At 35.2% G+C, this 144,179-nt stretch overlaps 2 protein-coding genes across 8 annotated transcripts; one reads left to right on the top strand and one right to left on the bottom strand.

Annotated features, from left to right (window-relative positions):
* Positions 1–4,856: 4,856 nt before the first annotated feature.
* Positions 4,857–7,795, bottom strand: LOC131551451 (clarin-3). The gene is made up of 3 exons (XM_058794415.1): positions 7,494–7,795; positions 6,371–6,556; positions 4,857–5,130 (listed from the first exon to the last, which is right to left on the bottom strand). The coding sequence occupies exons 1-3, from the start codon at positions 7,726–7,728 to the stop codon at positions 4,859–4,861; spliced, it is 693 nt and encodes a 230-aa protein (XP_058650398.1). The 5' UTR covers positions 7,729–7,795; the 3' UTR covers positions 4,857–4,858.
* Positions 7,796–9,441: 1,646 nt separating this feature from the next.
* ptprea (protein tyrosine phosphatase receptor type Ea) lies at positions 9,442–94,510 on the top strand. Of its 7 annotated transcripts, XM_058793557.1 has the most exons (23): positions 9,442–10,217; positions 52,597–52,798; positions 57,572–57,784; positions 72,677–72,757; positions 74,084–74,180; positions 74,514–74,587; positions 76,626–76,685; positions 77,561–77,697; positions 80,991–81,081; positions 82,408–82,484; positions 82,690–82,726; positions 82,832–82,929; positions 84,651–84,770; positions 84,956–85,119; positions 88,910–89,045; positions 89,187–89,336; positions 89,418–89,511; positions 89,765–89,841; positions 90,817–90,951; positions 91,063–91,188; positions 91,335–91,486; positions 92,349–92,484; positions 93,551–94,510. In XM_058793557.1, the coding sequence occupies exons 4-23, from the start codon at positions 72,682–72,684 to the stop codon at positions 93,623–93,625; spliced, it is 2,112 nt and encodes a 703-aa protein (XP_058649540.1). In that variant the 5' UTR covers positions 9,442–10,217; positions 52,597–52,798; positions 57,572–57,784; positions 72,677–72,681; the 3' UTR covers positions 93,626–94,510. The 7 variants fall into 7 exon arrangements, with proteins under 7 accessions (XP_058649540.1, XP_058649539.1, XP_058649543.1 ...); XM_058793556.1 differs by lacking the exon at positions 52,597–52,798; XM_058793559.1 differs by lacking the exon at positions 52,597–52,798 and having other exon boundaries at positions 9,454–10,217; positions 84,959–85,119.
* Positions 94,511–144,179: the final 49,669 nt, after the last annotated feature.

Raw genomic sequence — 144,179 nt, forward strand, 5'->3', positions numbered from 1 at the left:
GTGTCACCTCTCTGGTACAGGTATAGCGGGGGAATTGTGTTTCAGCTCTACAGAGGGTCTTTCCTTAATCCATTCACACCCTCCGAGTGACCCGAAATTAGGAGTCTGTCCGCTGAAAAAGACTCAGAGAGAACCAGAGAAAGGCCTGGAATAAAGGAGAAGAGATAATCCTCCATTCCTGATGTAATTCACTCTGTGTTTGCATACCAAACGCCTCTGAGAGATTCCCATTGAAGTCCAGCATTTGAGAAACGTCACGCGTGAGCGTCCACATAATCCCCACAAAGAGGGTAAACTGACACCCCGCTGTGATCGATATCATTTGTATTATATTTCATTTGATTTACTTTGATATACTGAAAAGCCAAATATTGAGCTTCTAAATTAATGATACTGTAACGTTTATATATACGTAGAATAACAGTCATTTCCAAACCTATTATTTTCCCTGCAGTTGTTTAATATCTCAGGTAACAAATTTAAGTTATAAAAACATTGTGGAACGTTTTGATGTTTCTAAAATGTTAAAATATCCAGTTTTCTTGTCATGATTATAACGTTATTTTTCTCTCAATGTTATGAGAAAGTATATCAAATATAACACAAATCAACCTAAATACGTTAATTTATACCCAAAAAAATTATTTTTATGGGTTAAATCAGGTAATAAATAGGCATCAATTGCAAGTTACCACTTTTTACAGTGAAGAAGAAAAAGTACAGTGCATATAAATTTGTTGTATTTCATCACAGTTTATATCCGAATATGTTATATATTAGGATAAGTTATTTAGTGTAACCTTGATACATCAATGTTAAATATGTTTTTGAGCCATTAAATCGGCCTTGGAGTCCCTCAGAGGTTCAGGGTTATGAATAGAGCTGTGTTGATGGTGGTGACAGCCGATAGCTTCGTATTTAAAGCTTTAGTTGAGATGGTTTATGTCAAAAGGTCTAACGTGGACCAGGTGAGTACGTGTTGAATCAGGTTGAGTTCAGAGCGAGGTTGAGTTTGACTGTGGCGTCAGCTCAAATTTCTGATGATTTGGAGGAGGAAAGTTTAGTCGAAATTCCCTGAAATGCACTTCATATCTGAGAATCAATTGCTGTACATGGACATATACTGTTTATGCATATTTACGTTCATTAATTTAGCAGAAGTGATCAAGTCAATGGAGAAAATAATTCAAAGCCTATATATATATACAGTGAGGAAAATAAGTATTTGAACACCCTGCTATTTTGCAAGTTCTCCCACTTAGAAATCATGGAGGGGTCTGAAATAGTCATCGTAGGTGCATGTCCACTGTGAGAGACATAATCTAAAAAAAAAAATCCAGAAATCACAATGTATGATTTTTTAACTATTTATTTGTATGATACAGCTGCAAATAAGTATTTGAACACCTGTCTATCAGCTAGAATTTTGACCCTCAAAGACCTGTTAGTCTGCCTTTAAAATGTCCACCTCCACTCCATTTATTATCCTAAATTAGATGCACCTGTTTGAGGTCGTTAGCTGCATAAAGACACCTGTCCACCCCATACAATCAGTAAGAATCCAACTACTAACATGGCCAAGACCAAAGAGCTGTCCAAAGACACTAGAGACAAAATTGTACACCTCCACAAGGCTGGAAAGGGCTACGGGAAATTGCCAAGCAGCTTGGTGAAAAAGGTCCACTGTTGGAGCAATCATTAGAAAATGGAAGAAGCTAAACATGACTGTCAATCTCCCTCGGACTGGGGCTCCATGCAAGATCTCACCTCGTGGGGTCTCAATGATCCTAAGAAAGGTGAGAAATCAGCCCAGAACTACACGGGAGGAGCTGGTCAATGACCTGAAAAGAGCTGGGACCACCGTTTCCAAGGTTACTGTTGGTAATACACTAAGACGTCATGGTTTGAAATCATGCATGGCACGGCAGGTTCCCCTGCTTAAACCAGCACATGTCCAGGCCCGACTTAAGTTTGCCAATGTCCATTTGGATGATCCAGAGGAGTCATGGGAGAAAGTCATGTGGTCAGATGAGACCAAAATAGAACTTTTTGGTCATAATTCCACTAAACGTGTTTGGAGGAAGAAGAATTATGAGTACCATCCCAAGAACACCATCCCTACTGTGAAGCATGGGGGTGGTAGCATCATGCTTTGGGGGTGTTTTTCTGCACATGGAACAGGGCGACTGCACTGTATTAAGGAGAGGATGACCGGGGCCATGTATTGCGAGATTTTGGGGAACAACCTCCTTCCCTCAGTTAGAGCATTGAAGATGGGTCGAGGCTGGGTCTTCCAACATGACAATGACCAAGCACACAGCCAGGATAACCAAGGAGTGGCTCTGTAAGAAGCATATCAAGGTTCTGGCGTGGCCTAGCCAGTCTCCAGACCTAAACCCAATAGAGAATCTTTGGAGGGAGCTCAAACTCCGTGTTTCTCAGCGACAGGCCAGAAACCTGACTGATCTAGAGAAGATCTGTGTGGAGGAGTGGACCAAAATCCCTCCTGCAGTGTGTGCAAACCTGGTGAAAAACTACAGGAAACGTTTGACCTCTGTAATTGCAAACAAAGGCTACTGTACCAAATATTAACATTGATTTTCTCAGGTGTTCAAATACTTATTTGCAGCTGTATCATACAAATAAATAGTTAAAAATCATACATTGTGATTTCTGGATTTTTTTTAGATTATGTCTCTCACAGTGGACATGCACCTCGATGACAATTTCAGACCCTCCATGAGTTCTAAGTGGGAGAACTTGCAAAATAGCAGGGTGTTCAAATACTTATTTTCCTCACTATATATATATATATATATATATATTAGACAGGTGTGTGCCTTTCCAAATCATGTCCAATCGACTGAATTTACCACAGGTGCCCAATCAAGTTGTAGAAACATCTCAAGGATGATCAGTGGAAACACGATGCACATGAGCTCAATTTTGAGTGGCATGGCAAAGGCTGTGAATACTCATGTACATGTTATTTTTTTCATTTTAAATTTTTTATACATTTTCAAAGATTTCAAACAAACATCTTTCACGTTGTCATTATGGGGTATTGTTTGTAGAATTTTGAGGAAAATAATGAATGACATAACATAACAAAATGTGGAAAAAGTGAAGCGCTGTGAATACTTTCCGGATGCACTATATATATATATGTGTGCGTGTGTGTGTGTGTGTGTACGCACAATTTGTAATTTAAAAAAAATAAAAAATATTAAGGGAAAAATGTCTGTTTAGTTCAGATTTTTTTGGAAATAGAAATCTAATTTTGGGTATGGTATTGAGTCAGAGTTATTTTAGTATCTTTGACATACTTTTATAATTTTTTATTAGATTTTATTTTTATATTTTCTGTTTTCACTCTAATTTTGGTTAATGTCTGTAATTTTGTTGAGTTTTTGTCATTATTATAAATATGTCTGAATAGTTTTTATGAATTTTTATCTATAAATTTTATTTTATTTTAATACTTCAATATTTTGATGCTATTGTTCTTAAACGTGAGCTAAAATTTAAAGGTAAATTTGAATGCAAAATTAGAAAATGAGAAAAAAATAAATAAAAAATTGAAATAATTATAAGTTTTATTTTATTTCAGTGAATATTTATTTCATTTCAAGATTTTTGTTTTCTTTTCTTTTTGTTTACGTTTTAGTTTTAAGTATTTCAAAATAAAGAAAGACTTTTCCTCTTTCAGAAATCAGGAGTTTCCTCCTTGCAGGGTGGCAGTAGAGAGCTGAATAAACACACTCCTGCTGCCCCCTGCTGGATGAAGCCCAGATCACACTCCTGCATGTCTTATCAGTGAATAATATACAATATTCACAAAGTCCAAGGGCCAAAGGTTCATCTAATGCAATGATGGAAAATGACGTCATACGGTGACTCACCATGACCTGACAGTCCTATAATAGGATATAATCTCTTATATCATAATCCGTCAGTGTAATTTAGTGAGCCATTAGATTTTATTAGTCAGGTTTTAAAATGCTTAATAAATCAGTGAGTGAACAATAATTTTGTGCAGGTATTGTTTTGTGGTCTTACTGGGTCTCTTATATATTAAATATATATTATATAATTATATAATTTAATATATTAATATATATTAAAAAACTGAACTCAAAATCATCATCACTCTAAAAAGATTTATTATTGTACTAAATAATTACAGCAATATTTACATAATATTGGAGGAATGTATGAAACACAGGAATTGTAATATATTGACAGTTTATTATTAAAAAAACAGCAAATGAGACAATTTTTTCTCATATATAATATTCGATGCATAAACAGATAAATAGTATAAGAGCTAAGTATTTTCACATCTCTGCAATAAAATATGCAAAAAAAAAAAAAAGTATTAGATTGGCTTAAAGTCTAGAGGAACTGAAAGAAGTAAATTTGAACTGCTTTCTTAACCAGTTACATGTCATGCACATGATTTTTAGGTTCTTAGTAGAAAAGCTAGACAAATAAATGACATTTCTGAAACATTTTTACAATATTTTGATGGTAATGTTCTTAAACATAAGTCCCATAAAAATATTTGAACACTTAAGTCACACTTAAAACATGCATTAGATGAAATATCAAAACAAACAGCACATGCAAAACAGCTAACGAAACACTAACACAAAAAGCATCTTTTTAAAGTGTGACTTAAGAGTCCAAATACTTTTTAAGCCTTTGTATGTATAGCCTATGACTAATACATTTTTGTGACAAACAGAATTCAGCTAAGTTCAGTTTTGCAATGCACTTCACATTTACTGTGGCAGTTTTACTGGACTCAGTTCAGCTCCAGTCTGAAAATCATCACCTGTTAAACCGATTTTTGGCTTTAGTACATCATGATCTCTTTGGGCGCATCCTCTGTTGGTTTCTCCTGCTCTTTGCGGCGAGTGTACGCGGCATGGACGTACAGATAGACCACGAGGATGGCCAGCAAGTTGACGCAGATGTACGGTATCAGGAGAAAGAACCCTGCCTTTAGAGTAATTGTTGGATCCCTCAAATTCACGTTGGCTTCATCTGCTTTCACCAGCGTCTGGAACATCTTGCCCAGGTAGGCGTTTGACACATACAGAATCAGCGCCAGGGTGGCCACACATACTGGACAAGAGATAAGACACATTAGCAAACTTTCCCATGCGCAAAACTACCTATTAGAGTCAACAGAGTAAATGTATGATGGACTGAATTCAGGGGACCAACTTGAACATGAGCGAAATCTGCGTGGGGAACGTTTTCACCTTCTTGAGAAACTCACAGTCATACTGAAGCCTTTTTGTGCCACAAGATAAAACCTTTTTATCTTACAATTCTGACTTTTTTCTTGCAGTTTTGAGGAAAAATATATATTTATTTTCCTTAGAAGTGTAAGATATTAATTCAGAATTGTGAGATATAAACTTGGAATTGAAAGGAGTATATATACTTAGAATATAAACTTAGAACTCAATTCTGAGTTTCTATCTCACCATTCTGACTTTTTTTTTTCTCGTAAATCTGAGAAAAAATGTGCAGGTTTTTTTTTTTCCAGAATGGTATAAGATATAAAGACAGAATTACTAGATACAATATATACCCAGAACTGTAAGATATAAACTCGGAATTGAAAGAAAAAAATGTATATCTCACAATTCAGACTTTTTTCCTCACAATTCTCAGAATTGCGATATAAACTCAGAATTTAGTGTGCTAGATATAAATTCGGAGTTTATAACTCGCAATTCTGTGGAGAAAAGTTTGACTTGCAAAATATGAAGTATATATATATTATACTATATTTATGACTTTTGTTTTCAGAATTGCACTTTATATATTGCAGTTCTGAGAAAAAGTTTCAAGTTGTGAAATATAAACTTAAAATGATAATTTAAAATTTTGAGTCTCAGAATTGCGGGTTTATGTATTTAAAAAAATTCCATAAAAAAAAAACTGTTCTCTAAAAAAACAATTGTTGAGAAAAAAAAAATTATCTCACAGAATTGTGAGTTATAAAGTCAGAATCGCAAGATATAGAAAGTCAGTTTCTATCTCGCATTTCTGAATTCAGAAAATTGGAATTATCTTTTTTTTTTATTTTTTATATTCTGTGGCGGAAACGGGCTTCCGTACAATACTGTTGGAATGACTGGTTTTTGCCTGCGAAATTTAGCTGAGTAACTGGGTAAATGTGACCACAAATTTACCCAAAGGACTTGGGACCACTTTTACAACCATTTAAACCTTTAGCCATAGTTTTAAACATTTAAAAAGAGTTAAATGAAGAATTAAAATGAAGAGGTCAAATGCAAACCAAATAGGGTTTGAGATTCAAATGCCTTGGTGTGAGTGAGTGTTTGCTCACCACTGAGTCCACTACATGTGAACAGTCCTATTGGTCCCATGTAGGTCTGATATGGGTTACTGAAGCTGTTGTACAGTGTGACCAGAATACTGCCTGCAGACCCCAAAAGAGCCAGAGCCAACAGAATGACAACCAGAGCGTGCAGGATGACCGGAGCGCCTGCTATTTTCGCCAGACGGTCGAACACTAAGTGCCAGAGAGGAGAAAATACAGCATATTATGAGGTCATTGCATAAAACGTTGATTTTTTACATAAAAGATGTCGTTTGATATAAAATAGCATAACCTTTGATGAATTCCAGACATAAAACGGTCATGTGATTTTTATGGAATGGTGATTCAAATTCCTACAGATTCCAAAGGTCATCTTAGTTCTAGCTTTTCATTTATTTCCACTGTGCTTCTTGGTATTAATATCATAAACAGTAGCCCCACACTGTATGTAGACACTTACGGCACATTTAAAAAATACATGATAACAAAATATCAAAACAGACGGCATCTGCACTCATCGTTTTTGCTCATTGTCTGTTGAATCAGCTGGTGGTTTTGGTAATTTTTAGTGGATGTATTAAGTCAGTTCCTCCACAGATCACACAGATCTAGAGGATCACTTTCCACTCACATTTCTCAACCACAATGTGGCACAATACACACTCTCAGAAAAAAAGGTACAAAAGCTGTCACAGATATGGTACCCTTTCAAAAAGTACCTTATTTACCCCTAAACGGTGCGTATATGTACCTTAAATGTAGATTTTAGTACCTGAAGTGTACATATTAGTACCTCAATGTTACATATTTGTACCTTTCGGAAAAGGCATCATCCCAGGGACAGCTTTTGTACCTTTTTTATCCTGAGAGTGAAGAGTATAGGTTATCATTTGCAACCCAACAAACATATGTTTGGTACATTTTTGCATAAAATAAATGCTGATTGTATGATATTTTGTTATCTAATCTTATTTATTTAATGAATTGTTATTTTATTTTATTTATTTCAATTATTCAATTAATTTTTAACATGTTTAAAAAGGGCAATAAATTGTACGTAAACATATATAATGTAAAATTGCATAATCTAGCACGTAGAAAATGAGCTGAAGTCTTATTTGAAGCTTACTGATAACTGGTTTTCCAGGTGAGTCAATCCTGGGGCATCTGATTTTGGTTTCTGTGCCGTTGAAAAGGCCAGTTTTGAGACTGGAGGTTCCATTGAACAATTCACTCCCGGGCGGAGCGCAGTCCAAGACGGCATCGGCCCAATCCGTCGACATCCCGTAACCCAATAAAACAACTCCAGCTGCACATAAACCAGCACTTGACAAGAAATGCGCTAGTTTCTCCACAGACGGCATGGTTTCTGTGTAATGGGTTTTTTTTTTAGGTCCTGAAGTTTTTTAGCTTGTCAAGCAGACCTTGATTCCTGTCGCTTTGTGGCTGGAAAATGGGAGATCTTGGGAGGAGGTGAAGTGTTGGTGGCTGCTGGGGTCATAAATGGTGCTGTATAGGTTGTACTTTGTCACTGATCTGAAACCAGTACCTGCAATGGCAAAGGTTTGGTCTTTGGTGTGGAAAACTGATCTCAGATAAGCACATAATGCAACTCATCACCAGGAGGGCAATAAAGTCATAAAGTAATCGTCTGTTCAGTCACGGACAGCTGCTCGTGTTGTCATGGCATTTATATTGGAGCTCACAACATCATAAAGAGACTGACGTGGGTTTGATCAGACAGAGAAGAACGAGAAATCATCCTCTGACGGGACAGAAGTCCTGCTTTACTGCTGAGGTGTAACCAGGGTCGGCGTTATAGGAGTTTATAATTTTATCACAGGGCACGTGAATGATGGCCTTGGGCATAACATTTATTATCTGTACAGTCATAATTAATATGACAATAGCAGTAATGTTCATAAATCCAAGAGAGGTTCTTCATTGTTTTTAATGAATATATCTTTTACATTCATTTCAAAATTTATTTCAAGATGATTTCGTAGGTTAGTTTTAGTGATGCAAAAGAAAAGGATCAAAAATCAAAATACAGTTTGTTGCATTTAGCTCATTAGATAACTTTAAACATTTTAAAGAATGTTTATATTGGTTACAGACATAAAAAACTCATCATAGGTAGGAAAGCATGTTTATATTACATAAATGTTGTGTATTTCCTGAATGCTATATTTATTTTTAGTGTGATGCTTTAAAAGATGCCCAAAGTCCATTTTCCAGTGATATGGTATCACTGTGGATATCACAACACACCCACAAATAAAACCACTTACAAACAGATATAATAGGACCGGAAAGTGTGTGGATCACAGATATACCAGAACAATACAAAACTGTAAAATAAAATAATATAAAAAAATAATAATTTTACAAATATTATATTTTAACCAGCAGATGGCGCCTCTTCTACTTCATTCAATCTGAGAGAACAGCATTGTGGTGTTACTATTGTATACTGATATGAAGACTAAAAATGAATCAGAGATTAGATTAACCGTTAAAATGATTTGTATCTTTAATCATTATTTTCTTTTTACTTAATTATTTCTACTTGGGCTATAATTTTACATAAACATTTTTCAGAATTTTCAGTTTGTGTTGTTTATAATGATTATTTAATTGCGTTGAATTAATTTTCAAAAACATTTTCTTTATAACTGCTGGTGCTGAACAGATGCTGTAAAACTAATAAAAACAGTAAAAGTGTAGAATGGTCCATAGCATGAAAGTGGGAGTAATAATTGGGCGGAGCTTATTGGAAGTTGTCTCTTATTGGTCGTGAATGATGAGTTTAAATAATAATTCTTTTATTTCTGTTTATTCTACTCATCACTAATTAGTTTCAATTAACTTTTTAGTGCAATTGCTCAAGTATAAATGATTGTTCAGACCTCAGCTGAAGAAACGCAAGTGCTCTACTGATCACGTGATATGCGTTATTTGTCTTTGCTCTGACAAGGATGGTCCAATCACAGGCGTTTGTGATGACTGGATGAGGCGTTTCGTCTTTCAATTTGTTTATCAGATCCTTCGAAATAATGGAAACAAAACAGCGACAGAACTAGAAACAAGCGAGCATAAATTCAACATTAGAAGCTAGATGCAGAGCTAAAACTAGAACCAGACAGTATTAATAGCTAAAAACGGGAGATTCAGCAGACCTTGAGACACAATCCAGAACTGGAACTAAAGTCAACAAATTTAGAGGCAGAACTTAAAGAGAACCAGGGGTAAACGCTTAACTAAAATAATAATTAAACAACATATGAATAACATTTTGTTTTCTCACACACAAAGCGTTTTACCGGACTAGAGACTGCATTAGAACCTTAACCAAAGGTTGGAGACAGTATTAAATCCAGACCCAGAGACTGACAGAACTAGAAATAAAGCTACATTAGAATTTTTTTTGTTGTTGTTGTAAATATCTTGAATGAAATAAAACATTCATGTGATTTCAATGGATTTCAACGAAGTAATTCAGCATTTTGGGCCACTGCGCGCCCCCTGGAGGAAGAATATCTTATCTGTCATGAAAACGGCAATAGGCTATGCTTTGGACACACACTTGTTCGTATCCTTTCACAAATGGTCGCCAGGCGGCTCTGAGCACACGGAAAACGCCGGAGAAGCGGGTGAGCCCCTGACAGAGGAATAAATCTGCAGATCAACACAAATCCCCCTGTTTCCTCCTCCTCCTCCTCCTCCTCCTCCTCCAGCAGCAGCAGCAGCAGCGGTCAGCTTTCACCAGCCGCCCGGCGCGCTCTGCGCTCCCGACTACCGGATCATAACCATCCGCGCGCTTGAAAAAACTGCTTTCCTGTTGGACTTTACGGTAAGAGAAAGATGTGGCTTTTTAAAATGAATCCAAACTGCAGTATTCAATGTGGCACATGTGTAGGAATGTTGTTTTTTTCAGTGCTCCGTTGCGCGTAACGGAGCTGTGCGCTCCGGTGCGTTTGATACACCCATATATACTCGAATACAGCCAGCGTATGAGACTGGTTTGTTTTCCCTAACGTGTTCTGATCATCTTTATAGAAGCGTTTGCATGTGGTAAACAGTGGATCTCAGGTTTTGATGGAGCGCATTGGCTGCGGTGGTAACCCGGGTGATCTGTAGGTTTCTTCGTAATGTGGGTTAGTGGAACGAGCGGTAGGCAAGGAATGAGACGGGAGTTTGGGGAAAGGGTCATTGGGACTCGCTGTTCACTCTCATCCCTGCAGATCTGCAAAGTGAACACGCGGAGGAGAGGAATGGCATGCATGCGGTCCTCAGGAGCGTAGGTGTCTTTCACAGCAGAGACAGAATTAGAACCAGAACTAGAACCGAGGTTAGACACAGAAGTAGAATCCAGAACCGGTGTATTTCTGCAGCAGTGCGTCTCAGTCTGTTTTACATCACTCTTTTTGTTGATGTTCAGATATGCTCATAGTTCATGTTTTCAATAAGTTGAAGTATTCACTGACTCATTAACATTATGAGTGTGGTTCAGTGACTGACATACTGTCTGCTCTTTTAATGAATCACTTTAATTAATAATCAGTCTGGTAACTGCAACCAAGTTAGTCTTAAATGAGTGCATGCTTTAAATCAGGTTTAAATGAAGTTGTGTACTTGTGCATATAACACAGCAAAATATGCTGATTTGCAAAAAAATATGCTGAGTTCAAAAATGGCAATAAAAAAAAAACTTTACTCATGTTTTTTGTGGGGGTTTTTTTCAGATTAATGTCGGCTTTAATGCACTTATCAAAATAACGAAAACAGTCATGTGTCAAAAATTTTGGATTAGACAAAATTATTTATTCAAAATCAACTGAGAATTGAACAAATAGTTCAGCGGATGCTACAAAATGCATCATTTTGTGAAAAAGTATGATGTGCAAGAGCAAATCAGGGACTATTTTTGGAATCAGCATCTCAAAATTAGTAGGAAACATTTATTGGATTTTATTCAGCAAATATGATGCAATAGCATGAGCAAAGTAGCCGTGTTATGAATTCAATATGGAATATTTTCCTTCATGGAAGCAATGATCTGATGATAAACACATTTATTTACATTTACATCTATGCATTTGTAGATGTTTTTAAAGAGGAGCATAACGGAGCCAACAATAATTTGTAGTATACAATGCCAGGTTTATTAGAAAACATTCATGTGAAGTTGTTCAACAGAAATCAAGAGGGTCTGTTATGTAGTTATGCAGTTAAGGCAGTGTTTCTTTTTGACAATTCACAAAAGATTAATCTTCTCAATGATTATATTTTGTTTTTATTTATGTTCCCTCATAAAGAAAGACACTTCTGTCAGTGTGTGCCATCTTTGTGGATATTTGCTCAGAAGAGAAAATGTAGACACATGTTTGATCCTCCTCAAGTCTTTCGGATCTGCAGGTTTTTATTTCTTCCAGTGATTTCAAGGAATATTGTGGGTTAAATACAAGTCAGAATTAGTTGACAGTATTTGGAGGTGACGTACAGGTGAAGTCTACGGGGTGTAAGTACAATAGAGGTTTATGTGAATGCATTTTTGTTTGCTTTTGCAAACAGAATCAGAATTTTTCCCCAGTGGTCATCTATGGCAAGTTACAGATGGTGTCTAGTTTTACGACTGCTTAACCTGAAATATAAACAGATGCACTTTACTGTTTTCCTTCTTTCAGTTTTTGTTTGGGAGTGTTTCATTTAATAATGCTAGTGCCGTGCCTGCTGTGTTGTATGTTCTCACTGTTGTTATTACATTTAACATTCTCTTTGAAGCAGTTGTAGTTTTTTGCTTGTGGGTAACAGTGGGAGCTAATTGGTCCATGGCCGTTGCAGTTTAGTGGGCGAAACTGATTATTTGTGTGGTGCTCGTTAGATCTGTCAGGGTCAGAAGAAAGGCCTGGCGCTTTGTGGAAAGTGTGCCAAGCAAAACGATCAGGAAGCAGAGAAAAAAGGCTCATTAGCAGGATTGAAGTTTGTTTGTTTCTGTAATCGAGTGAATTAAGCTGCCTAAATGAAGTTCTCCAGCAGGAGTTATGGCTGCTGTGTTGATGAAATACAGTGAATATATTCACTTCTCTTTGAAATTCTTAGTGTAAAAGCATGCAATTTCTTAAAGCGACTGAGCAACTCTCTGAAATGCGTCTTGAATTAGTTTGCTCTGTTTAGTGTTTGTGTCCTGACTCTCTGGAGAGAGCAGACAGAGGATCCAGGACATTGTTTGGGCATGTATTCATTTACTGGAACTCTTGGCTATTCTCGTATGTTCAAACGCAGGAAAGTAAAGACAGACAGGCAGGCAACTTCCTGTGAGGGAAAACCAAAACCTCTCCATGCTCTCTCTTTCCTCCTCGCTCTCTCTCTCTCGTCTGGTCCCGTCGTTTGGCTTTATTTATGTAAAATGATGCAAATTTCTGTTTTGGTCGCAGCAGTTCCTTGCAGAGCTGTAAAATATTGACAGGATTTACAAGCATTTTTTTTTTCAACATTTTACTGTCATTTATAGTTTTAAGTCATGGGTTGCCACAATAGGTGAATAGATTACCCACAAGCCTCTGATCTTGAGTAAAGTATATTAGTCCTGTTAAACGATTAATCAAGATTAATCAAATCCAAAATAAAAGTTTTTGTTTACATAATATATGTGTGTACAGAGTATATTTATAAATATACACAAAAACATGTATGTATTTCAGAAAAATGTTATGTTTATATGTTAAATATATTGATACATAATACAAATTATATGAATATAAATACATGTAAATAATTTTAAAATATGGGCTATAGGTACTACATGTGTGTGCATTTATATATACATAATAAATATACACTGTACACACATTATTATGGATGTGATTAATCATTTGACAGCACAAATTTATATATGTTTGAGCAAAGCATGGGGAAATTTTTTTGAATTAATTGACGTTTTTTTTTTGACTGTTCAGTTTGTCATAACGAGTATGTGATACTAGTACAGATTTTATTGTGCAATAAATAATAATAAAGTGGATATCATATACTCTCCAATATGTGTTGTACTCTGTGTGATTATATTTAGTTTTATTTTAAATATTTACATGATTGTTATAAATAAAAAATAATTAAAAAATAATTATTTGAGTAAATTAAAGATATATTTTTCCAAAGAAGTTTTAAAGAAATGATTCATACCAATTTGCATCTGTACAACGGTGTTATTTTAGCATTATTTATTATTTTATTACTGTTTTGAATGAGCTTTTATTTTTATATTTTCAGTTTCATTTTAATTTTAGTTCAGGTTCTGGTGATTTTGTTATGTTGTTATTATCATCATTATTTTTATTATATAACCTGAACTACGAACAATACTAATATGACAACTAGTGGCTGGTAACTGTGAATTTACAGTCAAGGATGAAGCAGAAGAACACTCAATCAGCCACATCTGGTGGCCATCCGCTCGTGTGTGAGTGGAAAGAGCTTGAGGAAGTGGTTGGAGTTGTAATGGCTTTATGGAGGAGGGTGAGGACTGTGTGTTTGACAGGGTGTGGCAGCATCTGGGTTCACCACGTGCTCGTCGCTGAGATTCCTGTTACTCAGCTGTGCAAACACCACCTCACGCATCTACCTGCCGCTCGCTTGCGTATCACCACGCGTGCCTCACGCCGAGGCCTGCCGCGACACGCACACTTCCCAGATCAACCTGAGGACACACGCGGATTCTTGGAATATTTGAGTTGTGGAATCAGCGAGCGGTTAGTGGGTGATTATGTAAACTATGTAAATCTGTGTGCGGTTGTTTGTCTTTGTACTGTTATGATGGGACGCTGCAACCTGTCTGTCTGAAGTTTTTGAGAAGAACCGGCATTTGGCTGTGAATGCATGCGGGATGTCCCAGAGGACAGGTTTATTGCTCAGAGGTTGATTTTTCTGCTGACTTGATGGTTCATTCATGGAGATTCAGTTACTCATTCAGGGATCAGCTTTGTCTCAAATGTTTTTCCTGTAAATACTTATGATAAATAATTATTTCTAATTAAAATTGAATTATTTTAATCTCTAATTAAAATTAATATATAATTGATTCAATTATAATAACTATATTTATTTTTAAGGGTTTTTAAGGGTAGGCTGTGCAAATAAGACCTTTTTTGACATAAATTAAGTATAAGCTATAAAATCAATGTGGATAACAGCTCAGATTATTTGATCCTGAAAATAAATCCAAATCAATTTTTTTAATGTTTGTATACTAAATAACCATGCAATATTGCTTAATCTCGTTTGGTTATTTACTGATTTTGCTTGACATTTGATGGATGCTAAACCTAAAGATTAAAGTAATTACACCTATATTTGTTTGAATAAATATTATAATTTTAAATCACAATTTTTGATATTCATTTGACATAGAGATCTCTGACTTGCACATTGATATTTGGCAAATTTAAGCACAGTTTGAGACATTTCTGATCTCTTTTTATCCTGTCTAGGAAATGCATGAGATTATTGTTGTCTTTTTCTCGATTTGCTCTCCATGTAATCTCATTAAGAAACAATCGAGATTAAAGAGATCTCACGTCTCTTATGGCTTTGAAGATCAGCATTGTTTCAGAGTTGAACAGGAAGAGATGTGTGCGATTCTCTTGGGTTGCATCTGGTGGAATGGACAGGAAGCAGATCTGGATTGAATTTGAGCTGTCAGGGGAAGAGCCAATGATGTCATATCATTACCAGCTGCACAGAAATATGAGGGGCAAAACGCATTTCCCAGCACATATCTTCACCCTTTTATTGTTTTGTACTCAGTTACCTTGTGCACCCCAGCTAAAAAAGCTTGAGTTCATTGACGGGTCTTTAACAGTTGAGCTCAACCTAAAAATTTGTACAAATCAGAAATCTTACAGCATGAAACAAATCATTTTAAGGAGTAATTTAAATCACTTTTTTTGTTACAATTTGTACGACTAAAATTGTTTCTATGTTAAATAAATTGGTGTGGCATTGCTTCAATTCATTTGATTATTTTCTGTTTTTAAAAAAAAAAAATTATAACTTGAGGGATGCCAAAAGATAAAAAATAAATAAAATGGGATCACTAATATATTTTTTTATTTTATTGAATTAAGTGTTTTATGTTTACCAAGGTTTAATTTATTAGAAATACAGTAAAACCAGTAATATTATAAAATATTATTGGAATTTAAAATGTGAATACATTTTAAAATGTATTTCATTTCTGTAATTCAAAGTTGAATTTTCAGCATCATTACTTCAGTCTTCAGTGTCACATTATCCTTTAGAAATCATTCTAATATGCTGATTTGCTGCTCAATAATTATTTATAATTATTCTCATGAAAACAGTTGGCCTGCTTAAAGGGATAGTCCACCCCAAAATTAAAATTTTATTATTAATCACTTACCCCCATGTCGTTCCAAACCTGTAAAAGCTTTGTTCGTCTTCGGATCACAATTTCAAGATTTTTTTGATGAAAACCGGGAGGCTTGTGACTGTCCCATTGACTGCCAAGTAATTAACACTGTCAAGGCCCAGAAAAGTCCATCTGCCATCAGTGGTTCAATTTGAACATTATGAAGCGACGAGAATACTTTTTATTCGTCTCCGAAGCACCATTTTGGAGAATATCCACTGGATGCAAACTGCGTACGCTGTTCTGTGTCAGCCGCACCACACAGATATGCTGTTTTCTACGTTTATTTACGCTTGGATTATTTACGCTTTATTTTCTTTGCGTACAAAAAGTATTCTCGTCGCTTCATCAAGTTCAAATTGAACCACTGATGGCAGATTAACTATTTTGACGATGCCTTTCATACTTTTCTGGGGAAACAGAATGATATGTGATTTTTCAGGACTTTCCGATAAATGCAAAGTAAGAACAACATCAGTTTGAAATAGAAATCTTCTGTAACATTAGAAATATATTTACTGTGACTTTTGACCATTTTAATGCATCCTTGATGGAAAAAAAATATAATTTCTTTCCCAAAAATATCTTACTTGTCCCAAACATTTGTTTAAATGCTATAGCAAAATTTGCTCCACGTTTCTTTCTTTCTTTTTTTTTTTTTTGGTATCAACTTTTTATTCATTTCTACACACTACATCACAACATCCATTCAAAACAAAACAACAGACATAGTCAACACTTCAATAGTCCAGTCAAAAATGAGAAAGAGAGGGAGGAAAAAAACAAAAAAAACAAACAAGTCATTCCTTCATACAATCGAGTATGTTAAAGAAAAAACCCTGCCAAGCATCAATAGTAGAGGGCTTGGCCCCATTAATTCATGCTGTTGTACATTCACAAGTCACTATTTTCAGGAGGCTGTGTTTTTCCACACATGTGCTGTGCAAACCAGTTCTGTATTATTGTCTTCTTCGCAGTTGTAAAACCAGCAAACAACATTCTCTTTTGTATTAAGCTTTTACAGAGACCAGAATCATCATTAAGAAGACATAAACCTGGGATAGCAAAGCAATCAGTTTGTAGTAAGGAGGATAAAACCAGTTTACATGTGTCCGTAGATTAATGACGATAGGACACTCCCAAAACATATGAAGAAAAGTACCTGATGATGCAGTATTACATATGGCAGTTAAAATTTGGTTGTAGTTTCATTTTGAATCTTTTGTAAGGAGTTATGTATGCTCTATGAATGACTTTGAAGTGAATAAGACGATGAGCCAAGTTTTTAGATGTTAAGCTGAGGTTAGACCACACTCTCTCCCAGTCGACAGACAAATCAAGGTCAGATAATTCCCTATTCCAAATAGATTTAATAGAAGGTGGTTTTGTAATGAAATCAATAATTTTATTATATATTAAGGAAACCGATGGCCGACCAGAATATGGTGCAATCCAATCCCGCATAGGATGAGAGGAAATGGGAGATGCCCAAGGAACTCCATATGCTTTGAGAGCAGAACGTAATTGAAGAAAGACTAAATATGTGGATTCTGATAAACAAAATTTAGTTCTTCATGTTTGAAATGAATGCCCTGGTTATCATATATATCACCGCACGTGTTTACGCCTAAAGAAGACCAAGAGGGTTGGACAAATGGATGATTTCCGCATACAAAATTTTAATTGTGCCATAAAGGTGTACTGTTACAAAATTTGAAGGGTCCTCCTATCTGACGCTCAACCATTTTCCAGATTTTAATAGAATTAGCCACAACCGGACCAAATTTAAAATTATCACCTTTTTTTCCCTGCGCCAGTAAATAAAATATCTTGGAGTCTATTTGGTTTAATCAACTTCAATCACTCTCCATGAAACTTTCGATTATAAAGAGCCTCAAGTTGGAACGACCAATAATACAATTCAAAATTTGGTACAACCAATCCTCCTGCGTGTATAGCAGTAGTTCTCAACCCGCGGCCCGTCACGAATCCAAATGCGGCCCACCATGCTGAATCAGGGCCGGCGCCAAGGGAGGGGCATTCGCGGGCCGTGCCGAACTTGATCGATTTCGAAAGCGAAAGTGAAACCGATAAAACAGCGCACATAAGAAAGCGATTGCACGCATTAGCAACTGCACGCGATCACGGATTGCAAAAAGAAACACCCATATGCTACTACGCAGCAATCATCCTTAATTACAGAAATGTGGCAAAACATCTCTTGAGAGAACCTCAGATTATTAAATTCGAAAGTGCTTTCCATATTTGGATCACGGCTACATTTCTGCAATGTCGCGTGTCAAGTCACGCCCGTTTCACGCCGTTTCACGCCCGTTTCACACCGCAAGCGTGAGCGGCGCGTGAGCAGCGCGTATTTTTTTCGGCGCCCATGTTAACAAATGAGTGCATTCACACCGGGAGCAGGAGCAGCGTGAGCGTCGAGCAGGAGCGTCGGCGTGAGCAGCGCTGCAGCGATGGTTTCGCGCCGAGTCTATTTTTGCTGCGCTCACGCTCAATTAAAGTGACAGCACACTTTTGATGGACAAAATAAATATTTCACACAAAACGTGCTAAAATGCACAGAATAAGCATGTCTAGTGTGTTTTAAGACGAATTGGAGTATGTCAGGAAAGAAAATGAACAATTAAAAATGTGTAGAATATTTACCCATTTTAACTTGTTTTTAATTTTTAATTGCCATAAGCAAATTATAACTTAAAGCATTTTATCAAACTCACAACGAACAATTCATCTTGCTCAGGATCTTAAGTTACAATGGAGTATATACAGTAGGCCTACATAATAAATTCATTATTCATTCATTATTGACAGCTTCTATAAGAAATGGAGATATGGGTAAAAGTATATATTATTAAAAATAATAATAATTTTTAAAAACAGTATAAACAGCACTTTCTATATTTGAGTATGACTGAAACAACATGATAGGAGATGTTTTTGTTGTTGACCATTTACACGCTAATCCCCAAGACTTCAAAACTTTCAAGTTTATAACTGACCAACTTCTAAAAACAAATTTATAGTTGTCTTTGTAAAGAAATATGTCGCTTTGGAGCCGCTGCTGTGACGCTGAACAAACGCTTCCAGTGTGAATACTCTGCCGAGTCTGCAGCTGCAGTGACGCTGTAGTTACGCTGACGTGATGCTGCCGCGAAGCTCAAGCTTGCGGTGTGAAACGGGCGTCACGCTTCCGTGCGCGTTTTACAGGCTGCAACTTACAATCACAACTTGTGCTGTTACTCCTTTCGAGCAGAATTTCACAAAATTGGTCAGCTCCCGACAGCATCAGGTGTTTTAACAATGGTGAGTAGAATTATTTATTTATTTCAATATTTAGGCTATAAATGATATTATAAATCTGGTTTGTTTGTATTGATGACGTAATATGTAAATGACACGCGTGCGGCCCGTGAGACTTGCTCTTGGACCTCTCTGTGGAAAAAAAGGTTGAGAACCACTGGTGTATAGGATGTTGTATTGTGGTAAGTTTGATTCCAGATCATCTGGTATCATTCCAGATGAATTGAGAGAGTATGGAGTTGACCTCCTTAAAGTAACCTGGAGGAGGAGAAAGTGGTAGCATAGAGAAAAGAAAGTTAAACCGAGGTAACAAATTCATCTTAACTGTGGAGATTCTTCCTTGAAGAGAGACTTTAAGATTCTTCCATGTTTGAAGATTTGCTCCATGTTTCTACCGTTGCATGGTATAGGTATAGCATCACTGATGTCTTGATGAATCCAAGCATTATCTCAGGCCTGAGACATGTAACGTGTGTTTGTGAGTAGACAGAGTCTTACTGTGAGAATCAAGCCATGATGACCTCTCTCTGAAGCCAAAGACAGAGACAGAGCTGCAGGCTAGTTCACCTTTGAAATGTGATCGCAGGATGATCTCACGGCTTTGAAGAAGCTTCTGCTTCATTCGTCTGTGTGTCTGGCTCTACATATTTGCCCCAGTTCCTCTGCGAGTAGTATTTGGACAAAGGACTGTGTGTGTGTGTGTGTGTTTGTGCAGGGTGGAGTGGAGTGCACTATGACATCTTCTCTCTGGTTATGTTTTACATCCTGAGAACTGAAAACCAATGTCACACACCCGTCCTAGTGAGACTGTTGTTTTGGCGCTCACCCCTACAGTTCACACCAGCCCGTATGTACACACACATGCACACATGCACACAGACAGACAGACCATCAGGCTTCAAGTTTGTGTGAATACACATGAGATTCCAGAACAATAACACAATCTGGAGATACCGCAATCAAGATGTTTAAACAGATTTGAAAGGAATGGTTTTGCTGCAAGTGAAAATTTGCATCATTTACTCACCCACATATCATTCCAAACCCGTATTGCTTTTTTTTTTTTTTGTCAGTGGAACACAAATGGATATGTTTTGAAGAATCTCCAAATTCTTTTCCACACAGCAGACACAGGCCAGAGACTGTTGAACTCTTAAAAAAGCACTATAAAAGTATAATTAAACTAGTCTGTATGACTTACAGAATAGCTTTGTTTGTAAAACAGATACAAATGTATGTTTTGTTCACTGGAGGTTTTGATGTCCACCACAGCACTTAAATCTCATGCTTCTGCGTATTCAAACTTTTTGCTCCAGGCATGACACATTTTAACATTTCTTTCAGTGTTGCATCAGTTGTACAGATTTGTAATGAGATGAGGGTGTGTAAATTATCGTTTTTGGGTAAAACATTTATATTAATGCCTATTTGTACTATTAAATGAATAGTTGGTTTTATAATCTGAATAAATGAGCCACACATGAGGCAGATGTAAAACAGCGGATATATGCATATATAACTTATTTACTTGCTAGAGGTCTTTTATCTGATTACAGTCACTTAAGGATGTGTAGTACAGTGAATATATCATATTATATGTTTACAGTATGTGAGTAAAAATGGGGTTGGTATTTATTTATTTATTTTTAAACAATTTTTACCTTTTTTTTTTTTAAAGTCTCTTATGCTCACCAAGGCTGCATTTAGGCCAAAAAAATACGGTAAAATCAGTAATGTTGTGAAATTATCAGAATTTAAAATAACTATAATAATTTTTTTTTTTTTTTACATTTAATTTTATTCCTGTGATGCAAAGCTGAGTTTTCAGCACCATCACTCCAGTCTACAGTGTCACATGATCCTTCAGAAATCATTCTAATTTGCTGATTTGCTGCTCAAGAAACATTTCTAATTATAATCAGTGTTGAAAGGAGTTTCAGAAAGTTCAAAAGAACATAATAAATATCACTCTCACTTTTCTCAGTTGAAATCATCCTTGCTGAATAAAAAGCATTCATTTTAGTAAAAAACAAATACACACCCCAAAACTTAAAACTTAAAATATATATTAACTGACTAAAATATAAATTAATTTTTCTGGCACCAACAGTCTTTAAAAATACATCTTCACTTTTACCTTTACATCTCTTTTTAAATCCACCAGAAAAGCGTTCTTTGAAGGTGATCCGTTTGGAGGCGGCGCCTTTGATTTGCTGCTGTCAGTAAATTCTGGATTAATCTGCTCATGTGCTGATGCTGTAAGAGAAATCACCCGCCCCCTGTGCCTCCGAGCCATAAAGAGACATTTCAGTGCTGCTAAACATAAAGATTTGATGCCTTATTATAAATCATTCACATGTGGAATATTTTCTGTGCCATACTTTGATGTGATTTCATTGCACTTTAACATCTAGCCTCGTGCACTAATGCAGCATGTGCTGGATTTGAATGTCACGGTCCTGCTTTTCCCATGGCGTAAGAGAGCAGCAGCTTAAATTAGAGCATTCTTTGTCATTTTGCAGATTAGTCATGTACGTCAAGGTGGAGAGCCACAGACAACGAGATGTTCAAAGTAAAGGCAGTTCTCCGGAGTGGTTTAATTCCAGCCTCCTGGGACTGAAATGATGGAACAAGCTTTTCTGCTCTCAGAGGTTAGACGCACCACTGCGGCTCTAGTGTGTTATCGCACAAGCGCTGAGCTTCTGAAGCACTGTAGCTTTCAGAGCGATACAAAGTGGTTTTGTTCTAGAGCATTGAGGGATGCACTCAACAAGGTCTTTGCAGAGACTCCAGTTTTTGCATCTGACTGCGTGTTCTGAGTGTGTTCATTCAGATGTAGAAGGAGGGAGAGCGAGAGCCATGCATCCTAAATACTTGCAGATCAGCGCCGTTGCCCTGAGGCGGTTTTAATGTGATGCATTACACTGACTGTGTTCATATCTACTCTAATAACTCACAGTTCAAAGGACAACTCTTTCAGTGTTTTGGCCTGTCAAAACCACTAAGAGCCAAAAGCGTCCTTACTGACCTCAAGGCGAGTAAAAAGCATCTCACATTTAACTTCTTTTTGAAGTCAACATATATCAGAATTGATCCTGTTTGCTTTCTAAATAAGTCTTTCTGGTCTGTTTTTGCATGGTTTTGTCGGTGCATGTTTTCTCTAAAGGGAGTTGTTTGACGACTTTTTCATTTGACGTAGTCCATGCAGGCTATTTGGTAAGGTTAAGCATTGCCAAATAGCTGTTTATCGTTGTAGGCTACACTGTAAAAAAAAAAAATCTGTAAAAAAACGGCGGCTGTGGTTGACGGAATTCTACCATAAAAAATACGGTAGCAACATTTACAAGTTTACAGTTAAATACCCTAATTTCATTAACTGATATAATGTTAATATACCAACCTACTGAAGTACTGAAATCTGTTTTGTACCTTTGAAATACACTGATAACCACCAAATGCAGATGGTGATGAGAAAGTTACATGATGAAAAGCAGCCCGATCTCACGGCAGTTCGTACATATTTTACGAGGTGGCTAATTCGTACGACCTCACTCGTACAAATTCATACTATTTTTGCCAAATTTGCAAAATTAGCCACGTCGTAAAATACGTACGAATTGGTCGTGAGATAGCGTTGGAAAAAGTCGTCTCATCTGAATCAGGAGAGAAATATGCACAGATAAAGTACCATTTACAGGCCAAAAGAGCCCAAGAGAGCTCTAAACTAATATGTTGGTGGATTTTGATTTGAGAGACAACAGGGGATTTACTTTTTCGCTGGAGTTTAAAGTTAAAATGCCTTGATGAATTACGGACCTTTTCCTGGACTGTGCCCATCTGGTGGAATGACCTCCCGATCTCAATTCGAACAGCTGAGTCTTTAGCCATTTTCAAAAATCATCTAAAGACACATCTTTTTCGCCTGCACCTGACCAACTAATACTAACACTTACCTATTATGCCTATCTATTATTTAAAAAAAACTAGCTACGTCTACTGTGCTGGACTAACTGAGACTTGTCATGGCACTTGTATACTGCTGCACTCTCGATGGTCTGACTGCTTCTATTGTTCTCATTTGTACATCGCTTTGGATAAAAGTGTCTGCTAAATGATTAAATGTAAATGTTAAATGCAAACATGCAGCTTTTCACTTCACAAGATGTTAATTGATGGACTGGAGTGGTGTGGTTTACTGGTGGATTATTGTGATGTTTTTATCAACTGTTTGGACTCTCATTCTGACGGCACCCATTCAATGCAGAGGATCCATTGGTGAACAAGTGATGTAATGCTACATTTCAAATCTGTTCTGATGAAGAAACAAACTCGTCTACACTTTGGATGTCATGAGTGTGAGTACATTTTCATCAACTTTCCATTTTTGTGTGATTACTAATGACAGAAAAACACACTGTCAACACACACTCATGACAATTCTTAACTGTTTTTTTACATTTTGGCAACTTATTTTGGTAACTAATTCATATAAATTCGTGCAATCCATTTGTACGTTTTTGTGCAATATGCTTACGCCCCACTGACATAATGTTTAGGGGTGGCTCTTCATGCCAAAAACTTTTTCTAAAAATGATAAATTTCCTTATAATTACGTTTTCTTATGAGGTCATGTTGGATGTAACCCTCACTGCAATGGATAACTTATGCAATCTAATGGATAAATCAAGTCCTTCTCTACATTTTGTTCTTTTTATATTCAGTTTTAAGTGGCAAATAATTGTTATGAAAGTGAAATGGGTTGAGCATGCAATTTGATGTTGACTTTATGCACTGATATACACTAATATTACTATATTCTCAATAGAATGTCTTGCAATTCATTTGGTGTTCACAAATATAGACATACCTATAAGACTAAAGTTCTAAGCCTTAATGGATTGGCATTGACCTGAACAGCTTGCTTTCTCTGTCTGTCTGTGAAGTCAAGCTGTGTGTGCATTCTGGCTTGCCATTCCAGCCTTTTAACGCTCACTCATTTACATAGTTGTCTGATATTAGCAACTCTGTGTCCTCCCTGAAGTGCTGTTTGTCTTCTCTATTGTGCTACTTATTATCATAATGGTTTCAGGCTCAGAAAAACTTGTAAAACAGCAGTTTGTTGAATTGGGCTGTTAAATTGTCATCACACCATTATGTTAATCAGTTTAGGTTCTGCAGAATAGTTTAGTAATTATTTTGGCTGTAGTTAATGGCTTGTGTGTTTCACTAGGTTTATGATACTGACACGATAATTGATTGTGCAGTTCACTGAGTGAATTCAGGCCAATATTTTTGCCTGACAGGTGATAAAATAGGTGAAATATTTGTCTAGACATATTTATAGTGATATCTGGTGACCCAGAGCATCCTAGAAATGGCCTTGAATCCACACAGAACTGCTTAGTTGTCTTACCATATCCAAATAAATAAAATAAAATAATAATAATATATATAGCATGCTAACCACATGTAGGTTAGAAAGACAATGAGTAGTGCAATAAAGCACAAATCCCAAAGGCTTCAGGCTCAGTTCTTCTGATTGTCTTCACGCTTTTTTTTGCATCATGTAAAATATGTTATTCTCAGATGTGCAAAGTGCTAAAACAAGCCCATCCCTCATCACCCCGTCCTGCAGGAGCCTCAGTGCACCAGGGGGAAAATATAATCATAATAATGATAATGTGTTCAGTCTGTCTGTAGGCTGGGATGGGAGGTCCAGTCATTTGAAAGAATGCTTTTCTGTCTAAATGAACTAGCATTTGTTCAAGACGTCTTCACTAAGGCCCCAGTACACAAGCATCAATGGAAACACTACCATTTAGAAGTTTGGGGTGGGTAAGATTTTTAGTGTTTGAAAGAAGTCTCTTATGCTCACTAAGAATGCTTTTGTTTGATCAAAAATTTAAAGTAACAGTTTTATATCTGAATATATTTGAAAATGTAATTTATTCCTGTGATTTAAAGCTGAATTTTCAGCATCATTACTCCAGTCTTCAGTGTCACATGATCCTTCAGAAATTATTCTATGTTGATTTGCTGCTCAAGAAACATGCTTCTTTATGTTTTGTGGAAAACGTGATACATTTTTTTAATTCAGGATTCTTTGAGTAAAAAGTGCTTTATTTGAAATAAAAACCTTCTGTTCTGAATAAAAGTATCAATTTCTTAAAAAATCTTACTGATCCCAAACTTTTGAACAGTGTATGTGTATATTTGTAAATTTGCTTCTATATTTACATCTATGGCTAACATTAAAAATTGACAGCGGTTAGACAGCTGAAACTGTAGCTAAGATTTCTGAGCGTTGGTAACTGTATGCTTCTGTTGCTCAGCTGATATCTCTGCACATCTAAATATAAACGTTTGTCCAGTAAACATGATCCCTCCCTTGATGTGATAATGACGTGGTTTTTTTTTTGTTTTTTTTTTCTGTAATTTTTCCGTTTTCAGTTCTGGTTTACCCTGTGAAATGGTGTTTCAAGCTTCTGAGCTGAGGACTCTGTGTGCCGCAGCATTTTTGATGGAAAGTTTTGTAGCAATGTGACCTTGTGCTGATTAATGATCTATCACTAGTGCTGATCTTCAGTAACTGGATTTACATCCCCATATTTTTTATGCAACTTTTAGGGTATTACATTAAAAATGGATGGATGCAGATGAAATTTCTAAAATGCACATTATTGCACCAGTTTCTCTTGAAGTGACGATTTTGTGTTCTTTAACAGAAATGTTCTTTTGTTTTTTTTCTCAAATTATTGCACTCTTTATCATTTATATTTATGGTAGATGCTTTTGTCCAAAATGCTACATTGCATTCAGCCGTTTTTTTTTTTTTTTTCTTCTTCAGTTTATGCATTGCCTGGGAATCAAACCCATGATTTTGGTATTGCTAGCACCATGCTCTACTATATTTATGTACATTTATGCATTTGGCTTATGCTTTCATCAGAAGAAAACTTGCATTACATTCTAGGCCTTCAGTTTCTGTATTCGAACCTAAGACTTTGGCGTTGCTACCACCATGCTATACTACATTTATTTGCATTTATGCATTTAGCAGAAGCTTCTGTCCAAAGCACCTTACATTACATTAAAGTTATACAATTATCAGTTCATGCATTCCCTGGGAGTTGAACCCATGACTTTGGCGTTGCTAGCACCACACTTCACTACATTTATTTACATTCATGCTTTTGACAGATGCTTTTATCTGAAGAAAACTTGCATTACATACTAGGCCTTTTTCAGTTTCTGTATTCCCTAGGAATCGCATGACTTTGGCATTTATTTACACTTGGCAGATGTTTTTATCCAAAGTGCCTTACATTGCATTTAAGGTATACAAGGTATATAAGGTTATCAGTTCGTGCATTGCCTGGGAATTGAATCCCAAGACCTTGGCGTTGCTAGCACCACACTCTACTACATTTTTGGTAGATGCTTTTATCCAAAGTGACTTGGCTTGTATTGCATTCTAAGCCATGTTTTCCACTTCATGCATTCTTTGGGAATTAAACCTATGACCTTGGTGCTGTTAATGCAACATTTATTTACTTTTTTATTATTGTAATTTATTAATTTATTTTGTTTTGCATTTGGCAGACACTTTTATCCAAATAGTCTAACATTGTATTAGGTATGTAATACAAGGTATGTATTTTATTAGTTCAGGCATTCCCTGGGAATTGAATCCATGACCATGGCATTGTTATCACCATGCTTCAGCTGTTTGAGCTGCATTTTTCAGATATTCTCATACCTGGTAAATGCAGTGAAATCAGCTGTATTAAACTAATTCCAGACCATCTGAAAGAGTTCATTTGTCCTGGAGAGCATCTGACTCAAGCGTGTTACTCATGATCATGTTGGATTTGAGTCTAGATTTAGTGTGGGTCTAGACACAACACTGAGCTAGTCAGCAATATCATGTACCACCACTGTCTACCCCATCCAGAGCTCTCAGGAGGGGGTGACAAGCTTTTAGTTTCATGAACCCACCACATTTAGCAGATGTGGCTTAGCAGGGGATCTTAGTCACATAGTCTTATGGAAAGAAGTCCATTATGGTCCTATTCCTGCTGTTTTTCTTGAGTCATTGTGTGGTTGTTCTTCTATCAATACAGGGGCTTTTCTGTTGCTTTTGGCAGGATTTGTAGTTAAACTTGACCCATGCCCGTCATTTCCTGATGCAAACTGGCTGGGAAAACCGTAGGGTGTGTCTCCTTGGGCCCGCTGTTACTTTTAAAACAGCATGGTGCGTAATTTTCAGCTCTCAATGAGCCAAACTAAATGAGCCCACACAAGCAGAGCTCTTGCTTATTGTTCCTCGACTCAAGAGTTGAACTGATTGAAGTCGCGTTCGCAATCTCGTTCCTCAGCGATCCTCTTTGGGATGAAACACAGAGACCCAGGGGTGCGGCTGGCAGATCTTATTCCCATAGGATGAAGAGGAATTTTTAGACCGAGTTTCATTTGCATGGGCTCGATACAGCATTGAGTGTAGAAGACTCAGTAGGCTGGCCTGTAGGGTTTCAAAGTATAGGCCTAAAACACAAGTAAACTTATTTCTGTCATTCTTATGGTCTTGGTTGCCATGGAAAGATGTCTTTTGAGTAATCTAATCTCGGACTTACCACAAAAGGAATTGAAACCTCATATCAGACAGACGAACTGAAAGTATGTTAGATAATGTCTGACTGAAGAGTAGGAATTAGTGCATAGATAAATAAAATGCAATTATAGAGACATTTTCCTGGTCCAAAAATGCAGGTTTTCCAGAAATTTAATGGAAGGGTTTTGTGAAAAATCATTGTGAAATCATTACGACATGTTGTAGACTTATACTTATAAAGTACATATTTCATAGCATGTGAGTTTCACATCTGTTTAGTCTTGTGATTTTATAAAGGGTCTGTGTGCGGCTAAAACCAAAGTTGAATAAGTGACCAAACAACTAAAAACGGACTGTTCGCTGTCATGTTCTCACAAGACACAGTTGTATGCTTTTGTTCAAACTTTGGTGATTCTATTCCAGAGTTGTTTTATCCGCAGCCATGCAGACAAGTTTAGTCAAGAAGCTGTTTATGAAGCAGGTATCGATCTAAGATACATGCTCTGCGTCTGAATTGGCGCACAGAGTCCGAGCGGTTTTGATAAGCTCTTTCCTGGTGCAGAGGGAGAGATTCACATTTTATCTGAGGTTGTAGAGGTGTTTTAAACCCTTTCTGCGATTTCTTTCCTCTGTGCTCCAGTGAGCCAGATAAGTTCAAGATCATTGATCCATTTAACCAGACTTTGCACAGCCCCCTACATTTTCACAAGTCAAAAGTTTTGTGCAGGAAGTTTCAGAAGTGTAATCGTTTCAGCAAGTTTGACAGAATCAGACAACGGTCCCTAGACTTTATCATGCCACACATCTTTTTTTCTCTGAAAGTGTGCATATTATTGCTTTCTGAAGAATCATGTGACACTGAAGACTGCAGTAATGGCTGATAAATTCAGCTTTGCATCACAGGAATAAATTATATCTTAAAGTATATTAACATAGTGAACCATTATTTTAAATTACAATAATAGTTCACAATATTACATTTATTTATTTATTTTTTTCTTCTGTGTTTTTGATCAAACAAATGCATCTTTGATGTGCATAAGAAGCTTCTTTAAAAAAAAAAAACATTAAAAATCTTACTGATCGCAAACTTTTGAATGGCAGTGTATATTGCATCTACCCTGACTGCGGTCCATTGCTGTCACTTCCGAGTGTCCATCCTTATAATAAAGGTAGATAAAACATACTGAACAATCAGAGAGTATGTTCATTTGATGACTACATGCAAACCTTCAGGTCTGCATAATTGATCTGCCATTAGAAAGCGATGAACTGTACTTGCCTGAGCCTTTTTAACGCCTCAGCGAAAGCGTTGACCTAATGATGCATTTCATCACCTTTTCTTTCAGTCTGCTGCATTGCAAAATCAAATCAGGCTTGCAGGTGACTTTTGACCTTAATTTGCATTATTTTCCATTACGTTTCCAATATTTCTGATGGATTCTACTTTTAAATTTTAATTTAGTGATGATATGGGAAGGTTTTTTATGTTAAATACATTCTCCTATCCAAGCTGTTTATAGGTTAATTCTCCCAAAAAGTGCAAGGACTAGCTGAATTCAGAAAAGCTTATATGCTGTTCACAATTCATTCACTGTGATGCTCTAACACAGCAAAAATTACTCAAGTAACGACATGTGTTTGGGACGAGCCTATTTGTTTGTCTGTCCTTATTTTTGCAATGCAAAAATGAAAGTGGTGGAGAAAGTTATGGTAGCTTGTTTCCACTATGGGACAAAAAAAATAAAAATAAAAAATCAAACGAACAAACAAGCAAAAAAAAAAAAAAAAGGAAAAAAAAAATTCAATTTATCTCAAAGTGCTGACTTTTTTTTTCTCAAATGTTTTTAGTTTATATCTCATAATTCTGAATTTTTTTCCAGAGTTGCAAGATATAAACTCACAATTATGTACAGTATGACTCACATTTCTAAAGAAAAAAAGAATGGAGTTTTGAAATGTAAATATAACCCGTTTTGAGGCAAAAAGTTGGAAATTGTGAGACGTTAATTCAGAATTCCGAGATATAAACTCAGAATTATGAGGCGTAAACTCAGATTTGTGAGACATAAACTTAGAATTGCGAGATGTAGACTCTCAATTATATATAACTAGATATATATGTAAAAAGTCACAATTACTTTTTTATTCTGTGACAGAAACAAGCTTCCATAAAAAGTGCGTACATCACCTTTTAAAAATGTTCTTTTGCCTTTGTTTTATTGATGGTGTAATCAATACTCAAGAAATCCGAGCACACCATTTACCAATCAATGCTTTGAATGCCTGTGAAACTGTATGTGGCTGGATGGTTATCCACGTTTATCGACTCAAAAGTTGATCCTTCAGCAGCAGAAGTATCCGTGTTTTATTCCATTGAACCTGTAGATCTGAAATCGTCTGTAAATCTTCATGAACTCCTCACAGACTCTAGATAGAGAGAAGATTTTCCTGCTTCTGCTCTCAGAAGAATTCTCTTACAGCAACATTCAACTTGTGACCTTTTGAAGCTCGATGGATTTGAAATGATTTTCTGTCATCTCTGCACAGGCCGCTAGATCAGTTGGCCCTGGGGAGAGGAAACGGTTGATGTCCTGTCAGCCCCTTCTTAAATGTATACACACACATAATAACAGCTCTGCACAGTGTGCCACTATTTGTTTACATCCAGACTATGAAGCAGGAAAAGAGTGCAGTCCAAAAAGGGTGGATCCATGCTTACTATCACATTACATCAGAGTCTGTTTCTCATAACGAACGGCCTAAAGGGCAAGAACTCCGATAAGAACACCATCCGCCTCCTGCCTGGGTCACTGGAAGATAACTGCTCTCAAACGTGATTGCTTGCTGTGTTATTTTGTGCAACGTGTCTGTTTTTCATACTGCTGGAGTCCCTTCATACAGAATGACATTTCACTGTTGTGTGCTAAATGGATTCCTTTTAACAGACCTTAAATTCAATTTAAAGACTCTGATGTGAAACCACTTGAACTTTGTTTTTAATTAATCATGACATGACTTTATTTGAATGGCGAAACAATGAAATGTTCTAGGGTTCTGTGGCATCGATTGCGCAAAGTTTGATGGATGACTGTAAAAATGTGTTTGCTCTGTTGCAAATACCTAGTGAGCTGTTAAAAGCCTACATAGGGAGCTGAAGATTTTCCTGTTCCTGCTCTCAGAATAATTCATTTACAGCAACATTCAACTTGTGACCTTTTGAAGCTTGATGGATTTGAAATGATTTTCTTTTGTTATCATTTTCTGACACAATGCTGGAAAAAATTTGACAAACTCAAATAATGGGTGTATATATACATAATAAATATACACAGTACACACGTATATTATTATGTGAACAACTATAGTAGTATATTTATTATTACATTTTTATATTAAATAATATATTTAATATGAATAATATTATTAATATTACACTAAGAATATTTTATAATTTAAATGAAGTAATTCAATTTACAATTATATTTATATAAACAAAGTGGACACATTTTTATAGATTCAATGCCATAAGCCACAAATAATAGAAAATAATAATAATAAAATACAAGCATAATTCTGCAATATATACGTTAATTAATATTATTTAAAAATATAATTACAAAATATAAATTTATCTAAGTAAAGGGATAGATGGATGGATATAATATGCTGTCTAGGTAGGTTTTGGAGTTATCGAGTCTTGTGTCTGTTTTCAGGTCAGTGTAGTAAGAGACAAATTGCTTCACTTCCTTTGTTGACATTTGTAATTTTACAAAACATGGAGAAACAGATTAAAGCAAGGTTTGGCTTGTCTGAAACGACTCCTAGTAGTAAGAAAGGCATTTGAATTTGCTTTTTGTAGTGCATTACATACTTGTGGGAACTGAGCAAACGCATTGGAGCTGAAACCCTATTATTACAATCCATCTGAATTGCCGGATTTTGCGATTCTAGAGTTGCTCTATTCTGATTAACAAATAATGATCCGATGGCAGAGAGGAGAAGTTATGAAATCAGCCTTGAGTTAATTGCATCTTGTGTTTCAGGGTGTAAGAACAGAAAGGCAGCGTGTCCTATATAACGATCTGTTTCCCTCTCTCTGAGATTAATGCTGGGAGGAGAGAACGCAATTAAAATTCCCTACTAATGAAACCTGTTCTTGCAGCATTCAACAGATCTTAATTGGCTGTGCTCATGCGGTGCTGATAAGAAAGGTAGATTTTTCCTCTCATGAAATTAGCTTGAAATGAAGGCTGCACATTTTCAGGTTTTTAGATGATTTAGTGGATGCAAGCCGCGAGACAGGAATATAGCAATAGGAAACACAAGGAAACACACACACCTTAATGAATATTTTGCCTGATGATGCAACACATGCTGTAATAGTTTAGTCAGCCTTAATTTTAATAAGACTGAAGCTGTGGTTTGTAAGGAAGAGAAATAGCATTAGACTGACTTTACCTGCCCTGGGCCCAGACGATGTGAGACACACATATTTGTGGGTGTGTGTCACTGATTTATAGTTATGCAGTTGAGTTTTATTGCTGTATAATTTCCCTCAAACATTGTAGTCATTTCTAGCTCTGAGCCAGACATTATTGCTCTCTTTATTCAAGCTAAGCTATATGTTTACAGAAGAAACCCTTTCAGTTTCTTAATATTTTATAATTTTATTGTATTTTATATTTTCTGTGAGGCTTATTAAAAATGTGCCCACTTTGTTTGCAGAATTATGCTTGTGAAATAATCAGTATTAATTAAGTTTATTATTGTCTTATTTGCTCATCTTATCTAAGCGAGAATTTATATATTTGTTCACTCGGTAGCATCAATATTATTTTATTTTATTTTATTTTATTTTATTTTATTTTATTTTATTTTATTTTATTTTATTTTATTTTATTTTATTTTATTTTATTTTATTTTATTTTATTTGCTGAGGAAACCCTTTTTATTATTTTATTTTATTTTATTTTATTTTATTTTATTTTATTTTATTTTATTTTATTTTATTTTATTTTATTTTATTTTATTTTATTTTATTTTATTTTATTTTATTTTATTTTATTTTATTTTATTTTATTTTAGTTATTTTATGTTATTTTATTTTATTTTTGCTGAGGAAACCCTTCCAGTCATTTTATTTTATTTTAAGTACCATATCATATGGATATGTCAGTAATATTGGTTTAAAAAAGAAGAAAATTAATGTGTGTATACAGAGCATTGGAATAAAGATCAAAATTACTACACTTTTTTGTTTACATTTTCACCCAACAGAGCAGCTCCTGATTGGCTAATTGCTGATGTCATAATCTGCAGAATTGCGTGTGATTTGGTGGGATTGGATGGATAAATGAGCTCTCTGTGTTCCGCCCGCGTCTCCTCAAATCTCTGTTGACCCTGTCAGGAATGAGAGCTCTATTGTTTCTGGCTGCTCCTGTCAGTGCAAAGCAACAAAAATCATCATTGTTTCTGCCACTTTCCCGTAGCTGTCGTCAGAGGATTTCCATAATCCTGCTGCTGAATTAATGAACGCCTAATCCATTTCTGACCCTCATAGAAGAGCGAAGCAGACCACTGCGTTTTTCTTATCATGCTTGATAGGAGAGCAGACAGTTCATTGAGAGTCAGTCACTGGGAATATAATGTGGTCTGATCTGACTTATTCCACCGGGATTCAGCCTTCCAGCCTTCCATTTAAATTTTTATGTTTATATCTGTATGTTCCGCAGGCATCAGAAACTTGCATTCAGTGCATTTAATGCTCAGGGTTGAGGCCGGAGCACGTCTCTGTTTGCAGTTAGAGCACGGCTGTTGTCTGGCGCAACAAGCGTTAAACTGAAGTGTAGAAGTGTCGCACGTTTGTACAGCATGATGAACCATGATCTCTCTCTCTCTCTCACACACTCACACTCACACTCACACTCACACTCACACTCACACTCACACACACACGCGCACACACACACTTATGTCTGGTTTGCTATCCTTGTGTGGACTCTCAATAGGCGTAATACTTTTTCTACTGTACAGACCATATATTCTATTGCCCTACTCCAACCCTACACCTAAACCTACCCCTTACAGGAAACTTTCTGCATTTTTAGATTTTCAAAAAACTTTATTCCGTGTGATTTATTAGCTTGTTTACCAGTGGGGACCTCAATTTAGGTCCCCACCGTGACACGAGTCCTCATGAGTCTGTGTGTATTCAGGTTTAAGTCCCCACCTGAATAGAAAAACAGGTACACACACACACAGACAGATAAAGATGCACAGTGGCATGTAGGCTTTTATGTAGAAGCCATAAATGTATATGGCCCACATTATGTTTTGATGTTGTTTATCATAGCTTTTTATGCATATGATAAGGTGGAGTTCTTAAAGCCTTTCAAAAATACGATAATTTTTTTCCACATGAAAATAAAATAAAATAACTATGCTATTCTATACTAATAATATTTTTATGTGATACTTTTAAGAATGTGATATTTATTGTGCACATGTACCACCAAATTCTCATTACTGTAATGCTTAATAAATAAATTATTTACTTACTTTAGGGCCATTAATTTTAATTAAATTAATTGCAATATATATACCCTTTTTTTAAAGCCTTTAAAAAATAATTACTTACAAGAAATTAACACAATACATTCTTTGAGCTTTGGGTGAACATATTCACCTAGTGTTTTTGTGAGATTCATATGAATAATATCAGTGTGTTTGCAGTAATAGGTCTTGCTGAAGTACATAGAGTTACATCCATACTCCACTATATTATCATGAAGTTTAAACCTGTTTAGAGAGAGAGAGAGAGAGAGAGAGAGACTTCTGATCTCACATGCAAATTGCTTTCTTGGGATTATCCAGTAAAACTTTCCCGGCATACAGCCCTCATACTCACTTGAGAACCTGCTGAAGAAATCTCAGTAGCTCAGGACCGCAGTAGCTCTCAGGCTTTTCTAGAGTTGATGCAAATGTGAAACGCAATGAAATCAGCCGAATACCTCGAGCATATAATAAACATGCAGACGAGCTGCTGAAGAATGCAATTACCTCATGTTTCGATTCACTGCGTGCATTTGCATGTGGGACTGCTTCACTGCACATGGGCCAGATCTCACACCGCTGCAGATGAACTTTTCTGCAGAGGAGCTGAATAGCGCTTTATTAACACCATCAGATAAAGTTCTTCCTGGATCTGATGGAGGAAGTGTATTTCCAGGATGAAGGAAATATGAGCAAAACAAAAACAAACTAGGCAACTGAAGGAAAACGTTCTTACACTTTAAAGAAATAGTACACCAAAACGTTGTTGAAAATGTATTCCCCCTCAGGCCATCCAAGATGTAGATGAATTAGTTTTTTCATCAGAACAGATTTGGAGAAATGTAGCTTTTCGTCACTTGCTCACCAATGGATCCTCTGTAGTGAATGGGTGCCGTCAGAATGAGAGTCCAAACAGCTGATAAAAACATCACAATAATCCACACCACTCCAGTCCATCAATGGACATCTTGTATAGCAAAAAGCTGTGTTTGTATGAAAAAAAGACATAATTAAGGCATTAACTTTAAACTGTTGATTCCAGCTAAAACATGAAAATGTCCTCTGTTCATAATAATGCTTTCTCCAGTGAAAAATTCACCCCGTCTGAATCAGGGGAGAAATCTGCACAGATTAGAGCCAAAACAGCTCTAAACAAATATGTGTGGATTTTGATGTGAGGGGACAACAAAGGATCTACTTTTTCACTGCAGGAAGAGTTATGGATTATGGACTCATATTTTGGCCAGAAGTGATGGTTTAATGTAAAAACACCTGAATGACGTTTTAAAATAAAACCTCAAACACACAGTTTTTCACTTTACAAGATGTTAATTGATGGACTGGAGTGGTGTGGATTATTGTGAAGTTTTTATCAGCTGTTTGGACTCCGACGGCACCCATTCACTGATCCACTGGTGAGCAAGTGATGGAATGCTACATTTCTCCAAATGTTGAGATGAATGCTAAAACAGGCAAAAAAACAAAAACCCTTAGACTTGCTTTAGGCACTGATGTTGTTAAAAATAAGGTATTAGAGTGCAGTAATTTTGCAGCATTGCTTTCTGACATTTGTGTTGCTGTGCTGCGAGTGAACGTGGATGGGTCATGGGTCCAGGACCCATGTCGGGAAGAGTATACAGGTCTGTTCCCAGGGGAGACGGTCTCCATGCCAACTAGCTGACCACGAGATTACCTCTGAATAATCATAGACCCCAGATCTGATCAGACGAGGCGATAGTGAGGTGTGCGCGTGCAGAGAGAGAGAGAGAGAGAGAGAGAGAGAGAGATGAAGAGATGCAGCCGTGCACAGAGAGGTAGTGTGGATGGTTGTGACGGGGCATGTTTGTAGAGGCATGTGTGCACAGGCATGTTTTGTGTCCTAGCGTACACCTCTGAGGAACACATTTTTGAGAACAAATGCCAAGGGGAAATTTGAGAAGTCCTACAATTAAAGCAACAGCTTATCTAAAAATGAAACTGGTCATTTCTGTTTTTTCCTGATCCTCATGTTTTTACAAATCCTTTCCTTTCTTTTTCTGCTAATAATAGTATTCATTAATATTATGAATTAGCTTTTTTTTTTTTTTTTTTTTTTTTTTTAGTTTTTATTTATACTTTTGTCATTGTTTTATTAATTAAAATTATTACAATTGTTTTATTTATATTATATTTTTATTTGATTATATTTATATATATATATATATATATATATATATATATATATATATATATATATATATATATATATATATATATATATATATATATATATATATATATATATATATATGTGTGTGTGTGTGTATATATGCGTGTGTGTGTGTGTGTGTGTGTATATACATATATATATATATATATATATATATATATATATATATATATATACATATATATATATATATATATATATATATATATATATATATATATATATATATATATATATATATATATATATATATATATATATATATATATATATATATATATTAGTGGTGGGCATAGATTATTTTTTTAATCTAGATTAAAATGGCTCATTTGAATTCTGTCAAGTAGATCAGAATAAGTTCACTACTAGTAGTAAACAACTAAAAATAATGGTAGGGGAAACACTGAGATTTCCATTGGGAAGCTTCTTAAAAATAAATTTTCCTGAAGCAAACCCGCGGCTTCATAGCTGCATCCATGTTAGCACGCATACACACAGGTTGGAAGACTCGTTCTCGCCCCCTACAGTGCTATTCGGCTAGGTATACATCCGCGCTAAACTATCAAGGTGAAAGTCATCATAGCTTGCGTAGTATAGACCCAGCTCCCAACCCAACTTTGAGAATAGATTAACGGCGATATTTTTTTTATCGCCCGATAAGAGTCTCACGTTAACGCAGCACGTTAACGCCGATAACGGCCCACCACTAATATATATACATTATATGCATGTATGAATATATACTTTTACTTATGCTTATACTTTTATAATTTTTAAAGTTTAATTTTAAAGTTACAATTTTAGTTCATAAATGTTTTAAATGTTTGTTATTAATACATATTCAATAATATTATCTATTTATTAATTATTTAATGCTATTTTATATAGCTTTAAAAATGTTTCAATTTTAGTAACTTTATTACTTCAGTGTAAACTTATTTCACATTTCTTTTTTTTCATTAGTTTTTAAAGTTTAACCATTTAATTTTTTATCATCTAATATTTCAATTTCACATAAATTTCAATTGACCTTTTAAAAAAATAATAATAATAACTGGTGTTTAGTAACCTTTTGAGACCTGCACAGCAAGATTTTCAATAATTAACAAGCAATAATAAAGATAAGAACCAGTAAATGATTTATTTTTCATCATTTGTGCAGAATGATAATTTTTGTTGAACTGTTGCTTTAGTAGACACTGCTCTCAGTTCTGGTAGTTGATCTTTGTGCTGTGTTGAGCTTCAAGGCTGCATTGTGTCTTGTTTTGGCAGGTTGGATTCACTCCTCTGCTGTCTTGCTCTTTTCTGGCAGCAAACACTTCCAGCTGCACAAGCAAAGACCATTTTTTTAGACCGAGAAGAAGAAAAAAAAACCCAGAACAAAACAGTTCAGCAGTTTATCTCAGCATCTTCACACTCACAATATCACACTACTGGTGTGATGGCATTGTGTATAACTGGTGTAAATATATGTAAAAATATATGTATAAAAACTGATCTTGTTCATCTTCATATACATCAAATATGGCACTTTTCATGTACTGTATGTGAACGTGAACGAAATTAAAAACTATGGATTGCAACAACCCTATTCATTTTCAGTGTATGAAAAAAAGATTATGCATTATTTAATTATGTCTATTTAATTATGCAATATACAGGTGCATCTCAATAAATTAGAATGTCGTGGAAAAGTTAATTTATTTCAGTAATTCAACTCAAATTGTGAAACTCGTGTATTAAATAAATTCAATGCACACAGACTGAAGTATTTTAAGTCTTTGGTTCTTTTAATTGTGGTGATTTAGGCTCACATTTAACAAAAACCCACCAATTCACAACAATCTCAACAAATTAGAATACTTCATAAGTATCACATGTTTAGTGAATTGTTGGCCTTCTGGAAAGTATGTTCATTTACTGTATACGTACTCAATACTTGGTAGGGGCTCATTTTGCTTTAATTACTGCCTCAATTTGGCGTGGCATGGAGGTGATCAGTTTGTGGCACTGCTGAGGTGGTATGGAAGCCCAGGTTTCTTTGATAGCGGCCTTCAGGTCATCTGCATTGTTGGATCTAGTGTCTCTCATCTTCCTCTTGACTTGGTTCAGGTCAGGCGAGTTTGCTGGCCAATCAAGCACAGTAACACTATGGTCATTTAACCAGCTTTTGGTACCTTTGGCAGTGTGGGCAGGTGCCAAGTCCTGCTGGAAAATGAAATCAGCATCTCCATAAAGCTTGTCAGCAGAAGGAAGCATGAAGTGCTCTAAAATTTCCTGGTAGATGGCTGCGTTGACTGTGGACATCAGAAAACACAGTGAACCAACACCAGCAGATGACATGGCAGCCCAAATCATCACAGACTGTGGAAACTTCACACTGGACTTCAAGCAACATGGATTCTGTGCCTCTCCACTCTTCCTCCAGACTCTGGGACCTTGATTTCCAAATTAAATGTAAAATTTACTTTCATCTGAAAAGTGGACTTTGGACCACTGAGCAACAGTCCAGTTCTTTTTCTCCACAGCCCAGGTAAGATGCTTCTGACGTTGTCTCTGGTTCAGAAGTGGCTTGGTAGCCCTTTTCCCGAAGACGTCTGAGCGTGGTGACTCTTGATGCACTGACTCCAGCTTGAGTCCACTCCTTGCGAAGCTCTCACAAGTGTTTGAATCCGCTTTGCTTGACAGTATTCTCAAGCTTGCAGTCATCCCTGTTGCTTGTGCACCTTTTCCTATCCAAATTCTTCCTTCCAGTCAACATTGCATTTAATATGCTTTGATACAGCACTCTGTAAACAGCCACACCTTTCAGTAATGACCCTCTGTGACTTACCCTCTTTGTGGAGGGTGTCAATGTTCATCTTCTGCATCATTGCCAAGTCAGCAGTCTTCTCCATTATTATGGTTTCAAAGAACAAGAGATACCCGGGATTTATACTGTAGGGATGGTCATTTAATTGAAACTCAAATGTAAATATTCTAATATTTTGAGATAATGATTTTTGACTTTCATGAGCTGTAAGCTCTAATCATCAAAATTATAACAAAAAAAAACTTTTGAAATGTTTTACTTTACATGCAATGAATCTAAAATATATGAAAGTTTCACTTTTTGTTCAACTTTTTCACGACATTCTAATTTATTGAGATGCACCTGTATATATAACCAAATAAATACATATTGTATTACAATCCAGCATAATGTGCTTCCTCCTTTTGTGCCAAACTTTTTTTGGGATAAACTATTGTGCAAAACACTTTGCATTTTACAGTTTGTTTACTCATTGTAGCTGTGGGTGTTCGTGTTTTTCGTGTTGTAAGTGTGTTTAACTGTTTGTGTCATAAACACACCTTGCAATAAATCACCAGAGTCACAATCATCATCATAGAATCCAGACTCAGTTGTGGCGTCTTTGACATGTGATTATGTGTAACACACGGCTGCTATTATCTCTGAGAGCTGGAGATGACACACTCTCATTCGAGGGAGCAGATATTTGGAGCAGGAAACATAAGTTCTGGAGTTGTTTAAAATCTAGTCCACTTTTCTGCATCTTGATTCATCTGCTTTTGCTGTCTGAATGTCCAGTGCATGTGTCTTGAGAGTTCAAATGAGCATGTCTAATTTTATATTCTCTACAGCTTGACCACACATTCTCACTTGCTCACAGGAAGTGATGTCACAAGTCTTGTTTCCTTCGGTTTTTGAGCTCGGCGTATTCTGAGTCAGCTTTAAACAATGACTCCGTGTGCAAGACTGGGAACGAGAGGAAGTTCCTCCGGCCTGCTGATCTGAGGAGAGGCTTTCGCTCCCTACTGTGCTGATCACAGATATGTAGGTTGTAGTGTCAGGACTGTTCTCTAATCAGTGTTTGTTGGCCATTTTAACCCTGAGACAGACATTCTGGGCCTGTCTTACTGTCTACATAGACAGCTGCCCTGTAAGGCAGCAGTATAACCTTCATGGAACCTCAAGTGACTGTCATGTTATGTTTGCCTTTACGGTAACATTACATGTGATGAAGCTCTATTTTAGATTTCAGCATAATGTTCTTCATTCTTTTTGCACCAGACTTTCAATTGCTGTTTATAGCTCAGTAGATATACTAGTTCACTGCTGGGTTTTACTGTTGTCACAACACCCATACAGTTGTTCATTATAAAATGGTGATGAGGAAGTGAGGAGTGAAATCAGCATGTGGGTTTTGTGGTGTAAAAACAGCAAACGTTTCTGATGAGGTTTCTGAACGGCAGCTGTGGATTCCTGCTTTTATCAAGTGTTGTGTCTTGGACCGATTTTTAGAGCAAGTTCCTGACCAGAAACAGTTCTTCATTATCTACATGCATTCTGCTTCAGCTTCTGCTATTTATATAATTTCCCACACACTGACTTAAAACAATAGCGATGCATAATATCAGACATGCTGGATTTTCTGTGAGAGTCAGCGGCAGTTTTTAACACTTGTGAAAAATATGTAAAGTTTATTACTAAATGAAGCATATGACAGTCCCGCAGGAGCTCGGGCAGCACATTAAAGCATCGGTTTGCTTTTTTAACAGGACGTTGAAAGTGTGTCACGTTTGAGAAGCCTTTGTGTCTCAAACATGTCTCAGCCACCTGTACTCCCTGCTTTCCTTTCAGTCCATCTCTCAGTTTTTCCCTTTCAGAGACTGACTCAGTTTCCTTTATGCTGTTCTTTCTATTCATCATTGTTTTCATGGCTGTCAAAACAAGATCAGACTGTGAAGCGAAGGCCTGCAGATCAGGTCTTACTCTCAAAGAAACGTGGGGATGAGAGAAATAAACTCTGCATATCCTGCTTATGATGGCCATATGCCAGTAATAGTAAGTGATTTTTGTGCTAGTAAAGAGACAGACAGTCCGAGAGAGCAGAAAGTGAAAGGTTTATAGATTGAGAGAGAGACTATGAAACAGTCTCTGTTATAATAAGGCGTATTATTGTACCTCACATAAATCTACTACATCCAACAGTCAACTAGTCAATTATCAACCTATTTATTTATTTTTTTATTATTATATGTATTGCTTTTAAGTTTAATGTTAGTTGCTTCATTTTTCACATGATCCCTTTTTAATAACTTTTGTTTAATCATGGAAAACCTTGAAATATCAGAAAGTTTGCAATTTTTGGAAAGGTTAATAAATAAATTAATACTTTTAATAATTAATTTTAGTCATTTAAAAAACGCACATAGTGAATATACATTTTTCTATTTATTCTCTAAATTTAGTTTAATTTAATTTCTGTTTTAATAACTAACTTTTAATTTAATTTATTATTATTATTATTTGACTGTTCCTATGATAATGTAAAAACTTGAAATATCAGGTAATTATACAGTTTTGCACATTAATACACTTAATAATTAATTTAATTAATTTAAATCATTTTATTTATTTATTTTTATTTCAAGGTTATTTTACTTTATTTTATGATGGGTGGAAGGCAGACCAAGTAATGGTCAGACTAATGTAAATATCTGTTCATTTCATCTGTCATTTAAAATATTGATTTTATTTTATTTATGGAAGGCAGACAGAGAAATAATCAGACTAACGCAAATATCTATTCATTATTGTCTGAGCTCATTTAAAACATTTATATAATTAATATACTTTATTATTCTCTTATTTTATTTTATTTTTGGCTGACTAGGAAGTGTTCAGACAGTGTTCAGATGTAAATAATCTCTTCACTCTGTCTGAGGTTGTTTACATCTCGTCGAGTCTCAGTGTCTCTTACAGAAAGTAAACTGGAGCGGCTTGTTATCACACCTGTGCTCTCCTCCATCAGACAGACTGTTTCTGTTTTTGCTCAGCCTGGTTTCCGCTTCTCTGGAATCATCCCGCCAAGTATTAGTTTCCCAGTAAAAATCATTATTCAAAATAAAACCTGTCACACTTTCTTCTTCTTTTTTTTTTCTCACATCCACTTTTTTTTCTGTTTGCTCTTCTTTCACGTGGCAAGGTGAAAAAAATAGTTTTTTAGCTTTTGCTTACCACATTAAAGTTCGGTGTAGTTTGTCATAACACAAGGATATTAGAGATTTTACTAATACTGTAACCGTGTGTCACATTTGTTATTACAAACTAAGGAATAAACTGAATTACTGTGTTCTATAAAAGCTCAGAGAATATGTCACAAAGAGCAGTTTGTTACTGTAAAGGCTTGTTACTTGCACAAAGAAAACAAAAATAATGACTTTCCGTCACCATAGCACGGATATGTTGTTTTCATCATTTACGCTTTGATCTGAACGAAAACCACGTATCTGTGTGACGCAGCTGACACAGAACAGCGTACACTGTTTACATTCAGTGGATACTCTCCAAAATGGCGCTAGAGTAACATGGAGGAGATGAATTGTTGAATAAAGTCGTTATTTTTGTTTTCTTTGCATACAAAAAGTATTCTCGTAGCTTCGTAAAATTACGGTCGAACCGCTAATGTCACATGGATTATTTTACCGATCTCCTTGCTACGTTTTTGTGCCTTGATTGTGGTAATTACATTGCTGTCTATGGAGGGTCAGAGAGTTCTCAGAATGCATCAAAAATATCTTAATTTGTGTTCTGAAGATGAATGAAGGTCTTACAGGTTTGGAACGACATGAGGGTGAGTAAGTAATGACAGAATTTTCATTTTTGGGTGAACTATCCCTTTAAGACAGCCACTTGCTTCTTTCTAAATGAATAAGCCATTTTGAATGAATCGTTTGAATGAATGATTCAATGAAAACACACTAAGCAAAATATTGTGTAACCCTCTGGGGTCTGAAGGGGTTTTGGGGTGTTATAGAAAAAATCATAAAAGTAACGAGCTGATAACATCATTAGAAGTGTTCAGAGGAAAAATGATACCCCAGCCAGCAGTGTGTGTGTGTGTTTGCGACTGGCAATAAAAGCCTTCAGCCAAAGCATGTTTGACATGACATGACTGAGCAAGATTGACTGATAAAGGCAGAGAACGGAGAGGAGGAGATGCTGTGAGGAAAACCAGAGCTTTCTGTTCTCAGGTGGTTTTGTGCATTTTCCTGTTCTGTGGTTTATGACACATGCACACTAGAGCAGCGCAGGTTTATTTTGGCGCCTATATTAACAGGTTACGGTGTTCACTCGTGTGAGCAGAGCAGTGCTGCATTACAGAAACAGCTTTCAATAATGGACCAAACTGAAAGTGGAGTGAAAATACTGTATGTTGAGTGAATGTGTGACTCTATGCAGTTGATTTAAGCTACAGTTTGGGCTAACGTAAAGTTTGTTGTAATTCCTGATGGCCCAGTCTGTATTATAGCTGTTATTAAAGGAATTGCTCAGTGTAATAACCCAGACATAACTTTATTTTTATATATATTTTAGTATATAATATAAATATATATATATATATATATATATATATATATATATATATATAATTTTTTTTTTTTTTTTTTTTTGTCATATGTGTATATAAGCTACATATATAACATTTTGATTTAGTTTTCTGTTTTCATTTTAATTCAAGTTTTAGTAATTTTGTCGCATTTTTGTCATAAGTCATTATAAGTTATCTAAATATGTCAGTGTTTCAGTTACAGTTATTCTAGTACATCCAGATAAACTAAATGAAAATGAGAAATGTTGTTTGGCTATTAACTGAAATAAAATAATTTTCATTTTTTTTGTATTATATTTTATTTATTCATTGAAGTTTATTTTATTTCAACTAACAAAATTAGTTTTCTGGTTTTAATTTCTAGTTGACAAATTTTCCTTTGTGTCTAGTTTAAGTTTTTCTAATATATCTAATATGATTTTATTTTATTATTTCAGTGAACAAAGTTATTTGCAATATATTTTGTTTTAGTTTATAGTAACACTAATATATGTTTATATTTTGTTTATAAATATCGTCAGCAGTCATTGAGCTTGATTTTTGTTGAATTGGATTTAGTTTTCTCACATTGCTGAAGTTGGAGGAAGAAAATAAAAACAGCCAGGGTCAGACTGTTGTTCTTATATTGTGATTTAAACCATGCGTTGTTTTCTAATAAAATCGTAAAAAAAGGTTCTGGCCAGCTGGTGTCATTTACTCACCAAAGCCAATTTTTATTTACATTTGCTGTTTGGCGAAGGTCCATTTCGGCCTTGTATGTTTGTGAGAAGGTGTGTGTGTGTGTGTGTTTATTTGTGTTCATACCTTCGCAAATGAATCACAGGTGACAGGTGTGTGTGTTCCCTCACAATTTGCCAAGGATCTCTATTTTTAGCTTCACCTAAAATACAAAACTGTGCTCGGCAGAAGGCAGGCAGCAGAGCGCAGGTGATTAATGAGAGCCTGCGGTTTTACCTCGCTCACCTCGGTTACACTTTCACACTGCAGCACTGCCTACAAGAAATCTTACACGCACTTCTCCACGTTAAAGGGACGGTTCACTCAAAAATGAGAATTGTCATCATTTACTCACCCTCATGTTTTTCCAAACCTGTATGACTTTTTTTTCAGCCTGATTTGATTTGAGTGGAAGTCAGACCAAGAAATGGTCAGACTAATGTAAATATCTTATGCCTGAAGTTGTTTACTATCTCATATTGTCTCATTTTATTTTATTTTATTTTATTTATTATTTTTGTATTTTATTTTATTTTTTGCTAGTATAAAAGCATTTAAAGTAATAAATGAAATGTTTTCCATTTTGGAGCTCGACAACCATCACTCAATTTGTTAACTTTAACTAAACAATAAAAAAACCAAAACAATTAATTGAAATAAAGCTGAAATAAAGTACTCATGTTAGATGAAACTAAATGAAATAAAATAAGTGTAAATTAATGTACTAGAATGACTAAAACTGAAATAAATAAATAAAGCTATATAGATAACATTTTTTTTTTTAATTAATAAACATGACAAAAGCACATAACAAAATTAATTAAAAAAAATTAAGTAAAAATAAAAACTAATTTATTAATTAATTATTTAATTAATTATTAATAAATATATATGTTAAATAAATACCTCTGTAATATGAAATAATATAAAATAGATATTAAATTAATATAATAGTTAAATAATAGTAATAAATAATAGTAAAATAAGAGCATCTAATTCGTAAAGGAACATCTTGTGTTTTCTAGAGAGGGAATAAAGTCATACAGGTTTGGAATGACATGACACGGGAGTAAATGATAACCGAATATTCATATTTTTTGGCTGAGCCATTCCTGTAATTAGAAAACATTCTGGCTTTCAGCACAGATGTGGGATGCTCTCTCAAAGAGAATCAGCTTTCAGCTCGGCGCCGCTCTGACTCAGAGATTGGACCGGACCCAGAGTCCAGAACCCCCACGCGGGCCACGCTAGTCCAGGTGCAGTGGACACAATGCAGGCCTTTCTTCCACTGGGGCTGTTTATGTGCAGCATGAGCAGCCAGCATCTGAGAGGAAGAGCGCAGAGGAAGAGACGGATCGCTGCTAAATGAGGGACAGGAAGTGTTCAGGGACTCTGGAGTCCACTGCAGTATTGACCAGCTATAGATGGATGTCTGAAGAGTTTTTTAATCAGTGGTTTACTAACACAGAGACTTGTCTTTGACTGCAGCGGTGTAGGGCCACACCTGCCTATGCCAGGTGAAGTGAAAAAATTTACCAGATATAGTACTGTATTTTGCTTTATTAAAAAATCATTTAAAAAAAGATGAAAAAGCTAAACAAATAAAATGTCTAAAATTATAAATATATTAAGAAAAATATTAATGTAAAATAATAATTGTATAAAAAATATTATATTTATAAAAATTGTATAAATATTAATTTTACTTTTTTTTAATAATATAATTTAATTTATTAAATAAACCAATATAATACTTTATATGTTCCAATTAGACTTTCATGAAGAAATTGTATGACAAGTAATTAATAAATAATATTAATATAAATTTTAGATATTACTGTATTATAGATTATTATAGATATAATTGCATTAATATTTAAAATGTTCTTTACATTTTCATGAATAGTTGATACTGATAAACTACTAATATTAAAATATTATTCATAGTAATTCATATATTAATGATAATATAATGTTAACATTTTATGTACTTAAATATAAATAAATATATAAATATTCCAAGTTATTCTACTGTATTTTGCATTATTTTAATATTTATTAATATCGATATAACAAATAATAAATCTATAAAAATTGTACTTTCATTAAGATATTGTACTGTATTTTGTGCTGCATTATATTAATACACATGTAACAATTAATTAATATATATTACAGTGTGATAGATAGTTTTAAGAATATTTTTATTATTTAAATATTATATGTATTTATGCGCTATTACATAACACATATTTCAACATTTCATAAATATTTCTTCAGTCTTAAATAATGAAGTTGCAGTTGGACTTTGGATGATTTCTTGATTGTTTTGTTTTGGTTTAAAGGCTCATCTCGCATCAGATCCGTGTCTCTTTCCCAGCCGTCCTGATTCTGTGTTGCCAAATATCATTTCGCTGTCACATAATATTCACTAATACCCGCATCTGCCTCCCGACGGCGGACGCTGAATCCCGGCTTTGTGTGTCCTGCTGTCGTCCATCTATGATACATGATCAGAACACAGGCGTATCATCAACACACGCTGCCGCCCAGAGATATGCTTTCATAACCTGATATTCACTGACAGGAAACAGATGCCCACTCAGGGAGGGAGACGCACACCAGGGAAAGAAAATACGGTCAAATGGAAAGAAAACAATGAATGGCGCTGCGTAGAGATGAATCTCTGATTTGTGTGTGTGTGTGTGTGTGTGAGAGCACTTGTTTATTCTGCTTGCTTCGTGTTGATTTGGTAAGCAGATACGCATGTTGTTGAAAGTGGGAAATCAGGCTATTAGTATGAATGATTGAAGTTTTGCCCTGGTTTATGACAGTTGAAATCAGGGCGCTGAATCCAGGCCGTCATTAGTTTCTTTGAGCCTGGAAACGACACATGATTAGAAGCGATATTTCGAGCCTCCCAACAGGGATCTGATCCGCCTCGTGTTGGCAGCTTCCTGTCTGCAGCTTTGAATCGTCACATTTCCCCTCAGTGAAGCTGTTTCATGTGCTGTCCACTACTACAGACTCACCGCTCAATTTATACAGGTTTTACAGTAATGCACTGACTGCAGTCTATGGAGGCAAGTGTTCTGGAGGCGGTAGAAGCAGAAATGCATTTCAAACCTGTTTGAGTTTACTTCTGAGGAACACCTTTAGGAGATTTTAAATTTTAATTTAATTTTTTATTTAATTGTTATTGTTTATTTTTTATTTTGTTTTATTGTTATTTATTTATAGTTAGATTTTTATTAAAATATTATTTAATTAATATTAATATTATTAAATAATTAATTTGATCAAATGTTTTAAATATTATTGAATATTATTTGATTTTAATACATTTTATCTTATTTTGTCTTTTAGTTATTGTATTTTATTTTATATTTGTTTAGTTTTTTATTTTATTTTATTTGTTTTTTATTTTATTAGTTTTTTTTATATTGCTTACTTCATTTTGTTGTTTATTTGCTTTTTATTTGATTTGATTTGATTTCATTGCATTTTATTTTATATTTGTTTCTTCTGTTATTGTATTATTTTTTTGTTGTCTATTTTTATTTGATTATTGTTTATAAAAGCACTTACTTTTTTGTCCTTTTTAAGCTTGTCAGCCACTATTCACTGCATGCCTTTGTTTTACAGAAAACAGCAACTCATTTCGTAAGAAAGAAGATCTCTTTGAATTTGAAAGCAGAAATGCAGAGCACTTACATATCATTTCTCTGTACAAAAATGTGCAATTTGAGCTGTAAAATCAAAACCTTTTGATGAGGGACAACGTTTCTAGGCCTTTTGGTTATGTGCTTTAACAATGTAATTGCTGAAGGAAATGCCTGGCATTTTTTGCTTTTATCTGTAATGCACCGTGCAAGTTCAATTAACTTCATCTAAATATGATATTGTCATGCATTATATTATACATATATGTTGTGAAATGTGTCATGAGGTATTTGGCTATACTTTGGCCTTTGTTTTTGTTAGTTTGTGAGTGAAAACAAGTGAACTTCTTTGTTAGTTGGCATAGAGCGAAAGCTAAATGATCTGGTAAATAATTGTTGCATTCATCATCCAATTAGTTGATTTTAATAGTTCTAATAATTAAGTCAATTATTAAAGGAATAGTTTGAATGGGAATAGTCAACAATGGATCCTCTGCAGTGAATGGATGCCGTCAGAAAGAGAGTCCAAACAGCTGATAAAAACATCACAATAATATATATAACAAATAATAGTAATTGTAAACGGTGCTTGATCTGTGGAGATTTTTCTTCTGATTCAGACGAGATGACTTTTTCACTGGAGAAAGCAATATTATGAACAGAGGACTAGTATTTTAGTCAGAAGCGACAGTTTGAATGTAAAACTGTCTTAATGATGAATTAGATTTTTACAATCATGCGGCTTTTCATTTCACAATATATTAATTGATGGACCGGAGTCATGTAGATTGCTTGTGGATTATTGTGATGTTTTTATCAGCTGTTTGGACACTCATTCTGACGGCACCCATTCACTGCAGAGGATCCATTGGTGAGCAAGTGATGGAATGCTACATTTCTCCAAATATGTTCTGATAAAGAAACAAACTCATCTGCATCTTGAATGGCCTGAGGGTGAGTAAATTGTCAGCTAATTTTCATTTTTGGGTGAACTGTTCCTTTAAGAATAGTTAGTTGCAGCACTGCAAGACATGAGTTGATATTGTATATAGTTTTTGATTGGATATAATTTTGCACAGGCAAGGTTAGATCATACTAGTCCCAACATGAAGGGCCAATTTTATAGTTGAATCAAATTAAAGTTGAATTAAAAATTATTATAAAGAGTTTTTAGCTTTGTGAATGTGGGTGAGTCTCCTAAGGAGCGGCTATTGATAAATCCATCCTGAATCACCGGGTCAAACGCACATGTGCGCATTACAAGACTCTACTTTCACTCAAAGAGGCTTTGTAGAGTATTTACAGGACCGTTGCTGTAATCCTGGTAAATTCCAGCCGTGTTTCGCTCCGATATATCGCGTGCTAATGGAGGTTTTAAATATAAACCCTGATCTCCAGTGCTAGAAGACTGTCTACTGGCAGAACAAACGCTGCTAATTAGTGAGATCAGCCCAGGGACACACACACATCCAGATACTGCGCTGGTTCATGTATTTCTCTGCTCTTTCTGAAAAACAGCAGTTGTTGGTCTTTGATTCAGGGATGTTTAGCGTCTCAGGAGAGGCAGAAGGTGATTGGATGAGATGGGACACGTAGAGCACTGTGGGTCTCAGCAGTATTATGCATTCATGAAATAGCAATGGAAATGGCCTTTGCACATTTAATAGCACTGTTCAAATCTTTCTGACTGTATAATTTATTAGTAGTGCTCGCTAAGGTAGGAATCACTAGTATTATTGCTTGTACTTTGCATTGGGGATTTGAAGAACCCCCTGACCCATCAACTCGTTGGTGCTGCACACATGAATGATTCCTTATCATGCGTTTTGTAAAGTTGCGGCATGCTATTATTCTTGAAAGCTACCAGATTTTCTTTTCTGAAAAAAAAAAAAAAAATGCATAGACTTGAAAGTGGACTCTTTTCACTTTTATTATTCTTATTATTTTCTTGTTACATTTTTTTATTTATTTTAAATTTTTTTTATTGTTGTTTTTTATTTTAGATAATTTTTATTTTGTTGTTTTTATTTATTATTTGATTTTTTTCATATTTAATTTAATTTAAACATTTTATTTGTTTAAATAATAGTTTTTTAGTTGATTTATAAATTTATTTCTGAAGAATATAAAATTTATTTAAACACTTTAAAAAATAAATATATATATATATATATATATATATATATATATATATATATATATATATATATATATATATATACACACACACAGTGGGGCAAAAAGTATTTAGTCAGCCACCAATTGTGCAAGTTCTCCCACTTAAAAGATGAGAGAGGCCTGTAATTTTCATCATAGGTATACCTCAACTATGAGAGACAAAATGAGAAAAAAAAATCCAGAAAATCACATTGTAGGATTTTTAAAGAATTTATTTGCAAATTATGCTGGAAAATAAGTATTTGGTCAATAACAAAATTTCATCTCAATACTTTGTTATATACCCTTTGTTGGCAATGACAGAGGTCAAATGTTTTCTGTAAGTCTTCACAAGGTTTTCACACACTGTTGCTGGTATTTTGGCCCATTCCTCCATGCAGATCTCCTCTAGAGCAGTAATGTTTTGGGGCTGTCGCTGGGCAACACAGACTTTCAAGATTTTCAATGGGGTTAAGATCTGGAGACTGGCTGGGCCACTCCAGGACCTTGAAATGCTTCTTACGAAGCCACTCCTTCGTTGCCCGGGCGGTGTGTTTGGGATCATTGTCATGCTGAAAGACCCAGCCACGCTTTCATCTTCAATGCCCTTGCTGATGGAAGGAGGTTTTCGCTCAAAATCTCACGATACATGGCCCCATTCATTCTTTCGTTTACACGGATCAGTCGTCCTGGTCCCTTTGCAGAAAAACAGCCCCAAAGCATGATGTTTCCACCCCCATGCTTCACAGTAGGTATGGTGTTCTTTGGATGCAACTCAGCATTCTTTCTCCTCCAAACACGACAAGTTGAGTTTTTACCAAAAAGTTCTATTTTGGTTTCATCTGACCATATGACATTCTCCCAATCCTCTTCTGGATCATCCAAATGCTCTCTAGCAAACTTCAGACGGGCCGGACATGTACTGGCTTCAGCAGGGGACACGCCTGGCACTGCAGGATTTGAGTCCCTGGCGCAGTGTGTTACTGATGGTAGCCTTTGTTACTTTGGTCCCAGCTCTCTGCAGGTCATTCACTAGGTCCCCCCTGAGGGTGAGATCTTGCGTGGAGCCCCAGATCGAGGGAGATTATCAGTGATCTTGTATGTCTTCCATTTTCTAATAATTGCTCCCACAGTTGATTTCTTCACACCAAGCTGCTTACCTATTGCAGATTCAGTCTTCCCAGCCTGGTGCAGGTCTACAATTTTGTTTCTGGTGTCCTTTGACAGCTCTTTGGTCTTGGCCATGGTGGAGTTTGGAGTTGGACTGTTTGAGGTTGTGGACAGGTGTCTTTTATACTGATAACAAGTTCAAACAGATGCCATTAATACAGGTAACGAGTGGAGGACAGAGGAGCCTCTTAAAGAAGAAGTTACAGGTCTGTGAGAGCCAGAAATCTTGCTTGTTTGTAGGTGACCAAATACTTATTTTACAGAGGAATTTACCAATTAATTCTTTAAAAATCCTACAATGTGGTTTTCTGGATTTATTTTTTCTCATTTTGTCTCTCATAGTTGAGGTATACCTATGATGAAAATTACAGGCCTCTCTCATCATTTTAAGTGGGAGAACTTGCAAAACTGGTGGCTGACTAAATACTTTTTGCCCCACTATATATATATATATATATATATATATATATATATATATATATATATATATATATATATATATCACTTATTTTGTCACTTGGTATTTCTTTGTAATTAATTGTATAATTTACTAGCAATTTCGGAAAATAGTTTTACACCAGTTTTCTCTGTATATTTACTGTATTTATAGATCTAATGCATTATTATGAACGCTGGCTTTATTCCAATAAATGGATGTGAATGAAGCTGACAACTGGCATCTGTTTCTATACTAAAAAAAATCTAAAAAAATTGGTGTAGAAATAATTTTCACTGAGAATTTGTTAGTAAATTTCACAAATAATTATAAAGAATTGACACAACATATTGAATGTTAAATTAAGTAGAAAGACTGAAATAGCATGTTCTTGTACTCCAGTAAACTTCAGTTTTATTTACAACTGATAATTTATATATATAATTTTTATTTTTATTTTTTTACTTTTATCATTTGTTTAAAAGATGATCAGCTCCGTTCATTCAGGATGCTTCTGAGCTGCACTCAGCGCTCAGTTCATTAGACCTATTTTTCTGTCATCTCCAGAGAACAAAAGCCCGTTATCATGCGACTGAAGCTGAAATCAGTCGCGCAGAAGCTCAGCGTGAGAGACTCTGACTGTGGAGCATGAGAGGAGACCCACAGGAGGAGATCAGGGATTATTCGCTCCTTATCAAGAGCCACAACCAGAGTTCACTGGCAGGCCATCACCCGTCTGAGATCTGCTGCTTTCATCTGCTCTCTAAAGGTTACACAGGAATCTTCCTGCTCACCCGGGACGACACAAATACACAGAGAGGCTCAGAGACTAGCGTTTATTGATGATACGCCTTATACATTTGCATGGAGAATTTTTGTTAGCATTATATTAGTATTGCCCTTGTTCAGTCATGATATGAAAGATGCAATTTCTTTTTGCTTGGTGGAAGGGTAAGCTTACATGTCAGCAAAGCTGGTTATTGTTAGAGCTGCTATGAATTCATTAGAATATTATTTTAATAATAATTTATATATAATAATATAATAAAAATAAGACCACTTGAAAAGTTTCACTGGATTTTTAGGTATGGGTTGGAGTAAAATATTAATATTTTTTATTTTATTCTGTAAAGGTCTGTTAACATTTGTTCCAAAGTTTTTTTTAAATTTATTTTTTTTAAATTATTTTTTTTAGAAAATGACAGTTGGTCAACAAAACTAATGTTTTCATATGTCTTTTTTGGTATTCTGTCATTTTAACCCCCCCCCCCCCAAAACAAATTGCTCTAAATGGCAACATTTTGTTTTAAAATTTGGAAGAAATGTTATCAGTAGTTTACAGAACAAAACAAAAATTGTGTTTTACACATAACAATAAATCATAAATCCAGAGAAAATTATATATAATGATCATTACTTTAATATGACACTAATATTATTTTATATGTAATAAAATATAATAATAATATAACAAATATGTTAATGTTATAATATTAATAATAACAATATAATGGTACAATATAGTACCATTATATTGTTATTATTAATAGTATAATTTAAATATTTATAAATATTACATTTTTCAGTAAACATGATTTTAATATTCTGTATTTAATATATGCTATATTTTATATATTTAATGTATATTATATAAAACAAAAAAACAAAAATATTGACAAAATTATTTTACATGTTTCTATTCTGGTGGATACCATGGTTAGCATGGTCAATTTTTGTAAATTGCGAAATATACATACGTGATGCATTAACCTATCATGTTAAAGTTTGATAATCATTTGTAATATAAAAATATTCCATAAAAATTAAGATTTTACAGACATTCTAATGAGATGTGGCCGCTTTACCCACAATTCCATGCATGTGTGAACAAACAAACTTGGTAACCCGCATGGTAACCCCACTCAGTCTGGTTGCTAGACTATAGATGCTCACCATAGCAACAGCTTGAAATGCACAAGCGTGTGGATTCTGTACCCTTGCAGCTTTTCCCAGGTAGATAAATTGTACTTTGTCACCCCGTCTGTCGTCCTCCTCCTCCTCCTCCTCCTCCTCCTTGTGTCTATCAAGTGTGTTTCCTTTTCTCAGTCTTTATCCAAAGCCTCCTCCCACTCCATTCCATCTCTGGTGCTCATCTAAATTCATGTGTGGCGTCCCCTGGAGGGGCTGCTGGGATTATATCACACACAGAAGTCATCTCTGCCATGTGTGGCCATGCCGAGAGCTCTTTAAATTTTAAAACGGCTTCTGAATCTGATGGACGGATAGTTGGGGAATGTGAAGCAAATGCTGCATGGTGGCTGTTAAATATATTCAGTCTCATTACAAACGGCAACAGTGAGCTCAATAGAAATGAGGCGTGAAGTCGATTTCCTGTGTAATTTGTGTGTTTGAAGCAGTTGTGTTTAACACGACTCGTTCTGATAGAGCCATTAAGAGGGAATGTCATTAGTGGCACTTGCTATTAGTGATGCTGTTGCTCATTCTTGAACAAACCTGTAACACTGTGTACTTTATCGCATGACTGTCCTGCATTGTTTGTGTTACAGACATGAATCATACCTCAAATCCTGCTTGATTTTGGCCTGTTGGACAATAAAACGGACAAAATGTAGACTAGTATTGACACTAGAATGTAATAGAAACTTGCTGTTGGATTTTGGTAAATTAGTTTCAGCTTTGAAGTTAATGTGACATAATAACAAAATCTGACATCTTTGGGAAAATACAGAGCATGACTGGAATCAGATTAGTAAATGGGTTGAAATTATGTAGATTTTATTAAATGCACAAATAAATAAATGCATAAATATATCAAGTGAATAAATAAATAACTAAATACAAGCATACAAACATACATACTGTCACGAATCCTGTCCGTGCCCTTCCGTCTGCTCGCCACCAGAGGTCGCCTTCTCATTATATTGACTCTCACACTACACAAACTGTTACATGTCACCCCGGACTACATTTCCCATGTTCAATGTCACTGATTACAGACTCACCTGCAACCAATCACACACACTATAAATACGAGGCCTGTTTTTGGATTATTCTCTTGCCTTGCTCTGTTTGGACTCTGTTTGACCCTCGCCTGTGTTTCGGATTACCCCTTTGGATTACCCTTTTTGGACATTGTTTGCCAGAGATCGACCACGCCTGTTTACTGGTCTACTCTTTTGTGTTGCCCATGATATGCCTGTTTGCCAGTGTCCGACCCTTGCCTGTTTTGTAACCACGTTGTGAAATAAAGCACTACAGATGGATCTGAATGCCTCTGTCACTTTCTCCGTAACACGTACATGCGTACATACATAATGGTTACTCGTGAACTAAATCACATTTCATTCATTTCTTTGTGAATAAATCCTTCATATTAATGTCATAGCTTGTTCAGTAAACTGAGACATTAATATTATTAATATTAATAATTTATTGATTACATAATTATGAATGAATGAAATGTGATTTAGTTCGTGATTGAACACTATTTATTACCACGTGCAGTCCTGTGTTTTTTCCCTCATGCATGTGAGTGGAAATCTGTAAAATTGGATATTAAAGGGGTGGTTTACTGCTTTTTTTCTTTGCTTGATTGCGTTTATGGGGTGCAATATAACATGTCTTCGTGTTTCGTTTGTTAAAATCTTATTTTTCATATATTTCACCTTTATTGTAAGCCGCTTTCTCCTCTGTCATTTAAACGACCGGTTGACTTCCTGATTCTCTGAAACCACTCCCTCAGAAACGGGCAATGGGCTCAGATTGGTTAGTTGGGCCGGTGTGTTGTGATTGGCTAAACTGCGTACTGCACATTGTCCGGAAACTTCACGCCCATTACCTTCACAGGCGACAGTCGCATGTGCTGCGGTCAAATGTAAATAATGGTGTCAATATTGCCATATCAGTTTGAGCCAGAATCAGACCCAGAAAGCGGTAATGAAGAGAGTCAAGCAGAACTTCCGCAAGCACGGCTCTTACAAAACGTTTCTGAATGGAAGTTTGCTGTTGTGATTACATTTAATTTTTTTTGTAAGTTTGTACACGTTTGTCTTATACACACAAAATAGCATCGAACTAACTGGCTACTATAACCAAACAGCGTTGGCTTGTGTTTACGTTCTTGATCAAATCGAAAAATTACGTCATAAAGTATACATGGAAAATACATTTACAAAATTAGTACATAATTACAAATTCGGGTCCAAAATGTTTGTACGCGTTTGTCATAGACACACGAAATAGCATTTAACTAACTGGCTACTAAAGCCAGCGTTGGCATTTGTTTACGTCCTTGATAAAACTAAAACATTACGTCTAAAATTATACATGCAAATACATTTAAAATGATGAAATCTTACTTACAGGTTGTGGCCCAACAACTGCTGCCTCTGGTTTTAAAGTTGGAACTGCTCCATGTTTTAGTAATAGTTTCTGTGTGAATCCGGCATTGAACTCTGAACTCTCTTGATTCTGGAAGCTGTCTTCCGTAAAATGCGCAGCACAGAGAGCTAAATTAGGATTATAATTGTCAGGAACATAATCAAACATAAATTTTAACCATTGTTAACGAACTACAGCGTCCGTAGGAAGCCCGAACACAGAAGACCTGACAGCTGGGTGAAAATAACACCGTTTCGACGGCATGGCTACAACTCTCCACTATAACTCTTCCTCTTCGACAAAGCCGCAGAACATGGCCTTCCCCCTCTTTTGCGTGTTCTGGAGGGAGGGGTTGATGCAAATGTATGGGTTTTTTACGTATGCAACCCGGGAAGTATCTCGTTGTAGTCCCATATGAGTCGTTTTTGTAGGCATTAAACTTCCTGATTTTTAAAAGACGATATCTCCGCTTACGTTGAACTTTAAGCGCAGCAACTTTGCAGATACTGTTCATGCACCAACAGCAACATTACACACTATTTAAAATGAAAAAAGTGAAATCGCAGTAAACCACCCCTTTAAACACTCTCTATTCATTGTCCTCATTCTCATTGTTTGAAGATCATTATTGCATGGCTCTCTGGAATGCTTGATACTGATTGGTCAGTCGTGTTAGTCTGCAGTCAAATATTTGTATATAATAACGCTAAACTATATAATTGACCATTGTCCCTGGCAACCAATTTCCTATATAGCTGTACTAGTTTAATGCTTGTTCTTAACTCACTTTGTAGTCTCTTTCTTGAAACATCATACAATTATTTTAACGCAAATGTATTTGTTGATTGATTGATAGTGCATTTATTCATTTATGCATTTACTTATGCATTTATTTGTTTGTGTATTTAATTATGCATTTATGCATTGATTTATTTAGGCATTTAATTATGTATTTATGCATTTATTTATTTGTGAATTTAATTATGGTTTTAATTGTGCATTTATTACTGATGTATTTTAATATGTAGCCATTTAATTAAAGCTTCATATCGGGGCCTGATCGCCCTGTCATGATTTGTTTTGCAATAATTACCTGAATAAACATCTGACCTGACTCTCCGTCTGTCTTGTTCTTCTCCAGGTCTCATTGTGCTGCTGCATTGAGCTCCTGTATTTCTGCTGCACCTCTTCATTTTGTGGATCTGTAAGATAGATAGATAGATAGAGTCTCAGAGAGAAGGAGAGTGTGAGACAGAAGGTTTTAAGGCTGAAGGAGCAATGTGATGGTTGGATTCCTCCTACAGCTCACTGGCTACGATGGACCAAATCATACACTGAAACATCACTGCTCAAGGTAAGGTCAGAAAGGTTTTTTGCTATTGCATGCAATTTTTTCCTTGAAGGTCAGTGAAGTGTTTTTTTTGTTTGTTTGTTTTTTTCACTAGGTGTAATATAATTTAAATTACAATTTTCCAACTTCTCCCTCACTGTTGACAACCGGCAGTTTTTGCTACTGTAACTGTAAGACTTCATATGTAAATGAGCTTTGTTATGATTGCCTACAGTTTGTGTAGTTGCTGAATACAGAGCAGATGTTGTTACGTAAATATGATCGGTCATATGTTGGCTCATGGTTGTGATGTCAATATGATGATTTCTGAGCAAGCCATTTTGGCAGTTTCTGAATGGATGGATTTTTGGGTATGTTGACATAATTCGTCAAACTCTTATTTTAAAAGAACAAGGAAAATACTGTTATACCCTGCATGGATATAAAAAATGTCATCATCCTCAGGCGATCCAAGATGTATATTAATTTGGAGAAATGTAGCATTACATCACTTGCTCAGCAATGGATCCTCTGCAGTGAATGGGTGCCGTCAGAATGAGAGTCCAAACAGCTGATAAAACATCACAATAATCCACACCACTCCAGTCCATCAATTAACATCTTGTGAAGTGAAAAGATATGTGTTTGTATGAAACAAATCCATCATTAAGGCCTTTTAACTACTGTTGCTTCTGAAAATCCATAATCCATAAAAACGCTTCCTCCAGTGATAAAGTCCATCTCCTGTTGTCTCTCACATCAATATCCACCCACATACTTGTATAGAACTGTTTTTGACTGTTTTCACTTGTAAACAGTGCTTGATCCGTGCAGATTCTCTCCTGATTCAGACGAGATGACTTTTTCACTGGAGAAGGAAATATTATGAACAGAGGACTAGTATTTTAATGAGAAGCAACAGTTTGACTTTAAAACGGTCTTAATGATGGATTTGATTTTTGCAATCATGCAGCTTTTAATTTCACAAGATGTTGATTGATGGCCTGGAGTCATGTAGATTACTTGTGGATTATTGTGATGTTTTTATCAGCTGTTTGGACTCTCATTCTGACGGCACCCATTCACTGCAGAGGATCCATTGGTGAGCAAGTGATGTAATGCTACATTTGTCCAAATCTGATGAAGAAACAAACTCATCTACATCTTGGATGACCTGAAGGTGAGGACATTATCAGCAAATTTCCATTTTTGAATGAACTACTCCTTTAAATATACTTGCCTCTGAAATTTAAAATTATACACAGACAGACACACCAATGATCTAATTTATGGTTTAAGAGCCAATTTCATTCAAACTATCCAAGCATAGAAAGTCTGGCCTGTCGGGTTCATTTCACACGTTTCTTAATTGTTCATCATATTGCGTGTGGTTATGAAAGCTGCATGTTCAGCACAGTCTCTGATCCCCTCAGCGTCTGCAGGAATATTCAAAAAAATTTTCTGGTTCTTTTTGTTTTCTCATTGTTCCTGTTATTGCTGCTTTGCTGGCACAGCGTCTCATTATTAGCGAACGCTCCACAGAGGCCTGAAAACATGGAGATATTCCAGTGGGTTTTGTGTAAGCATATCTGTGGATAGACAATGCGTGCGTGTGTCTGTGTAGCGTCCAGGACTTGTTTAAGGAGCGTGTGTGGGTGTATGTATCTTATCCAAAGGTTAAGAAGTGTGTGTCAAACTCAAGCAGGAAACCTGGCTGCACAGGAAAGGAAATAACCTATCAGCAAGCAGATGGGGGACAGCATGTGCTTTCACTGCACACACACACACATTCTGTCTCTCGTCCACACTAGGGATGTGTGACATTTTTTGGCCTTTACTTATAGACTACCATTCAAATGTTTGGGTGGGATTTGTTTAATGTTTTTCAAAGAAGTCTCTTATACTCAGCAAGGCTGCATTTATTAATCTTGTGAAATATTATTACAATAAAAAAAAAAAAAAATTATATTTGAATATATTTTAAAAATGTAATTTATTCCTGTGATCAAAGCTGAATTTTCAGCATCATGACTCCAGTCTTCAGTGTTACATATGCTGATTTGCTGCTCAAGAAACATTTATCATTATCAGTGTTGAAAACAAAATGCTTGATTTTATATTGTCAACAGAATTATTGTGAATCACCCACGTATTCATAAACTCTCATACACACATACATAGACTCACAATTGCTCATTAGAAACCCTGTTTATGTGGCTCGGTCTGTCCACTCCAAATGCCAAGCGGAAGGGTCTGTAGTGTTGTTCATCTATCAGGCTGGAGATTGTTGTTCTGGTTGGCCTTCTCATTCATTGCACTGACAATTACAAGAGCTTTGCTGCTCTCTTCTGTCATGGCATTTTTAAAATTAAAATGAATTCAATCGCCCTCATGTCGTTCCAAACCTGTATGCCTGTCTTTCATTTGTGGGACACAAAAGGACAATGAGGATAAGGCTGAATGGGGAACAAAAATGTGTAAATGCATGAAAAATAGTGCACCAGTTGTATTGACTACTTTTATCAAGTCTTATGAAGTCATGTGATAACTTATGTGATGAACAGGCACAAATTTAGATTGTAGTCCACATATATTCATACACTACTGTTCACCAAGGCTGCATTTATTTGATCAAAAATCCAATAAAATCAGTAATATTGTGAAATATTTTTACAATTTAAATGAACTGTTTTCTATTGTAATATATTTTAAAATGTAATTTATTCCTGTGATGCAAAGCTGAAATTTCAGCAATATTACTCTTGTCTTCAGTGTCATGATCCTTCAGAAGTCATTCTAATATGGTGATCCACTACCTAAAAACATTTATTATTTTTATCAATGTTGGAAATAGTTGTGCTGCTTCATATTTTTGTGGAAATCATTTTTTTCAGGATTCGTTGATGAATAAACAGTTCAACAGAACAGCATTTATTTGAAACGGAAATCTTTTGTAACATTTTAAATGTCTTTACTTCACTTGATTGATTTACTGCACTGTAAAAAAATGATCGTAATTTTAACGGTAAAAAACTGTGAAAAATCTACGGTAAAAAACCTAACGGTTAACGGTAAGTTCCCCTAATATATACGGTGAAAAACTGTAATAGACATTTCAGACAATTTTACGGTGAAATACCGCATTTGGAAGTGAAAAAGAATGTAAAATTTACAGAGAAAAAACATAAATTGACGTTCCCAGAATTCCTTGCGTTGCATTTCAAATTCTGTTTGAATTTGATGTTTTTTCTTTGAAATAACTAGGTTTCTTAGTTTTGTCTTATCAGTTATGTTTATTAGGGTTGTATGTTACATCTAATGTTGTTAAATTAATGTTTATTGCATATTTCAGTTTAATGAGTCTCACCATGATGTTGTTTAGTGCTTGTGTGAATGACACTGTGCACCTTCTATATATGTTATTATTTAAAAGGTGCTTGTGATGGGCTTTGGTTCATCATGTGACTCTCATCACCACCTGCATTTGGTGGTTAACAGTGTATTTCAAAGGTACAAAACAGATTTCAGTACTTCAATAGGTTGGTATATTAACATTATATCAGTTAATTGAAATTACGGTATTTAACTGTAAATTTAAGTTAAAACCGTAAAACCTAAAACGTTGCTACCTTATATTTTACGGTATAATTCTGGCAACCACAGCTGCCGGTTTTTTACCGTAAGTTTTATGGCATTTTTTTTTACAGTGTGTGTCCTTCCATAATAAAATGTATTTCCTTAAAATAATAAATATTACTGACATTAAACTTGCAATTGGTATTTCCACAACACTACATAGGAATCAACTTGCATGCTTGTCTCAACATATTGATCTGGGATAGGAGGAATGTTAATATAAGTTACTGTAACAAATAGCCAATCAGAGTCCATCTCTCACTATAAGCTCCACCTACCCTAGACTGATTGGTTTAGAAGAATGTCAGTCTCCATTCAGGACTGTGTGCAGGACAGGACAGTCACACAGAGATGTAAACCGGTGGGAGCCGTGACATTATGGCACTCTCTGTTGAATCAGACACCCATTGTGTGAGAGAAAGCGTGTGTGTGTGTGTGCTGACATTTTATTAATGAGACATGAAATCCATGCAGGAAACCAGGGGAGGCAATCCCAGCTTTGATTGGTCCTGAGCTGAGACACCGCAGGAAATGAAAAGGCTGAAACGATCGCAGAGAGACATGAGACAGAGTGATTGAGCAGAGTTAGGGGGAGAGACGTCTCGTGTGTTTTACTATCGTTAAAGATGCTGAAACAACGTCTGCCTGCAATCAGCAGCTTAATGGAAAAGTTCAATCATGTTCCAAACCCATATAACATACTTCCTTTTGTGGGACATTTCAGAGAAATGTTTACACTGCTCTATAGTTATGAAAGTGAATGAGGACAGACAGTTATGTATTATTAATTTCTAATTTTCATTTACATTTGTTTAAAACTTTCATTATCAATTAATCATCGTCATCATCATTTAATTAATGAAAATGTTTTTAAAATGCAGTTTCAGCTTTAAGTTCTTATAATTTTGTGTACATTTTAAAAATAAATTTTTCATCTAATATTTATATTTTATTTCAGTTTTATTCAAATATATATATATTTAAAGTTTTAGTTTCATTAATCAGTTTTACATGGATAAAATCTACATTTAAAAAAAAATGAATTTCATTCAGAAATATGTCAGATTTTAGAAGTAAAATTGTTTGCAAATGCTGCTTAAATTTGAACTTTTTTTCACTTTTTTGTGTACATTTTTAAATTAAATAAATCTAATGATTTTTTATTTATTTTTTTATTTCAGTAAACAAAACAAAACAAAATTACAACTTTAGTTTAGTAACAACACTTTCATTAATCAATTCCACATGGATAAAATCTACTTTTTTTTTTCAGTATCCTGTTTCATTTAGAAATATGTCAGATTTTAGAAGTCAAATGGGGTGTAGCTTTAACTTGAACTTTATTTGAGTTATTTTAGATGATTTACATTTGAAATATTTCAAGTAATATTTATATTTTAGTTTGTTTTAACTTTATTCAGGCAATAGAAATTATTTTTAATAGTTTTGGTTTAACCACACTGCATTAAAATCAAGTCCTGGATTACATTTTCCATTCTCGTTCCATATCCTGTTTCATTCAGAAATGTGTCAGATTTAAAAGTAAAAATGGGTTGCAGTTGCGGCTTCATGTTGACTTTAAACTGTCACAGATTTGTGATAGTCTCAGATTTTGTTACAGGTTGTTACAGCTGTGTGCAGGTGACAGGTGTATCAGAATGTTTACCTCTTATTCTCCCTGATTGGTCAGACTGCAGACAGTGGCCACACCCCTCTGTATGATACCACCCCTCATGTGACCCGGCCTGCAGGGAAAGAGACACACACTCAGCCTGAAGGGGCTCAGATCAGTGGCCTCTTCTTGTGAGAGCGGGGTTTGTTTGTGTGTGTGTGTGTGTGTGTGTGAACAGGACAATAACGCTCAGTGTAAATCCAGTGCCGCCCAGATTTTTATAGTTCTTTCTCACAAGCCAATCCGAGCGAGAAACAGCCTTATGCAACCTTAATCAACAACATGGCACTGGCAATCTGCTCCCACACGGCACGGCAGGCTGCTAGTCTGTCAGGTTGAGAGCCGGGCGTCTGTAAAGCGTCTCTGAGGAATTCTGCTCACACGCTGTGATGTAGCAGGGTGAGAATGATCTGATTCAACCTGCTGTGTTACGTCAAAATAAAAGCTTTAGCGTGCTCTGATAAGTAGTTAGGGATTAATCACAGAATAAACGGCTCAGAATAAGAATTATATCAAGAATTAAAGGGCAAAAAGCATCTTAACATGAAAGTAATTTATATGATTTGAAGTCTTTTAAAGCAATGCAGATAATTTGTGGGCGGGTTCTTAAACTGGGTTCATGAATATTAATTAGCTTGCGCTGTTGTTCTGTATTCTATAGTGACGTTGCCTAATTAATATTCATGAGGGAAACATTCATCTTGGTGCTATTTACAAGTTGATTGTCTGTGTAAATGTGCATTGTAGATGTGTCAGTATCATGCCAGTTTTAAGTTTGCTCAGATATTTTTACAGTATTTTTAACATCCTCAGACATAGACCTCCAGGGATTTCAAAATTGAAAGTTCAGCATCAAAATAAGGTAGGAAATAAAACTGAGAAAATCAATTAAATAATTAAAACTGACTGGCCATTTCTGAGCATAAATAATTTCTCCTGAAATCGCAGTCAGGTGTTTATTATTTTCACTCAATTCACAAGCACAAATGATCATGTGACTTCATTTGCATAGTATATGTGTTAGCATAATAAAATGTTCTCATCTGTTGGATCTTGAGAGATTTCAAATTTGATTCCAGTCAAATATAAATTGCTTAAACATTTTGGCCCTTTGTTTCATGTGAATTGGCTGTAAAGATCAGCTGTTGAGTTTTATAATGCACAGTCAACACACACTCATTTTTTTAAAGAAAGCTGGTAAAGTTTGTCCATTGTTGGGTGTTTAACTGTGTGTCTGTTTGAAATGTACTTGTGCTCATGGAACAGTTCAATATGGTTCCATGTTATTTGGCTTGGTCAGGTGCTGGGCCTCTTTCTGTAAACATGGGGTGTTTTATTGGAAAATAAGGTGTTCTGGAAAACATAACAAAAAGGCAGAAAAATATACTGCATATGTTTACAACAGTGAACCTTTGCTACTTTAACAATATGGAGAGCTTTGGTTATCTGTGCTTCATAAGCAAATGTTTGGTTTTGTTTTTATGGGCATATCAGTGTTATTCTTGTATTATTACTTCAGTAAAATACGAGTATTTATTCTTATTTTAATTAAATTAATCTTCAGTTTTCATTTTTAAAATTTTGTACTTTTGTCATTTATATTGTTACTATTTTTTAGCTTTATATCAGTTTTTCTATTTAAATATTCTAATCAGTTTTTTTATCATCTAATATTCATATTTAATATAATTTCAATTAACACATTTTTTTTTTTTATAGTTTTACTTTTAATTAACGATTACAGCATTGGTGCATGTAATTTCAGTTTATTTCCATTAGTTGTCAACATTTGTAAAAAATGAATCGTAAGAAGCGTAAATGTTTTTTAAGTTTAAGTTTATCATCTAATACTCATATTTCATATTATTCCAGCATCTTTTAAAATTTTTATTAACGATAACAACATTGGTTCACATACATTTAATGCAGATTTTGTAAGAGATTTAAGAAATAGTATTTAAAGCTGCCGTCCGTAAGTTTTGCCTCTTTGTCGCCATCTCTGTTTGAAAACCTGGAATTGCAGCTTTTTGTGGAATTATCTCGCTTGCGTGGGTTGTGCTCCGGCACGGCTGCAGCGTGGATGAATCTAATGTTCTGAGGTGAATGTGTGGCAGTCAGTCACGCACCGGTGTGGATGTTTACTGTACTTCGCAATCACAGATTCTAGCCTACGTCTTGGAATATATGAGAATTTTTGCCGTATATTGCCATCTGAACAAGTAAGTAACAAGTCCGCCACATTTGTTCTGACCAACTGAGGAAAAAAGCATTACCATAAATCTCGCTACCAATGGTGATTTAATTTAAAGGTCGGTTAGCGACCTTTAAATTATCACATATCACATTAAACTGTGCAAATTATTATTATTGTTATACTTTATTCTCAAATTATTAATGTTAACAACATCAGCATTGCGTGATTATGAGTATAGTGTGTATTAGCATGTAGATTTTAATTTCTGTACAGTCTAATCTCTGATTGTCATACCCTTTGAATTTCATATTAAGAAATTCTTTTAACCCAAAAAGTTTTCTTTAAAATACAAATCTTGTGTAATCCCAGGCTATCTGTAATCAGAAGCACATTTAAAACTGGAATATAATTTAATTTCATTCACACGTGTTTTATAAACACATAATCCTTTCTGGATCACAATCCACCATCAAAATGATACATTTAATTATTCTAGCTGCTGTGAGAAAAGGCTAAAAACGATCTGTCACCAGCAGGATCCTCAGTAAAATGCGATAGCCTAGTAGCCGGGACAACTTCTTTATATTTACAGACATGACGTAATGACGCATTGCCATGCTCGAATTTCCCGCGAAAACCTACTCGTACCACTCAAATTAGAAAACATTATTATAAGCTAACTGTTGTGAATCGGGCTAAAGTAAGGTGATAGTTTTGAACACTGGCTGATTATGTACTTGCTCAAATATTGATTTCAGATCATTTTTAACCAAAAAAGGTTACAGACTGCAGCTTTAAGTTATTGTTTAATTGATCTTTTTGCTATGTTTTTAGACTGCTGTGCTTAAAGAAACAGTTAAATATCGACAAAATTTCCCATTTTGACAGAAACCTTTCCTTTAAGATATAGAAAAGGAAGACAATAAATTTGTTAAAAAAAAAATTTAAAAAGACAGTAAATTATTCATGCCCAAAACACCATTAGCTCTGGAACAAGATGACACTTTTGGCCGACCCACAAAACCAAATAGACGGTTTGGCTTCAGCAGTACTCAGATAAAACCAGATTGATTTATTCAGTCAAGATCTGGCAACCAATCTTATTAGTTGTGTGAGCTGTGTCTATGACAGATGCAATACACTTGTTTAAAGCCATAACCAGCATTAGCTTATCATTCAATTTGCAGAAGGCTGGAGCAGAATTGATTTGCGTGTCAGTTTGTGCTTCTCTAGGAAAGATTTCAGCAAGCGCCAGACCGAAATGAGCAATTTCTAACCTAAAAATACCCTTTGTAAATGAATTTTGTGGTCAATATGTTCGATAGAGTGATTAAAATATAGCTGCCCCCAAAATAGTTTTGTTTACACCGTTGCCTACAAATAGTTTTAGGTATTTCCTCATTTGTTCTAGTGATTTGTATGTGCATGTGTATTTGTCACGCAGAGCCCAAGGCCGCAATCTTCGTTTATCAAACCACACTGGTTGTCACGTTTCCATGGCAACCCTCAGGAAGATGATGAGACGACTGTCTGGCATCATTCTGGCCGCTGCGTCTCTGATGTGACCTCTGGTTCACGGCCTGCATTAATGCATGGCTGCATTGCGCCGAAGACGTTATTGGAAGTTGGTTGGACAGTTAGCTTGCTGGTTGAGACTCTTTGAGCGGTTAATGCGCTGTTGTTGTTTGATGGTTGCTGTGGGTTTGTGTAATGTGATTGGGTGAGTCAACAAGGTTTCTTTCTCTTAAATGGGTCAGTGTATTAAACCCACATGGCAGATGGACCAGCCCGAGAAAAGAGAGCATAAAGAATGACCGAGTAATGAAACGGAAGGATGAGGCAAGATATTAATGAAAACCCAAAGATGGAACAAGCAACTTAAATGTGATCTAAAAGAATAAAATGAAAAGGCTCTTGTTCTCTGTTGGTTTAACTCCAGGGGCTGTTTTAATGCGTCCTCCGGGGTTGACTTTGCTTGAGATTTGTCTGAATTAGACGATCAGCTCCCGCCAGGACAAATATCCCTCGCTTAGTTTCCTAGAGACCCGTTGGTCTGATTCACAGAGACAGCGGTATTGTAGAAAGCAGGGGGAAAACGCTCAGCCAGTCCAGTGAAGTTCAGACTCAGTTTAGTAGATGATTTGGCTGAAAACTTGTCTAGAACATGTCTGAGTCATATTTCATACAGATAACAAGAGAAATGAGAAACAAACTGTATTTTGCCTGAAGAAACTGAAGCCTGTTTTTTTTAGGACTTTTAACACTTTACAGTAAGGTTTCATTTGTTAACATCAGTTAACTACATTAGTTTTTCTTAATTAATATTTTAATTTATTTATACATTTGTAAGATCAAAAATTATATGCTAACATTAGTTAATGGACTGTGAACTAACAAAAACATGAAGAATTAACAAAAGTTAATAAATGCTATAAAAATATATATTTTTCATTATTAGTTCATGTTAGTTAATGTATTAAATTAGCATTTTTCATTAAACTTAACAGTTTCAGCAAAAAAAGACCTAGAAATAAGCCTTTTCTGTTTATATATTAGATCTAAAAATATGACACAAATAAATAAAAAATATAGTACTATATAATATAATAATTAAAAATATAATAATTCTTAAAGTGACTCATTCTTTAACACATATCAGTCTTTTAATGCAGAGGAGCTCTTCATGTGACAGAATCCCTCTTTGAGATGAAAAGAGTATGACAGTGTGTTAAAATCACACAGTGATTCTGCGAAGTTCATGTCCAATTAGACTTTACGGATGGAACAGTATGAGATGAGGGGGAAAGAGTGCTAAAAACATCTTAAACATTGTGCATGGTTTGAATAGCAGCAGGCAGCATCCAAAATTAACTTTATGTGAGAAAATGAAATGAGTACATTTTTAATTTCAGAAATTTCAGACTTCACCTTTAAATGAACCACTGTGTTTTTATTTTAGCTGCAGTGTTTGTATTTGTCTGATTTGGCACACACATGCGCTGGCATGTTGAGGTGCGGTGCATGTGGGCATTTTGTGTTTGAATGCAGACGTTTCGTAACCCTTCCCCCGCAATCATTTCTGTCATATCTCTACTGCAAACAGAAACAGCAAACCGTTTTTAAGTTGACATGCAGTTCAGAAGTGTTTTTCAGGTAGCTAAAGACAGACACGAGTCACCTGATGATAAGTGTGATTGAGTGTGTCAGAGGTTGGTAATAGTGTTTTTTTTTTTTTTTTTTTTTTTTTCTGTAGTAAGCAGCTCCTGGAATCTGTAAAATCACTGTATAGTCAGCAGTCTGCATGGAGAGAGAGAGAGAAGACTATATTTTAAAACATTATTTTAAGACTTGTACTAAAGCTATGAAACTATTTTTATTTATTGTATATTTTATATAAATTTTGGATTTATTGTGTTTAAATATTGCTGAAATAATACAAGAATAAGCATAAGTTAACAAGTAAAAAAATATATACAGCTATGGGTAAAAACAGATATATTAGGTCAAATCGAGCATATTAAGTAATAAAAAATGCAAAAATTATTAAAATGCAGAACAAATAATAACAACAACAATTATTATTATTTTAAATATATAATGTTTAATATAACTGTATGTGAATAATTTATAATTATCATACGTCTGTGTGTGTATGTATACTATATATTATTATTATTATTATTATATATAGTGACGATTTCACTATTGAATTATCTATATTAATACTAATAATAATTATTATTCTGCATTGTTGTTTTGAATTTTTAATAATTATTTCTTTGCATTTTTTTAAAACTTAGTATGCACTGTTACACCCAATTAATTTGTTTATATTTTAATGCTTATTAACATATTGTATTATTCCTAAATTATTTCCTTTGTAGAAATTGAATCTACATCGGCTACCTCTAAGGTTTCATTGCTGTTTCAGTTTTTAGGGGTTTTGGAGCAGAGAAATACCGTATGTACAATACATTTAGGTGTACTGAGAATCTGGTCTGACACATTCAACCTACTCAAGTACATATTTACACACTTCATACACATACTTTTGTTCTTGCTTTCACTGATTGCATAAGGAAATGATGAGGAGCGTTCCTCATTTATAGAGCAAGCGGTCGCTGGGAGTTTTCGTGTGGGCTGAAAAACCCCATGGCAGAGTGTCATTAATTCATGGTTAGCAGCTTACACACACACACACACACACAAAAACAGAGATAGTCTCACTTACCATTTAATATGGCGAGTGCATCCCGGGCCGTTTCCGGCACATGTTGGAGACGGGTTAAGGCCTCACCCGAGGCTATCTGCAAATGTCTTTCGTATGAAAGGAGCCTGTCTGCTAGCTTTACCTCATGACCTGTTTACAATAATGAGTCTCAGAAGTGCCCTATCCGCTGGGGGCAAAGACAGCAGGCCAGTCCTGAGCTCAGACAGAACAAACACATCACATGCTCACTGACAGAGAGATGTGTGGGACGCGGATGAAGGAAGGAGTCTGTCAAAATTCTGTCATTGTTTACCTTATGCATAATACTTTATATTGGTAACTAGTCCATTATTAGCTGAAATACTGTACGATTGAAAATTGATACATTAAAAAATAAATATGTAATTGTGCATATTCATTTTTCTTATTTTTACATTCAGATCATTGTACCTTTGCCATCATTTAACGCTCAAAGATTTTTGAAAACACTAAAAAAATGCAGTTTTGTAATTGTACAATGTAATCTGTATCAAAGATTGTTAATATAAAAATGAATATATTTTACTGTGCATTATAATGTTGTGATGCCTAACTTCAACTGAAACATTGAAAACAGCTGATTTTACTCTATACTGGCAAAATATGGGTACTTCAAAAAAAAAATGTGTTCAGTGAGATTTTTTCATTTTTTTAAAAAGTGTTTCATACTCACCAAGGCTGCATACATTTGATCAAAAACAGAAAAGTACATAAATAGAATGTATTATATATATGTATATATATATATATATATATATATATATATATATATATGTACCTGTCACTATTGACCACTTTGGATACACAGTCTTTACATTTTCTATAATATTTCATAAAATAAATAATCAGAGTAAACGATGACAGAATTTACACATTTTGAGGTGAAGTCTATCTCTAAAGCAAAGAGACATGGTGGAAGCAACTCAGCAACAGTCCATTAACACACCGGAGTCTGAGAGACACAGATTTGTCAGACTCATTTGGGAGTCCATTGGCTGCTCTAAAGTGTGGCTACACAAGATTTATGTGTGTCACTGATTTGCCCCACTTACTTTAACAGTTCCCCACTGTGTCCCAGCAAAAACACGCCAATGTGCAGGTGGTGTGTGTGTGTGTTGTCACTGAGGAAAACTGTGCCCTTGAACAATGCATCTCACCCCAGGAGTCTCCACGGAGACGTACAGAAATCCCTCTGGACAGAAAACACATGCTAAATTGCAAGATGGCGTTCATTTATTTGCATGCACTCGGATGCAATCCATGCACATGTTAAATATATTCCTGCTTACCTGTGCACTTGTTTTCTCAGGCTCTGCTGTCGGCCTCAAACCGCATGATACGGGGAGGGTCATTTCTTCTCATTAAAATTCTGCCATCAGTCTTTGTGCCGCTGCAGGCAGCTCTCAGGTCTTTATTAATTGCCGTGGGATACTGTATCGACTCAAATTCTCTGCCGCTGTCCGGACTCCAGCGTGCTCTGGGTTACTATCGAAAAATGCGGCATTTGATCATGCTTTATCACAGCGGCTAATGCAGAAAGCATTTTATTCACACCCTGCCTGATGAATGATGCAGCCTGAGAGGTTACCAGGGAGAAAGACTCGTGTGCAGTGATAATGCAGCACAAAATAGTTGTTTTTTAGCATCAGGGATTTGAATAAAAATTTTTATGCATAAATGAAAGTGTATGTTTTGGGTGTTGTAACTCTCAAATTTTGTTCTTAAATTTATAATATGATTTTAGCTTCTTTGCAGTTCAGCTGTGGTATGATGAACAAATTGTGTGCCTTGTTTTGTGGTCTTGGCTTTTTTTTTTAAGTTGGAAAAAAAAAAGTGGTAAAATTGGGGTCGGTAAGATCTCATTTCTTTTTTTTTTTTGAAAGAAAATAATACTTTTAATAAGGAAGGTTGCATTAAAGTGACATAATTTAAATAAAATAAATGCTGTTATTTTAAACTTTCTTTTAATCAGATAATCCTGAAAAAAATATTGTATATTCTTGGAATAACCTGAACTAACAAATTCCTGGTCAGTTCCGATGCATGGAATCCCCCTTCCTTTTTTCTCACTGCATATCCAGTTTCACTTATAAATATGTCAAATTATAGAAGTAAAAATGTTTGCGTATGCAGTTTCTCGTTGAGAACCTAAATGGGTTAAATTGTGATTTTATGCTGCAAATACTCCATGCAGTTCACATTCAGCTCAAATTTAGACTAAAATTGTATGCACAATTATGCAAAATTTCCTGAAATGGTTTTAGATTAAACTTCATTTGAACTACCCTACTTTATTCCTGATATTTTAGCAGTGTTGGTGTTTGAACATTGCAGGACCGCAGGGCTCCGTCTGTAAGCGCTGTGTGTTATATATGCGTTGTGCTGCTTTAGCGAATTAGCAGCAGCACCCACTTCATTTTCTCAATGAAGAGCATCAGCGGCTGTGCGTGGGTGTTTTTGTGGAGTATCTTATCTCACTGGAGCAGCGCTGATAGCAGAGCTGAGACTGAATGAATCCTCGTGGCTTTTCCTGTCCAGAAGTAGCCCACGACATCTGCCCTCCAGATAGAGAAGATACGCTCGAAAGCTTGCTCTGAATATCTGATGCTTTACTATCAAGCATCACTTTCAGTATTAGTTTGGGTTAAAAGCATGATGCATAACTTATCTAGTCTTGTCCTCTGCTAAATGTGTCAGTCACATAATAAATAATCTGCTTTTCCCAAAAATACCCATTCAGGTTTAATCATGCACGTTATATCTTTTAACACCTCTAAATTCACAGATTAATTCAGATGCAAGGATGGTTTAGCTCAGTTTAACCCGCTTGATAGTTTGTGTAACACTTCAAATCCAAAAACTAAATAAGATTAAAATAAATAATCATGTCTAATCTGTGTGAAAGTGAGGTTTATGAGTTTGCATCTCACTCTGTTTTAAATAGTAGTACAGAGACGCGTTCGTACTGGAACTGTATTTGAAAGGTTTTGGTGACATCTAGTGGAGAAGTTATGAAACATTTTTCCATGATAGGACTGTATGTCTTTCTGTTCTGTTGTTTTTGAGTAGACTGTAATGTAGAGTCACATTTAATTAAGGAAATGACACTAAATGATATGAATATTTCTAAATAACCTGCTGATATGTTCACTTCTTCTCTTGCAGACACAATGGTCCTTGTTTTTTTCCTGACAGTAACAACTCTACAACCAAACATATCCATTTCAACAGAAGCAAATGACAATGGTAAGTGCTCATCATTATTTGGAGTTAACATAATAATAGTATTACCGGTAATAATAAAATGAGCATTGCTGTTTTCCTCTCTTAATCCTTTCAGTTCTAAATGCAGAGCGACAAATTTGTCATATACCAGAAATAGTTTAAGCAATTTAACCTTCACTGAAGATAAAAAAAAAAGTATGTTCTTCTCAAGAGTACTTGATTCTGATTGGTCAGTCACATCATTTTGCAGTCAAATAGTGCAAAATTTTAGATTAATTAATTCATTCATTTATTTCCTCCCTTCCTTCATTTTAATTAATTAAATCAATTAATTAAGAGTTATATCTCCTACTTAACTATAAACTTTTTTTTTTTTTTTTTTAATGCCAGTTTCCCATTAATTTAAATATTTTGATATAAAGTCATTTGTTTGAAAACCAGCTTATGTGAAAAAAAACAGCAGTTTCACTTAAGGTGGTGCTAGATTTCATACTTATTTATTTTTTTAAATATATGTTTAAATATATATTATTATAACATATTTATATCTTTATACTATATTATAACATATATTATTTCTTTTGGCTACAGATTGATATCAAATGTGTTACTGTAGCTCATATGGCAATGCCAACATCAGAAATTTGGTATGATGATTATTTATTTGACTATTATTTATTAATTTACTTATAAACATATTTTTTCAGACCTTTTTTTACAGAAATAATTAGTCCTTTCATATATATATATATATATATATATATATATTATTAGACATTTGTCATTTTTTCATTTTCAGACTTTTTTTTATGTTTTCAATTTCTTTTTTTTAAAGTGATTACAACCTCTAAGAATTGATTTCACAATGTAGGCATTACTCACACAATGACAGAAATAGTCATGGAAACTCAGTGGCCAAAACCAGCTTTTTGTTGTTGTGTAACATTTCTCAGCGAGGTGATTTTTGAATCCTCCCTGGTCGTGTTCAGCATTTCTGCATCACATAAGCATCAGTGTGGCCGTGTGGATTTGTGTTAAATCTGCAGTGGATTACTCAGGCTGTGATTTTGGGCTGCAGTAAAGTGCTGATCTCAGGGTTAAGCGGGTGATTCATGTCAAACCTGCTGTTAAATGAATGAGCGACGCTTATCCCGCAGTCAAAACAGCACCGGGCTCTCTATTAAATCACTAATAATGCCTTGGCTTGACTGGCTGCCATACCTCACCGAAACGCTCAGCGCCGGAGCAGCTAAGTGTGGCTGTTCCGGCTCCAGCGGCTCTGTTCATGGGCCAGTTTCCTGTTCTTTTGTTCGCTGTGGGTTTAACTGCCTCTCCTTCTTCCTTTAGGGGACACGGTGCAGTCCAGCGCACCCATCCTGCCCATACTGCTGGGTCTGTGCGTCTTGGTGCTTTTTCTGGGGTTGCTGACCTGGTTTTGCCTCAGGTACGACACACACACAAACGCTCTGAGTCAAAAACTGTGAGTCTGTCATGCTCACAAGCTCCGCCTCTCTGATTAAGGGTGGGTCCAGGAACTGAGACATGCTGTCACACACACACACACACACTCATATATTTATTCATACACTGCCTCACCGAGGTAAACCCTCAGATTTTTACATGGTAGAGAGCGTGTCGTGTAGCGTGTGTTTGTGGAGAAACAGCACCTCTGATGAAAAAGAGCTCGAGTTTTCGTTGGTGAGACAGATTTGACATTAGGATATCATCCCATGTGTTGTCTTCATGTTTAAAACCTTATGTTCTTCATTTCTTTTAGGTTGAAAAACCAGAGGAAAGCTGTCATCACAGCCGTCGACAAGAAAGTACCAAATGGCATCCTGGAAGAGCAAGGTAAGCGGTCACTTTATCTGCTTCGAACTGGTTTAGTTGTTTAAGATATATGATAAAGGCAGCTTGTGGTTTTGAGAGTTCTGTTGCAAGTAAGACGTCTTGGCAAGTTTCACTTTATCAAATGTGCTATATTCGGCTTCCTGTTGCCTCAAGATGTTTTGAGAGCAGGGTGCGAGCTTTTTTGTGAGCTACACGTGCTATTCTATAAGTCGAATGACTATAATTGCACTAAAAGCCACTTTGGCTGAGGTTTATTGGTCATGTTATGATTTTTATGGTGATTTTCGAGGATTATGCTCATCTGCATTCACATTGTTTGAATGAATGACCAAACCTTTGATAAAAACACTTTTTTTTTTTAAATTGTTGTGTTTGATTTACAGATAACACATTTTTATTTCACAAACTGTAGTTTGTATTATTAAATCTCTAAAGTACGGTGAATTCAGGTAGCACAGTCTGCCATTGAGATGACTGAGAAAAAATGGCCCACTTTTAAACGGTTCTATTCGTTAGCATTAGTTAACTGCATTACTTAACAATGAAACATACTTCTAAAGCATTTATTATTCTTAGTTAAAGTTAATTTATTAATGTTGCATTTGCTAACGTTACTCACTGGACTTGAGCTAACATGAACTAACAATGAACAGTTTTATTTTTATTAACTAGAAATACTGTAACAAATGTGTTAGTTAACGCATTAGGTCATACTTTATATTAGATGGCCTTAACTACTATGTACTTACATTAAAATTAATAATTTGATACAATGTACTTATTGTGTACGTACATGTTTTTACATTGTACTTATATTTTTAAAAATACCTATATGTAATTACATCTGTAATTAATTTCTGTAATTACATTTATAATTACACTGTTGACCCATCCCTTACACCTTAACCCACCCTTAACGGGCGTTAAACCTACCCATACCACCAAACCTGTCCCTAACCTTACCCGTATCACACCTCAATTGCAGCAATAGTGTTTTGCAATACAATATGAACACAATAAGTACATTGTACTTATTTTTTGATGTAAGTGCATAGTAGTTAAGGCCACCTAATATAAAGTGTGACTGTTTATTGTTTTGTTTGATAGATACAGAGGTGTAACAAGGGGAAACATACTGTAATGCTACTATTTGTGGTTTCATTATAAATATTTCCTCAAAAATAATTCAAATCGGACTAAAACCACGTGAAAGAGGAAGACGGTTCATTTTTAAACAGTTGTTCCTGTTTGCTTTTATTAGAGTTTGCTTGTTTGACACAAAAACTGTGACTCATGGTTAGCCAAACATCACGAAAGAGCTGTGTTTAAGACAAGAATTGGGTTTCTTAGACAGCAGTGAGATTAAATGGAGATCAAACTGAGACTTGGGATTTAGTCCCCAGAATCTCAGTGTTCTCCTGAGAGACAGACTCTCATAATATCCTCTAGATGTTCAGATCTCAAACTGTGCTCAGATTTTATGCTTATCTAGAGTCCAGTTGTCGCCGCAGATTGTGTGTCTTGTCGAAAGTCTAGCAGATTTATGTAATAGACTTCCTCTGCACTCTTTCTCCTACTATCCTGACGGAAATCTCTCTCAAGGAATATTTTGTGAGCCAAGACAAGAAACGACACACTCTAAACAGTCAGGAAACGCCAGTGTTAAATGACATTTACTGTGTTGAATCCAGTTGGCATTTCGATGTTTCGGTGTTCAGTTGAACGTCACACCTATGTAAAGGAAGTGGTTTACCGACTTTCTCCAGCTTTCTGTGCCACCATTCAAAAAATACAGTAATATTGTGAAATATTATTACAATTTCAAATAACTGTTTTCAGTGTGAATCTATTTTATAATGTAATTTATTCCTGTGATCAAAGCTGAATTCTCAGCATCATTACAGTCTTCAGAGTCACATGATCCTTCAGAAATCATTCTAATATGCTGATTCTAATATAGGTTTTATTTCTTTAAGTCTAAGCGCTGATGTAACACCAGTCACTATGTGTGTGTTTGTGTGTGCTGTATGTTGTATAGAGGAATATTTAGATGTGGATAAAGATGAGGATGAGGATGATCTTGGCTGGCCGTCAGAAGGTCAGGTATATGTGATGTCTCATGAACGGGCATGCAGTTTATATTCTAAACTCTATAATATCTAACATCTCACCCGCTCTAACCTCTAACCTAATGGTTGTGGGTTTCTTTTGGTGCTATGAGGGTCACTGGTGGTTTTCCGATTTATGTTTAGGAAGTATATGCATATGCTGCTTTAAATATGCCTATAGTTCTTTTACAAAGGCATGCTTTTATTAAATTCAATTAAATAAAATGATGGTGTGAGCATGCTTGTTTGTTTGTTTGTTGTTTGTTTGTTTCCTGGGTGACAAAACCATAACCATAAGTTTGACGTGATATTCTTCAAATAAAAATGTATTTAGCAGTCTGCTGTTAGATATGGGACAATTTCTTGTCTAAATTATGGAATTTAACATTCTGAATCTAATTCTAGAGATTTTATTTTACCCTAATATCAAACCCAATCATATTGATTGCTAAAACAGACCAAATTTATGCACACACCTACACACACACACACACACACACACACATACACACCAGTAATGAAAGACTATATGAAACAAGGACAGGGAATGTGGTGTCCTCAAATAGTAATCAGAAAGTTTCTGTTTTTATACAGCGGTTCTATAAACAAAAAGTCAGTTTCAGATATAATACAGTTAAATGTTTATTTTTTTCACTACTTATGTAGTGAAACAAACCGTGGAACCTGTCAATCAAATTAATAAAATGTGTGTGTGTGTGTGTGTGTGTGTGTGTGTTTATGTCTCAGCTCAGAGGTGATTGTAGAAACCGTAAAGTAAATATGTATTTTAGCCATGAAATCTCCTAGAAATTCTTTATTTTTCATGTGTTTGTTTTTAACATTCATGTACTGTATTCTTCCACAGAGCAACAGACGGTGGTCTTACTGCCCAGATCCCCTTCCACATCCAAAACATATATCCCCATTCCTGTAGACAACTTGGAAGAAGAGTATCGGATACGCTCGGCCGATGATGGGAAACTCTTCCGGGAAGAGTACAATGTGAGTGTGTTTTGAAAGAATATTGATCATGGATAGAGATATCAAAAAGTTATTGATACCAGGTTGATTAAACGACATTGACAAGAAAAAAAAAAAAAAAGAAAAAAGAAAAACAATCAAAATTGAGAAATTTCTCAATTTCTCATTTTTAATTGAGAAATTGAATTCCAAATGCTTTATAACATATTAGTTTTGCTGTGGTATCAAAAATGGTACACAAATTTAGGCAGTTTTGACAAAAAATGGCTAATTTTAATGCAACTTAACATCATCGAATCAGATTTAATATATTATTTAATAATGATGCAGTGAAGAAAATGCTAGCTATTTTAATTGAGAAATCATTGAAGGCTAAAAACCATTAAATTATTTTAATATATATAACAGCACATTTTAATGATCTGAATCAGTGCAGTGAAGACTTTGCTAGTTATTTAATAATAAAATCATAGAAGTCTAAATGCCAATAATTCAATATTTTGCTTAATATTTATCTATTATTTATTATAGTAGCGTGTTTTGTAGCATACTAGTTTTGCTGTGGTATCAAAATTGATGGTCACACTTTATTTTAAGGTCCAGTTCTCACTATTAAAGCGGTCATATGATGCGATTTCAAGTTTTCCATTCTCTTTGGAGTGTTACAAGCTGTTTTTGCATAGATAAGATCCCTGAAGTTGCAAAGACTAAAGTCTCAAATCCAAAGAGATATTCTTTATAAAAGTTAAGACTCGACCATGCCCTCCTAAAACGCCTCGTTTAAACACACCCCCACATGTCTACTTCATGGTGTGGAAAGATTTGCAAAACACCACCCAAATGTATATGCAAAGAAAGAAGGCGGAACTATTATTCTCGCTGTAGTATTGTTGCTGACGCCATGTCATGGAGACGCTGTGTTTCATTGTGAAAGCACAACTACTTTGTTTGGGCTTCCAAAAGAGGACCCAACTAGAAATCAGTGGTTGAGTTGCATTTACAACACTGTTCCAGAACAGTTCAACCCAAATATTAGAGTGTGTGCAGCGCATTTTACGGAGGACTATTTCCTGAACCTGGGAGTAGCCTGCCAGCTGCTCAAAGACTGTTTCTATATAGTGGGGCAATTCCAACTTTGCAAGGACAATCTGGCGCTTCTGACTCATAGCCTGTAAGTACGTTTTCTTATTTAAAGAATTTGCCACTGACGATTCAAACGCGAGTTTTGAGCTGTGAAGAGTAGTGCTTGTTGTTTGTCGTTTCTCCGATCACAAATGCAGACCTGGTAATGTTTACGCGGCGTGATGCAATGCGACACATAAAAAGACTTTTTATAAAAAGTATAAGTCATTGTAATCAGTAATTATTTCCCCACTGGATGCAACAAATGCCTCATTTATAATGGGTTTTATTGTTTTTGTGTCATCGTGCCGGCACACGGCATCACAATACGATAAGGGGCGTAACATTTCCATCTCACGCTTGAGGTATTCGGCCAATCACAACGCACTGGATAGCTGGCCAATCTGCGTACACCTCGCTTTTCAGAACTATGAGCTTTGTAAAAATCGACACGTTTCACAAAGGCGTGGGCATAGAGGAGCAACAATAATGCACAGTATGTGGAAAATAATGGGTTTTTTTTTAACCTTAAACCACATAAACACATTGCATTACACCAAATACACAAAATAATGTTTTTTTTTTTTTTTTGGCATAGTCAGTATGACCCCTTTAACTAACTATTAACTGTGACTATTGCCTCAATAAACTCCTAGTTTGTTGCTTATTAAAAGTTAGTGAGGTTGTTATGTTTTTGTATGGGGTTGAATTAAGGGATATCTAAAATATGTTAAGTTAAGTCGTGATGTATTGTCAAGTATGGTGACCAATACTCAAAATTGGTGCTTTGCATTTAACCCATCCAAGTGCACACACACAGCAGTGAGTAGTGAACAAATGCACACACCCGGAGCAGTGGGCAGCCATTGCTCCAGCGCCCGGGGAGCAATTAGGGGTTCGGTGCCTTGCTCAAGGGCACCTTAGTCATGGTATCGAAGGTGGAGAGAGTGCTGTTCATTCACAATCCTCACCTTCAATTCCTGCCGGCACGAGAATCGAACCGGCAACCTTCAGGTTACAAGCCCTAACCATTAGGCCACAACTACCCCTATGACTATGCTCGTGCAGAATAAGGCATGAGTACTATTAAACAACCAACATGCTGGTAGAATGCATGCTAGTTAATAGTGAGAATGGGTCCTTAAAATAAAGTGTTACCAAATTGATATTAAGATTCATGAAATTACACTGCTATTAGTATCAATTACTAGATTTTTCATGAAAACACCAATCATGATGATCTGAACATTGTAAAAATAGCCCATTATTGTTGTTTACGCTGATTACATCACTCATGCCGCTGAAAGTTCTGCAGTTTGTCTGGTTTTTCAGTGTGTTTAGTGGCTCAGCTCAGTGGAGAGACTGTTATTTTGTTTGCGGCTCATAAAGAAGCTGATGGTGCATTATGGTGCTGTTATTAACTGTCAGAAGCATGCATTCATATGGATCAGCAAATCCTTCTACATTTGCTGACAGCTCAACTGCTCTCATTTCCCACTGAGAATTACTGGAATTGAGATGCCAAGGAGTCATCAGGCATTGAGTCATTCAAGAAAGCCCCTCTCTCCTGCTTTTAGATGCATGATTCAAGGTTCGCTTCTCTCACAGGCTCGTGATTCAGGAACACACATTGAATGAACCATGTGAATTTTTTGACCCATGGAAACCATGTTTATGCTCAACAATCTTAATGGCCACTTAAACCATTTAAGTTGGAATGGAAGCGGATCTGCTGGTTAAACAATGGCCTATACATACAGGAACAAAGCGCCAGTAATATCTATAACAACAAAATGACAGGTTTGGTGGGAATTTGAACAGCATGATCGGTTTTGCTCAAATGCACAATTCTGTAAGAATTCATGTGTTAAGTTTGGAAGCAATTCAAGTGCAATAAAATGATGTGAAATCAAATAATGTCTCAGGTGCGTGATCAACACACAGCAACGCATTTGTGTAGAGACGAGGGAGTTTAGTATTTACATTAAACACAAAATGCACAGTTTGCAATGAGTGTCAGTTGAATTTAATGTATGAGATGCTTTTAATTATAAAGCAGAAAGTGTACAGCATCTGTTATTCCCTGACTGTATCAAATCCTAATAAAGATCTATTCGACTTGAAATATAAGATTAGATTATGGATGTATGGCAATGGTTTGGTGTTCACATGTATCATTTTATCATTGACAGTCATTACCAGGGGGTTCGACTCAAGGAACATGTGAAGAGGCCAATAAAGAAGAAAACAAGGAGAAGAACAGATATCCAAACATCTTACCTTGTAAGAATTCTCTCTCTTTTTATTTGTCTTTTCTTCTCCTAGTTCACCTGTTGAGTCGGTCTTGAGACAATCTCTCTCTCTCTCCAGTAAAAAAATAATTTAGAAAAAGAACAAACATATTTAATGATGTATTATTTAAAACATAATAATAATTAATAATATAAGCAGATATTAATAAAAAGCAGAATGATTTTCATTACTGTGATGAGGAAATGCTTTAACATTAAAGAAAATTGTGGATTAAATAAAATGGGTAGTCTTCATCTTTTTTCATGCAAAGTATAATTTTTCTCTTTGTTTTGGATTGTAGACATAGTTATTTTTATCCTTTGTGAGATGTTCAAGGTATTTCAGGACCCCAAATGACATTTGCGTAAAAAAAAAAAATCCTTCATCTAAATGGCATAACTTTTTTTCACACGTACTATATCAACACAAAAATTAGAACGAGTCACACTCAGGATGCCCGGGGTTCTGTGTTTTTTAATTTGTCAAATAAAATCACAAAATCACCCACAATGCACAGAAATTAAGTAGCAATAAAATAATCACACACACCCCAATCGAGGCAAATAAATAAAAAAATAAATAAAAAAACTGTACACGTGTAGAGTAAAAAAAAGTGAGTGATATTAAAAAAAACATTCAGTTCGGAATTCAAAAAACAATATAACAACAATTTACAGGATTTTGGTACAAAATCTGAATCAGAAAGAGCTTTATTGCCAAATGTGTTTACACACACACAGAATTTTTCTTGGTGTCAGGAGCTTCCAGTACAGAAAGTACACACATAGTGCAGACATACATATAATTTAAGGTAATAAAACACTAATAATGACGAGAAGAGACAATAAATAAAAAAAATAACTATATCGTAATACAAAATAGTGCAAAAGAAAATATTAATAGACAGAATCGTGAGTGTGCATATGTGCTATTTACAGATGAAAAGGTTTTCGAAGTCACATTTTACACCCCAGACAGCCCCAGTGTACACCCTTAACAAACAGATATTTACCCTTGTATATGATATGAATGATTTCATGATGTAAACGATGCTCTGTTGCTGTGCTGTTGTTGCCCACATGTTGATTGTGGGTGATGTCAGACTGAAGTTTCTAACACGTCTAACGCAACTTCTCCAAATAAAACATGAATCACTTTCAGTTCCTTACGCCCACATCCATGGCATTTAAATTTTTATTTTTTATTTTTAAAAGCTTTTGTCTTGTAAACTTTTTCCATCAGGGCCTGAGAAGGAGCAATCAAATATGTGATTATGTGTATGAATAAACATAATTTTTGGTCTTTCCCGTTATACAGATGACCATTCCAGAGTGATTTTAACACAGATGGATGGAGTCCCATGTTCAGATTATATCAATGCATCATATATCGATGTAAGTGATTTGTAAAGCTGTAGAAGTGCATCAGTGTTCAAACATGCATTCATATGGACTTATTCACAATACAGTTCTTGGGAATGTGAATGTAAAACATATGTTTTTTTTTTTAACGCATTGCATTATTTAGTGAAGCAAAATATATGCTCCCCTGTTTGCATTTAAATGTTGGTTTCATAATCTAGTTCTTCGTTCTTCCCAGGGTTATACAGATAAGAATAAGTTCATTGCAGCACAAGGTAAGTGCATCTAAATGTAAAAATAAGATTTAGTGAGCAGTCACATGACTGACAAGAGTTTGAGTAGCTATAATAAGACTCGATAAGATGACCTCTGTGTTTCAGGTCCGAAACAAGACACAGTCGCAGACTTCTGGAGAATGATATGGGAACAGAAATCAGCTACTATTGTAATGCTAACTAATCTGAAAGAGAGAAAAGAGGTATGTGTCCTTTTTTGGATTTCTGGTCCGTTTCCTTTTGCCATGACTACTTGTAGTGACTATCTGCGCACATTAATGGCCCTAAATGAGAAATATTTACCAAATTCCAAAAAGAAATACTTTGTTTAACCAGTATTTTGAGCAGTTTCAAAATCAAATTTGAGTTGAATTGACCCAGAACATAACAGGAGTATTAAATAAATCAGATTTCTGAACGCTGCATTAAATAAAGAATATATTATAAATGAAACATTATAATTTTAAAACGTATTACATTTTTGCACAGCCTTCATACTTATTCCATATTGTTTAAAAAATCATCAGTATGCAAATAAAATCACTACAGACCCAGTAAATTATATTTGATTTCACTTCAGTGCCTCAGTAATAAGCCACAAGTGTTTCCGTTTCGATCGTCTCTGATGTTCAGATGTCACAGGACTCCTCTTTCTCTCCTCTCCATCACAGCCGTGAACGTCTCTAGAAAGACAAATCAATAAGACACAGAACGGAGTGGAGATTAAAATCAGCTTTGGGTCGGGCTTGGAATCGATGATTTTAATAATGGCTGATAAAGCTCTCTCTGGCTTTAACCTAATTAGTCGGCAAACTCTCATTAAGAGAGATTTATCCTGCGCTCTCGGGCTGGATAATGCTGATTGACAGACAGACTGTTTTAAGAGCTCAGATTAGCATCATGGTGTCTTAGAAGTCACCTTTACTCCTCTAATGCACTTACAGCTGCTCAGTGCCGGGGTTGGACTGATTTACTCTACAGGATTGACATGTAATGCGTTTATGTTTATCTACAGAGTGAAATGTTTTGACCTCCTGTTTTATAATGATTAGCAAAAGACATTGCTATATCTATCTATCTATCTATCTATCTATCTATCTATCTATCTATCTATCTATCTATCTAAAGATATTAAATATAATAATGGTAACTATTAGCAGCTATATTATTATGAATACAAAACATTTATTTTAATATTTTCAAAGCTGTGAAAGAAAGAAAGACATACAATTGGAAATAAAATAAAATAAAATAACAGTAACTATATTAACAGCTATATTTTTATTACTACCAAAGCAATGCAGGTTAGCTGCATTCATTCATTCATTCATTTACACGTATAAAATATTTATTTTAATAGTAACATTTAAAAAAGAAAGTAGTTAGAAAAACTAATATAATGGTAGCTATATTTTAAGTACATTTATTTAATACAAGAACAAAATATATTTGTTTTAATATTAATAAAATTACAAAAGAAAGAAAGAAATAAACTAATATACTGGTAATTATACTAGCAGTAGCAGCTATAGTTTTGCTACTAAAGCAATGCAGGTTGGCTGGATTTTTATTAGGTTAATTTTTATTTATTTATTTAAGAAAAGTAAAAAAGACAAAAAGAAATTAAGAAATAAACTAAAATAACTTATTTAATGTATTTATTTATAATTACATTTATTCAATACAAGTAAGAAAAATATTTATTTTAATCGTAATACAATTGAAGAAGAAAGTAAGAAATAAGCTAAAAAAATGGTAACTATTAGCAGCAAAATTTTTGCAGTGCAATTTGCAATTTTATTAGCTTCGTTTTTATTCATATATTATTACATTTATGTTGAGAAAATCATTTAAAAGAAGAAGTGAGACATAAACTGTACTAATGGTAACTAGTCGTATAATTGTGCTGTGTTTTTCTCCGCAGGATAAGTGTTATCAGTATTGGCCTGATCAGGGATGCTGGACGTACGGTAACGTTCGTGTTGCTGTGGAAGACTTTACAGTTCTGGTGGACTACACCATACGCAAATTCTGTGTGCAATATGTAAGTCTGAACACAAGCTAGAGATATAATGTCTGCTGTACGTCATATATGTGTATGATTCTGTAGGGGATTTTCTCTGTTAATTCTGTATTCGTGGCTTATCAACGGTCTGCTTTGTTTGTGCGTGTATATGTGTGTTGTTTCCTGTGTCACCACACTCTCGCCCATCTCTGTGTCCACCGCAGCAGGCCAGCGACGGCACCAAAACACCTCGTCTGGTCACGCAGCTTCACTTCACCAGCTGGCCGGACTTCGGCGTTCCCTTCTCGCCCATCGGCATGCTGAAGTTCCTGAAGAAGGTGAAGCAGGTGAACCCGTCGTACGCCGGGCCCATCGTGGTGCACTGCAGGTGGGTTGTGTTTCACGTTACTGCTGTACTCTTAACAGACTCTACTCGACTGTGACCAGAATATAAGGCGAGAACCTGAGCTGTGGAGAACGACTTGTCTGGTGTGAAGTCTGATTATTTATATGTGAAGTGTGACACATTTTGGTCTGTGAGATCTTCATGTGAAGATGTGCGTGATGTTTTGACCCTTGCTGCGTCTTGTTCTCTATTTTATAAAGATTAACTCAAAACTGTAGTTTAAAACTATTTTCTTCTACATATATATAAAACTAACACCTTTTCAAGATATGACATTGACTTTTTATTAGCTATGTTATTATATAATGTTCAATTAAAAGTCAATGTAATCATTAACCTAATTATACTACTAATTATAGTACTATTACTAATATTAACATATGACTAATACTGGTGCTATAGCTTCTTTGCAAGATTTGACATTTGGACTTTTTATTAGCTATGTTATGATGTATAATGCTCAATTAAAAGTCATTGTTAATTGAATTCAATGTTAACATAATTAAAAAGCAAAATTATTGTAATATATTTGCACTATATCAAAGCAATTAGCTTCAGAAAATGATTATAGAAATATAGAATTATTGAGAAATTATAGAATAATATATATGGTAACACTTTACAATAAGGGTACATGAATAATCACATACTAATGCCTAAATGAATACTTAATTCAACACATACTAATGATTATTAAGGGAGTTTACTAATTATGAACTATCCTTAACTGCAGCTGGAGTCATACGGATTCATGCATGAATAACGGCAGCCTTAACTACATGTTAGTACATGTTTGATAGTTAATGCATTAATTAACATTTATGGGTAAACTAAATCAAACAGCCTCTTTAAGAAGGACTTACTTTTGAGTCCATATTTGATTTTGACATGACTTTACTTGAGGAGGCCCAATCATAATTAATTCACTGTTAACTACTTACTGAACTGAGCTCATGATTTATGTTTTTAAAACATTAAAACAAATGTTCTTTGTGGGTTGGGTTTTTTATTATTTTTTTTATTAATCTGTGTATAAGACACAATAGGGTGAGTTTAAAGGGAAAGAGATGAAGATAAAACAGACAAGATCACAGATCAGTCATTAGTGCATTTAGTATTTTCTACACTTGATGAGGAGGATCAACTAATCCTTTGCCACCCAATGTTTATGACAAAGCTGAAGATGTCAAATGCTCAAATTATGAAAGTATTCAATTATTTAATTTCAAAGTCAGAGTATTTCTTATTCCTTCTTAAAGAGGCTGTTTGATTTAGTACTAACTAAATGACTAGATGTACTAACATGTAGTTAAGGCTGCCGTTATTCATGCATGAATCCGTATGACTCCATACTGTAGTTAAGGATAGCTCTTCGTTTGTTCATATTTAGTTAACTCCCTTAATAATCATTAATATGCGATGAATTAAGTATGAATTTGAGCATTAGTACATGATTATTCATGTACCCTTATTGTAAAGTGTTACCATGTGTGCGTGTGTATATATATATATATATATATATATATACGTATGTATGTATATGTGTATATATATGTATGTATGTATATGTGTATATATATATATGTATGTATATGTGTATATATATATATATATATATGTATGTATATGTGTATGTGTATATATATATATGTATGTATATATATATATATATATATATATATATATATATATATATATATATATATATATATATATATATATATATATGTATATATATGTGTATATATATGTATGTATGTATATGTATATATATATATATATGTATGTATATGTGTATGTGTATATATATATATGTATGTATATGTGTATATATGTATACTGTGTATATTTATGTGTATATATAAAGACACACTCATACAACATATATTTTGAAAATATTTACTTGTATATATTAATATTCATATACATTTGATCATATATGAATATATTTAATATATTTAATATATAAACGTAATATATTTTTCTTAAATATATACATGCGTGTGTATTTATATATACATAATAAATATACACAGTACACACACACATATTATGTAATCAAAACTTTTATTTTGGATGCGATTAATTGTTTGACAGCACTGCATATCTGGACTCTTTTGATTTTTGTCTGTATCTCATTAAAAGCTTCTTTTTTTTTTCTCCTAACATTTTGACATTGAAGCTTTATCAAGAGCCCAAAGTTCCTGATCAAACTTCTTACTTTCACAAAGTAACAATAACTTGCACATTTGAATTTAAATTTTAGTGGACAAATTTTACATAACTTCCATCCACAGTAATTATTTTTGAGACCTTGAAGACCCTTTTTGCGTCTGTCTGTCACGCATGCATAATTTATTTTATCAGACAATGATATACATTATTCAGAACGATTAGCATGTAATTTGAATTGGGTGAATGAAGGTCTTTTCTCGCTGCTGATTGGTCATATATATAAAGTGAATTGATGTAGGTCAGTGGCTGTGTTGCTGACACAATGGCCGGTCTGTCCTCTCGTCATCAGTGTCTGTGTCACAGTGTTGACCGTCTGCCTTCTTCCTGTGTCCTGAACAACCAAACACAGCGTCAGCAATACCAAACACTTGACTTCAGTTCCTGTCAAAAGCCCTATTGAGGGTTTGTTCGTTCATTCGGTTGATCACTCGTGCCCTCTAGTGGTCAAAATGTTTGTCTGACAAAGATCATTTTGAGTGTTTGTTATTGCTTGTGTGTAGATATATTGCTGAGTGTGCGAATATTCCTCACTTGCAATTATTGTGAATTTATTTGAAGTAAAAACTTTATGAAATCTGTTTCATGATGTTAATGAGAATGTCACTTACAAAAAAGGTGTCTAAATTTGTGTCTTGCAGGATTTCACCAAAATTTTGAGTTTCAATTGTTACAGTGAGAGTAGCAGTTAAAAATTAATTTTAGTTTGAATTAAATTACAACCCATAATGTATTTGTGCATGTTTAATAATTTAATTCTCAGGAGTGGACCAAAAATGGCTATAATAATTTTCAACATAAAATGCTAAATAAATAAATGGTCTAAATATAGTATAATACTTATATTTTAAAATATAATATAAAACAAAAGAGAAAATTCTAAAAATTCTATTAGAAAAATGATTGATGTTTATCCACCAAGACCACTGATGTATATTGTGAAAAGTGGTAAATAATATAATATAATATAATCATATTTATATTTCTAAATATATTATAAAATACAATTTTATTTTTTGATCCATTGAGGTCATTGATGCTTATTATGAAAAAGCGGTAAATAAATTCATAAATAAACAATTAAACATAGTCTGAGTATAATATTTGTATTTCTAAATATAATGTTAAATAAAAACATATATAAAATATTCTGCTAAAAATATTTTTATCCATCAAGGTCTCTGTATGATTACTTTAATGATTTGGTTTTCAGGAGTAGACCATTAATTTATTTTAATATTAATATTAATTTTAATACATTTTATAATTTTAAAGTGAACATAAGAAAGAAAGAGAAAAATGGTTGTCTAAAAATAATATAAAATAAAAAGATGTTTATATATCAAGATCATTGATTTATATTGTGAAAAAGTGGTCTCTGTATGATAATTGTTTCCAAAAGAAGGGTTGAAAAAAATCATATTTTTGGAAAAACCTGCATTGATAATATCATTCACAGCAAGAGCAGTAAAGTAAATGATATCATGTTGTCATATTGTTTATGTTGTGAATAACTGTGTCCGTGTTGTTTGTCTGTCAGTGCCGGCGTGGGCAGGACAGGAACGTTCATCGTCATCGATGCCATGATTGACATGATGTACGCAGAAAAGAATGTGGACGTCTTCGGTTTCGTGTCACGAATACGAGAACAGAGATCGCAGCTCGTTCAGACGGATGTGAGTAGAGCACGTCATTGGTTTTTGCATGATTTTGTTTATCTACTGTACCTTGTTATTATAGAAAGAACAGGTGACAGAAGTAGTACCTAGAAGTCATACACGTTTAACTCTGTACTGAAAATCTGGTTTGTGTTGTAGTTGCAGTACTCCTTCATCTATCAGGCTCTGCTGGAGTACTTCCTGTACGGAGACACGGAGCTGGACGTTTCTTCTCTGGAGGGTCACCTGCACAAACTTCACAACACCAGTGCGCCGCTGGACCGCGTGGGCCTGGAGGAAGAGTTTAAGGTGAGGATATCAGTGGTGTGCAATTGTTTACTGATCTGGTTTTAACAGATTGTTAATGCATTTTTAACGTTGGCTTTGCAGAAACTGACAAACATGCGTATAATGAAGGAAAACATGAGGACGGGCAACCTGCCTGCCAACATGAAGAAGAACAGAGTCCTTCAGATTATTCCATGTGAGTTTAAGATCATCTGTGCTTGTGAAGATCAAAACCCTACAAACAAACCTAAAAGTGGCTGTAAAACATATTTAATCTCTTCCTTCCATCTAAAATGTATGCTGGCTTGTTTACAAGGAAGTTAATCAGAAATCTCTCTTCCTTTTCCTGTTCTGCCTGTGACTTCAGTTGTAATGGTGAGACAGGCAGTTCAAAACACCAGAGGTTTTGCTCGAGGTCAATTTTTGTCTTTTCTCATTCATTTGTTCAGATGATTTTAACCGAGTCATCCTTTCGATGAAGAGAGGGCAGGAGTTCACCGATTATATCAACGCATCTTTCATTGATGTGAGTTTTTCACTACTCTTTTCAAATTAAAGGGGCGGGTTGTAATAAAAATATTATGAAAATGTTTTCTTTTGAAATAAGTCCACAACGTTTTAAGTAAATGAGGTCAATTTGATGTTTTTTCTTTTTTTCTTTTTTCATTTAAAAAATTCAGAAAGTTTTCTTGTGTACTTGGGTTACTCTATGACTGGGTCCGAAATTAACTTTTTGCCAGTTTACCACCGACCATGAACCTGTATTTTCATTATTTTTCTTAAAATTTAATATTTGTGTCCTTATGACAGTGGAATTATTTAGCTATTTTTCCATGCATAATAGTGACAATCTGTTATCTAAAGAAGTTATAATAATAAAAAAAGAAGGATGGCCCTGTATATGTATGTATGTGTGTGTGTGTGTGTGTGTGTGTGTGTATACACGTGTGTGTGTGTGTGTATATGTATATATATATATATATATATATATATATACCGTATATATATATAATATATATACACTGATCAAAAATACAGAAAAAAACCCATTAATATTGTGAAATCTTATTGCAATTTCTAATATTGGTTTCCTATTTTAATATACTTTAAAATATAATTTATTTCTGTGATGCAGCGCTGAATTTTCAGCATCATTACTCCAGTCTTCAGTGTCACATGATCCTTCAGAAATCATTCTAATATGCTGATTTGCTGCTCAAGATACACATCTAATTATTATAAATGATCAAAATATTTATGCTGCTGAATATTTTTGTGGAAACTGTGATACATTTTTTTCAGGATTCTTTGATGAATAGAAAGTTCAGAAGAACAGCATTTATCTTTTGTAACGTTGTAAATGTCTTTAATGTCACTTTTGAGCAATTTATTACGTTGCAGTTCCTAATAAACTGTGAAGTTATTGTTTTATTTACACTCCAAAGCCAGTTTGTATTGGTCTGCAGTGCTCATATTATCTTCATGTGTTGGTGTTTTGCAGGGGTACCGGCAGAAGGACTATTTCATCGCCACACAGGGTCCTCTGGCGCACACGGTGGATGATTTCTGGAGGATGGTTTGGGAATGGAAGTGTCACTCAATCGTGATGCTGACAGAACTGCAGGAGAGAGATCAGGTATACACGCACACACATACACACACACTTTACAAATCCGCTCTCACACGACTTTCCAGAGCAAATCCTGTCAGCTTTGTCATTTGGTGTGTGTGTGTGTGTATGTTGCAGGACAAGTGTCTTCAGTACTGGCCTACAGAGGACTCAGTGACTTACGGAGACTTCACGGTGGAGATGAAAGGAGACACGCTGTGTGACACGTTCAGTCTCAGAGATCTGCTGCTCACATACGGCCCGGTGAGCATGCATTATGAGTTGATTTGCATTGCCATTTTTTATAATGTTTGCATTCTGCAATCAAACTCCATTTATGGAGTTAATATGTGAAGGACGCTGGTATGAATTGCAATGCATGTTGGTGTGTGTGTGTGTGTTCCTTATAGGAAAAGCAGACACGTTTGGTTCGGCACTTTCATTTCCACGGCTGGCCAGAGATCGGGATCCCAGCCGAGGGTAAAGGGATGATCGACATCATCGCAGCGGTGCAGAAACAACAGCAGCAGTCAGGCAACCACCCCATCGCCGTGCACTGCAGGTACAGGAACACCACAGATTCCCAAGCAGCTGAAGCACTTTGACCTAAAATATTTACAGTACTTGAAGTACTTGAAGTTAATATTTCAGTAATTTGTTACTGAACTTTTATTTATGAACTTTAAAATTAACTTTTATTTAAAAATTCTCTGCATTTTTTTATTTTTACAGTTCAATTAATCAATTCACAAACTCCTTGAAGTTTTGGGATACTGTGCTCTAGACTAATTAGAGCTGTACTGATTATAATTAATAAAGATTAATCCAAACCTTACCACTATAATAAAACATTTTCAGAATAAAATTTACTCATTTACTTTATCAATCATTTTTTAGCAATGAAGAAACAGTCACATATTTTTTTTCCCTTTTTATCCCCGCAACTGTTTATTTTAGTATCATTATAGTTTTACTGTTGTAGCTTTTTTTAATCCATTTTTAGTTTTATATTTTCAGTTTTCATTTCAATTTTTTACTTATAGAGAATGTGTTTTTTTTTTTTATTATTATTATTTTTAACCATTTTAGTACCTTTTTATATACATTTTTATTTCAGTTTTAGCTATTTTAGTGTATCAAGTTAAACTAGAATAAAATTAGTAATTTTGGCTTGTCAGCTAGCTGAAAAAAAAAAAAAAAAAAGATATATTATTTTATTTCAGTTAACTGCTATATTATTTCAAGTAACTAATATGGTTTAATAGGGTTAGGGTTATAATTGAACCCTTTAACGTGAATTTTATTATTAATATTATTCAACATTTGCATTTAATTGCAAACCTTTATAAAACTGAGGTTCTTGTGTTCTGTCAGTACTTTCCTGACTAGGCTATCTCTGTGGTGTGTTTTTGTGTGCTTTGCAGTGCCGGAGCGGGTCGGACCGGTACGTTTATCGCTCTCAGTAATATTCTGGAGCGAGTGAAAGCCGAGGGTTTGCTGGATGTGTTTCAGACTGTGAAGAGTTTACGAATGCAGCGGCCACACATGGTGCAGACAGTGGTCAGTGCAAACCTTCATACACTTCATATCCATTACACATTTGCATACACAATTCATCACAATCATCAAAAATTAATCACGTAATCAGTAGTTTCTGCCAAAATACTACAATAACACGGGTAACTCGCTGTTGTAATTGACCTCGTTCATCTCAAGATAAAATGTGACAAAACGGCTGAAGGATTCTGAAAGCATTAATAGGCAATTTAATTAATTATTAATAAATTACTTCATTATATAGATAATATAAGTAATATCAGGTAATAGAAATTCATTCAATAATAATGTACTTTATTAGTATAAATTAATTAGCAATATTTATTAAATTAATATGAATAATATTAAAACCATGATTAAATTAAAAAATATATATATATTTGTAGCAGCAATTTCATATTAATTTAATGTATTATGATTTAATACAAGTAATATACATGAATTAAATAACAATACAAATTATTACCATTAATTAGTAGTACTGATTAAATTAATATGATTAATATTATAACCCTTATTTAAAAATGTTTAATGGCAATTTCATATTAGTTTAAACATATATGATTTTATTATGATTTAATACAAGTAATATACATTAAGGAAATAATAATGTAATTTATTAGTATGGATACATTTTTAGTGTTGATTACATTCATATTATTAATATCACAACAACGATTACAAATTGTTAATGTAATTTCTAAAGAATTTACTTGTAATTAATTATTATTTTTATTTATAATTGATTAAATTAATCTGATTCATACTAAAATATATTATTATTGTAAATATAAACAATATCTTGTAATAAAAATCATAATTTAAATCATAAAAATATATATATATATATATATATATATATATATATATATATATATATATATATATATATATATATATATATATATATATATTTATTAATATGACAGTATTTCATAATATTTGACAACTGTGGTTACCATGGTAGATTTCTGAATGTAGTAATAAATTAATTGAAATAATCTCTAGGTGAAGTATGAATTCTTCTAAAATGGTTTATATTAATATTGTTCTTTCTTTCTGTCTGCAGGAACAGTATGATTTCTGCTACAGAGTGGTACAGGACTTTGTCGACATTTTCTCAGACTATGCCAATTTCAAATGATCTAATCTGCCTTAAATGTTTGAGTTTGATGCTTTTTTACACGTCAGTCGATCAGGATTTTACACGGCGACTGGAAGATAATTGCGCTCTATTTTGCTATGCACTTCTCCTCGATGTTACTAAAAGACCACATCTATCTGTAATATACTAAGGCTACTAAAGTTTTCAAAACTGTAAATTGTTTTGTCTCCTTCATAACATATTTAAATGGGTTATTTTATTTTGGTCTTTCTCATGACGGATCATTCCAGTTGGACTTCTGTTGTTATTGTAAAATAGTGTTTTGTCTGTTTATTTGTTCAACTAATTATTTTTATTTTTTATTAAGCGACTCATGTAGAATTTGTAAAGCTGTAGGTGGTTTGTATTTATGCACTGTCGCAGACAGGACGTCCTGCCAGATAAAACATGTATGTGAATGTTCCATGCCAATTTATTTATTCAGAGTTATCGTCTTACAATTTATGAAAGATATCGTGTCAAAAAGTTATTTTGTTCCTGTCTTTAACATTGTGCTCATCAGCCATTGCAAATGTGAACATTTTTGACTTTTTTTTTTTTGGTTTCAAAGCAGCAAATATACATAAAGCGATTGAGATTATTTAGGTTTGGCAGGATGCGGCTAAAGCATTGTTCGTAAGAAAGGCACAAACAAACACATTTACATGGTGTAACATCAGCAAGAATTTCCATTAGATGTGATCTTGCACAGAAACAACAACTGTATGAGACTGATGACCTTTGACCTTAAACGTCCTGCCTCTGTTTCCCTGAGAATGATGCTGAGAAAAACTGCACAGGTTTTTAAAGCACACACACCACTGATTGTTGCCTTGCAGAAGGCCAAGGATTTACAAATAAATGAACAAATGCATTATGAAATCACATCGTTGTCCTGTGTCTTATTTTTTAGTTGGATTTATTGGACACATAAAGGTTTAATCAGGTTTACAAAAAACTCATAAATGTTGATAATGTTTAATAATAAAGTAAAAATGCATATAAATGAAGAAAAATAACTGAATAAAAAAGGGTTCATACTGCCTAATAATAAAGTAATAATAATAAATTAAGATAATTAAAAACTATTATTTTTATTTTAATAAAAAATAAAATGATTAGTTAAAATATTAAAAATGGCTAAATCACATGTATTTAAAATAAAATATTGAAAATACACTTGCAATGCAAATGGATAAATAATGGTTTAATTTAACTATAAATGTAAAGATGCATATGAATAAATAAAATAACTGAAAAAAGGTTAAAGGTCAGTAAGTCAATAATATTAAAAGTGTATAGTTAAAATGACAATGACGTTTTAAAATGCTTTTAACTATGCTTTTAATAATGTTTTTAACTAATAATAATAAAAAATAAAATAATGAAAAACAATTAATATATAAAATGATTATTTATAATATCGAAAATGGGTCAAATAAATCACATTTGTCTAATATAAAAAAAGAAAATATTTGCCATGCTAAATAAAGGTTTGATCAACTTTTTGGTTTTTTTGTTTCATCAATATACCAACAGCTACTGCCATCTAGTGGACATGTTTTTTTTTTTTGTGTGTTTTTTTTTTACATAAAAACAAGGTCTACTGTAGCCTATATGAGCTGTGCATATCATGCTTTTTTATTATTTATCTTATAAGTATTTTTCTTTTTCTATTAATTTGAATAATTAATTATAATTAAAATATAAATTAAAATCATTTCCTTATATGTTCAGCCCTGTTTTATGAATAATATGTTACACAGAAATATATACGGAATGAAAAAAAGATGTAAATGGCCGAGATTGGTGACAAAAATGAGAAGACATTCAGCCCTGAGAAAGACTGCATTTCTATACTTCAGTCAGTAGATGTCACTGTTGTGTTTTCTAATCCGCTGGAGATTGAGGCCTAATCGTTCCTCAAAAAAAATGGCTTCTCTCTGGTAAATAATGTTGAACTGAAATAGTATATCAGAGTTTTATTGTACAGCATCTTCACATGCAACAGAATGCCATGAAACTAACATCTTGAAACATTTCTTGTAAGTTTAAGTTATATTTTGAGGTTGTTGGGTAAAAGTGTAGGCCTACATGTCAGTTTAGTTTATTCACTTGCTCTTTTCTGTCCACTACTTGTGCAAGGCTTCATCATAAGCACAGAGTTTAGAGATTGTTGAAAACCTCAAAGTGGCTGTTAAAACCAAGACTGTACTCACTCAGTCCTAAGCGCTTGGGTCCCTCCAGGGCCTTGTGCTCTTCACTTCCAATCCGGCTAAAGATATACCAACTTTGGCTCTTTACTTTTCTCAGCATGCCTTTGTCCAAAGTGCTTTAATAAATTCTAATTTCATACAAAAGAATAAGGAACTACAGGAGGTTAGAATGAAAATGTGGATTGGTTTCCGCCAAAGCCCAGCAGAGAGCCTGTGCCCTAATAGAGCTGGGCATTAGGGGCCGATCTCTGCCAGCACGCCTCACGTATGGGACCGCGCTTCACACTCACTGTGTTCAAATGCAGTTAAAAACAAATGAAGCCGTCTCTTAAGATGAGAGCCGATTTAATTTGCTAACAGAGCCAGATAGTCTGGAGTTTACGCCTGGAATGAACAAAATGAATTCTAGGGAAGGATTCATTGTTCATGTGTGTGTGTGATTATGCATATATATTGTGTCTAAGTGCATGCGGTGGTGTTTCCTGACAAGCTTGTTATAATTTGTACTCTCAAAAATGTTAAGATATTGAACTAGTTGGCTTGTGCAAAACCCTTTATTCCCATTTGAGACAAAACAATCAACAAACACAATTTTAAATCAATACAATACATGCAATTTGTATTTTAGACTGCTATGCATGACTGTAAGAAAGGAAAAGTGAACAAATGTGATTAATCATTCTGTATTTATTTATGCAATACAAATTACAGATGTATGTTTAAACCTAGGGTTAATTAAAATCATAAAAACATTTTTGTTAGTTGAAATACAATAAATGTTAACCAAAATAAAATATTAAAAAAACTTAAACTTGTTTTATTTCAGCTATAGTTTCCCAAGGCAACATTTCTCGTTTTCATTTTCGTTTAGCTTGATTTACCAAAATAACAAATACTAATAAATAAATAAATAAATAAAACAATACAGTCATGATAAATAAAAATGACAAAAACACATAACAAAATTACTAAAGTTTTAACTAAAATTAAAATGGAAAATATACAAATAAAAACAAATGCATGCTGTCAATACTCTCTATTTGTCATATCACTAATCAATTTCAATATGATTTTTAGACCAAACTGCGCAGACCAAAATTAACTTCTGTCACCATTTTTTACTCTTCTTCACCTCGTTCCAAATCCTTAAATTTTCTTGAACACATTTTGTTGAACACATAAGGAGTTACTTTGCTATTATTTTCCAATGTGAATGAGAAGTAGGGTCGTTGAGCTCCAAAAAAGGACAAACAAAACCACAGAATACAGTTAAAGTAGTTCATATGATTTGTGTGCTACATTCTACATCCTCTCTGAAGCCTGTTGGGTTTTTTTTTTTTTGGCTTTTGAAGACTTGGAAATATAGTGCATGAATTAATGCAAAGTTTTGCGTGAATCTGCACACATTTTCCTGATACTTTTTGTCCTTTTTGGAGCATGACAGTATGTAGAAGAGTTGCATGAGAGCAGTTGCATGCATGCTTTAGAGATTAGGATAAATATTGACTCTATCTACTTTTACCTGTTTTGTTGTATTTATCCTTCCTATAGCTCTAGCAGCATGGTACTAGCAATGCAAAGGTCATGAGTTTAGTTCCCAGCAAAAGCAAGAACTGATCAAATCTGTACCTAGAATGCAATGGATAAAAGCATTTGGCAAATGCCCAAGGGTTTTCATTTTAGAGCAAACTTTTTAGTTTGAAGGGCCAAAAATCAAACTCAATTGAGGGCCGTTGGTCAAAAGTAATGGTGCATTATGTCCTACTATATTATATTAAAATGACAAGGCATGGAAAAATGTAAATATTCTTTTAAAAATCAAATTAAGTTTTTATTCATATAAGCTTTTATTGTTTTTCACATTTTAATGCAAAAAATTCTTTAGGCCAAATCATAGGTCAGGGATCCTCAAATCTGGCCCACGAGATCCACTTTCCTGCAGAGTTTAGCTCTAACCCTAATCAAACACACCTGAACAAGCTAATCAGTGTCGAAAATCACAGACAGTGATCTGCAATGGATTGGCCCTCCAGGGTAAGATTTGAGGAACCCTGTCATAGGTCATCAAGGGCCGACTTTGGCCCATGGGCCCTGGTTTGGGCATCTCTGTTTTAGAGAAGCAACTAACCGACAGTGTTTTGCTTCAGCGTGTAACTTATTGTTAGGTTTTGTGACATTATTGAAATAAAAATCACACACTTTGTGTTTACTTAATTGATCCGTGTCAGGTACAATGCCTTAACGTGCATAAATATACAGGTAACATTCAGACGATCCACTCGACTAGTCGGTTTTTAACATCTGCAGATCCCTAGCATTCATGCACTCGTGCATCTGCGTCTTTTCCTTGTGTCTCTGTGAAGTTCTTGCTCTAATGTGCTCCTCAGAAGTGTGTGACTGGCTGTAGGTCGTCTGAAGTCGGAACGGCTCCCCCGACGCCAGACCTTGCTTCATTAAACCGCTTCTATAATTGCTCGACTCCAACACAAAACGCCTTGTATCTGTACATTTGCAAATTTCATTTAACCTTAGCCTCTCCTTCCGTACCCCCAGTGGATAATCACTTTGTTTACCACAAATTAAACTCGGCCTGATTGTTTACCAGCCGCAAAGTCCCACCACATTTCTAGAAGCCTCGTTTATTTATTTCAATAATCGCAGAGCAGGGAGTCATGTATATGCCTCGCTCATCTACATGAAAATTGTACAATTAACTTTTGATTAACCAGCTTGTTCGTTTTTTTCGCGCGCTTTCTCCCCGCGCTCTGCCGTGTAATGGCTAGTCTGAATTTTAATAAACGCCTTTAAATTGGGAGCGGCCCTTCCTTTGAGTCGCATGAATGCGAGCGAGTGTTGAATAAACGCTCGCTAGAACAATAGCGCAGGCTGCCAGTTTGTGGTGTCATCTTTAAGTATGCAAGGATGAAAGCCTCGCGATTTGTCCATCAAAACAAATAAGAAAGGAAGCCGCTAATTCAGATGGCAGGAAGTCAAGTGCTTTTGAGTGCCCGCGCCACGCGCTCCCCCCGCGCACATCGCTAATGACTGCGCCACCGAGGGAGGTGGGGGTCCTCACTGAAATTCTCCGTCACGTAGTGTACTTATCTCAAGTCTTGAGAACAATTAGGGCGGACAATAACTATAGAATGACTTTTTGTTGTGCGCCGGCTGCCTGTAGCAGCAGCGGAGTGCGATAACGCCGCCGGGAGACCGCCGGAAAGTCTCTCCAGACTCCGGCCGGGGCTGCAGACCCTCGATTTCGCTCTCCGCGGCCTCCGGTGCAGCGCGCGCCGAAAGGTTGCACTTTTATCCTTCTGAATGAACGGCATCTTGACACGTTTCTTTTGGGAAGCCTTCAATCCCTTTGAGGAGATGAACAATAGGAGTTGATTTGGAATACTTTTGTAAACAGGGTGGTAAACAACTGATGCAAAATCACATTTTTAAATTTATTTATTTATTTATTTTTATCAGGCTCTTAAAGAAAATCTAAAGGTCACAGATTACAAATGCTATACAGTTAGCAGCTGCACCAATGCCGTTTAGCTAGCCTACTTAATGAACTTTTGGATTTCATTGTCTTGTTGCGAATGTCAACAGTAATTCTGATGAATCGCTTTTATTTGCATTTTTAATCATTTAAAATTTTACAATTACCAGCACATTGCATTGTAGGATACAGTAATTAATTTAGCATGCACTCTGCTGAAAATTTAGTGTCAGCAGGGTATTACCTGTATACTGCACAATGTTAATATGCTATTCCTGATTTGGCCAATGTTTCCTAATGCAATATTACCGAACTGCATACTGTGCAGTATTCACAGTATATTACCTAAGCTTTACTACTTTATAAAGATTATTTAACTAAAAAAAAAAAATAATAATAATAATATTGCAGTGAAACAGTTTGTATGTCTTTCTGAACAGTAGTACACTATTGGTGTATGATATGACGTTTATGTTCAATATTATATACAAAAATAACAACAGTTAATTGGAATTTTTAATCCAACTATAGGTGGATGTTACTTTTGGTTTATTCATCTCACTGGAAATGGAAGGCCAAGTTGAATGCATTGCATTGTGAGATGCATTATTCGCTTGTTTTGTCAATTTTAGTAAGTTGTCTGGATATCCTAATGTATGCATAGGCATACAGAAAATATGCATATGAGCACAGTGTACTTAGTTTATACAGCAGAAATAGTATGCCTAGTATGGTCTGTGCAGTGTGAGAGAATTTTGAGCCAGTTGATCAAACCGTTTTTTAGAAGACATTGAGTGATCATGTGCATGTGCTTTAAAGCCTTGCAAACTGATTTTTTCTTATATACCAGACATTATGTGAATTCTACTGGTTTATGTCAAGGCTTGGCTGCATAAAGAAGATTAGACTTTGAGAATGACTTGAGATATTGTTTGCATCAGTTGCAGTTGGTTGAAAATGATAAACAAATCAGAGCCTGATTTGTTTATATTTGTTCATTTTAACATGTATGTATCAGTTTCCAGTGAAATTGTGTTTCTGAATGTTTATAACGAACAATAGAAATCAGTTTTGAAATCTGACACAAAAATATGGTGCAAAAAACAAAGTATTTATGATGATTGTGGCAGGGTCTGTGAAAATGTTGGCCAGACAAGTAACAACCCAAACTACTGGCCCAATAGAACTAAAAAAATAAAGTACTTTTTGCAATACCAAACATAGCGGTGCCGTTTTTGTGCGAAAGTCATGTCACATTGCTTGCTTGCAGCATACATTAAATAAAGAGTCTGAATATATTAAAGTTTAAACAGTCAATATTCTGACCCTTTATTTCACATACACCACAATCAAGCGACGTGACACAATGCGACACTATGTAGACAGTTTTGCTCGAGTATAATGGGAGCGATGTGATTCTGTCGTGTCGCTCGCTCTCAGTGTAGTCTTTGTGTGTCTCCAACACGGCTGCTTTTGTACAGCTTCATGCAGTGTTTTCATTCGAGAGGAAAAGAAAGCCAAAAAAAAAACCTCAATAAAAACGAGAAGAATTGCGAGTTCTTAAGACATCGGCCCCGCTCCGTGGGGGAAAAGCACAGAAAGAGAGCAAGTGGCGGAGAGAGGAAAACAGAGCTGTGAACGGCAGCTGAGGCGAGATAAAACGAGCTTTGTGCCTTTTTTTCACTTACTGATGGCTGGCAACAAGGCCGGAGTGCCAGCAGAAGCAGGAATATCTGATAGGTTATGTGTTGTATAATGAAAGAAGCCGAGACAGGGGACATGTTAGAAAGCAAGGTGATTCGCGTCCTCCCGGGACGATATTTCAGGATCCAGACGGGCACGACAGAATCTATAGAAGATCCACCGAGACTTTTGGGGTTGATCTATAGTTTATAAACTGACCAAAATAATTAGCATTCAAATGAGATTTGAGGAGCTCTTCTGACAGAGGAGGTGACGGCGCCGAATTCCCCCGACTGTCCCTCTGCATCGCAGACGCCGCTCTGATGCCCCGTTTGTCTTCTCTTACCTCTCTTTTACAACTCTGAAACAGAGAAAAAAGCGCTCGGCTGACAACACAGAGCCGCAGTCGGGTGCAGCGGAGTTGAAGAGGTGCTTTGCAAGTTTTTAGTCGCATGAATAATTCGATATCTGAGCTGGTTGTTGCACTATTGGATGTATTTTTCAGAAATCTTAACAGCGCGCCGGCTCTCTGTGTTTTAGGGGCTCCGTCTCGCTCTCTGTTGCAGCTCTGCGTCTTGTGTTCTCGGCCCACTTTGTTCCATCAAAAAACACATTCAAGACACAAATTAGGGGCCCACCAAGTCAGCGAATGCAGAAGCGGCGCACACACGCTGTCACAAAGGGAAAAAGAGTCCAGGCGAGAGAGAGAAAGAGAGAGAGACAGTCGGGCGTCGGTCCAAGGCCCGCTAAGAGGCCATTGTTGGAACACAAGAGCCGCGGGCCTGGGAGGGAGATATGGGGGATTTAGCGACATGACTTGAAGCGGGGCTGCGGGAACGAGAGGATTGGGGGATGACCAGATTAACGTGTCGGCCTGGAAGCCTCGCGTCAACTTTATCTCCTTCCGCATGGCATTCGCAACAAAGAGAACAACCTCAGTGCTTAAGGCCATGAAGCAAAACCTGTAGAGTCCTCAGCCTGAAGCACCCACTTCTCGCTCTTTAGCGCACACGCGCGCGCCCTGTCGCATGTAAGGCGTAGCGGCTGTCAGCGCAGACAGCTCCGCTGGGATCCGGCAGGGCAGGGATGCCGGGGAAGAGAGGAACTTTGATGTAAGCTTGTAATCGTGGCGCTACAGCCTCAAATGCAGAGTCGACAAACAGCAAACAAAGCTTGTCAGTCAGAGCTCCAAACAAACAAAATAAAAACGTCTGCAGGGTGACTTCAAAAAGAATGCTGGAAAAGTTGAGGCCGGCACTACAAGAACAAAATAATTGTCTCTTTGTTCGGCGCTTTTGGAGGAGAATTCAAACAAAGGGAAATTTAGTCGCTGGGACGCATTTGAATAAGTGGAACATGAGACGCCGCTTTGGTTATATAAGCGTTTGGATCTTATAGGAGTCTTTGAGAAATGGAAGAAGGAATGAATGTGAAGGTTCAGGTTCCCCAAAAAGAATTGACAGTAAAGTCAGACTTAAAAATGTCTGAATCCCGTTGCATTAGATATTGAACCAGTATCTTTTCTCTTCACGTTTACCATTCAAAAAATGTGGAATCTGTTAGGTATCAAAAGATTTATATTTCAAATAAATGCTGTTCTTTTAACTTTCCATTCATCAGAGAATCTTGAAAAAAAAAAAAAGACGATTTCCATAAAAATATTACATATTAACTTACATACGACTGCTTTCAACATTGATGGTAATGTTTCTTGAGCAGCAAATCAGCATATTAGAATGATCTCTGAAGGAAAATTCAGCTTTGCATTACAGCGATAAATTACATTTTATAATATATTGTTATATAGATAGTAGTTATTTTAAATTCAAATAATATTACTGTTCCTTGGTGGGCATATGAGACTTTTAAAACAATCTTTTGCACTGTAATGTGTATAGACAGCTCTCCTAAAGTTCACATTATTTTTTTTTCAATTCCTAACAATTTTTTTCAAACGTACTTTTTGTCAAATGTTTTGCTTGCGTTGCATGCTTGGCATTTTATATTCATTTTCTTTTTTATATAAAATTGATTGCATTGTGAAAAGTTTCTGTATATGACAAGTTGAAATAAGATGCATTAGGAATGCCCCTGAAAAAGACATTTATTTCAGAGATGTAGGAGATTATTTTATTTGAATGAAAAATCACAAAAACAAACTTATTTTAAAATGCTGTGAACTGAATAATTCACAATTAACCCTGGGACATGTTTTTAGAAAGCAAATAGTGTCAGTTATGAGTTGCGTTGACTTAAAAGCGTCTGATTTATGTGCTAACTGTTTTGATATTGTGTTATCTAGTCTAGTGGAATGGCATTCAGACATTTTATGTGGGATTTACAGACGCCCATATAGCCAGGCACACTTTATAAGCATTATCTTTCAAAAAGATGGTGGGGCTTCAGAATGCAGAGATATTAATATTAGGACATTTGGAGAATATCCCAGATTTTTAATCAGACTTCTATCGTTTTAATTATATTGACTCCTTTTATGTCCTCTGAGCATCTGAAAATTCATCACACTGAAATAAATGATGCCACTGCCACTTGATTTATTTAAAAAGTAGATGAATAAGTCTCAATCTGGAACTTCTGACAGAATGTTTGCAAAGAGAGGTGAGGTAAACAGCTACCGAAGTGGAAACCTTTCCAATAAAAGAGTTGAGATTTTATCTGAGCTCTCTGGTGGGTTCTGTTCAAATCGGTTTTCAAATCTAATTCAGAAACGCTAATAAACTGACCAGTCAGTCTGAACTAGATGTTTGCTGTCTCTCATAAATCACAAAATACCTTTCATTGTGTGCCACGTGGTGGTCCGGCAGAGTTTTTCTCTCTCTGAGTGAGAGTTAGGCTCTTTTCTTGAGCTTCGGGAAACTTGCAAGCTGCGGAGTCAAGAGGCCAGAGCGGCGTTTGACCCTCATGAGACTGAAGTCCACCTGCTGTAACTGACGAATCTGCTTCAGTCTGTTGCGCTAGCTTGCTCTGAATCATTTCGACAGTCTTCAGAAGCGGCTCAGGTGGGCTTCGGTAATGCAAGGTGAGGTCGTGTCTGTCAGACGTTGATTGAGGGGCGAGTCGAACATTTCTTCTCCTCGTTTCATCTTTAATTAGAGTCAGAATGTGAAATGGCCCCGTCGCTCTGAACTCCAGACTGATATGTGATTATTCTCAGAACTGACAGTCATCGGGTCCCAGACAGTGTTTTTTTTTTTTTTTACCCCCTCAGCCCTATGAATTAAAAATGAACGTGTAATGATTCATTATTGGCATGAAATAACTTTTAACGAACTAATAGTCCAATAAAGTGTGAAAGCAGTCATGTGGAAGTTTAAATGAATTTTGTCCAAAAAAGTCTGGTGGCGAAATAAGTCAATATGAAATATGAAACATGAAAGTCAAATGTGGCATATTTCAAGAGTTGAACTAGATATTTTATGAGAGAGAAATACAATAGGAACTATCTTGATTTTTGATTGGATTAGATTTAGAAAAAAGTTTTGATTAGTCTGAAATGGAAATTCACTTCAGATATGTAGCAAGTTGATTAAAAATCACTTTTTTTCTGTTAAAAGCTGTGAACTGCTGAATCATTCACAATACATTTGTTTAGAAAGTAAAAAGGGTTCATATTGATTGTCATATTGACTAAAGAAGTCCGCTTTTTGTAGTACTATGCTCAGTACGCTGTTAAAAAAAAAATAAAAAAATTCAGAGTTGTAAACAGGGTTATTATAGTTAACTAAAACTAAAACCATAAAACATTTTTTGTTACTTGAAATCAAATAATTTTATTTCAGGTAGTTGTCAAGGGACATTTTTCACTTCTCAAAATTATATGGACTAACTAACTAAATACATAAATAATAAAAATAACAATAATATATAAAAAAAATAAAATAAAAATAAAAATGACAAACACAAAAAAATTGCTAAAACTTTAACTAAAATTAAAAATGAAAACAAAATATAAAGATAAAAAACAATTCAAAATATTAATAAAAACTGTAACAGTATCTTAATGATACTAAAATAACCCTGATTGTAAATGTGTTTTATATACTTGACTCTTTTACGTTTAATTGCTGTTTCTTTGTAATTATTTGTGAAATTTGCTAGCGATTTCTGAGTGAAAATTGTTTCAAAGTCACTGTTTTCAGTGTAGTTTGTCTGAACAGAATTGCAAAAATAGTGACTGAAACAATCTTAAGTTGGAAAGCGAGAAGAGGTCAGAGCTCAGAGCTCATGTCCGTCCAAGTCTTTACTATCTCCTCTCAACCTTTTGTTCAACAATCAATAGGCTTCCACTCCCCTGACGAGATCTTGCGCTAAACGAAGACGCTGCTAGAGAGACAACAGTTTGTGTGTGTGTGTGTGTGTGTGAAAGTGAATAACAGGGCATCTAGGGATGGAGGACACTCGGAGCGAGAGAACGCAGGTGATGAAGATATATTTCTATTTCTATCTGTCCCCGTGTCATTTGCATCAGGCATTAGCCTAAATGTATCAGAGGCGCAGAACACTGGCGAGGAATTGCATTACATCGGTATGAGTGATGGTAAAAGCAGCATGCTAGCTGGGTCCATGTCAAGCCCTTAAATGGCTTGCTGTTTCGACCTTCTTAAGTAGCCAAATCTTTATTGAGTGTTGGACCGCTGGGACATTTTAGCCTTTGAGAAGGTTGTTCTTGTTACTATTGCTTTAGTGGATAAAACCCACAAGGACGTTCTTTTAACTTGTTTGGACTCCAACTGTTGTGTTTTATTTGATTTGAGGCCACGAGGGGGAAAGGCTAATTTAAACAGGTCTGCTGTTGCTTTCATTTTGGACTTTTTAACTTGAGAAAGGCAGGCAGGTGATCTTTAGGTGCGGCGTGTTTCGCTCAGACACTTTAGATTTGACCCAAACAAGCTTTTGCTCAAGCCAGCATGTGACTTCAGACGCTGGTCTTCTCAAACCGCTCGTCCCGAGGGCCGCGCCGAGGAGAAAAACACCGAGCGAATCTGGAGACAAAACAATTGAAAAATGTGCTGTGGTGCACATATAAACTTAAAACAAAAGCACGTATAAACAAAATCAGTTCAATAGTTTTTAAAAATTTGTCCAACTCACATTATGTGTTTCACAAAATCACAAATTTTTATACAGCATTTGAGAAGAGCAATAACGGATGTATCCAATATGAAGGAAACAAATATAAGAAATAATAAGAATATCATCTGGTCTTTTTTTTTTTTTTATTAGCTATTATTTCAGTCATCATGTCTCACTTATTATCTTGTTTTGGTGTATTATTATTATTATTATTAATTATGTTATAGACAAAATAGACAAACTCTTTAGAGTTATGATTTCATCAAATGTATTACTATGAAAATAATTAAATTCCTTTATTTGATACGCCATGTAATAATAATTATTCTGCATGTAGTGCAGAATAATAATAATAATAATAATTTTAATAATAATAATAATGCATCAGTTCTAGGCAAAATTTAGAAGTTTGTGGAAATGTATAATTTAATCAAGTTATAAAATAATAATAAAAATAATAATATAAAATAATAAATAAAATAATTAAAATCCTTTACTTGATATGCAATCATAATTTATATAGTACATAATAATAATAATAATAATAATACCATCATAAAACATTTATTATTATTATTATTATTAATAATAATTTATTTTATATGTCATAATAATAATTTCTATAGCACAAAGTATTATTTATGATGATAATAATAGTAATGACAACAATAATTATAATAATGCATACAAATATTATATTATAATATTATTAGTTTTTTTGCAGCTTAATAAAACATTTGTAATCATCATCATCATATTTACAATCTTACATTTGTTTTTTTAAATTACTAGAATATTATAACCTTGATAATGAATATATTTAACAAGAATAAATGCACCATTGTTAAACGTATTCCTTTTTTTTTTTTTTTTTTTTTAAGGAATAATTAAACATTTTTCAACATCTGAAGATTGTTTTGCAGACAGGCTAATGGCTGATGAAACTCTGATAACACTCAGTCCATGTGGTAATCTTTCATCATTTTAAGTGTTCATTAAGGGCTGAATCATAAGCAGAAACAAAACAAACAAAGAAAAAGAACAAACATGCCATCTGATTCATTTAAAACAAACAGAGACGACGTCAGCAGCGCCGTCCACAGGGTGGCACTCTTAAGCTGTGAATTGAAAGGAAGTCTCTCTCTCTCTCTCTCTCTCTCATTCTCTCTCACACACACTCTCTCTCTCTCACTATCTCCCTCCCTCTTTCTCTCTCTCTCTCTCTCTCTCTCATCATCATTTCAGAAAGCCAACACACAGGATTTGTTGAACAGCTTCACAATGATTATTGCCCTGGAAGTGGCCAAGAATAAATCTGGCACGTGTTAATACATAAATGCCATATGTTTGTATGAATTCCTGATAATGCTTTGACAGTGTGACAGAGTGACAGGACCGGTATAGGGCGAGCTCTCATCGACCTTTCTGCTCTCATTAAGATCTGAAGCTCAGAAAAACCAACTTTGAAACCCGCAAGTATTTCTCCCGCTGAAATGTGAGAAAGCGGCTCGATTTGCTCTGGGAGGAGCAGCAAAAGATGCCGACCTTAAACTAAACCTGATCTAAAGTATTGGAAGAGGCACTAACGGGGTAAAAGCAGGTCTCGGGGTTTCGAGTGCTGCTGGATGGGGAAAATGGGAGTCAATAACATGTAGCAGATCTTCCAAACAGACAGAAGGTCAAGTACACTCACTTAAACACTGACAAAAGCCATAAACTTCTCTTTCTCTTGTTATTTTCCCCCCGTTCTCCTTTCGGTTGTATCACATGGGTTTTGTCAGTTTATCTTTATGTCGTCCTTACATCCCGTCACTTTTGTGCTTTTAGATATGAAGAGTTCAGATGCAAAAGCCTCTAAGTGCCGTCTGAAATGTTCTTCTTAAATGAGCATTTTCATCAGGCTCCTATATGTATGTTCAGTTATTTCACTTTAATTGCATAGAAAAGGGTCTATACATTGCCATGAGTGTAAAATTACTGAACCTAAACATAGTAGCCTGATAAAAATGCTCATTTTAGATGAAAACTTAGAGGCTTTTGCATCTGAACTCTTCATATATAACAGCTTATGTTACTTATAATAACAACAAATTTTAGCACTCTTTGCATGTATGAGTTAAAGTTTGCATTTTTGCATGCAAACACAATATGTTTTGTCAAGTTTTGCTTTCTGTGGTTAGTTCAGGACTATGTGCACATTGTAATAACCAATTTTACAAACTACCATAATTAGTTTTACAGTACAGCATATATTCTGTATATTCTATATGGTATGTTTTATGTAATCTTTATGGAGTTTGCAGCTTGGACTTTGGCAGTAATCATTTTATGTAAAATAAATAAATAAATAATAATAAAAATAAGTAAATAAAATAAGATGAAAAAAGTCTTTTTGAAATCAGTTTCTCTATTAAGGAATTAAAGCAGTAGGATTATTGTGTGAAATATATTTGTCTATGTTTTTTTTCTATTTTTTATTTTTATTTTATATATATATATATATATATATATATACATAACAAAATATCAAACCAAGTGGAATTAATTTTGAAAGTTTTTGTTTTTTTGAAAGAAATTAATACTTTCATTCAGCAATGATGCATTAAATTGTTCAAAGTAACAGTAAGGACATTTAAAATGTTACAAAAAAATTATATTTTTACATAAATGCAGTTCTTTAGAATTTTCTATTCATCAAAGAATCCTGAAAAAAAAGTATCATGGTTTCCATTAAAGTAATAAGCAGCACAACTGTTTTCAGCACTGAAAATAATAATAAATGTTTCTTGAGCAGCAAATCAGTATATTAGAATGATTTTTGATGGATCATGTGACTTGATGTGACTTCAGCCTTGATCACAGGAATAAATTACATTTGAAAATATATTCAAATAGAAAACAGATATTTTAAAGTGTAATATTTTTTTTCCACAATATTACTTTTTTAACAGCAATTTTGATCAAATAAATGCAGCCACCGTGAGCATAAGAGACTTATATTAAAAAAGTGACATTCATACATGTGTTATAGGTGTGTATGTGTGTATTTATATATATATATATATATATATATAATATATTAGGTGTAAATATATTTATACACCTAATATATAAGCATAAAATAAGCGTTAATTTTTATTTATTTTTTCTTTTTTTTCAAGCTCCCATGGTGTTTTAGTCCTGCATAATATGAAACGTTATAAAACAAGGTTATGCGCGAGATGGACATGCCGTTTAATCGAGACAAGACTTTAATTTTGAGGTTGGAATTTTTCTCTGAGGGTTTGAAGCCGAGCGCACCTTAAACTGCTCACATGGATATGATGACTTTTGTCTTTAGTGATCAAAGCGTTGCGCAAAAGTACTTGAAAGTACAAGTAAACGTGAAATATGGATGAGGCTGGCCGGTTTGATGATGACTGTGCTAAGTGTGTGAGTCAGAGGCGTTTTAGCAGAAAAGAAATGTGATTTGTTGAGGCTCTCATTGGTTAGCTGACTCTGTCCTGTCTCGGTTCTGCCGGGGAGTTTTTGCATATACATTGTTGTATGTTATATAACCATGTTTGAGGAGCAATTATATAAGCTCATATTTAGAAATGGGTCTTACGGAGGGTGAAAAGTAGCGCAGAGGTCTCGGACGAATTGTCGTCACTCGGAAAAGGAGGACGGAGTGAAAACCAGGCCAGCGATCAGAGACACAACAACAATGGAGAGATGAAGAAACATGGGCAGAGGAGTGTGAGAGACGCCTGTAGAGACGCCGTAAAGCGGCTGATACGCTAAAAGAGCCCAAATTGTGCGTCTCTCAGGTGGTGGGCCGCAGGACTCTGGGGGGTCGGGCCGGATCTGCAGTGGGGCGTCTGGGGCCGCTCTGATCGGCCCGACCGGGCGGCTTAGGAACCCGATTAAACTCATTACAGCTGCTGAGGGAACCGCAAAGGCCGTGTACCTGGAGCCCGAGCAGCGTCCCTGGATCACAGCCGTCTCGGAGGAGTCTTCGCCCTGGATCATCCTCCTCATCCTCCCACTGTGGCCTCACCTACAGCTGCACTCAAATACTGGACAAACTTACTGTCCAACTTTGTGCATTTGGATTATTCTGTTTAAGTACAAAATTGGAATCACTCTTAAGACTTGATGGTTTCTATTCAAGACATTTTCTGTCCTGATTACTGAAAATTAATTTAAATAATTTTTTTGGCCCCCAACTTGTGTGGCCTATTGTCAATAAATTCATCTCATCCCTGACATTTACAAATTTACACATTTGAATTGATTTTACAGTTATATATATATATATATATATATATATATATATATAGATTCATATTTCTAAATATTTAAAAGCTCGTTATAAAGTAAACCACACTTTCAAAGCGATTAATTTTCCAATTTACCCTATGCCACAATTTTGCCCACATTGTTGGACCTTATGCAAAGCAGCTTTTACTTTCAGCAGCCATTATTCCATTTTTTCTTTTTCTTCCTTTGATCAAGAAACTAAATAAAATAAATAATAATTTATTTGTGATTCATTCATTTCTTTTGTGACATTGTTAGTCACTTTTAATCTGTTTAATGCATCCTAAATTAAAGTATTAATTTCTTTCAAAAGAAAAATCTGCTTAAATTCTGCTTAAGGATAAATGCACGTCACACCAGTTTGCAACATAATGACGGAACTTCCAGTTTTGTTTGAAGTGTCCCTTTAAGTGTAAAGTTTTCTGCTGTAGTCCACTCGCTCATGACCTCACTTCCTGTCGTAACTCTCATCACATGTCAGCTCACTGTCCTCTGTGAGTTTGTTCCCTCCTATCTCATCAGTGTAATCACATTGATGCTTGTTATTCCGGCCTCTCTCAGCAGGGCCGTCTCGTTCTTTGATGGAGGCTGTGGATATGGAGCTGGAGCCTGCGGTTTCGGTCACCCCTACCGACAGCCCTGACTGCGACCATCAGAGACCGACTGCGGTCAGGAACCGTGGGGTGTCAGCGCTCTCCCGCCCGGCCTGTTATCCCCCGCGCCTGCCCCCTCTCCGCCCTCGCCAACACCCTTTCGCCCGCTTTTGATCAGCCCCGACTCCGGCTGCTCCCACGAAGCGGCCTGGGTAACGTGTGGCTGTGGAGGGGGGTGGGATGGACTACATTTGGTCATTTGGACTTCAAGGCTGGACGTACCACTGATTCTACGCTTTAATTAGAGGCTGGCATAGTAATTGTTTGCTCAAGACTGTAAAAGAGCCCGTTGAGAGGTGGGCCAGTGCTGGCCGTGTGCATCCTGTTTAAAATGCCCTGCGTATAGAGGTGGTAACAGTCAGGGAGGTCTCTAACTGCTTTATATTTATTCAAATTCAGAATAATCTAAGCAATAAGAGATAATGTACAGTCAGATGGTCATTACTGCAAAATAAACCCCGCCAGGGTGATCAGGATCCAAACCTGAAGGAGATTTTGCTGTAATGACCGACCGGTGGACTAGCAAAACATAAATAAATGGACATGAAATCTTGATTTCAGTTTAAATTCTTTTATTATGTGAGAAGAGAGAGGCTGTAAGAAATATGAAACTAGCACAGCATTTCGGTTTGTACACATTTGGATTATTTTGGCAGAGTCCCTGTGGTTTTCAGGTGTTCAAAGATGATGTTTTCTGTCAGGCTACAGTTACCTAAAGGATAAATGGATGGAGACATAACAGGAAGTGTTTGTTAACTTAAGTTGTGTACATAAGAGCTGCTTATGCTCCATTTTAAAGTAATAAAGCAGATAAACTCTGTTAATTGCCACTGAAAATAATTTGGACCTACCATTTGAATTTGTCAAAACAAACAAAAATCACAGTTACAGTAAAACATTTACATTGCAAGTATTGCATATATATATATATATATATGACAGGTATACTGTCATTAATGCACCTAGATTGCATAAATACGGTACTTTAAGATTCAATTTACAGTCTAGTTGCATTCATATGCAATATAACTAGACTGTAAATTAAAAAAAAAAATGTATTTAGTTACCACTTGTAGTACACTTGAACCAGTCTTCCATACACTAGTACACTCAAATGTACTACAAGTGGTGACTAAATACATTTTTTTTAATACAGAGATGGTATGTTACAAGTGCATTTTAGTTCATATTCACGGTGACCCAAAATAGCACAGCTGATCTTAAGCTTATCTTAAGAAGTACTAAAGAATCATTTTTGGTATATTAAGTACAAAATTTAAGTACATTATGCAAGTGTACTTTTTTTTTTAAAGCTTGGTAGACATTAGAGCTTGATTTGCATTAAACGCAGAATATTCTTTTAAAATGCACAAGTAAAAGTTGAAATGTGTATTTTATGTGAAATTTCTGTGAAATGCGTAATTTCATTAAATAGTGGCACCAAACAGAATTTCTAAATGGAAATGACTGCTTTCAAGCAGGTTTCTCAAACACCCTCCTATTATTTATGAGAAAAATCACATACTGTACTTGTGTGCGTGTAATTTCCGCTTCTCTTTAAACTTGTTTTTCTCATTCAATAAGAATTTTTATTGCTTTGTCGCAACCAAAAGAGCATAATATAGAACCCAAATCGTATTTGTGTCTCTCACTCTGTCTCTCTTGACCCTGGAGAAAGTGTTGGATGGTTCAGACGAGGTCAGGCTAATATCTGTGCGCTGTAATGAAATATTGATAATCAATGATGTGGCTGACAAATGGAGGTTTACCGGGATGACCGTGCAATGACACCAGCCCCGTGGCCTGGTGAAGACGAGCTCGGTTTAATCTGGATACAGCCAATGAAAATGGTGTGAAATGCTCTTAAAGGTGGCCCTCTTAATGTGGGATTATCCCATCACAGGAGTGACAGAGATTAGAATTAATTCCATTACAGACATAATCCTAGCAGCTCTGCTTTCCGAGAGAGAGAGAGGGAATCGGATAGACACGTGTATTTGTACAGATCTGAAATAGGTCAAGGATCGTAACTCACCAGAAGCCCAAACACGGGCCGTTTGACCCTGCATTGAAAGCGCAGCGATGACCCGGGCCTCATGAAAGACTGGAGCGGAGCGGAGCGCAGACGCTGCTCGAGCCGCTGAAGGTGATTGAAGATGAGTGTGACACAGATAAGGAGTTAAACGCTCGGCGTGTGTGAGTGTGTCCTCAGTAATAGTCCTGATAAGTGGATGTGTACTGTGTCGGCTCTCCAGGGAGTAAACTCACTCAGATATACATCCATTAAAGAAACACAGCAGCGAGAGGCTATTGCTGCAAACTGGCTTTCCATAAACAACCTGATGTGTTTCAATGCTGGTAATGGAATTTACAGCTCTATCTATCTATGATGCAATTATTCAAATAATATTGTAGTTACACTGTCTGTTGATTTGAGCAATCTTTAGATGGTATTCAACTACCATTGAAATTAAAATTAAATAAAGAAATTAATTTAATATATGGTATTAAGGGCCGAGCGCAGAAGGTGTGTTTTTTCTGTTTGTTTTTTTCCCCAGTGGTTCACCTTTTTGATTTCAGGGTGCATTATTGTCAAAAACAATGTTTAAAGGCCTCTTATATTGGCTTTTACTGTAATGACAAAGTTTTTTTGTTTCAAGCTTTTGTTTTTTCTTTTACACAGAAACAAGTGCAATAAACAATAATTACAAATAAAATAATCAAATTCCATAAATATAGGCTTTTCAAGAACTTTTTATGACCAGTGAATGTAATGTTTCTATAAGAATAGTAAGTTATTTATTTATTTAAAACATAGCAATTCAGCAACTTCTGTTTGGTAAAATATTTTAGAGAGCGAAATAATTAGAAAAAAATCTAATTCTTCATTATAGACATCTCCATGACATTTCTGGGTCCGGAAATCTCACTTTTAATATTTCCTCATTGGCCCCCTTCTTTCTCAATTTGTCATACAATAATAAAATTTCATCTACTTTTCACAGAAGTTGACACTGTAGGAAAACTACAGTTAATGTGACTGAAGTTCAGTCATACAAATTTGACAGCGTTCAATGTATATCCTGTTTTCAATACTTTTTTGTGTATTCATTTGTCGTAGAGTCATCTAGAATTGAATACATGAGATTAAGGAGGCGTCTAAACTTGTCATTGCTACAGTAGATACTGTCAGAAGTTCCCCATTACCAAGCATTTTTTCTCCTTTGTTGATGCATCTTTAATGTTCTGCATCCAGTGTCTGACTGATAAAGCTCTGCTGCGTTTATTTTTAATGGAGACCAATTCCCCATAGTTACAACATGAAACTCATGTCAGATCCACACCGCTAATCTGACCTGAGATTATCACAATAAACATTTTGCTTTCCTCAAGTTCGACTCCTCCCAAAACAAACTCGTAAAATAGATTTATTCCACAAATATTTCCTCAGAGCTGCCAGACTTAAAAGATTGCATAAAAAAAAAAAAAAAAAGTGGATTTATGGGGCATTTTGAATTTCCTCTTAACAAGTTTCACACGCTGTTCTCTCGCGAGGACCATCTTCGATGTCTGTAACCCTGCAAAATACCCCAATTTGATGCCGTTAAGCACAATTTCCTCCATGTATCAGAACTTTTAAATACGAGATGTTTCTTTTTTCTATGCGAATGCGTATCAATCAGTTGAGCTCCTCTCAGGAGAACCAGAAAATGACTGGAGAAAAAAAAAAAATCTTAGCTCAGCCAGGACACTTGGCGAAAAAAGGTGGACCGAAGGTCAGTAAAGTGCTAAATGCTGTTTCCGAGTCTCCTGACGTTCCCAGGGCACCTATGCCGATGGGACGTCTTTCCCGTCTCCCGGCCCCCTCCTGTTCCGATGCGACGAGGCGAACTTGACTACTTTTAAGAGTAGTTTCAGAGGGGCTCGAGCGAGGCTGTTAGCCTTCGGAAGATATACACGTCTGGCAAAGTGAGAGCAAATTTCTCTGCTCTTTCTCCTGGAGAACAGGAATGTCCGATATTTGATCAAGAGGCCGGCCGGCGCGCCGTCCCACTCAAACGCTAAACGTTGTCAAATGAGACTGAGCGGAAAATCTGCATCCCAGAGGTCCTCTCCGCTCGCTGTTACATCTCAGAGCAAACCAAATCAGAGTCCGGTAAATGCTGAACATACCTACATTTAAGTGATGTATTGCAGCGTTTTGCCATTTTGAGGGTTTTACTGGAAATCACCAGGAGAATACTCACTTTTCTTTTCTCCTGACTGCTTTTTCCCCTCGTAACCACTTTTTATCTTTTCTCTTTTTGCACAAATGCAGGAGTTTAGCAGCCAGTTAAAAATGAGACAATGGAAACTTCGGTTAACACATAACTATATTTTTGATTCAAGTCACTAATTTTATCCCTTTAAACTAATCTTTGATCAACAGAATTTCATTTATAACCTTTTTGAATAACCCCGCCTCCTCTCAACCACACCAGACTACTTGCTTCACTCAGGAGAAAAGCTCAGCAATGGTGAATATGCACATTGATTATTTGTCTTTAAGCACATTAAAAAACAGGTAGACATGTAAACAACATTAAAACTTGATTTTCACCACAGGTGGTTTTTATAAGGATATTTCAGTCTTTAAATTTTGTATGGATGAGTGTTTAATGCAGACAAACACACACCTGATGAAGACTGTTGTGCATTAGTTAAATTTAGTATTAATTTGACAAGTTTCTACATTTAGCAATCATCTGCATTTAAAAAAAAAAAAAAAAAAAAAAAAAAAAAACGGAGAAATTTACAGTAAAAATAAAGCTTGCCAAAATTTACTGTTAAAAAAATAAATAAATTGTTAGCAACATTTTAGGTTTTATGGATTAAGCCAAAATTTACAGTGTAAAAAAAAAAAAAAAAAAAGTGTATTTCATTAACTGATATGTTGTGCATATCAAAACAATACAAAACACCATCATGCTAACACGCGACACCAAAATTATACAATGAACAATATCATTTCAAATCATGGAAGATGTATCGTGCCACAGAATTAAAAAATAAATAAATAAATAAAATTGGTAAATGATGATTAATCAATTAATAAATAATAAATCTCGCAATTCTGAGGAAAAAATTTTAGAATTGTTAGATGTTAACAAGTTTATATGAAAAAAATAATCTCACAATTTGTGAGATTAATTGTGAGGGTCCTAATGTATGTAACTTATAAAAAATAAAAAACAAAAGTAATGGTTAAAAAAATAACAGAGGATTCAGGCAATATCAATTTTATTTTATTTTTTTTTTTTTTTTTTTACTGTAAGTTATAAGATTACTGTTAAATTACATGAAATATCCCATTCAATTTATTACAGTTTTTCACTGTATATAAGGGAGTTTACTGTTAACTAATTAACAGTTTTTTACAGTCTTTTACCGTTAAAATCATGCATGTTTTCATTGTGTGGTTGTGTTGGCTTTATATAAGCTACTGAATGTTGAGTTTGCATCAATGACTTATGCTTCATCAGTATTGCTGGGCTTCATTGCAGTTCTGTGTTCTGACAAAAAGGACTGTCTTTCAACACACTTTTGTCACACGTGTCTGTAGACTGATTTGATTTTAGAAATTGCAGTTCTCCTGATGCTCAATTGTCTCAGTGTCTGTGACAGTGTGTACCTTGTTTCTAGCGTGGCGCTAATCTTACCAGCTGTAATCTGGTTTCCAATGTGAAGATTTGTGTTCACTTTGATGTGCTCAATCCTCTTTGCTATTGCCTTCAGCATTCACACACACTTCTCTGTGTGGTCTATGAGACTTTGAACTCAATATTTCATTAAAAACGATCTCCTGAGACGGGAAACCACTGTGCTTAGAAATCTATAGATCTAAATAAAACAATTAAAGTCTGAATGAGGCCCACGTGGCTCGTGTTTGATTTCTGTGTATTTCATGGAGTCTTTTATCAAGTGCCAGTCAACCAGAAGCGATATGATTTCATTTTTTCATACGATCTTAAAGTGGGTTTCAGCTATGAAGTCGTGAACCTGTGGAGATAACCTTCACAAGTATGTGTATGGCTTTGCTGAATGCTAATCTTTTAATTTTACTTTTTAATTTTACTTTCTGTACCGGTCTTTAAAAATAAGGACAAAACAGAGCCGGAATCCTTATTTTTGTGTGTCATTTTCAGCAAATGGTCAATGAAGGAGGAGGTGCTTAACCTTCAGAAAATGTTGATCATCAATTTCTGGAGGTCAAGCTAAATATTAAATGAGATATTTTATATTGCATGCATTTTTCATGAGGTTTGCGATTTTTGCAATCCTGTTACCAGGACATGGGACATATTTAAATATATTCTGGGGAGAATATGAAATTGCTAGTAAATTTCACTAATAATTATGAAGAAATGGCAAATGACACATTGAAAAAAATATGAAATTATTACGTAGAAAGACTGAAATATTATTTTAAATATTTAAAAATAAATATTAGTATTTTAAAATGTACTCCAGCAATCTTTGTTTTATTTTTTAAAGTGTAGTTTGGACTGATTTGTACGATTCTGCCATCAAAACATGAAACTTAAATAAAATGCCACATACAATGTTAATAAAATGGTCTAAATACAAATATATATATATATATATATATATATATATATATGTGTGTGTGTGTGTGTGTGTGTGTGTGTGTGTGTGTGTGTGTGTGTGTGTGAAATATATTTTTTTACAGTGTTTTTAGAATGATTTGTATGATTTTGGCATGAAAGCATCAAATGAAATAAAATTAAAATATACAGTAAATGTTTATAAGTGTATATATATATATATATATATATATATATATACATATATCATACATATAGCTGCATCAATGTTTGAATGTTATTTACTCTAATGACTTTTAATGTCACATAGGGTTTGTCTGCATAAATATATTTATTATTATTTATTACACTCAGATGTGTGTGTGTGTGTGTGTATGCATGTGTGTGTGTATATATGTGTACATATGTTTATTTTTGCATGCACAACAGTCAAAATACATGGCACATGCACAAAGCTACTTTTTTTTAATGTAAACACACAGTTCTTTGTACAAAAAAGTAACAGGACACCGAACTGTATGTTGTTTGTTACCTCTTGACCCCTGTGAGGACAAAAGCAACGAGACACACAAACTTTGTGAGTTATAGCTATTTGTGCACTGTGAAACGGAAGTTTTCACCCCAGTAATTCCCGAATGGAGGGAAAAAAGGAAAAAGTGTAAGTGTAATTTTTCTTCTTTATGAGTTACAAAGTCATACCCACATGCATCAAATGAAATAGCTTTTCACTGGCACTCAATAATGGACAGAAAATCCTTCTTGCAGCTGCTGTGGGATTGATGTTGAACTCACACTGGGACAGATGTCTTTGTCTGGCTTTGGGTGAATATATCTATTGTTTGCCATGCTGTCACATTTCTGCTTTTTCCGCTTTCAATTCTCTCTTTTTTTTTTTCTTTTTGGTAAGTGTTTACTTATGTTTTGAAGCTGTTTTGATTTCATTTTTTCCAGTCTCTGGGTGCTTTCTGATTGGTTTGGGACTTTGAGTCGGTTCCACCTAATCTGTGTTTCTGCTCGAACCCGAATGCTTGATTAGTGCCGTTCAGCTCTGCGTGGCCCTGTGGTGTTTGCGTAATTTATGGAAAGTGAAATCCTGCCCTCAAATCCACCATTTAAAACACTGTATTGTGAATCGGCACGGCTGATAGCACAGTTTTAGCCAGCCGCGGGATGAGCGTTTGATTTAATGAGGGTAACTAGGAAGGTCACTTACAGATGCGTGGCTCTTATGTGTGTTTGTAGGGAAAGTGAATGTTGCAGCTGCTTTGTACCTGACACTAATTATCACTTCAGAGCAGGTGTTTGACTGTTATTGAAATATTTAAAGGGACAGTACATCTTGTAAATTGAGTGTGACTGGTGCAACACACCCCAATGCTGTTTTAATGGCATCTTGAGACATACACTGGAAAAATAAAGGATGTATGTCTGAACATATTGAGTATACAGGGCTTTTTGAGTCTAGGATATGTGACCCTGGACCACAAAACCAGGCTTACGTCGCTGGGGCATATTTGTAGCAATAGCCAAAAATACATTGTATAGGTCAAAATTATAAATTTTATTTTATGCCAAAAATCATTAGGATATTAAGTAAAGATCATGTTCCATGAAGATATTTTGTAAATATCTTACCGTAAATATATCAAAACTTTTGGACAACTTTAAAGGCGATTTTCTCAATATTTAGATTTTTTTGCACCCTCAGATTCCAGATTTCAGAAAGTTTATTTATTCAGCTCTCAGATTATGTATAAATCTCAATTTCGAAAAATTGACACTTAAGACTGGTTTTGTGGTCCAGGGTCACATACGAAGAATTGTGAATTGCATTGAATCTGCTGAGTTTAAACAACATTTAGGGAAACACTATTGATCTAACTGGCTAGAATGATTATATTGAACAACATTGCTAACTTGCTAAGGGATTTAGAGTTCCCATCATGCACTGCAACATAAATAACGTATTGTTTTACTGTTTGTTGACTTTGTTAATGCTATTTTTGTTGTCTCATTTAGTTATCATATTCATGCATATTTTACTTAATGTTTGTTGATTGTTAGTGCAGTTATTCAGATTTGTTTTAAATGTTTATGTCCGCATGAATTTTATTAAAACTTAATTAATTTACAGTATGGTCTCTCTTTTAGAAGAAAATAGTCCAAAATTCACTTAATATACACTGTTCAAAAGTTTGGTGTTGCTGAGATTGTTTATTGTTTTAAGAGAAGAAATAACTATTTCTATTTTAATTTAATTTAAATTACAATTTATTTCTGTAATGGCAAACCTGAATTTTGCTGCTCAAGAAACATTTCTTCTTCTTCTTATTATTATTATAACATTATAATTAACGTTGAGAACTTGCTTAATATATTTTTGGAGACCATGATTTAAAAATAAATAAATAAATATATATATATATATATATATATATATATATATATATATATATTTTTTTTTTTTAATTATTATTATTATTATTATTATTTGCAGGGTTCTTTGATGAATAGAAAGTTCAAAAGAACTGCATTTTTTTTTTTACATTTTTGTCACATTATTAATTTAATGTCACTTTTGATAGAATGAATGTTTGCTTGCTGAATAAAATTATGAATTTCTTTCAGAAAATAAAATAATATAAATCTTATTGACCCCAAACTCCTAAATAGTACATTTTATTTTATTTTGTATTTTATTTAATGTTATTTATGTATTTACAAGATATATTGTCTTTTTCAGCATTTAGTGATTTAATGAAGACAATTACTAAGATAGTTGTTAGAACTTAAAAAAAAAAAAAATCATGATGCTTTTCACCATGCCATATATTTTCATTGTACAATTAACAGCATGTCTTTCATGCCAAACGTCACTTTAGATAGCAAAGCATGTTTAAGGCTCAGAGAGAAAAATCCAGTCCAGCTTAAGATGTGAAACATGTAAATTCCCCCTTCCTCTCACATGATAATGCCCCGTCTTTCCCGAAACAAAAAGGGGACAGAATGAGAGAGGAAAAAAAAAAAAGCGGGTTGTAGCATACATTATATGGGCTATATAATTTTTTTTTTTTTACCCCCTCCACCCCTTTCCACAAACCCCTCTTTTCACATTGCATTCCTGAAACATAACTTGCAGAAACTTTCTGCTTGCGTGGTGGATTTTCATTTTAGATGTTGCCAACTCAAGGGCATTTGGACCAATCGATATCTGTCTGTCTTCTGGCACACACAAAGTTGGCCATTAGAAGTGAGCTTCTTATAGCAGGCTCAGCCAATACCATTAGCCCTAGCCTCAGGGCAGTTCTATCCAAGAGACAGGCAAGGCACCTGCCCCCCCTCCCCTCCCCCACCATTAAGCGTATCCCATGGGACGTCATTTGGACATATCGGGCAAAGAGCAGTTCTTTATTCTTTCCCTCTTCAACACCCAGACTCTACCAAAAATCAATAAATCTGTTCTTTGCTTATTTTCAGAACTTTGCTTCAATATAAGCAGGACTTACCTTCCAGCAACAAACTCACACGCCAGCAGGTCATTTTTTCCACCCTTTCTCTCTCACTCTTTCTCGTTCTCCCTCTCTCTTTTTTTTGTTTTCTGTGATTCCCTCAAAGCCCCAATTTAAAAGCAAATAAACGGAGAAGCGCTTTGCTCTTCGTTTTGTTCTGCTGAGATTAAAAGGCTCCCCCTATAAGAATGGGATGCTCTCATCATCGACGTCGGTTCCCGCTCGCATCCCAATCTGCGCATTTAACTAGAGGGATCTTAACGACTTGACTTCCCTGGCGTGTGAGCGCGGGATCGGTCAGAATTCAGCTCTCGATAGGTCAGTGGGGTGAGAGAACGAGGGGATGATTTGAAATGAATTCAGCTCTCAAAACTCATCACTGATTGACCCGGTCATGAGGCTCAAATTATACGTTTTGACCTCAACAACCTGAATATGTTTGAGTTCAGTACTGTGACTGACAAACCATTCATACACGTCTAAGAATCCCATTTTTAGTGAGTATTGCACTGCAACTGCATTTATCTATCTGTCCATCTACCTATCATTCTGTTTGTCTGTCTGTTGTTCTGTCTGTCTTTGTTATTCAATCATTCTCTATTGTTCAATAGAATTCTGTCTATCATTCACTCATTCTATCTGTCTGTCTATTTATCTTTCTGTCCGCCTATACTCTGTCTGTCGTTCAATCGTTGTCTGTTGTTCAGTCATTCTCTGTCGTTCTGTCTGTCGCTCAATCGTTCTGTCTGTTGTTAAAGCATTCTGTCAGTTGTTCACTCACTCTCTGTCATTCAGTCATTATGTCTGTTGTTTAATCATTCTGTCGTTCAATCATTGTATCATCAGTTGTTCACTCGTTTTCTGTTGTTCAATCATTATGTCTGTCGTTCAGTAGTTCTGTCTGTCATTCTCTTTGTTGTTTAATCGTTCTGTCTGTCATTCAGTCACTCTGTCATTCAGTTGTTGTGTTTGTTAAATCATTCTGTCTGTCAGTTCTGTCCATCAGTTGTTCACTCATTCTCCGTTGTTCAATCATTCTGTCTCTGTCTGTCTGTTGTTCAATCATTCTGTCCATCACTCATTCTGTCTGCCGTTTAATCATTCTGTCAGTCAGTCATTCACTCGCTCTGTCATTCAGTCGCTCTGTCTGTCATTCAGTTGTTCTGTCCATCTGTCATGCAATGATTCTGTATATCATTATCTCATTCTGTCTCATTCAATCATTTTGTCTGTTGTTCACGTATTCTGTCTGTCTGTCTGTCGTTCAATCATTCTGTCTGTTGTTCAGTCTGTTGTTCAGTCTGTCTATCTGTCTGTCTGTCTCTCTACCTACCTACCTACCTACACTGTTCAATCGTTCTATCTATCTGTCTGAGTATTTCTGAGTTTGTGTAACAGTCTATAGGGAGAACATAATAACACTGGTCTCATATGAGCTCACATCAGCATATATTTCCGTGCGTATGCGAGTGATGTGATGGCGCAATCTATCAGCGTTTGTGATCAAATTGCTGTGCACCTTATTGAAAGTGACAAGAGCTTTTATTCACTGCTGCTCCATTATTTACAGGCAAGTATACTTAATATCTAAGTATTAAATCCATATCATTATGCTTTTAAGAGGAGGAAATATCACTCAGATTGATTACATTATCCAGAGTGACAAATGGACATTTTGCATTCTGTCCACATCATGCATATCTTTATAATTTCATCTCTCTTTTCCTCTCTAGAGATGGTCTAATGCATGAAGGGAGAGGGAGAGAGAGTGTGAATGTATTCAAAGCCAGTGAGCCTCCATTCATCTGATTTTTTTTTTCCAGTCTTGAATTTTACAGTCACTGCAATAAGAGCAGAACGACACTGAAAAAGTGGATGAATTGAGAATAAACTAGATGAAGAGTGTCTGTCTGTCTGTCTATCGGTCTATCATCTATCTATCCATCCATCCATCGTTGTCATTATATCCATCTATCTGTCTGTCTGTATGTCTGTCTGTCTCTCTGCCTGTCTGTCTATCGATTGTTCTGTCGTTCTGTCTGTCTGTGTATCTTCTGTCTGTCTTTTAGTCTGTCTGTCTACCTGTCTATCTGTGAGAGAAAGAATAAGTCAAATGCCTGAGAATGGAGAAAAGGTTTGTTTTTAGAATCAGGCAGGAACTGGAGGAGAACGTGAGCGACAGTGTGAGCTGGGAAAGACAAATAAAGATGGATAGTGAAAGTGCCATGTTTTGGACTGGTGCAGGGAAGAAAAAGCTGCAAGAAAGAGAGAATTTCTGCTGGCTAGAGGACGGGCAGGAGGCTGAGCATAAGCGCAGTGGCCTGTATTGATCAGTTGTAATGAGCTCCAGAGGAGGAGAGGCTAATGGTGCGGCAGCTGTTGTGGACAGTGCAGGAGGGAGATCCGAGATCAGCCTCTGGGGTTCAGCTCCACTCGCCCTGGTCCCAGCCCTAAGGGCACACATGCACTTGAGACTGCATCACTGCATCAAATGAACTAGACTGACGCTTCCCTCTTCCTCTCTCCCCCCTATCTTTTTTCCCCTTTTGTCTTGTTTTTTATTCTTGAAGATGGAGCAAAAGGGTTTTTCATGTTACTGGTCAGGCTGTGAGCTGCTGTGCACCATAATTGCATTTCTTTTGTCTTGCATTTGGGAACAATGGAGAATTTTGCCTTAAATTTAATTTGCATTCAATTGTACAGGGTTATTAAATTCTTGAAGCGTTGCAATTAATTGTAAACACATTAAAGTCTGTAACACCCAAATGTTTTTTTAGAATATGTATTTCAGATTGAAAGGAATATTCCACAGGGGAAAAAATGTAAGGCAGGACTTTATTTTTATCCATTAGGATTATTTGGAATTTGCAAAGTGGGCATTACAAGAATAGAAATGTGAATGCGAGTATGTTCAATCTGTCTAATTATCCAAAAAAGAGGATTCTTATTGTTTATTTTCACAAGATTTAACATGCACTCTATAAGACCATGAATGTATATGAAGAAAAATCATTTAAAAAGGGTCAAATGTGAGTTCATGCAATTTTTAAAGTAGAAAAAAAAAATACATGCAAAAAAAATGCTCTGTTTTGTTTTGCTGATATTAAAAGGCTCCCCATACAAGAATGAAAAATTAATTAAAACTTTAATTTCATGTTGACTTTAAAATCAGAGAAAAAAAACAACAACATGCAAAATAAAATTTGAAAAAAAAAATGCATTTTTAAAATGCATTTGAATGCAAAGATCATGTGACAAAGTCCAGAAACATTTGAATACAAAAAAATAAAGTTGAATGCAAAAGTTTTGAATGAGGCGGTGCATTGTAATTTCACATGCAAAATCAATGCAAAATTGAATCCCTAAATTTTGTTTTCTCATAACCTATGAAATGATTGAGCTGCTGACCAACACAATCCTGCCAACATTAAAACACTCCCAGTCCAGATCAATTTGCATTTTCAAAAATGACTGGTTTCAGGCAGTGACATCATCATACAGGCTCCGCCTCCTCACTGCCACAATTACAAAATGCTTCCCTTTCACCTTGCAGTGCTATATTATCTCTGCCTCTCGTTCCTGAGGAGACTGTGTCCTTTAGTTGCTGTGGGGGCGATGCGTCCGACGGGACTCTGTCCAGGACAGCTGGTTCAAAACCTCTGCTCCTCCTCAACAAGTGTCTGGGGATCTGTCAGACCCTGAGAGAGGGACGGGCTCGCTGTGATGTGCCCTGTGAGAGCTGGCCCCAAGTCCACCTTAATTAATACGCAATTATGCACTACATACGTGTGAGAGGGGAAGTGACCCGTGTCAAACAACACCGATTACTTTGGGAACTGTGGAGACAGATGAAACGGGCTCTATATGTCCTGCGGTTAACTGCACTGTATGCTCACAAATCCTATATACTATAGGAGTCAGTGCAGTGTCTTGTCCTGGAAGGACATTATTATCTAAATGCTCTACATTTATCTGTCCTCGGACCTGCTTTATGTTTTGTCATCATCTTTAAATATGCACTATGTAGGGTACATCAACAGTGACTTAAGGAAAATACCTTTTTTTAGACAATGCTGCTGATGTGTAGGAGTTATTTTATGGAATATTGATGTGGAACTAAACAGGTATTGATTGGGTCTGTCTATACAGTAGATATTGAGATAAAAGTGAAAGATCTGTCACCATATGCGCTGCCATTCAGAAGTTTGGGGTCCTTACGAAATGAATACTTTAATTTAGTAAAACATTTATAATGTTTCAAAAGATTTCTATTTCAAATAAATGCTGTTCTGTTGAACTTTTTATTCATCAAAGAATCCAGAAAAATCAAACGTATCACGGTCTCCACACAAATATGAAGTATCACAACTGTTTTCCACATGAATAATAATAATAATAAATGTATCTTGAGAAGCAAATCAGCATATTAGAATAATTTCTGAAGGACCATGAGACACTGAAGACTGGAGTAATGATGCTGAAAATTCAGCTTTGATCACAGGAATAAATTACATTTTGAATATCCTAAATATATTAAAAATATAAAATATATGCAAACAGTTATTTTACCTTCTAATAATATTTTACAGTATTACTGTTTTTAATGTATTTTTGATCAAATAAATGCAGCCTTGTTGAGCAGAAGAGCCCAACCACAACATTTTGAACAGGCGCTACAGTGTTTAAAAAAAAAAATGTTTTACTATGATAAACAGGATATTAAACAAGATTAAAATAACACAAAACTCTGACAGCAGTGTCCAAAAATGTTTTATTTTGTTGTGTAATTATTTATATGCACTTTTTTGACCTCATATCATTTGAGTCTAAAATAGATAAATGCACTTTTAAAAATGAATGTCACACTGCAGAACTAATTAGTAAATTACGAGAAGCTAAAACGGTAAGTAAAATCCTTAAACTTAATGCATAAAGTTAATGAACATATTATTGGGATTTATTTACAGCGGCGCCATATTTGTGGTTTATATTAATATACATGTAATGAACACACAACTTGTCCCAGGACATGTTGCTGAGCATTGCATAGTTTTACTATAGCCACAAATTTAACAGGAAGGTAAAAATATGCTGAAAATAGGGCACGTGTGCAGTGGAGAGAAGCTGAGCGTAAAGCTAGACGAACAGTTTTTGTTTCTGCGTCCGTTTGCTCTGCTTTTCCTCTTCACTGGCCTGTGCGGAGGACTCTGTGTTTAAGGCCTTGCTTGTTACTTCTAATTGATTTCTTTTCATGTGCTTGTCTTTCTCACCAGGGCAGTGGAGTGTTAAACGGCCCCGGCAAGAGTGGCTCCCCCCACACGCGCTCGCTGCCAGCCAAACCAAATTCTACTTTAACTCCAGGAAAGATGAAATGCTGCCTCTCATGAGGGTTGCTGTCTATCCGGCATCTCGCCGACATTTATGGAAGAAGAACTTGCCGTTGCGCGGCTTCCGCACGACTGACAAGCTCTGAAAAACGCAACGGTGAGTCTGTATTTGGTTAACCTCACAAAACGCATCTGTGCGCCCTGATGCCGTTCAGAAAGAGAGATATTTCTCTCCTAACCTCGCTGAGGTGCCGCTCCTGACTGACCATCTCAGGTTACGTCTCGGCATTGAGGTCTGTTTTAAATTTGCTGCGTTAAGGTACACATCTGACCCTAGAGGTCACTTTCTCGCGATTTTCACCTTTGACCCTAGACTGCTTTTGGGGTCACTGGGTCCTTCTGGGACCACTCAGTTCAACACCTCCAGACACACCGTCCCACTTTTTTTTTTCTCTATTTTTTCTTAAAAGCTTTTTTGTCCACCTCTTTTTGACTATAGTCTGATGTTATCTGTTATATCTATCTCTAGATGGGCCGTGCCACCTGATCTTTGGCAAAAAGTGTCCATTCTCTCCTCTCGGGCCGTGGGAATGTATACAGAGTTGAAAACTGTCAGCGTCAATCTGATTTAACCTCTGAAACCCCAAAGCCCAACGGAGACGCACTTTCAGAGTGACACCTCCCGGATGCTGATGTGCAGCCACATTTTTTTCCCAGGTAAAAAACAAGCAAAGGGTTACATGAGTTCAATGATTTTCTTTAATTATTAATATAAATGATTTTTTTTTTTTTTTTTATTTTCCCATTATAAAAATAAACCAGAAATGCAAACACTTAAGAAATGTACCATATTTTCTGAAAAAACAACAACAACACGTTACTATATTTATTGTAAACTATAGCAATTTAGTATTAAACAATGATTAAATTAATAAAATAAATAAACAATGAAAGCTTATTATATAGTGTGATGTAGATCCCTTATTATATTACTGTTTTTACATTGTTTTTTTGTATAAATTATGATAAGTTCCTTAAACCACAATTAACTAATAATAATAAATAAATTACTATATTTAATAATAATACATAACAATACATTTATTGTAACTGTAGCAATTTAGTATTATTCACTGACAATAATAAAGAAATACACAAACAAAAATTATAAAAGCTTCTAAAAGATGCTGCATTACATTACTATGTATTTACATGTTTTCTTTGTTTTTGAAAATTATCCATTTTTATACAAATAAAAGACTTTCAAATCACATGAGCCAATATTTTATTCACATTAGAACATAGAGAACATAACAAATGTTTAAACTGAGAAATTTTCACTTTTATCCACTAAATGAGCTCATTTCAAATTTGATGCCTGCTACAGGTCTCAAAAAAGTTGGCACGGGGGCAACACAGGGCTGAAAAAGCAAGAGATTTTGAAAAGATTTAGCTGGGAGAACATCTAGCAACTAATTAAGTTAATTGACATCAGGTCTGCAACATGATTAGTGTTAAAAGGGATGTCTTAGAGAGGTAGAGTCTCTCAGAAGTAAAGATGGGCAGAGGCTCTCCAATCTGTGAAAGAGTGCGTAAAAAGATTGTGGAATACTTTAAAAACAACATTCCTCAACATCAAATTGCAAAGGCTTTGCAAATCTCATCATCTACAGTGCATAACATCATCAAAAGATTCAGAGAAACTGGAGAAATCTCTTTGCGTAAGGGACAAGGCTGAAGACCTTTGTTGGATGCCAGTAGTCTTCGGGCCCTCAGGCGACACTGAATCACTCATCGGCATGATTCTGTTATTGACATTACTAAATGGGCCCAGGAATACTTCCAGAAACCACTGTCGGTAAACACAATCCGCCATCTGCAGATGCCAACTAAAGCTCTATCATGCAAAAAGGAAGCCATATGTGAAAATGGTCCAGAAGTGCCGTCCTGTCCTGTGGGCCAAGGCTCATTTAAAATGGACTATTTCAAAGTGAAAAGTGTTGGCCGAGTTCAAATTTGACATTCTTTTTGGAAATCACGGACGCCATGTCCTCTGGGCTAAAGAGGAGGAGACCTTCCAGCGTGTCATCAGCATTCAATTCAAAAGCCAGCATCTCTGATGGTATGGGGGTGCATAAGTGCCTACGGTATGGGCAGCTTGCATGTTTTGGAAGGCACTATGAATGCTGAAAGGTATATAAAGGTTTTAGAGCAACATATGCTCCCCTCCAGACGACGTCTATTACAGGGAAGGCCTTGTGTGTTTCAGCAGGACAATGCAAAACCACATACTGCAGCGATTACAACAGCATGGCTTCGTAGTAGAAGAGTCCAGGTGCTGAACTGGCCTGTCTGCAGTCCATATCTTTCACCTATAGAGAACATTTGGTGCATCATTAAACAAAAAATACATCAAAGACGACCACAAACTCTTCAGCAGCTGGAAACCTATATCAGGCAAGAATGGGACCAAATTCCAATACCAAAACTCCAGAAACTTTTATCCTCGATGCTCAGACGTCTTCAAACTGTTTTGAAAAGAAGAGGAGATGCTACACCACGGTAAACATGGCCCCATCCCAACTATTTTGAGACCTGTAGCAGGCATCAAATTAGAAATGAGCTCATTTTGTGCATAAAATTGTAAAATTGCTCAGTTTAAACATTTGTTATGTTATCTATGTTCTATTGTGAATAAAATATTGGCTCATGTGATTTGAAATTCTTTTAGTTTTCATTTTATTCAAATTTAAAAAACGTCCCAACATTTCCGGAATTCGGGTTGTATGAGTAAAACAACAATGAAATAGTATATAATAACACAATACCATATTACTATTTATTGTAAACTGGCAATTTAGTAAATGAATAAATAAAAATAAATAAATACAGAATTACAACATTTTTACCTTTTTGTGCAAATAATTGGACATTTTTGTAAGGGTAAAACCACAGTTATATGGTATATACAATATATATATATATATATATATATATATATATATATATTAGAAAATGTTAAATTTAGTGAGATCATACTTCACTTAATAGAAGGAAATGTATTCGAATATATTAAAAAAGAGATATTGCGTAGATCTACATTTGTGGAAATTTGAGTTTGAGCGTCTTCTCAAAAAAAATAAAATAATAAAATAACATTCCCAATAAGAAAAGTGTCCAAATCCATGTGCTGCCCTCAGTTAAATATCCAGACTGTCACGTTTTACCATCAGAATCCCAGCGGATGCTTCGGCACGAACAACACAATTCCTCTTACTCTTGTTCTTTTTTGTTGTTTGTATGTAACAGTCTATTTCAGGAGCGGCTGCCGGTTGTGGATCAGTTGAAGCATTGAGCAGCGTGAGTTCATGGTGATTCCCACAGAAGATTGTGGACTGAGAGCAGCACCCTGTGAGCTAGACCCAGATTAACTTATCACCCAGCTAAATAGGCTGTCAGGGGGAGATGGCAGGGCTTGGCAGTGCAAATTCAAATGCATGTAAATTTCCCTGGTGGCTCGCCGCAGACTATGGCGGCGCTGTCAGCGGGTGACAAGCCAAAAATGCATTAACACAGTTAAAAATATATCAGGACCGAGAATCTCATGTTTTAATAACATTTGAAAGGACAAATGATACAAGCGGCTTCCACAAATGTGGCCTTATTATGGTCGTACTATCTTAGAAGAAGTATGAAAGAGGCAGCAAAACTCGGCAGATAGAACGTCAGAAGGGTCGTGTGCGGAGCCGTTATTGTGCCAGGTTGCGCCTCTAACAATTAGCAATTATCTGTCAGTGCCACGGCGAGGTCCCGCGGGGGCCGACAGCCTAACTGCAACTTAGAGAGGCAATGTTCCGATAGCCTGGTCTGCCAAATTCACTTCATCTCAAAAACAAAGAGATTAAAAACATCTCGGAGACATGATGCACCCTTCACTGCTGTAACTTTAGGAGACGTTCAGAAGGGTGGCCCTCTAATGAAGCGTCTATGCTGTTCGACTCAGTGCCATTATGGTATGTGAACACATCAAGGCTCCGCTGTCATATGCGGCCATGCTTATGTAGCTTCTTCAATCAAAACACTTGTTTCATTGCTTTTGAATGTTCGAGAGCGACTGTGTCTAATTGCTTTGCCGTTGTCCTTTACTTTCACTTTGCATTACTAATTAATGTCAACTTTGTGACATGTGAGGAAGAAGAAAAAAATTAGGCTTGCAACAATCCCAGCATGCAGTTCTTCACAACCTGCAGTTAATGAAAACTGCATGCACTGTACGTTAAAATATGTTATGAATAAATAAAAAAGTGATGCAATATTTTGATGTAACAGAACACACATTGTATTTATTACCTCAAAACTTTCAATCCCAGCATGCAGTTCTACGTAAACGTCAGTTAATGAAACACTGCGTGTACTTTATGTTAAAATGAAATGAAAAAGTGATGTAATATTTTGATGTAACAGAACACATATGGAGGATTAAAAAAATAAATAAATGAATAAATACACTAATTACCTCAAATTTCAATCCCAGCATGCAGTGCATAACCTTCAGTTAATGAAACACTGCACAGAAGGTTAAAGACTTAAAGGAACTATAAAAAAATAAATAAAAATAAATAAATGCATGCATACATACATGAATTCAGATGGGAAATGTATATTTTTTTAAATTAAAATGTTTTAAACTTTTTTGTGGAAATTATGACTTTTTTTGTAAGAGTAAAACCACAATTAAATGGTATTTACAAAAAATACTGCATTACTATATTTATTGTGAACTGTGGCAGTTTAGTATTAGTCACTGATGAAATGCGTGAATGAATGAATGAATACTTAGAGATCGAAAAAAGCTGAAAAATAAATAAGTAAATAAATAAATAAAGCCCTATATGTTCACAGAAAACACATGGAAGATTTTTTTGTATGTTTTTTTTTTTACACAAATTAAACCTTTCAATCCCAGCAATGCAATTCTACGCAAGCTTAATGAAAAACTGTGTGTATTGTATGTTAAAGACATACAGTAATTGTTGACAAAATAAAATAAATCAGCATGAATAAACAAACAAATAAATACAACCATAATATTTTCACAAATTACCTCAAACCTTTTCAAATCTGTATGTGAATGAGATTTATTTCCTCGAAATATGGCTATAAAATTACTTTAAATGCATTTTGAGGATTTTTTAAAACATTTTTTTGTAAGAATTTGAATTATGTAAAACTTATCAATGCTTTTAGAAGCAATAAGCAGAGTCAAATGTACTAGTTTAGAGTTATTTATTTGAGGGATGCTATATGAACTAAAAAGCATATATATATATATATATATATTTCATATATGAAAAAAAAAGCAAAAGAATTTTCAATGACATGAGGGTGAGTAAATTACTAAATCTGAATATGAATAAGATTTATTTTCTTAGTAATATGACTATAAATGACTTTAGAAGCATTTAGAGGAAGTTTCGGATGAATTTGACTGAATAATGATGCCAAACCTATAATATAGTAACTTTAGACGTGTTCTAAAGAGTTGAATTAACTAGTTTTAGAGTTGTTGTTGTTTTTTTTGTTTTTTTTGTTGTTGTTGGTGGATTTGAATTGACACCGATTGGAATACAGCTGCAGTAAGACTCTTCAAAATTTCTCCTTCTGTCTCTTATGGAAAAAAGTAGCAAAAGTGTTTGAGTGACATGAGGAAATAATGACAGCGTTAAAATTTTTGTATGAATTACTCCTTTTTTTAATATCCTAATCTGACCCGTTTCGCACCTAAAACGGCATGTTCCTCTGTCACGACTTTGTCTGGTGGGTCTTCAGACATGAGAGATGTAGTTTTGAGAAGCAAACGACATTGCTTTCAATGATTTATCTTTAAACTGTCACACAGCTGTGGAAAAAAAAAGAAAAGAGGGAGAAAGAGACAGAGGGAGAGAGAGAAAGATAGCTGGGCAATTCTCCTCCCTGTGGCATCGATGTCAAAAGTGACACTGTGAAAGCTCAGCCCATGATGTGCCTATAAAACAGATCTGTCATCTATTAATCATTCATAAACAGGAGAATGCAGACGAGTCAGACAGCATCAGCGGGGGGAGGGGGAAGACAGAGTGAGCCGCAGGCATGCATGTGGGGTACGGCTTTGATGCTAAAATGAACACGACGAAGGGTAACACGTCACAGAGAAAGAGAGAGAGAGACCCTCAGTGGGAGTTTAAGTCTTAAACTGTGAGGTTGTTTTCCACGCCCTTACACCTTGACCAGATGACTACCATTACCTTTAACCAAGAGTTCTTGCTTTTGATACAGAAACTGTTGTTTTTTTATCATGCAGGTGTGATATTACTTCTGTTGACCTAGTTAGTTTTTGTAGTTAAATGTAACTGGTTTCTTGCTATGCCTCTTTTTGCAGAGCTTTTTTTTTTTTTGTGCGTTTGTGTATTTTTAAAGGGTCATGTTTTTTTGTTTTTTTCTTCTTTAAAGAAATTAATACTTTTATTCAGCAAGGATGCATTAAATTGATCAAAAGTGCCAGTAAAGACATTTATAATGCTACAAAAGATTTCTATTTCAAATAAATGCTTTTATTTTGAACTTTCTGTCATCAAAGATTCCTGGAAAAAAAAAGTCACGTTTTCCATAAAAATATTAAGCAGCAACTTTAATGAATTTACCGTTCGTAAAGAGCTTGATTGACAGGCAATCTGACCTGAGAGTAGATTAACTTCGGTGGACGTAAATTTGAAAAATGTTTTGACATCTTTCTGCGGTTGAAATAAAATACGTTCTGATGTTTATTCATGTTTATTTTGTGCTTTAAGTAAATATGAAAAGACAATCGGTTCGCGTGTGCCGCTTGAACTGAGGCACTACAGCGATCTGTCATGACATATTAAAGAGCCACAAAATGGTATTTACTTTTTTGAATTTCTTAAAAAATGACAAAATTTGAAAGTTGAGACCATGTTTCATACCTAAAGTCTGTCGGCATGTTGTCAGTTTATTCTTTGCTCCACAATGTATTTTTCACTGCGTGAGAACATGGTGTGTAGTGTGAGAGTGGCATTGTTTGCTGGACATAGCAACAGTAACTAAGGAGGGCGGGTTTTTGGCGAAGGGTCAGTTGACAATGACTTCTGAAGGATCATGTGACTCTGACGACTGGAGTAATGGCTGCTAAAACTCAGAACCGTTGAGGCTCTCAAACTCAGCTTTGCTTAGCAGGAATAAATTACACTTTAAAATAAGCAGAAAACAAGTTCTTTAGTAAAATTATTTCACAATTTTAGTGTTTTTACAGCCTTTTTAATCAAATAAATGCAGCCAGGATGAGCAAAATGTTTTGTTTCTTACGACCAACAGCACGATTGGATGCCATATTTCTTTCATACATATGTTCAATAAACAAGAAGTTAATAATGAGAAACTTACTTTTTAGAGACGATATTTGAAGTTAATTTGTCCATTTGTTCTTCAATTCTCAACAAGGCACCAGCAGAATAACCGCTGAGCAACATTTAGTAAGTGGGTGTGCCCTTCCTCATTGAATCATCAGGGTTTTTGAATGAATCGTTTGAGTGAGTGATTCAATGACTCGCTCATACTTGTTTAGTTCCTGAATAAATCAGTGTGTTTGAATGAATTGGTAATTGAATGACTCAATAAATCATTTATAAAGACGCCACCCACTGGCTTAACGAACATTTAAAAATAATACATGTTTTTTATTTATTTAATTTGCATTTATTATTATTGTTATTGTCACATTTATTTTCATATTACAATTGTGTCATTCTTATACATCATCCTTTGCACCTGTGGAGTGTGTGAAGCGTATGTCTGTTTCCAGTTATTTTTAGCTGTACAAAACAGCTCCTTATGCTCTGCGATATTGCAAACAGGTATTTCTTATTATATTATTATGTACTGCCATAATTATAAACACACTGGTTTGTAGCACAAATAGTTTTACCATTTATTGCACTTTGTTATTCTTCTAGTTATTTACTTCTACCTGCTAATTGGAAGTCTCACACAATAACAGATAAAAACAATAATAATCTTACTTCTGCATAGCAGAATAATGTGGATAGATGGTTTGAGGTTTGAGCTTGCCTTTTACTTCGGAAAAGTCTCATTAAGTTTCTAATTAGACTTTGATAAAAATGATAGCGTTTCTTTATTGATTTCATTCATTTTTATGCATGCCTCTCCGTACTAATCAAAAAGTTTCAGCCAGACCTTTTGCACGACACTTCTGAGATCTACCTGTCACTCATGACCTAGATCCGCAGTTTGCAAGGACTTAAAATAAAGCTTAAATAATAACTTCAAGCGCTGACGTCCAGGGCCGTCTCAATCTTCCAGCGCACCGGCGACGGCCTCCCAAATTACATTATGCATGGCAGCGGAAAGTTAATTTCCACCTCATTCCCATCAACCTGTCAGAGGCCTGACAATTAAAAGCGGCTCGGCTTTAAACATTAATGAGACACGCCAATGACAATGTGCTAGAGGGGGAACCCAAAAGAACAGAGTCTCAGGCCCAGACGCCACCATGAATCGGAGACCCACTTGTCATTTGTACCCAAATATCAATGCTAATCATATCGTGGCATATTTTTAAATACACAGAAGTATGTATAATTTACAGTTTCTTATGCCCTCAGAATGAATATTTGATGTCGCTACCTCTCTCTTTTTTTTTCCCCCAGAATGAAGGAGAAATCTCTGAATTCATTGTCTGGGGGTGGAACTCAGGTGTCTTTGAGTGTGTTTGTGCTTCCTTTGTCAAGCTGCCTTTGAAGAGAGTTTGTAGAGTTGGCAAAACTTTCCTGACAGAAGCAAAGACCAGACAATGTTGCGAATGTGTGTTTTCATCCCGTGTGTAAGGAAAAGGCCTTTTCACAGCATCTGTGCCGATGTAGCTTGTTGAGTACAGCGCTGAACAAACTTCAAAGAGTCTGTTCTGAGGCGCTTCGACTCTGACCTGGTGTCAGCTGATGCGCTAATGGGATATATGGAGATTTCCATCACAGGAGGTGTGCGGCATAGTCTGTTTCAAATCTCATTTTAAAACAAACACATGCACCAATGCATCTCTGCCATTACGATGAACTTTTTACTTGACCCTAGATTTCTACATTCTCTGAAAAAAATCGAATGGAGTTTTAAACCGTTTTCCCCCCATTCATTATAGTATTTAGGGCTGTCAAATCGATTGATCGCAATTAATCGTATCCCAAAAAAAAGTTTGAGTTTACATAAAATGTGTGTATACTCACTGTATATATTTATATGTACTGTGTATATATAAACACACACACATACATATTTCTTAAATGTATACATACAGTACATATATAAAGTGCACACACATGTATTATGTAAACACAAACTTTTATTTTGGATACGATTAATCGCGATTAATCGATTTGACTGTCATAGTATTTATTAATACTTTTAATTAGCTTTTATATTTATATTTTCAGTTTACATTTTAATGAATTAATTTTGTGCTAATAATTATACTTTTTTTTTTTTCAGTTAATAATAAAAAAAAAAAAACAATCTTTAATAGTTTTAGTTAACAATGACAACACTGGTTACTATGTGGTTACTAGGTGGTTTATATTCTACATCGTTCCTAGGGGACCAAATGTCCCCACAAGTATAAGTAATACCAGTAAATTTTGACCTTGTGGGGACATTTTTTTTTTTGTCACCATGAGGAAACATGCTTATAAAGTTATACATAGTGGAGTTTTTTGAAGATCTAGAAATGCAGAAAGTTTTGTGTGAGGAATAGGTTTAGGGTAAGGGGATAGAAAATAGAGTTTGTACAGTATAAAAATAATTACGCTTATGGAATATCCCCCATGAAACATGGAAACCTGTGTGTGTGTGTGTGTGTGTGTGTGTGGTCTGGTGGTTCTGGATAAATGGCAGCTGTGTTGTCAGGCTGTGAGGATGGAGGCAGAGCAGAAAACTTGATCTGGCCTGGTAAATGGAGGTTGATTGAAGAGGTGCTTCACTGCCTGCCTGACTGATGGACTTCAGGCCTGGATGCCCTGTCTTTCTCTTTCTCTCTCTCTCTCTCTCAGCTGCAGGAGTGGGTCTTTGTCAAGGCTTTGCCAGTCAAACTGATTGAGCTCTTGACCTCTGTCCTCCATGAGCACTGCAGTCTGTCTGTCAGAGCTTTATACTGACCAGAGATTCACAAAAGCAGCCAAATCCTGGTTAAATTAAGGCCTTCCCTGACATGGAGCATTTTGTAGAATTCACTAGTACTGATTAACATACTAAACCTCTGAACATCTTGTATAGTGATGTTGATCTGTATTAGCAAACATTTGTTTAATATGATTAAAGTAACACACGAAAGGTGGTGATGCATTATTGAGATCAAAAACAGGTGTTGAAATAGAATTTAATACATTTTCATAATATATGACATATAGGGTGCATCTCAAAAAGAAATGTCTGAGGTCTGTTCACTCAAAAATCAAATAATTAGGTTAATTTGAATAATAATAATAATAATTGCAGTAATGCAGTAAATAAATAAATAAAAATGATTTTACAATTTATATAATATATAATATTATAACTATAATGTTTTCATTTATAATAACTTTATAATGTATATTTAATTATAATATTATAAACTATAATTTGTTTGTATTACAATTGCAGTATATTACTGATAAATGGGAATAAATGTGTTTAATTATGGCAAAAATAATGTTTTAAAGCTTCATTTTCTTTATGCAAAATATGATTTCTTCACATTTTGGGGGGCTGAAATATCTTATTTTTCCTCTTATTAATTTAATAATAAACTCTAACACAAAATGCCTGGCTTATTGATATTTGAGTGGAGGGCCAGCAGGATTTATAATTGCTTTTAATGATCATCATCATGAAACAATCTGAAACATCTCAGATTGATGTGTTTTTGTTTTTTCATCAGTTTGCATGCGGTGTAGCAGCGATTCTGCTGAGCTCTCGATGTTACTGAGGTCGGCCAGTAATATCAGAGTGTTGAGAGGTCAATTAAAATAGATGGCAAGAGTGTGACCAGGTTAAAAATTGCCCTGCCCTTATGGAAGTAAAGGCGACAAGGCCATAAAATCCAATAACAGCACCCCGCCTACACACACACACACACACACACACACACACACACACACACACACACACACACACACAGACGGCTCTCCTTGTGTTCCACATGGTAAAGTCTGATTGTTTACCTCTGTTAGTTTGGCTGACGGCTGGCCTTGCTTATGGCTAAGGGCCAGTGACAGCAAGACTGCAGGCCTGTCCGAACCCCCCACACACAGACACAACACACACACACACACACATCCCTGTCATTCAAGAGAGACATGCTGCATAGAGTTGTAATTCTTCAAGCCAAAAACCTGAAGTAGAATCAGTCTGAACTGTCCAAGTGTTTGTATTGCTGTTTGTAAGTGTTTTTTTTTTCTTTTCTTTTTTTACTCCAATCAAGCTGTTTTTAAACAGGGCTGTGCAAAATTCAAAATGTAAGAAATGGCTCTCTTTCATTTCATCAGTGTGAATTTTGAGTTGAATTTGTGCACAACTAACAGCTAGGAAGTCAACTGAGATTTGACTTGGAATTACAGGAAGTTGAATTAAAATTCAGAGCATTTAAACAGGATTATATAAATCTGGGAAATTCTTCTAACCTGGCCCATAAATATATTAAATATATACATTATCATTCAAAAGTCTGGGGTTGATAGGATTTAAAAAAAAAAAAAAAAAAAAGAAAACGCATTTATTTGATCAAAAAAAGTAATTTTGTGAAATATTATTACAATTAAAAATAACTGTTTTCTATTTCAATATCTTTTAAAATTTAATTTATTCCTTTGATCAAAGCTGAATTCTCAGCATCCAGTCTTCAGTGTCACATGATCCTTCAGAAATCATTCTAATATGCTGATTTGCTGCTCAAGAAACATTTCTGATTTTTATAAATGTTGAAAATAGTTGTGCTGCTTAATTTTTTTTTTTTTTTTGTGAAAGCTGTGACATTTTTTTTCAGGATAGTTTGCTGAAAAACTATTTTATTTGAAACTGCATTTATTTGAAATATAAACCTTTTGTAACATTATAAATATAGATATGTTTACTGTCACATTTGATTCATTTAACGCATATCCTCTATCCCCAATATTATCCACACGTCTGAAGAATATTGTATATTTAAAGTATATGATCATCATTCACCAATACTGTGTAGAAACAACAGAAATGTACTACGCATTACTATGCAGTTTTTACTGGTGAGCTTTCAAACTGATCTTTTTGTCATTTTAAGACTTTTTAAACTGCCTCAAACTCATTCAAAGTTTGTCTTTCAATTCTTCTTTTTCTAGAAATGATAATTCTAGAAATTACACTTAGTGCATTTCTTGGAGATCTATGGAAGGCCATTTCCGCCACTGAATAAAAAATAAAAAAGTTTATATTAAAAAGAGAAAAAAATCATAATTGTGAGATATAAACTCGCAATTCTGACTTTTTTTCTCGCAATTGCGAGTTCATATCTCGCAAATCTGACTTTTTTCTCGCAATTCTGACTTTTTCTCAGAATTGTGAGATATAAACTCGCAATTCTGAAACATATCAGTCTTATTTTTCCCCCTCAAAACTCGCAATTGCAAGTTTATATCTCGCAATTCTGACTTTATAACTCGCAATTGCGAGTTTATGTCTCACAATTCTGTGAAAAAAAGTCAGAATTGTGAGATGAAAAAGTCGCAATACGTTTTTTTTTTTTTTTATTCAGTGGCGGAAACGGGCTTCCATAGAAATCAGTTAAGATGAATTTGAAATAAAATTGCAATTCTGCATAATTTTTGGTCCTTCAGTGCACAAACACCATATTATGTTCTCTTTTTTTTTTAAATGTGTCCTGTGTGATTTATACACACATGCATTGTAAATGTTACTTATGCCGTACTTATGCCCATGCTCCTTTTCCAAACTGATCTTTTTGTCATTTTAAGACTTTTTAAACTGCCTCAAACTCATTCAAAGTTTGTCTTTCAATTCTTCTTTTTCTAGAAATGATAATTCTAGAAATTACACTTAGTGCATTTCTTGGAGATCTATGGAAGGCCATTTCCGCCACTGAATAAAAAATAAAAAAGTTTATATTAAAAAGAGAAAAAAATCATAATTGTGAGATATAAACTCGCAATTCTGACTTTTTTTCTCGCAATTGCGAGTTCATATCTCGCAAATCTGACTTTTTTCTCGCAATTCTGACTTTTTCTCAGAATTGTGAGATATAAACTCGCAATTCTGAAACATATCAGTCTTATTTTTCCCCCTCAAAACTCGCAATTGCAAGTTTATATCTCGCAATTCTGAAAAAAAAAGTCAGAATTGCGAGAAAAAAGTCAGATTTGCAAGATATGAACTCGCAATTGCGAGAAAAAAAGTCAGAATTGCGAGTTTATATATTGCAATTCTGACTTTATAACTTGCAACTGTGAGTTTATATCTCGCAATTCTGACTTTATAACTCGCAATTGCGAGTTTATGTCTCACAATTCTGTGAAAAAAAGTCAGAATTGTGAGATGAAAAAGTCGCAATACGTTTTTTTTTTTTATTTTTATTCAGTGGCGGAAACGGGCTTCCATAGAAATCAGTTAAGATGAATTTGAAATAAAATTGCAATTCTGCATCATTTTTGGTCCTTCAGTGCACAAACACCATATTATGTTCTCTTTTTTTTTTTTAAATGTGTCCTGTGCGATTTATACACACATGCATTGTAAATGTTACTTATGCCGTACTTATGCCCATGCTCCTTTTCCACCAGCAATTCTATTAGTAATATTCTCTGCTGTCTGTGACATCATTGTGTCTCAGACCACAAAATAAAGTTTTAAAAACTTTATTTACTGCATATCACAACTGACAAGAGCAGCAAGTTGTGCTCTGAACCTGTAGTGCAGAACCAGATCTGATCTTCAGCATTAACTTGCAGTTCTGAAAATAAATAAAAAAGCAATTCAGAGCGTCCAGAACAGAACTATATCTGATACACCAATCCAGACGACATCAAACTCTCCCTGAAGGCAACACACACATCACTGCAGTAGACAACAGCACTTCGAATCATCAGCAAACAAGAGCAAGATTTCTGAAAGACAGTCCCGTGTTGGTTTTGGTAGCTTTGCAGTGGAAATCCAGTCCAGGCTAAAACTGTTTCATCCCACCGGACTGAACCGTTGCATCCGTCTTCATCGGCACAGAGTACAATCAGAAATGCAGACATGAGCACGTCTTTGCTAGAAAGCATCTTGGGGGGGAAATTTGCACACCGTCAATGTCAAGAGGTTTCGCAGAGGAGTGCGGAAAACACTTTTTCTTAGTGTTACCAACCTAAGTGCTCCCAAAGATTCCAATAGAGTCTGTCACGGCGGATCCAGCCCTCCCAACGCAAGATAAAACGCCTCATAAAAGGGCGGGGAAGCCAGCCCATTTGTGTCTATTAGAGAGAAAAGTTCCAGCAAGCCAGCCATTCCCGGCAACATTGCTTGTCACCGTGGAGATTCCCGCGGGATTGCGCTCTCTCCACCTGCGGCTAGCGCGTTATTATTTCCCCTCCTTCCCTCTTCATCCCTTTCTGTGAACCCAGAGGAGAGCGCGAGCTCTTCCTCTTTCGAAGAAGAGAAATGTATGTGTTTGCTCTTCTCTTTACAGCTAAATTAGGCCGTGGACTGGGAATGTGGAGGATCCTGGAACCACGGACAAATCGCTCTATCTGGATCCACATTCCCTCTTTCAACAACTAGTAGGCCTAAAGGTACTGACAAGTACTATTCTATACTGCCGTATACTTCATTTATTATAATTTTTGCTCTTCATTTGTATCACAAACAACATTGTTTCAATCAGTGATGTGACTTTTATCTGTTCAACCAGCCTGAAAAGAGTTTTACAATTCTATTTGATGCAGAAATTGCATGGAAGATATTTTTTATACAGTGTTTACGTTTCTTGCACATTTTTGAAGCAGTTTCAGACATAGAGTCAGGGTTATTATAGTTAAAAACGAAGATCATAAAAGTATAATAATAATAATAATAATAATAAACATTAACTAATTGAAATAAGCATAAAAAAACTTATTTTATTTTTATCTTGTTTCCTAGTGAACATCTCTCTTTCATTTAGCTTAACTGAATGAACTAAATTAACTAAAACACAACACAATTACTAAAATTGTAACTAAAATGAAAACAAAATATTAAAATAAAAGCTAATTAAAAATATTTATTAATTTAAAAGTTATATTAATATAAACTATAATAGCATCATCATAATACTAAAATAACACTGTTATTTTCTAACTACATTCATTTTAATATTGGTTTTGGTGCTTTAATTGGCTGAAAGACATTCATAATCTTTAAATACTTATTATTAATTTATAATATTTATAATTTTTCTCTCTGTCGTGTGTGTGTGTATGTAATTTATACTGTACATATATACATTTTTCCTTTTTTTTTTTTATACAGTACTTTGTTTTAATTATTTTTTCCTCAAAATATATTTTTTATAACCGCCATTTATTCTTATTAATTAATAATAAATATTAATAATAATCATGCCATTACTATTATTATTATTCACAATGGATATTGTGTTTTGGTAGTCTAATAATTATTTAATTGTTTTCAAAACATTTTAAAATTATTTATAATTTATTTTTTATTACAATTAAAATCTTCATATTGTTTGTTGGACACATACACAAAATACAAATTTTTGGTGTCTCTTATAAAAACTGTTTGAATTAATATGCAACTTAATGTTATTTTACATAATCTCATGGCACATTATCTTACTGGCATGCAATAAAAAATAATAAAAAAGAGCAGTATTTGATAATGTATGAAATATTCTTCAGTGACCTGTAAAATCATGTATATCAGTTGACTGGCTGATCTGATTCACGGCTGACAGCGGGCCTGTGTAACACAGTCATTTCATCTGCAGTTGAGTGACCCCAAAAACTGCACATTTCAATGGACAATATCAAAGATGTCTTTCTGTGTGGCTCAGAACAGCCCGAGCAGCGGTAGAAGAAAGATGGAGACAGAGTCGAGAAAGAGAGATGAAGAAATAGAAATGAAAGGCAAACATCATTTAGAAGTGATGGCAGAGATCCATCAGGCTGCCGGCGCTCGCAGTAACGGATAAAGAAGGGAAAAACCCTCTCCGACTCAGATTCTTACTGATGACTGAGGATCCTCGACGGCCTAAAAAACAAGCGGGCGGGAATGAGGTGTATTTTCCAGCTTGAGTTCCAGGGCATGTTCCTATTAGTAGGCAGCACTCCTGAAGGAAACGGCATGAGTCTGCATGGATAGATGGCCTGTCACCCAGCCACACAATTATTCCTCTCCTGTCCTACAATGAGCCGTAATGGCCCGGGAGGTGAGAGAGGGACAGAGAGAGAGAGACCGGCTATTAATCTAACATATCCTAGCTCACCTACTGCTATTTCTTTTTACAAATCGCTACTATAAAACATGCCCTGCGTTCTTTGTGCTCAGTGATCTAATGACAGCAGACTGGAAAGTTTGGCAAAGCTCATAAATGACATCAATAGATACACATTTAGCGGGACATTTACACACAGTTCACTCCGGTGTTAAACCATCATAAATTTTTATTATTTTGGCCAAGTTTCCGACAGTAGCTATCTGCTGTTTTAAAGTTTGTGAGCTGTTTTTTGATAGTTTTAGTCAGGAAGGATGCATTAAGTGACAGTAAAGACATTTATAATGTTAAAAAAAAATTATATTTAAAAAATATGCTGCTCATATTAACTGTTTAAAACATTGATAATAATAATAAATGTTTCTTAAGCAGCAAATCAGCATATTAGAATGATTTATGAAGGATCATGTGACACTGGAATCAGGGCCGTGTCTAGCCAATTTGACGCCCTAGGCGAAATCCCTATTGGCAGTGGCACCCCCCCAAATTATATATATATATTAATATTAAGTGAATTTAACATCACAATATTATAATATATATTCTGAAATAACATGAACAAGAATGCATGCAGTAACCCGCATGGGGACCAGCAAGGTAAACTCACCTGCCAATTTTAGCCACTGTTTTGATTACATACTATTTTAAGAGTTATATTAAATATGAATTACCTTGGCAAAATCCCCGGGACATTAGAAACGCCGGGTTATTAAAGTAACGTTAACAAGCTTATAATTGTGGGTTTATCAATCCTAGCTTCACCATACACTCGAACTGTGAGTTTTCTCAGCATTCCTCATCATGGACCTGTAGCACAATGACCAGACATCACTTGTGCCCTGGTCTTTATTAGAAACTGAGAGGGGGAGATGTTTAGTACAATTGATAATACAATTATCACCAAAAAAAAAAAACGAACAGTCTGCGTCTAAAATTGAGAAAGAAAAGCTTCTAAAATGAACATGTCGCTAGCTTAGCCGCTAGATGCCGAAATAACACATTAGATTAAACTATTTGTGCATATAACTTGATAGGCATATGCGTTTGAATTCCTTGTTTCGTTTGTGTATTGGAGCAGGGGACCAGGCATGTGATGGACATCGCTGAT

The sequence above is a fragment of the Onychostoma macrolepis genome, chromosome 12 (genome assembly GCF_012432095.1).
Source record: "Onychostoma macrolepis isolate SWU-2019 chromosome 12, ASM1243209v1, whole genome shotgun sequence".
Taxonomy (NCBI): Eukaryota; Metazoa; Chordata; class Actinopteri; order Cypriniformes; family Cyprinidae; genus Onychostoma; species Onychostoma macrolepis.

Coding starts and splice junctions, on each gene's coding strand:
- ptprea (XM_058793557.1), top strand. CDS start 72,682: ATGGTCCTTGTTTTTTTCCTGACAGTAACAACTCTACAACCAAACATA. Junction 74,181..74,513: donor CTGACCTGGTTTTGCCTCAG/GTACGACACACA, acceptor CATTTCTTTTAG/GTTGAAAAACCAGAGGAAAG. Junction 89,512..89,764: donor AGTCCTTCAGATTATTCCAT/GTGAGTTTAAGA, acceptor TCATTTGTTCAG/ATGATTTTAACCGAGTCATC.
- LOC131551451 (XM_058794415.1), bottom strand. CDS start 7,728: ATGCCGTCTGTGGAGAAACTAGCGCATTTCTTGTCAAGTGCTGGTTTA. Junction 6,557..7,493: donor ACCTGGAAAACCAGTTATCA/GTAAGCTTCAAA, acceptor TCTGGCACTTAG/TGTTCGACCGTCTGGCGAAA. Junction 5,131..6,370: donor CACATGTAGTGGACTCAGTG/GTGAGCAAACAC, acceptor TCTCTTGTCCAG/TATGTGTGGCCACCCTGGCG.